This window comes from Onychomys torridus, chromosome 12, assembly GCF_903995425.1.
Source record: "Onychomys torridus chromosome 12, mOncTor1.1, whole genome shotgun sequence".
Lineage (NCBI taxonomy): Eukaryota > Metazoa > Chordata > Mammalia > Rodentia > Cricetidae > Onychomys > Onychomys torridus.
In genome coordinates, this window is record NC_050454.1 from 66,139,295 (window position 1) to 66,270,728 (window position 131,434).

The window sequence follows — 131,434 nt, forward strand, 5'->3', positions numbered from 1 at the left end:
CCCTGTACTTTAAATTCAAGGGGAAATTTATTTTAAAATAACTCAGAAATGTCATGGAAGAGAAAAGTAAAAAGCCAACACATCACAATCAAGAGTTGATGACAAAATACAATTTTAGTAATCTGACCCCTGTCCAGGGACCAAAGTCCCCAATGATTCAAACAGTGTCATAGCCTGGTGGTTCCTTCTTTAGCAAATCATATGACTAGAAAAAATATTCAGAGTTCTGAGTGCTGATAATTTTCTCAGTAAAAACCAGAGGACCAATATCCCCCATAGAAAGAGGGACGGAAGAAACCATTATCCATAACCACCATAACCTCCAAGACCGTTGCTGGAATCCTAGCCATGGCCAGGCCATCGAAGCCACCAAGGCCATAGTAGCTATCATAGTAGTAGCTCTTTTTGTTAGCAGCTGAGGAACAATGTATGATGTTGATCATGGGGTTCCTGATAATGGCTGTTACCTCTAATTCTGGACATTTACACTTTCATAGTGCAGGTTTGCCAAACCACATCAAAGGGACTTCCATCCCTTTGGAAGTTTGTACTGGCGAACAGCAGTAATAATTCTATTACACTTTGTTATTACCTGTAATTCTGAAGAGGCATAACAATGTATTTTTAATATGTTAATAGTTAATGTTTATAACTTAGAATTAGGTTCCCTTTAATTATGACTGTTTCTTTATTATTACTCTACTTCCGCATTTAAAATCTATCATCCAAGCTCTCTTTTGTCAGCATTTTATGTTCTGGGGTTTTTTTTTATTATTATTACTATATTTTAGTTGACTACAATAATGTGGTACATTATGATATTTCCATGCATGTGTATCACTGTACTTAACTTATCATGATTCCACTACTAACTCTTGTTTTCCTCCTGCCTACTGATGACCTTCTTTCCCAAAAAATCCCTCTTCTGGTTTGATGCATAAAATACATCTGTGAGATGAGCTGTCATATATGCCATATATATGTGTGTGTGTGTGTGTGTGTGTGTGTGTGTGTGTGTGTATGTATATATGTCATATACACATACATATGTGGAACAGAAGAGCATATATCTGCATATCTGCTTGTGTACATGTGCTTTTTCTTTCAAATAAGAATTTTTTTAATCTTTTCCAAACACCCTATTTTCTTTCTTTCAAAATTATGCAATCATTAACTTATGGAATTCTGGAAATGATGTTTCTAATCAATTAAAATACAAAGACAATTTATTTATGAATATATGATTAATGTTAGAGCCTCCTTTTCCTTGGAACTCTGTGCCATGAACTTTGAACTGCTTCTGTGTTGGTCAGTATCAGATTCTATGGAACAGATCTGCTCAAGCACAAGAAGACATTGTGTTCTTTCTGTTCTTATCTTATTAAGACCATTCTTCCTGCCCAAATGTGATTCCTTAATGTTTTTGAAACTGTAAGTGAGCATCTTCATCACAGATACTTTATTTTCTGAAAAAGTAAAATATTGTTATTGTTCTTGTAAAGCTTTCAGCCATCAGTCTACAATTCTATGTGCCAGAGTAGCTCTCTTTCCAATGGGTGAGGAGGTCAAAAGGAAATTTGAGACCAGAGATGGCTCTGGACGTTAGTGGTTGTGCTATGCATATATGCCTAGATAATATTGATTTTGTAAATAGAGAGGTGAGCAGCAATCAGAGAGTGGTTATAACAACACATCTTAATAGAGGTTATGTGACTATGAACTTTAGTTCTTGAAAGGGTCAGTTACCATTATTTTTAGACAACAGTTAATCACAAATAAGAAAACTTCTGTGAAAGACGGGAGATGGTATTGGTCTATATTTGCCCATTTTACACTGATAACAGTGTGCCAATCAAATACATTTAATCTGCTTTTATCTATTATATACCTTCTTCAAATGTCATATGTTGGTTCTCTAAGGAACACTTAGATGGTTTGAGAAGTGAAACATAGGAGACACACCCCAAAAAAGAAAGCAAAATAACAGATGGGACAATGAAACCATGACAACCTGACATTGTCCTCACCAACTCTGCCAAAGTGGACAGGAACTAGAGAGAAAAGATTGCATTTGCTAGCGAGTGATACTGGGCCTGTCATTGGTGGTGACTGTTTTGATAAAAGTGACACCCAGTCTCCAGTGCTAACACTTCATCATTCTTGGGGCAATAGCTTTCTACTATGGTTATCCAAGGCAGTGGTGGGTTAGGGTTGGAGTGGAAATTGTCTCTATAAACATCACATCCTTTAGTTTGAATGCAAACTGAAAATCATCTGATGTACAAAGAAAAACTACTAATACAACTAACATAATAAAATGAAGGAACACAGACAGTGATAATGTTCTGGATAAGGAAAGCCAATCCTCAGTGTTTGAAGCATTGATCTGCATGATGACAACCTCTTCAGCATTCCAACAGGCTCTCATATGTGACATTGATAAGGAAATAAAAATAACATGAAATGTTATAAAAATGGATGATACATAATAAACTGTGTTTTCAATAAAATCCAAATTCCACTATCTTCTGAAAAATTAAAATTGTAAGTAGCCACAACATAGCTGGTACCACAGCTATATACTGGGCTATCAATGCCATAGCCAAGTCCACTATATCTGTTGCTGTAGTATTAGTCCATTGTTTCAGAGGCTGACAATGGGCTTGATATTAATGACTAATTAATTTCATAAGAATGGATATCAACCTCTGTTCTAAAACCTTTATACTAACACCAGGCAATTTTGGTCCCCCTCTGTGGTTATTTCTCATTCTCAATTCTTTGAAAACTATGCAAAGCAGCACAACTCCACTTCTGTGTTGAGAACTGAGAAGTTTTAATGCATAGATTCCTAATACCATTCATTTATGTGCTTCACCTACACATCTCAAAGCAGACTCTTAGTAAGTATAATTATGATTAAATCTTCAAAGCTTATTCTGTGTTAACAGAACTTAGCTGAATTACAAGGTGCAATCTACTCTCTTCTTGCATCATTAATATTTTTTCTTAATATTTTATCTTCTCAACATTGTGATAATATTTTACTCTTTGTTTATTATAATGAATTTGTGTTGGAAAGAACATAGCAGTTGAAATATCAATGTGTGGAGCCACAGCCCTTCAGTCCACACTCAGGGGTAGACATTGCATGTCACGTAGTCTTGAGTGTCTTTGAGTTTGATAAAACACCAATGTTCACATATGAAAAAAAAAGCAATAAGAATGTCTGTTTTGACCCCAGCTAAGCTCCGGGAGCCAAGCATCTCAAGCCCTTAATGCTTTACTCAACTCTCAGCCCCAAAAAGGGATTATACTAGATCAGTGAGAACAATACAATGAACAAGTGCCCACTTCTATAGTTTTGAAGATCCTGAAAGGTACATAGTGAATTGAAGAGGTAATAGAAAGAGACTTGGATTTATTTAAACGAAAGGACAAATTTTTACCATTTCCTAAAATGGCTTAGTTCATTTTGAGATATTTGAAGTTCAGTAAGAAAGTATTTCTCAAAGAAGGAAAGACCACATCTTATATATCTTATATCTGTTTTAAAAACTTCATGAATGAATTATAGGGATAAATAAATAAATTTCAAATCACTTTTGGAATTCCATTAAAGTACTTTTTATTAGTGACACAGAAGTATGTTTCCATGGAAATGAGAAGTCAATACAATGTCCACAACTTAATCATAGTAAAAATGCGTTTCACCTGGCTTGATGAAGGTCTGAATCAGAAGAACAGACTCTACTTCAGCTTGGGCCTGACTGTGACTGACAGCTTGACTGGCAGTAGGACCCATGGGAGACATCAGAAAAGCAGTGACCATTCAAGAGGTAAAGGTTGTGAATGGAATTTGAAGACATCAGGGAACAAATGAAGAAAGACACTAAAATAATAATGATTTAAATGACAATGGTATAAACACATTACTTAGTAAAATGTTTTTAAAAAAATTCTCTTTCTATCATAGAAAGAAAGCAGTTGTTAGTCTACAAGCCCCTCCAGAAGTCGACACACAATGAAGGAAATCATAAACTTGCTGCACAGCTATGTTCATAGTGGTTCATAGGTGCGGATGATCCATTTTGATGATGATCAAAAGGTACCATGTATGGACGGCAGGATTATCTGAAGTTCATTTTTTAAAATAACATCACATATATGTGTGTAATAACAATTAGGGAAAAAAATAGAAAGCTGTGGATGTGAAAGGAGCGAAGAGGAATATATGGGAGGTATGGGAAGGGAGAAATTTTATAATTAAATTATAATCTCAAGAAAGTAAACAAGGAAAATACAAGTCAATATTATTACCATGGAAATCAGTGTGGAAGATTCTCAAAAGCTAAAAATATATATTAAATCTTTCAAAGGACCTAGGTATAGAATATCTCCACATATACCTAGAGTCTCTATATCCTAAAACAAACATATTTGAACATCCATATCATTGCAGTTCTGTTGACAATGGCCAGCGTTGAAATCAGACTAGATGAGCATCGATATGATATTCAATAATGAAACTTTGCTATATAAACACAATAGGTTTTTATTCATCAAGAAAAATGAAGTCATGAGATTTCAGGAAGATAAATTATAATAGAAAAACATACTAATACTCCACCAAATCGTCTCTTTACACAAGTATCCTAGCAAAATGATTAGAGTTGGGTGTTTAATTAGGAGTACCTATAGAGAGCTACTTTGATCTTCATTTGTTTTTAACCTGTTAGAGAACTGTTAGTTTCCCTGGGGTTTTGATTGCTCACTGACATAGGAGGACAATGTGGAAGCATTTTATAATGAAAATATTAAGAAAATTTCTCAATGAGGACTGATGAACAAATAAATGTTTATTTAAATGTTGCTGATGTATAATTGACCAAGGTGACCTCAGAGGTGAAGAAATGGGAGCATAGGCAGGGATTCCAAAACCTGCCTTCAACACACAAGGAGACTGTTACTAACAAACCAGCATAAACCAGGATGGATAATTCTACAAAGAGATGTAGAAAGTGAAGAATGGAATATAACAGAAAATAAACTATCTCTTCTATATAACACAGAAGTTACTAATTGTCAGTGACAATATTACAGACAGGGAAATGGGGCATTCAACTTTGTATCTGAAGAATAAAAAGGCAACGTTTCTGAAGATATTGGGAATATCAATGTCTTCACATTTTTAATATGTCAAACGATACAGAAAGCACTATTCTCATGATGTTCCATCCTAAGCTTGGCAAGTTTACCCTAAAACCTCACATAACAATCAAATGCTCACAATCCTTAATGCCACTGACTCACAATTTTATGCCACATATAGTACATATTCAAATTTTCAATCTTTCATAGCACATTATCACAATTGTTATGAAAATGGACTGCCATGACCAGAGACAGTTCTGACAGGGCAAGGACCCATGGCTCTTTTGGGTATGTGAACACAATGTATGACTTTTAGAGTTTGGTTCCATGTTTTAAGAATTGAAATGTCTGTGTATTCAACCAATAAAGTCTCAGTTGTGAAAGAAAGAACACACTATTCTCAGTGAGAACAGTGTTTTAGTCAGGGTTTCTATTGCTACAACAAAACATCATGACCAAAAATTAAGGTGGAGAGGAAAGGGTTTATTCAGCTTATAGTTACAGATTGCTATTTAACACCAAAGGAAGTCAGGACAGGAATTCAAGAAATATTAGAACCTGGAGGCAGGAGCTAATGCAGAAGCCATGGAAGGATGCTGCTTACTGGCTTGTTAGCCCTTGCTTGCTCAGCCAGCTTTCTTATAGAACCCAGAACCACCAGCCCAGGGATGGCACTAACCACTATGGGCTGGGTCATTGCCTATTGATCATTAATTGAGAAACTGCATTATAGCTCAGTCTTGTGGAGGCATTTCCTCAGTTGAGTCTCTTTCCTCTCTTACAATTTTAGCATGTGTCAGGTTGACACACAAAACTAGCCAGTACAACTGACCCCTTGTCAACTTGACACATCAATATTAAGACCAACCCTTCCTTTCCTATTCATCCCACATAAAAAACATAAATAACTTTAGAAGTCACACAGTCTTTACAAATTCAAACAAGGTAAAATTTCAATCCCATTAAAATAGTCAAACTCTTTTAAAATCCAAAGTCTCTCAACTGTGGGCTCCAGTAAAATACTTTCTTACTTCAAGAGGAAAAAACTCAGGGCACAGTCACAATCAAATGAAATCAAATCCAAATCCCAACCATCAAGTGTCTGGGATCTACTAAGGATCTTCTGGACTTCTCCAAAGTACTTGAGTTACTTCTCTACCTCTGCCCTCTGAAGCACACAAGGCTTCCCTTCCAGGCCCAACCAGCACCACTACACTACTGCAGCTGGTTTTTGTTGTATGAATTCTTAATCTTTTAATTACAAAACCCAGAAACAGATATTGGGGTAAATGCTGAAAGATCAGAGAGTCAAAGGAACAAGCCACTGCTACATTTTACCTCGAGGACTCCTCAGCCTGAAAAAGCTTTTAGTTCCTCCATCTGCCCAGGTACTACTTCCTTCCTAGTGCTGAGACTAATGGTGTGTGTGTGCTTCACAAATATTGGGATTAAAGGTGTGAGATCTCAAGTACCACCACTGCCTAACTCTGTTTCTCTCTTAGACTGAGTCAATCTCGTGTAATCCAAGGTGGCTTTGAACTCACAAAGATCCAGACAGTTCTCTGCCTCCCAAGTGCTAGGATTAAATGTGTGTGCCACCACAGCCTGGCTTCTATGTTTAATCAAGTGACTTGTTCTGTCCTCTGATTTTCAGGCAAATTTTATTAGGGTACACAATATATCACCAGTTCTTGGTAGTCTTTCCATGGTACTGGCATCTGCAAAACTGCTGGGATCTCTTGCTGCAGCTGGACTGTATTTTCACCAATAGCCTCTCATAATCCTTAAATTCTTTGCATGATCCCTTCAGTCCTGGATCTTCAACTTCCACTGAGGCTGCACCTTCATCAATGGCCTCTCCTAGCCTCTTGTTGCTGAGCATCAGCTGTTCTGCATGATCCACCACATAAGTGACTCTTACATATTACCAACTTTGGCTGCAAACACAAGGAACAACCATGGGCACTTTTGGAAAATAGCTTCTCTGTGCTCTCAGGAAACACTTCCCAGAAGATTTCTCCTCAATGATACTGGTCTATTCTCAATCGCCACTAATTTCTGAGTTCCGGCTAACCAGCATCAGCTGTCCCAGAAACACAAAGCTCTCACTTCAACAGTGCTGGTCTCTTGTTAATAGTAGCTAACTCTTCGTCTCCACCTGACCAGAATGACAGAATCTCAATTCAAAACAGCAAAGAGTCCTGATAGAGTCTTTACATTTCCCTCTAAAACTTCACAAGCCAGGCTTCCATCTTCTGCATTGTTATCAACATTCTTATCCTTCAAGCTCCTCAAGAACATCACACTGGTCTCTCAACATCCAATGGCTCTTGAAGCACAAAGTTCCAAGGTCCTTCCACAAGCCTGCCAAAACATGATCAGATCTGTCACAGCAGTACCCCATTCCTGGTAACAACTTTGCTTAGGGTTTCTGTTGTTGCAACAAAACACCATGACCAAAAAGCAGGCTGGGGAGGAAAGGGTTTATTCAGCCTATACTTACACATTGATCACTAATTGAGAAACTTCATTGCAGTTAGATCTCATGGAGGCATTTCCTCAATTGAGGTTCCTTCCTCTCTAATGACTAGTTTGTGTCAAGTTTACACACAAAACCAGCCAGTATAACATACTGGGTTTTTTTAAGTGTTTTATTTTTTTTTAAGTTTTATTTTTAAAATTTCTATTGACCTCATTTTAAACAAACCTTAGTAATAACTATAATTATATTCAAAATAAAATTGCATATATATCAGAAAATTATGGCTTAGTCTTTGTAAGAAGTGATATCACAAAATCCTTCTGTATAAACAAACAAAAAGGAAACCAGGTTTGCTATGGTAATGAAGACACTTTGTCAGGGAATAGACACTGTGCCAATATGAGTGAATTAAAGTAGTGGCAACAATTCCAAACAGAAGCCACTGTGAAAGGACCACCCTCCTTTCTCTTTGGTATTCTATTAAAAATGTCTTCCTTTTACTTGTCTTGGTGGGGTTTTTTTGTCGTGATGTGTGTCTCTAGCAGGCTCCTCAGCTAATTAGGTTAATAATATGCTTAATAATAGGACAAAAAGGAAAGGGGAGGATTCTACTGTCTTTACTAGGTTGCACATTCATTCAAAAGAACCCAGAAAAAATTAGTACCTTTGATTAAAAGAACAGGAGAGACAGCAGCTGGCTGCCACAGCTGGCTTAAACAGAGCCAGCTCCACAGATACCTCTCATGGTCTCCATCATCAAGGCTAAGGCCAAGGAACCAGAGAAACTGACATGAAATGGAATTTTGAAATCAAATTTCAGTTTCCCCGGAAAAACAGAAGCCTTAGGCTGAGTCTTTTGGTAGCCAGCAGTGAGGAGGAGGTCAGGAAGTGCATTAATGACATCTGTATTTTGTAGTTCTCTGTGATTCCATCCTGCTGAACAATGGCCTTACCTACCAATGAGAAGCTGTGGGATATTGTCCCCTGCTAGTGGATAGTCTTTACTACATAGTGCTAGTTTAACTAAGGAGTAAACAATAGGGCATTGGGCCTATTTTCACAAACTATGTATAATACAGGTTCACTGTGAAACCCTAAGATTATTTTAAAATCCCCCCCTTAAGCTCCCTTTAGCTTTTTTTTATAAGACAAATCCATCTTTGCTGTATATGGCTGTAGAGATTGGAGTTAATATGTTGTTAATTACAAAGAAAAGAGGACACAAAATTGGGAGAGCAGGGAGTTGAGCATTGGAAAGAGCTAAAAGCAGAGTTAGAGTGAATTTGACCAAGGTACAGCTCGTGGAATTCTCAAACAATGAATGGAAATATATTTATGAAGCGAAATCCATCATTCTAAAGTGTTTTTACTACACAGCTGCAGGAAGTATATCCCTAACTTACAGCATGGCTTCATGCCTTCATTTCTTCAGAAGTTTGTTTCTGATTAGGTGTTAGAGTAGGAGATTTTGTTAAATTTGCTTACTAGTTCTGGAATTGTCTTGTTCTCCTTGTAGATTCCTGCACATATAGTCATTCCTCCTGCTGTGGCGCCTCCCCTGTGCCCCTTACTCTACTCACTTGCATTATATTGCTCACAAGTTTTGAGGGCGAAAATCTCTTCCTTGCTCTCAATCTTGAGGTGGAAACTGCATTTCCCTATTTTGCTGTATGTAGTCTTTGCCAACCTCTTTGTTTATGAGAATGAAGTGTTCTGGTTTTAATGTGTCAAAACTCTTCATTAAAAACATATGTTGAACTTTTGCCAACTATCTTCTGTGATTATTGAACCCTGAGGCATCTTCATTGGTTAACTGTTTGGGCTGCTGACTGTATAAACTTGTGATTGCAATAGTTTAGCATTCCTGCGTTATTTTTAATGGAGTAGTATTAGTATTTTATACATGATGGGAGTTAGAATTTCTAAGACAGTTACTGAAGAATTTTGGAAGTATTTTCACCAAATATACTAGAAATTGTCTTTGACTACCAGTTTAGACATCAGGATAGCTTAGCCTTATAAAATCAGTGTTTTCAACTTCTTCCATTTTAATGACTGTGAGGGTAATAGTGGTACCTCTATTCCTCTAAATTTTAAAGAAGTATCTTCTGCCTCTATCTTTTCTTTTGTGTAGTATCCCAAAATGTTTATCAGCTTAGCTGATGTATTTAAAAATAAGTTTTGGGCTTTACTGATTTGTAATTAACCTTGAGACTTCTCTCATTTATGGTTTAATTAGTAGTTAGTAGTTAATTTTGAATGCTTAGTTTCCAGTTGTCCCCCTGCTACTTTTTCTATTTCTTGATTCTGTTAGTGTTTGAGAACATATTTTGTATGATTTCAATTATTTTAAACTTAAAACATTTTAGTGCTCTGCATCAACCTTGCCTTATTAAACACAAATTGTACACACAACTCAGTGACTATAGCATTTGATAACTATTAGGTCAATTTGATCAAATCGGTTGTTCGAATCTTAGATGGTCTTTCAATTAAAAAAAAATGGAGCCAGCTATCAGGGTGAAAGCTGAAAGATCAGAGAAGCAGAGCAAGCCACAGCCACCATCTATTACCTCACCAACTCCACAAATCCTCTGACCTAAATCCTCTGAGTCCTCACCCAAAAGGGTCTCAGCTGAACTGCCTTAGTTTCTGTTTCCTCAGACCTTATATACCTTTATCTGCCCTGCCATCACTTCTTGGGATTAAAGGCATGTGTGCATCCCAGTACTGGGATTAAAGGTTTGTGCCAGGCTCTGTTACCAGTGTGGCCTTGAACTCACAGAGGTCCAGACGGATCTTTGTCTCCCAAGTGATAGGATGAAGAATGTGAACCACCACTGCCTTACCTCTATGTCTAATTTAGTGGCTGGCTCTGTCCTCTGATCCCCTGGAAAGTTTTATTGGGGTACACAATATATCACCACATACATCCTCAGCAATTCTCTGACTACTTAATTGATCCATCAACAACTAATACAGAGTGCTAGGGTTCTGAGCTCTGCATTTATAAAAATCTAAATTCAGATGAATTGACTTGCACCTCATGCATTTTGAATCTCTTGTTAGATCTACACATATTCAAAGAGGAGAACTGAGGCATTGATGTTTACAAATATAAGGCATGAATAGTTCTGATTCCATTATCCAATATCCCCCTTTAAACTTGATCAACATCTTTTTTCTGACTTCTGTCCTCTAACTCCAGAATTAGCACAGCCACCCATGCTTTGTTTTGGTCAGGGTATATATTTCACTTCCCTCCATCACTTTACTTTTTATTTCTCTAAATGTGGTTATTTTCTTTTGATAGATTGATATAATCAGACTGTTCCTTATTGGAAGTGCATTTCATTGTAATAACCATCTTGCTATTATCTATTGGTTGCATTTTTTATTTCTATGCTTGTTTCCTTGTATTCTTTGGTTTCAAGTACTTATTATAATGACTTCATTTATCTTATATGTTGACTAATAATTTGTGTTTTTCAAAATATTTCTATTAAGTTTCCAAGAGTTCATATTATTTATGATTAAATACTCTGACTACAAATTCAAAAAATATAAGGCTTTTATATAATGTAAGTCTCTAAAACACAGCATCCTAATTTTTTTCTCTTTGTCAAATGTAACATATCAACCTTTTTCATTTTTAGAAAATGTATATCCATTTGTCACTATTATTGCTCTTAAGCTACATTTTATTAAAAAAACAAATAAATTAAAATAATGCATCCTATGATCATTCCATTTTACACTATTATTTTAATTAGAACAAAGTTCAGACATAACTTCCTCACCCTTTGATGGAAAACATCCTTTTAACAGTTGCTGCTGAGTAGATTTCCTAGTAATCTCATCCCTCTATTCATTGTCATTTTCTTTTTGTTTGACCTTTATATATAATTTTAAGGGATATTTTTGCTAGTTACAATTTTTAATTATGATTTGTAATTATATTTCAATGTTTTAAAGCAGTCACACATTTATCACCTTATTTTCTTGATTGCTGATTAGAAATGAGTTATAAATCAGTTTTAAAAGCTTTGGGTATCTTCAACATTTAGCCATTTGGTTTCAACCTGTGCCCAACTCTCTGATGTACAGAGGGTTGAGTATAGTGTTTGGATGCATTTAGATTTGGTTTTGGGGTGTTTTGTTTTGTTTTGGTCTAATTTTCTTTGTTTTACATGGTTTCAAATACCTACATTGTAATCTCCTCACCTATTTTTATAGAACTACAGTTTGGACCCTTTGTTAACTGTAGAAAAAATAGTTCATTATTTCTTATAATATTGTGTCTGTCTTATTATCAATACTTGGTACATACATTTGTAGGTAGATGATAGATATAGATCTAGATTTAATACATTGTTTTTACGAATGTTTCTGTTGTTTTCTGTTCTAATTTTATTTCTGTGTTTATAGGTTTAGTTATACTTTTCAGTCTACAGTGACATTTTCAACTCTGTTGCTATCACTGACATGGTTGTCAAGGGCTTTCATTTTTACATTTGTAATGTTTTCAATGTCTACCATTTCTAGTTGATTCTTTCCTATTTTTCTCTCTGTGTCTTACATATTGCTTCTATCTGATGTGTTTTATCTATCAATGTTTCTATAGCTTTTTACATATTAATGAGTAGTAGTATCTGTTTCCTCATTCGAATACCCATTTTCCATGCTATATCTCTCCCTTACTCTGATACTTTATTTCTCTTTACAACAGTAATTTTGGTTCCTTTTGACATTCCTGTCTGGTACCTCTTTTGTTCTTTTTAAGCTGAACATGCTGCATAGGATTGGCAAGACCATAGTAAAACTTGATTTGTTTATAATGGCATGAATACTCTCTTGGCTTGTTGTAGATTTATGCTAATCTGTGTATGGATTAGGTTGTGTTTTGCCTTTACTGTTGCTATAATTGCAGGAGTGAGATTCTTATTGTCAATTGTAACTAACTTCAAATTGCTACTTTACAGGGATGCCCCAGCTTGTGTTCCTCACAGCATCTGTCTCTTGCAGCTCTCCCAATTGCACTCCACTGTTCCTTGCACTAATGTTGAGTTAGTATAACAGAGGGAGTAATGGGTAACAAAGATGCTGAAGTTTTGATGTTTAGCATGGTTTGGAGTTAGGATGTTAGAGAAAGGCTTTCATCAGAGTCCTGCATTGTTGTTCAGAGGGGAAGATTTGTACTTGAATTCCCCTCATTTCTTTCTCCTGGATACCTATTTGCAAATTTTCCTTGGGCTGTAATTTGGAAGCCATTTTCTCTACGTTTTAAAGCATTTTCTTTTAGATAGTAAAGAGAAGAACAGTGCAATTGGGAAAGATTTGGTAGCTTCTCTCAATCTCTTCCACCATGGTCACGGCAGCACTCCCCCAGTGTGTCCCTCAGGACAGACCTTTGCCTTGTTTTGAGAGTTTAAATCACATTTCCAGCTGTTACTACCATTCTCCTGGCAACTCCAGAAAATAGAGAGTTTGAGTTTTTCTATAAATCATCCACTATTTTTGTGAGGTCACCTTGACATTTTTTCTTTTCAAAGAAAAACAGGGAGTATTGTGGGAACACTTATATCTGCCTTCTGCTGTTATAACTTTTGGAGGAGAGACATGGATAAACTTGCAACAGATACAGCATGTGAGTGACAAGAAAAGGAAAGGTAAGGAAAGGAAAGGAAAGGAAAGGAAAGGAAAGGAAAGGAAAGGAAAGGAAAGGAAAGGAAAGGAAAGATTCCACAGAATCTAGGTTAGTGAACCAATTAACTTAACAAACCATGGATGACTCACAAGCAGCTGGCTCACCAAAAAGGCCCCCTCCCATGAGGAGGGCTGCACTTCTGGACCTCCCTGCTTATTTGCATGGAGCTCCAACAAAGACTTTCTCCTCAGCAGTTGTATACTATTTTCACAACTTTAGAATGTTCTTCTGAGTCTTGCAGCTTTCTGAGAGTCTTGTAAATTTCAGGAAATTTCTGAGTCTCTCTGTTCCATTCAAGAGGGCAGGAGGGGACAAGTTGATTTGGGGGAAACAGATACATAGCAACATTTGCAAAATTATCTAATTTAATCATTTTTTTTTTTTTGGTTTTTCAAGGCAGGGATTCTCTGTGTAGTTTTGCACCTTTCCTGGATCTTGCTCTGTAGACCAGGCTGGCCTCGAACCCACAAAGAACTGCCTGTCTCTGCCTCCTGAGTGCTGGGATTTAAGGCGTACACCACCACTGCCCAGCTTTTACTAATTTAATCTTCTAATTGGCTTGACTGTATCTACTGGCTTCTACCAAGAGAAGACTGGTTCTTAAGTCATTTTTTTTCTAGAAACACATATCCTCAGGTTTCAAGATACCTTTTTGGTCTTTAATTTTCTAAGGTTTCTTTAAAAGCTATTGAAGAGCTGGAGAGATGTCTCAGAGGTTAAGAGCACTTGTGGCTCATACAAAAGACTAGGGTTTAAGTTCCAGCACCCATGTGGCAATTTATAGCAATCTTTAACTCCAGTTCCAGAGGACCTGGTGCCATCCCCTGGCCTCTGCAGGAACCAGGAATGCACACAATGCACTTATGTAAATATAGGTGAAGTCCTCATATACATAAAATAGAAATTAATAAAACTTGGTGATATATTATGTCCCTCAATATATTGTGCATCCTAATAAAGCTTATCAGAGGTAAAAGCCAGCCACTATAATAAACATAGAAGTCAGGCAATGTTAGCACATGCCTTTAAGCCTAGCATTTGGGAGGCAGAGATCAATTTGGATCTCTATGAGTTCAAGGACACATTGAGAACAGAGCCAGGCATGGTGTCACATGCCTTTACTCCCAGCACTAATCATAGAGCTGTACAGATAGACAGGAAGTGATGTAGCTGGGCAAAGAGAGGAAATGAGATGCAGAACAGAAACGCATATAGGCATGGGTACATAGGAAGTCAGGCTCTTTGGCTGAGAATTGCCAAGTGAGAAGAATGTGGCTGGCTTTCTTCTGCTTTTCTGACCTCTTAGTTTTCACTCCAATATCTGTCTCTGGGTTTTTTATTAATAAGACCGTCTAGCAATTCGTTATCCAACAAAACAACTGGCACTTTGCCTGCTATTGTCTTCGTAAAAATAATTTTTAAATCCCTTGAACCGTCATCATCACATTTCCATATTACTAATAAATGTCATTGTATTTATCATAAGAATGATGCCACTTCAGAATTGTGTCTTATCTTTATAAAAATAGGAATGATTTCTTTCAGGATCATTTGTAGTTTCTAAAACATACAAGCTAAAACTCTCACAAATCATTTCAAATATTTAGAAAATTAATAGTTTCAAGGTATGTAAATGAATGCATCTTATATAGAGGAAGTAACCCAATTTATTTAGAAATCACTTTTCAAAATAGAAGACACTCAAATTACATTAGCATTCATTTGGCAGACTCAACTTTCCTTAATTATAGGAGAGTTTGAAAAAATACTTATCCATGTGGACCTTTACTTTTCTCAAATAAACAATGAGATAAAATTACTTCCAAATATAATGTTATAAAATTCTACTTTTATAAATATTTGGACATTTTAAGATCTTAATGCAGAAAATAATGTATCTATAGGAACAGTAACTATACTTACTGAAAAAAAAAGTATTGCAGTAGTGACAATCAGAAATAACAATGGCCATGTACATAGGAAGTTAGACAACGTTCATGTTTAATTAAAAGATAGGGCAGATGGCTTTGAAACGGTTCATCAATCAACCAAGTATATCCAGTAAGAAATTTGTCGAAACAAATTGAGTTAGTGCAGCATGCAGAAACAAAGCTATCATGCTGGAAAATTTAGCCTTTCAAATCCTGAAAAGATTATTTCCCTTGTTTTTCTAATCCTGTGAGTTCTGTTGAAGGATGATATGATGTAGTTGAGATGAAGGACAATAATAAACTACTCTTATGTTTCAATTTATAAATCTTATGAAATGGCATTCAAGTGTGAAAGACTAATAAATTATCTTCCTCAAAGACCCTAATATGTCTTTACTTGATTGCTTCTTGTTGTAAAATTAAAGGACAATTTGATAAAGGATTTTGGAGATAAGCAAAGTATAGGCATAATCTTCTATATTTTGTTTTCCACAAAGTCATTATTTGGAGAAATCTCAGATTATGTTTTTGGAGAAAATAGATTTACTCAAGAGGTAAATAAGAGACATAAATGAAAGCACACAAAAAGGCCATGTAGACTATCTATAGTAATGAACATTTGGGGAAAGTTTTGGTTTGAACAAACAATTTGTATAGACAGTAAAAATCATAGCTCTTTAAAATCAATTATAAGTTGCTGTTGGATAATGCCTCTGTTTTTGATGATAAGGATATTTGTTCATGCACATTTGTGAGAGGATATGAATTAAATCCACAAGCTTTGTAGATTACATGAACAAATGACCCTTTAAATATCAGGTTAAAAACACTCTATTCTATATCTAGCTCATTACTTTGTCTTTAGAATCCATTTCACTTGCAGAAAGACATTTTGGGGATTGCAGAAAGAAATTCATGACATGAAAATTTTATATTGAATGCCCTGTTTCTATTACAATACATACATATATCAATCACATGGATGAAGGAAAATAGATTTAAATATATAGATCACTATTATGAGCTTCACAATTGTGCCTTTTACAATTGTAATTATCCTGTTATGTTCATAACAATGAATAGAAATAGCTTACTTACAGATTTAAACATTATTTGTTCCTTTTTATTGATTTAAGGCGACATGTGACTTTTGTTCTTCTATGATGTTAGGGGATGGGTTTAGAAAAAGAAACACAAGGAGGCAAGAAAAGGTTGAGATGCACAGGAGAGCTCAGTCACATGAGGGACAGGCATTGAAGTGCTATGGTGGCAGATCACAGAATCAAAGATTACCAGTCAGCTACTGAAAGCTAAGAAATGGGAAGAGGTTGAACACAGACACCTGATGGGCAGTGACCCTTACACATAACTTAATCTTGAGCTTCTGTCCTCCAGTACTAAGTCAACAAATTTCTCTTGTGTAATACATTAAGTTGGTGGTACTCTTTTGTCTACAGAAAGCTAAAACCATCTACCTCTTTGACTTCATGGCATAAACTTGAGCTGCATTTATGTGACACATGCTGGGAGACTGAGGTTATTTTATAGTGGTTCTTGCAAAGGAAAGAAATCACCAGTTTTAACTGAGTAAAAAAACAAACAAATAAAAACTATAGTAATATAATATCAGCAAGTAGTATTGAAGGGATGCAATCCTGGTCTCTATGTCTAAAGCTCTGTATATTCACTGCTATTCCAACTGCTTCTTGACATTTTGAGAATTTAAAATATTTGCTTAATCAGTTATTTCTATGTTTCAGTGTACTATAAAAATCAAATGAATATGTGTTTGTGGGATGTGTGTGTATATGTAACTAACTTAAAACAGTTAAAAATAATATTTAATTATCTTCCTTTTCCTCAAGAGTTCAGCTTCTTCAAAAAATATTTGCTGAGTTCATGCTATGTGGCAGGCATAACTCCAGAAGCTCAGATATCACCCATTCACGGCTGCTTATCCAAAAAGCACATTAAGTCTTTGGAGCATTTACATTAAATCTTCCTTCAAGCTTCTTTCATATAACCCTTTAAACAATGAAATATTACCTATATCCTTCCTACCTATTTTTATTATGAATTAGACAAAGACAAAGAGAAAGCCACATAAATACTCTGCCTGCCTACTCTCCTTCAAATTGGTGTTCTTCCTTTGTGTTGAACTCTTAGTTCCTCTCTTTTATCACATAGTGCTGTTTATTAGAAATTTTCTCATTAGGTCTGCAAAAATTTTCTTCTCCCATGTAATAAAAAGCCTTTGTAAAAACAAGGTTGGCTTACATTGTACATAGGTGTATACATTTCAAAGAAAATGCATAAGAACTTAGCACTTAAAGATAACACTTTGAGGGTCTCCAGTCTTGATATAAGAGTTTGTGCCTAGTCTTACAGCATCTTGTTATGCTGTGTTCTGTTGATATTGCTGGAAGGCCTGCTCTTTTCTGAAGGGAAATGGAGGAGCAGTGCTCCTGGGGGAGAAGAGAGGTGAGGGATGTTTGAGGTTGGGATGTATTATATGACAGAAGAATAAATAAAAACAAGATAATGCTTTGGAAGAAAGAGGTTATGCTCTAGATTAAAATTGTAATATAGCATCAAAAAAGATACAAACAAAATAACCAACTAGATTGACTGTAGATGGAAGTTTCTCTGGTCCTGCCCAGGCCCTGCAGTTGGGACAAATCTCTCCCACCCGGTTCTGCTGCAGCTCAAACCAAAATAAACACAGAGAGACTTAATATTAATTGTGACTGTATGGCCATTAGCTCAGGCTTATTATTGACTAGCTCTTACACTTAAATTAACCTATAATTCTTACCTATGTTTAGCCACATGGCTTGGTATCTTTTCTAAGTTGTGCCTTGTCATCTTGCTTCCTTTGTGTCTGGCTGGTGACTCCTGACTCAGCCTTCCACTTTCCAGAATTCTTGTCTGCTCGCCCTGTCTATACTTCCTGCCTGGCTACTGGCCAATCAGCATTTTATTTATAAACCGATCAGAGCAACACACATTCACAGCATACAAAATTACATTCTACAACAATTGATAATATATAAATTAATACATATTAACATATTAGAAGGTAAGGATTTTGTCATTCAGAGAAAATTGTTGGTTTGAAAACTGGTTACAGATATGATGCAATCTGTGAACTGAGTCTGGACTTCATGTGGAGTTTCTGCTAGTCTTAAAAGAATCAATCATAGACTGACATCAGGATTGCAACATCTTAGAGCACTAGACTTTTCTCCTTTCCAATGGAACCAGTGAATTCATTTCCTCTATAGTGTGATGAGCCCCCACAACCACTTTAGAAGCCTCCAGAGATAGAGTCAGGACCTCATCATCCTTCTCCCGAGGTCACTAGAAGTCCACAAAGTATGAGCCATTGCCAAAATTCCAGTAGCCACAGTGGGTTTCATAGTAGCCTGCATGGGAAGTGTTCAAGTGTGAGTATTGTCACCCACTTAAGGGCTCATATATCTCTTAAATGGGTGTGGCAACAAAACATATATCTATAGACCTCATTTCATGTCTTCAGCTCCAAGAGAAATAACCTCTGCTCTGGCTTCTACTTAGGATAATAATTCAAATTCCAGTGAAACACATTGTGTCTATGTTGACTATGATATCTTCACTGAGTAATGACACCTTACTTGTGGTAAGATTCTATAAAGTCCTGCAGCTAGGCATCATATCATTACTATTCACAACAATGGGTATATCATTTTTACATGTGAAACTGTATCTGATTTCTTATTAAGACCAAAAATGTTGGCCAGAGTTGTTTAAAATACCTAAATATAATTAATTCATTGGGATTTTAAATAAGTTAATTATTTCTTACTGAAATTGACTTGCTAAAAATTTCAGTTCACTGTAGTTCTACCCTTTTTAAGATGTGCTATTCTCTCTCAAAATATGCATAAATTAAAGTCTTCCTAAATAATTGGCAGTAAATTGAACATTGAATATCCTGACATAATTCACTAAATTAATAAAAAATATTTGAACAAAGTTATATGATTTCTCTTTTGAAACATGACCCATGGTTTTCCAAATCAACAAACAAGAGTAATAAAACAGTCTTTGCAGTACAAGACCATTACCTTGATAATTATATCTATATATTTCTATTTACACTGTGTTCTGCTTGCTGGGACCCAGTGGGTACATTTCAATTAAGTAGACTGAAAATTATTCAACATCAGTAAAGGTAGGGAAAACCATTCTTCTCCTTGTCTGTCAATGGGAATTTAGCTCTAAGATCGATTTTATAAAAAAATCATTAATAATAAAGGGTAATGTTTCAATTTGGATGATATTGTTTCACAGCAAACACACACACACACATGTACACACACATATACACACAGAGACATACATGCACACATACACACATTATGGTAAGTATGAGGAGCTTTTAGTTTTGGATGCTGTCATAAAAGTTAAGATGAGAATTTAGATCTCTGTTACAGAAATAAAATTTCATAAACATGAAAATAAAAGAGTATAGGGACCTGAGTCATCTGTGGATATTACTCTTTATTTTTTAAAAGTTAATATCAAATTGTATTTATATTACTGATAAGTCAAAAGATGTCCTTTTTGCATTCGAACTATGAAGATGACTTTCAAATCAGTTTGTTCACAAATACAGTAATTGTTCACTGTTCATTGCTCGGTGTACGTATCAGGTTCACAAACCTTATCTGTCTGAAACATCCGTAAACAAGCCTTCAAGCAACTGGCCTTCCCACCTCTAACATCACATGCCCTAAACCACCAATTATGCCCTTTCCTGCAGGGATTATCATAGACAACATTAACCCAAGTGAAATAAGTGTGTGAAATAACTAAATCTCTTTGACCTGAAGTAGAAAGTCAAAGAAAAGTCAGACCGGTCATTTTTAATGGTGGCAATTAATTTGAAACACATACTCCAGCAAAATCTTCTGTGTATATGACTGCATGTGTGTTTGACTCTGTATTACCAGGAACTGAAGTGATAGTTTTATATGTGCTAAGATACACTGAATTGCAGTGCCAGTTTGATATTTAAAAATGTATTTTTTCCAGTAAGTAAACACAAAATTATAAATCATGGTAATAATTTCTTTACAATGAAATCAATAATTTAAAAAATTTTTATATGCATTTCCTTCTGCAATCTTATCAAAAATCTTCTAAATATTTGCTGAGAAATCCAGAGTTCTTCATTTTAAAGACCTAATTGGCATTTATAGAATTACAAATAGCATACGGAAGTAAAATCATGGTCTATACTTAGGAAAACATATTTTGTTACAATTACATAAACAAATGAGGTTCTGTCTGAATCACTGCTTCATTTTGATTCGGGTCTATTGGGGAACCTATTAAAAGTCAACTTTCAGACTCAGAGGCATGACACTCAAAAGCACACTCAATCCCCATAAAGGACTTGGAGATGACTTCGACACTAATCTGCCCATTGTTCAGTTAATAACTGAACACTGTTATTGAAGATGCAGCAAGTTCTGACTGATAACATTAAGATCACAAAAATCAAGTACTTATTTTTTTCTTAACCAACATACATGAAGCATTTTGATTCTGTCAGACACTCCATGAAGCTAAAGGATTTGTGATAGTGCTGAAATTCCAGGCCTTGTACAATCTGCAGCAGAAACAGCTATCTCCTCTGCTAACTTCAAAGCCATCACAATGGTGGGTACTAATAAATCCATTTTGCATTTAGTAAACCAGAAGGCAATCACAGATAACTCATTTCAGGATTGAATTATTTCCCACAGTAAGACATTTAATTGAGCGCCACAATATTCTGACACACTCACCTGTTATGTTTCTTAGTAGCATACATTTGCCAGCCTCTTAAAGGCACAGAAAGTGTGTTTTATTCAATGTGCTTTCTTTACTTTTATACATAAAAGGACATAATCAGCAGCAATAACAATGAAATTTGATTGGTGAATGAGATTGGCAAATTTGCCATTTTTTCATGGTGTAAAATTAAAAATTTTTAAAGCAAATAATTGGCAAGTTTTCCTCCAGCTCAGTTTTTTCAAAAAAGAATGTGTGTAGTTAGAGTTTTCCTACCTGGCCCAGAGTCAGGACAAATCTCTCTCACCCACCAGTCCCATAGTCTCTCAGATTCAACCAAGTAAGCACACAGAGACTTATATTACTTACAAACTGTATGGCCTTGGCAGGCTTCTTGTTATCTACTTCTTCTATCTTAAATTAACCCATTTCTGTTAGTTTATACTTTGCTACATGGCTTGTGGCTTACCAGTGTCTTTACATGTTGCTTCTCATGGTGGCAGCTGGCAGTGTCTCTCCACCCCAGCCTTTCACCTCCCAGAATTCTCTTCTCTCTTGTCCCATCTATACTTCCTGCCTGGCCACTGGCCAAACAGCATTTTTTTTATACAGAGTGATATCCACAGCACTTCCCCTTTTCTTTTTTTGTAAGGAAGGTTTTAACTTTTACATAGTAATATTACATATAACAAAACAATTATCAAGCAAGAATTACAGTTACAATATAAAAGAAGATATCCTATCTATCTTATATTTGTGAGTCCAAGATTTTATATCTAACTTATCTTTTATCATAACTGAGAAAATTATAACTATCTAGTCTTCAACCACATCAAAGACCTCAGAAGGATATAATATTATCTGAGAACTGGGAGACGGATGCAAGCAACTTTCAGGAGTCTTGCAGGGTAGACAGAGACAGCTGGCAGCCTAAACTGTCACCTAATGTTCCTTTGTAAAGTTGGGGCCCACAGGGCTAGAGTCTCTTGGTCACTTTTTTTAGTGTCCTGTAGAATGTCTGGCAGTTTCTTCTGCAAAGCAGGAACCTGAAGGACCATTTTGTCAAGCCAAGTTCAGTGGTCACCTTTCTATGGGTCCTGCACATCCAGTTGATCAAGCAGTCCAGGCAAGAACAGTTTCTTGCCCAAATGGCTATTTTTGCCAAGGTGAAGATAAACTCCATATGAAATGTCTTCAATGCCCATCCTACTCTCTGAAGTAAATTGGTGCTGCCAGGAGCAAACATGTCTCACTGTCCAGAAAGTCTAAATTTTAAAAATATTTTAAATGCCATATTCTGTAGACCTTTGAAGTGTTTGAAGATTACCTGTCTATCTAAAATATCTCTATGTATACCTAGAAGATGTAACTAACATGGTTATGAGTATGGTTATCATAGATGGCCAATTATTAATCTACTTTTAATTATGCATTACAATTTTAAATGAGCTGTACAAACATAATACCTTAAACAAGAGTAGAAATATACACACAGTATAACAAAATTAACTTTAAGTTTGTATCAATAGACTAAAATCTATACCAATGTAAATCATTTTAAATGAGTTGTTGCTCTTTAGAAGTAAGTTCATTAATTTACCCTTTCATCCTATCATATCTATATCATATCCCCTTTTTATCTTTAGAAAGAGATTGCATTTATAATCAACCTGTTTTAAATAAAATAGTGGTTTTTCTCTGTCCCACACCAGAGGGCTCTTCTGATTTGGGACACAAGAATCTCTTAACCTTTTTATTTTTTTAACCATGTGCTTGGGTTTAGAGAAGGAGTGAGCCAATTCCATCTCCAAAGCCAGCTGGGAATTTGGGTGTAATTTTTCTTACTACTTCCTGCTGGAGGGGGGTGCTATTTCTTATGGGGACACAAAGAAAAATTTAGGATTATGGAGTAGTCCATGAGGGTAAGCCTCTGAGCCAGTTGCCTTGAAACCATTCTGGATGTTGGATCATCTGGGCCATGGTGTCATCGGAGACCTTTCAGGGGGTCTTGGCTGATCAAACCTGATGTATCTTAATCTGGAACAAATCCACAGCCTCTGGCTTTCTGTGGAAACAAAAGCAGAGACTCTTTTCCACAGCAACATATCCTTATATCCAAATTTTGGAGTCAAGGTACCTTTAAAATTTACATATTTGTTTAACTCAACAGCTTTTACAATTAAATCTTTTTCTGTGGTTAAAAATCCCAAAGACAACACAAGCCAGATTCTCTGTGTAATATCCATCTTTGTAAGATTGAAACTCCTCTATGGCTGCTGGCTCCACCCACCTCAGCTTCCCAACATGGCAGTGGTATAGTTTACTGCCAGCTCTGGGTCTGGAGCCATGTGTACCATCAACTATCAGAAGCAGTTCTAACAAAGCAGTGCATAGCCCAGAAACCTTTGGTTGTTGTTGCTTTTAACTAGCAAAGGCTAAATCTACCACACAGCAGAGTGAAGTGCCACTTGTAGATTCTTCATTCCCGCCACACTGCAGGTCAGACACACATGCCAGGAACCCGCCATAGTAGCTCAAACCGGCAGGCTGCCACTAACTTGAGAAACACAACTAGGAAGCTGTTTTTAGCTCCGTTTAGAATCTTTTTTTCTCAGGTTTTAGGTGGAAACTCTTGCAAACATGTTGGGTGCCATTTGTAGCTTGAATTTTCCTGACTGGCCCAGAGTCAGGACAAATCTCTCTCACCCACCAGTCCCACAGTCTCTCAGACCCAACCAAGTAAACACACAGAGACTTATATTACTTACAAACTGTATGGCCTTGGCAGGCTTCTTGTTATCTACTTCTTCTATCTTAAATTAACCCATTTCTGTTAGTTTATACTTTGCCACATGGCTTGTGGCTTACCAGTGACTTTACATGTTGCTTCTCATGGCTTCTCTCTTGTCCCGCCTATACTTCCTGCCTGGCCACTGGCCAAACAGCATTTTATTTATACAGAGTGATATCCACAATAAATGTGTTTTATAAAAATAAAGTACCAAAACCAGATGTGGTGGTTCCCACCTATAATCTCAGTGCTTGAGAGACTGAACTCAGAAAATTTATATAAGTTGGAGGCCAGACTGAGCTATATTCACCTCCTGACTGCTGGAATTATGGGTTTGCAATATCACAACCAGTTACTTCATGTACTGCTGGGGATCCAACCCAGGGCTTTGTGCATGCGGGGCAAGCACTCTACCAAGCGAACTATATCTCCACCCCTTAAAATGTTTTTAATTGCTTCTTTGATTTTTTTTGAGATTGAAATGTAATTATATGATTTTTTTTTCTGTTGTGGGACATTTTGATCACATTCTGACACTACAGAGACTGACAATAAAGTTGAACCTTCAATCAGAGAGGGGAGTCAACATTCACCAGGCCAATTAACCATAGAGTTTTTGGCTGACACAAAAAAACCATAGAGTTTTTCGCAGCTTAGGATTGAGAGACACTGGAAGAAATAGGGAGGGGCTTAGAAAGATTCCTGAGCCTTTTCGGTCTGGAAATGTGGAGAAGCAGGGTCGGCTGATTGTTTATCTGTTGCTCTTTGGATTTAACAGGTTTTTACCACAATATCTAACTCCAAATTTTTATATAATAATAGTATACCATTAAATAATCTCTTTATTTCCCCTTTCCTCCCTCTCAATACTCCCATATACCACCACTTACTCTCTTTCAAAATCCATGGCCTCTCCTTTCATTAATTTTTGTATATATGTATATACATATATTTCTAAAAATAATTTTGTAAGTCATGTACACACAATAAAATTAGTGGCATAATATGTATCAAAAAGGAGCCTATCTCAAACATCACAATTAGCAACAAAAATGTAAATCTTAAAGACATGTATCGAAGAATACTAAATAATAAGTACAATAAGTGATGTGTTTATTAACCAGCCGTGTTCTGCCATTCTGTGACGTACCAGATACAAAAATACCATATTGTAAATAAATACATACAAATTTATCTTCCATTTAAAAGTAAAGCAACCACACATGGGACGTCTATGGTACAATTTCCACAGTAGAGCGGACACGGTAAGGGGGGTGGAGAGACTGGAGGGAGCTGAAGAACAGGGAGAATGCAGTCAGTGATCTCGCCAAACAACAAGGACATGGACAGTGCAGCTATGAGCATGCAGTAGCTGTGACTCCCTGAATGTAGCCAGAAAAGAAATGGGGGAAGGAGAAGGGAGTAGAGAGAAGGCAATCATGAGAGGAGAAAGAGACTAATGTGGAAGAGCAAGGGGGATGACAGAATTGAAGAGACATGTGAAAATGTGAGAGTAGTTGGGGCGGAATGTGATCACAGTGCGTCGAGTATGATAGTATCAAAAGTTAAAAATAAATAAATATAAAAAATACAGCACATGAATTAAGAACCAAAGGCTGTGGAGCCCCCAGCCGGATCAGGTCCTCTGGATAAGTGAGACAATTGAATAGCTTGAACTGTTTGGGAGGCATCCAGGCTGTGGGACCTGGACCTGTCCTTAGTGCATGAGCTGGCTGTTTGAAACCTTGGGCTTACACAGGGACAGTTTGCTCAGCCTGGAAGGAGGGGACAGGACCTGCCTGTACTGAATCCACCAGGTTTAAATGAATCCCCAGGGGAGTCTTGGCCCTGGAGAACATGGGAATGGAGGGGAGGGGCTGGGGGGAAGATGGGGGTGGGAGCGGGAGGGTGGAGGACAGGGGAACCCATTGGTGATGTATTACATTAAAACACATAATAATAAAAATAATAATAATATATAAAAAAAAAGAAAGAAAAAGAGTGACAACAGGAAGCTGAATGTGTGGAGGGGTGGGAGTGGGTCTTGGAAGATATAGAGAGTATGATTGAAATGTGTTTTGTGAAATTCTCAAAAAATAATAAACAATATTACATTTTTTAAAGTCTAATAAAAAACAAATAAAACAATAGATTCGTAATAAGACATATTCAGATGGAACAAGACTTTAAATGCTTTACAATGTGTGTAAAAATGTACGTAGGCTTGAAAGAGGTGAAAAAGGAATATATACAGTTATATAAACAAATAGATAGTTTTTAAAAATAAAGTCTTTAAAGAGACAGTAAAGATAGTATTAAAAAAATAAGCCACTTAAAGATGGATATTACACAGAAAATCTGGATTGTGTTGTTTTGGGGATTTTTAACTGATGAGAGATACTTGATTATGAACGCAGCGGAGTTAAGCCAATCTATATACTTTAAAGACACCTTGACTTGAAAATTTAGATGTAAGGATATGTTGCTTTGGAAAGAAGTCTCTGCTTTTGTTTCCACAGAAAGCCAGAGGCTGTGGAGTTGTTCCAGATTAAGAAACATCAGGTTTGACCAGCCAAGACCCCCTGAAAGGTCTCCGATGACACCATGGACCAGATGATCCAACATCCAGAATGGTTTCAAGGCAGCTGGCTCAAAAGATATACCCTCACAGACTACTCCATGATCCTAAAGTTTTCTTTGTGTCCCCATAAGATATATCCACTGCCAGGCTAGACAGAGCCTTCATTCAACCCAGCACACCCTGTCATCCTGTTCTGGTCTGGTTCTCCTGTGTGATGATAAACATCATGATCAAAAGGAAAAAAAAAAATACACAAGCAGGTATTTCCAAAAATTACCAAATAGTTACTACCAAATTCCAAAAGAAGTTAAGCAAGACACAAACTGTAACAGCATACAGCAACAGGAGGGAAATTTACTTAATATTATTGAATACATATCACCTGAACACTCCACTGGCAAAATGATGTCGCAGCCCATTGTTTTGTTATTTGATGTTATTCTCTTGCAAATCTTAGAGGTCTACAAAGCCTTTGTGCTTTTCCAGGTGGCATTCTGGTGAGAATATAAGTTACCTGAGAGCTTGGACACAAATGTTGCTCCCCAGGAAGAGGATGAGAGAAAAGGATATTAAGAAAAGTTATAATTCAGGCAGGGGTGTGTTTGGTTTGGGAGACTCATTGCCACACATGAAGCCCTGGGTTTGTTCTCTAGAACGCCATGTACCTGGCAGGGCAGTGTTTTCCCATATCTTAGCATGCAGAAGTGGGTGGCAAAGGGATCAGAATTTCAAGCACATCCCTCAGTCCCAGCACATCCTGGGCTAGAGACCTCATCCATAAAAGAAAGAGAGGAGGAGAGAGAAGAAAAAGGACAGGTTGCAATTCAAAACATTAAGGCATTCAGTTAAAACAGATTTTTCCCTGAGAGATCTTGAATAATATAAAATTTGTAGACCTAGAATATACCTAACAAAAACATTACCTAAGCCTGCACCCCAGAAAACGAAACTAGAAAATGCATTCCAAGTATTTTTAATTCAGAGATTTCTGGGGCTTATATTAGGCAAATGGCTCTTTTGGGACAGCAGGACCCTCACACTATATAAAACTGAAGAGTGAATTAAGTGAATTTACTTATTTATTTATTTATATTAAGAATTTTTTTATTTATTTTTCATACCAATCAAAGATCCTCCTCTTCCCTCCAGCCATCCCTCCAGCCTCCACCTCCCAACCTGCTCCCCCATTCCTCCTACAAGAAGGTAAGGCCTCCCATGGGTACGGACATTTAGTAGAGGCAGGCCCAATCCCCTCCCCCTGCCTTACGACTGTGTGAGGTGTCCCATCATAGGTAGTAGACCACAAAATCCTGTTCATGCACCAGGGTTGGATTCTGATCCTACTGCCAGGAGGACCTTTAAGCAGATCAAGCTACACAACTGTCTCACTATGCAGAGGGCCTAGTCCAGTCCCACTTAGGCTTCACAGCGTTGATCTAAATTGCGTGAGTTTCCACTAGCTTGGTTTGGTTGTCTCTCTAGGTTTCCCCATCATGATCTTGATGCACTTGCTCATAGAATCCCTCTTCTCTCTCTTTGACTGGATTCCTGGCACTTGGCCTGGTGTTTGGCTGTGGATCTCTGAATCTGCTTCCATCTGTTACTGGACAAAGGATCTATGATGACAGTTAGGCTATTCACCAATCTGATTACAGGGGTAGGCCAGTTCAGGCATCCTCTCTACTATTGCTAGTAGTCTAAACTGGGGTCATCCTTATGGATGCCTGTGAACTTCCCTAGCACCAGATTTCTCCCTGTCCCAGTGATGTCTCCTTCTATCATGGTATCTCTTTCATTGCTCTCCCACTCCATCCCTGTTCCAGCTCCACCATCCCATTCCCTTATGTTCTCATCCCTATCCCCTACCCTCCATTGCCCACCACTCATCCCTAGTTTACTCAAGAGATCTATCTCATCTATTTCCCCTTTCAGGGCATTCCATGCATCTCTCTTAGAGTCTTCCTTGTTACCTAGCTTCTCTGAAGCTGTGCATTGTAGTCTGGTTATTCTTTGCATTATTTCTAGTATCCACTTATGAATGAGTACATACCATGCTTGTATTTCTCAGTCTGAGTTACCTCACTTAGGATATTTTCTATTTCCATTCATTTGCCAGCAAATTTCATGATTTTATTGTTTTTCACTGCTGTACTCCATTGTGTATATGTACCACGTTTTCTTAATTCATCCTTTGGTTGAGGGTCATCTAGGTTGTTTCCAGGTTCTGGCTGAACTTACTTCTTAAGAGACAGAGCTAGAGGTTTAACTTGTTCAGTATTCAAAACTGAACTGATTATGTGTAAAAGATATTATGAAATTGAAACCTCGATATGATGTTCATGGGAATTTTTATAGTACCCTTTGAATGCAAATATTATTTTTCACCAACAAATATATGTAATTACATAAAACCAAGTCTTAAACATAATAGTGCACAGAATAAGATTATAAAATTACTGTTTTATACTTTTTCTTTTGTTCGTTTCTTTGTTTTATCCATTTCTGTTTTTTGTTGTTGTTGTTTTCATTTTATCTTATTTTATTATCATCATTATTATTTGTATTATTATGTTTTAGATACCTGTTTGTTTTCTAATGAGGAGAGAAAGAATTGATGTGGATTTCAGTGGGTAATGAGGTGGGGATTATCTGGAAGGAGTTGGAGGAGGAGAAACCACAATCAGAATATTAGTGTATGAAAAACTATTTTCAACAAAAATAAATAAATTAAAACAACTACTGAAAACAAAAGAAAAGATGCATGAAAGGAGCCATGTCTTAAACTATCATATACCTTCATATTCTCCATGTTTAGAATGGTGTCCAACACAGGAACTCAACTGGTAGTTATAATTTGAATTACATTTATCATTAAATAAAATATTGTTGAAGCAAAAACACTGACTCTGATACAATGGACTGACATCCTGACTATAAGCCCATATTCTGGTTTATAATGTACTGAAATAAAATGATAGATTCATGTTTGTTAGATCAGTTGAACATGTTTATTAATGACAAATTTAAATTTTAGATCATGGAGAGCCACAACAAATGTTAGTGACTACATATAATAGATGAAACCATAAATTTAATAAGGAGAGTCAAGAGTTTTCCAGAGTAATTGAAGACCAATTTCCTCCAGAGCAAGAAGTCAATAAACCATAGATGTCTTCTCTGTAACAAAGGGAGCATCTTCCTCTCTAAAGATGGGCAAAATAAAAGAGTCTGGAGATCAGCAGTTCATTCAGTAGAAGCTGGAGAACCCATATCTTCCACAGCATGAAGGACGGCAGCATCCATATCCATAGCCAGAGCCATATCCGTAGCCTCCAAAGCCAGAGCCATATCCATAGCCTCCATAGCCAGAGCCATATCCGTAGCCTCCATAACCACAGCCACAGCCCAGTCTGCAGATGCTGTTACATCCACAACCATAGCCATAGCCCAGGCCTCCAAAGCCGCCATAGCCAGAGCCCAGGCCTCCGTAGTAGCCACTGTAGTAGCTCATGGTGTCTGGAGAGATAAATTGCTTTGCACTGGAGATGAATTGAGTGTGGTGTGTGTATGCCTACTTTTCATGAATGCTTTTATACCCTGTGATGAATACAGTAAACAAGGACATGTGATCCCATCTCCATGCAACAGAATAATTTCAAGTCTATAAATTCATTTAAATAGTTTCTTTGTTACTTAACAAAAGGTCCACACTTCTATTAAGGAATTGTTAGTAATCATTATTTTTTTAATGAGTTTGCATTCCAGTAAAGGAAATGCTTCCAAGATGAAAAATGATTTTACCCTCTTCAAAGGCCATGCTACTGTTCTAATTAAAATCTTCTAATCTGGTTGATAGCTTCTAGTAACCTTGTAATTATGCAACCTTGGAGTGCTTTTCTTTTTAATTTGCGTTCCATTGTTTTAGTTAGCCATCAATCCTTTAGCTCAAGGTTTTTGCCTCCAGGTACTTAGGGCATCACCGCAAGTTCCTTAGTGATTGTCAAAAAGCCAAATTTAAAGGAAACACCATTGGAATTTTTTTTTTACTTTGCTCCCATCAATTCTTTGTGGACCTTATTTCTCTTAATTTCTGTAATAAATATTCAGCTAGCTCCCCCTGCCCATTCCCTTAGTTTTGCCCCAATTCTCATTCATCCATTAGCTCTGAAAGTGTAGCGTACCCTTTCCCTCTCAATCAAGCTATAGCTTTATGAAATGGGGTTTCATTAAATGCCATTTGTTTATTTATTAAGTCTGTTCTTTGACAATTTCACACACGAATATAGCATATTCTATTGCCCTTAATCCCTCCCTTTCTTATCTCCTTCCTGTCACTGTCAATGCACCCTCCTTTCTACAAATTCCCTTTCCACATTAACTATTATTCTTTTTAGAGATTATGATTACATTGTGAGTTTGAAACACTGTCTATAGATATCAGTTCCACTGACCTGGCTACTCATTGGCTCACCATTTTTTATTTTAGAAAAATTACATATATATATATATATGTATTTTTATTGTATAATTAATTTTACAAATCAGCCACAGATTCCCCTGTCCTCCCTCCTCCCACAGTTGATTAGCTTGAACTGTTGAACTGTTTAGGTAAACTCATCTTTTCTCATGAACCTGTTCTCTCTAGTCAGTCAGACACCTGCTTATTACAGTCTTGAAATCTCCCACAAGTTTTTAGTGCTTCACCTATTTTGTTTCAGGACATGCACTCAATTTGTGAAGTGAACATTCTAAGTGAAATCTCAATTGCTCTCCTCCTTAAGACTGCTATTTATCATTGGTTGTCTATCACTTTTAGATTAGTGAACAATCTCCCTCAAGAGCTCCCTGCCCCAAGGGAGGCTTCTCCACTGATTTGTCCTATAAATGACTAAAATACTAAAAAAAAATAAGTCTTCAAATTTCCTTGTATACTAGTTATTGGGGGTGTGGTTAAACTCTTTAAATTCACAAAGAATTTTATTCCTCGCCAATCACATTCTTCTCTATCTTTTACTTGCAATCCACATTATAAATCTCTCCAGCTCAAATGCAAGCAATTATTGACACTGCCAGACATCAGCCTTCTGTGTCATCACAGATGTGTGCCTTGTAGTTTCATGTGGACTTGTCTTATGTACTTGAGAAACTGCTGACAGGAACGGTATTCTATCCCTACCTTCCCAATACAGCTCAAGCATCATCTACCTCAAAATTATCTCAATCCTGTGCCTGGAAACTTCCACCCCAGTCTTTTTAGAATGACCTATGGAGTGCTATCAGATACACAAGACATAGTATTATCCTCCTTTCTCATCAGATTTTAGAGTGGTATTTGAATGTTTCCCTGCTTTACACACCAAACATCTGTTATATTTGAGGTAAAGAAGATTCACATCATCACATTCTATAATTAATTGCTCAAAAATAGTAAGTAGTGGTTTCTGCTTGATTGATTAAAACACAGGGAAGTCCATAAAAGGTATACATTCTATCATCTCTGACCTTTGTATGTCATGGAAATGCCTTCTTCTGCTCGTCACACTGTTAATACCAGTAAGATGTGTTTAGGATAATATATTTACAACTTTATACTTTATTAAGCATAGTTAAAGTAGTAGACAGCCTTATAAATCTAACAGAGGAATTAAAGAACGATGCTGAAAACTGGCTTTTGCTATTAATGGAATCTTCGTCTTCCTCAGTAGGAGTTGGGGTGGCAGCTGTGGAATCCTAACCTTCAAACTCGTTCCCAATACAAACCAAAGAACTACACAAATTATATGCTTCCAAAATGATACTATCATGGAGGGCACTGCAAATTTCAAATTAAAAGGATGTCAGACAAAACCCCCCACAAGTTTCTCATGAATAGTTTTCTTAAGTTCTTTTCCTAGCATGGTGTAAAGTTAAGTAAGGCAAGGACAAGGACAAATTTGCAGCTTAAATGAAAATTGGATGCCTAAAGATCAAATAAAAATAATCTACAGATAGGGTCATAATGAATGTCTAATGACCCACTCCACCCAAAAATCCAGAAATGGAAGTAATCTCCATATACTGAAAGTATGAAGATTTTAAAAAGTAGAAAAGATCATTAGTTAGCTGGTAATTTGAGAGAGAAAGAGAGGTGAAGAACATTCCATGAATCAAAAACTTAAAGAGAGCTGGACACTGGTGGTGCACACCTTTAATCCCAGCAATCCTGGTGGCAGAGCCAGCCAGATTTCTGTGAGTTCAAGGCCAGCCTAGTTTACAGAGCAAGAACTACACAGAGAAACCCTGTCTCAAAAACAAACAAATAAATTAAACCCCAAAGAGCAGTGCAGAAGAGATGAGATGGCTTAGCTGTTAAGAGTGCTTGTTGTTCCTTCAGGAGACCAGGGTTTAATTCACAGTATTTGTATGAAGTTGCTCACAATCACATTTAACCCCATCTCTAGGGAATCTAACCACCTCTTCTGTATTTGTTGGTACCTGCATATGCACGTTCATATACTGAAATACATACACACACACACACACACACACACACACACACACACACACACACACATGCACTATTAAAAATAGAACAAATCTTTTAAATGTTCACAAAGTAAGAGTAAAAATGAATAAAAGAAGAGGGTTAATTGAAAATTCTAGTAAATAAGTAAAAGAATACAAATCACATCTTTAGAAGCTCCAAATTCCAATGCAACTGAGGAAGAGTGGAATCAAATAGAAATATAAAACATGACATTGGAGAAAAATCAGAGAATAATCAAAAGAATAAGCATGTTTCTAAGAAAAGAAACAGAGAGAATCATTAGGAAACTGGAAGACAGAGAAACATTTAATTGGTATCTAACTGAAGTCTGTGATGAGAAAGATTAGTCAAAGCAAACTTACAGTCTAAACAGAGCTTCTAAAATGAAAAGACAACTCAATCCACATATTGACATGGCCATTCATTATAGAAGACAATGATTAATAGCTAACAAATTCAAGTCATTGCTCAAAGTTCTTGAGATAAATAAAGCTGGATTGGTTGCAAGGCAGTATGAGTATATTTAATGCCAGATACCAAACTAAGAACCTAAACTGGCAAAAGTGGTCAATTTTATGTTGTAGTTTAGTACAAGAAATGAAAGACTTTGAAGATTAAGAAATATTTCTCAGAGTATCCTGGAAATGATTCAAACATCTTTAATGGCAGGAATATTAGACCTCAATATAAATTTCAAAGAATCATTATGAAACAGGATTTTATGCAATATTTCATTAAACCACAAGGGAAAAATTGAGTGCAAAGGAATTCTCACCCAAACATTCAATTGTACAATTTGTCAGAAAAAAATACAATTTTAACCATTATAAAAACCTAGGGAGCATATTTGGATGACTTAACTTTGTCTTTAACAGATACCTGAGAAGTCCTCAGCCACGAACAGATATGACAAGTCATTGTGTATTTCTATTCTAGATTAATCTGAAGACAAGTATGAGCAAAATAATATTATGCAACTATAATGCACAGAAAGAGTAAGGATTAAAGGATAAGTGGTAGAAGCAGAAGTTCTTCTGATAGTAGTTTTTATTACTGAAAATAAACAAAGCAGATATTGAGAGCCTAAGTGATCAAATAAGGAATCAAGGGCATTTTTGTAGCAAAGTACAAAAAGAAAGAGCACCACATGACCAATAATTCATCAAGGTTTTTGCGTCTCAAAAACTGTAGAACAACAAAACTCTAAAGAAAAATAATATAACACATCCAACATACATATAATTATCACATCAAGTTTTCAGAGCTGATATCAAACATTATAGAAATTCTATATGTATGACTAAGATTAATTTATATATTAAAATAAAACAATTGTTGATTTACCTCTCTCTCTCTCTCTCTCTCTCACACATACACACACACACACACACACACACACACACACACACACAAGATTTATCTTTCCCACATGTAATCTTTTACCCACATGTACATTTTCTGTTGTGTAGGTTATATATTTGGAGGGAAAATTTTCTGTTTTGTTTTGCTTTTCTGAAAGGGTATAACCATGCGTGATATTTATCATTTTAAGTCCATACATTTTCCAGTAATTGTATTGATTTTATAACTAAATAGTTATTATAGATAGATGATAGATAGATATAAATGTATAGATAGTAGATAAATGATAGAGATAGATAGATAGATGATAGATAGGTAGATAGAAAGATAGAGATAGAGATGATAGACAGACAGATAGATAGATGATAGATATAGAGAGAGATAGTTAGACGGACAGATAGATATAGATAGGTGAAAGGTAGTCAGATAGACAGATAGATGATAGATGGATAGACAGATGATAGATAGATAGATAGATAGATAGATAGATAGATAGATGATAGATAGATAGATCATTGATAGATAAATAGACAGACAGATAGATGATAGATACATTAGATAGATATCACTTTCATTATCCATTCATCTATTGATGGACAAAAAGATTGATCTAAATTCTTCCAACTCTTTGCTATAGTGAATAAAGCATCAATGAACATGGGAATGCAAATGCCTCTGTGGTAGGATATGGAATTATCTATAATCTAGAGTCTAGACATTCATCCAGATCAGGGCAACTGACTGCTCTATCAAGTTGGGCATTTTTAATTTCTTTGTATTTGAAAGCATGTGGAATCCTCTTCACTATTTAAGATGCTCAGTTAATTATCATCAACCATAGTTATGTTGCCATTCTGTTTGTACACCTTTGATATCTACCTTTAGGTCCACATTAATGTGAGAATCAATGGCACTTGTATTTCAGAGCCTGAGACATTTTACTTACAATTTCTAGAAGAGTTAGTAATTTTGAAATACCTTTAAGAAGTAATAGGAAAAATAAGAAAAGTATACATAACCACATGTTGACTCCTCTACACACACACACACACACACACACACACACACACACACACACAAGCTACATGATGAAATGTACACTTCTACACACACAAAGCTCCACGATGTTGCATTGTACATTCCTATACACACACAAGCTACATGATGCAATGTACTTGCGTATACACATACACATACATGCACTTGTGCATATGAATGTACCACATAAAGCATTTGTTTCAGAAATCTTCTGTTAAAACTTCAAAGAGACAATCTTTATTAAACATAAATTGTTCTAGGCCACTGAAGTCAATAAGCCCTCAAACACTTTTTATGAAACTAAGGCAACATTTTTATCTAAATTCAGTAACTATAGCCCAGAAAGAGAAACTTACAAGCCATGATTACTTTTGAATTCATATGCAAAAAATTCTAAAGAAAAGATTAGCAAATAAAATCCAGTATCACGCTAAAAATATAATATAAGAGAAAATAAGATTTACTTCAAGAACACTAGGTTTATCTGAGTGAGGGCCACACTTTTGTTAGCTATTTCCTATATTAGTTGCTTTCTCACTACTGCAGCAAAATGTTTCACAAAAACAACTTAAGAAAGGAAGGATGTGTTTATTTTGGCCCTTGATTTGGGGATACCACCATGATTGAGAGTACCATGGCCAGGAAGTCATGCTGGCAAGAGCAGGAGGTAGCTAGTCACAGTGTGTCTTAATTTGGGAAGCAGACAATGGTGCATGTTTGTGCTCAGCTTGTTTATATTCAATCAAAGACCCCAGCCCTTTATTCATTTACATTCAATCAAGGACCCCAGCCCAGTGATCACTCCTTTTCACAGTTAGGTAGGTCTTTGTGCCTCTTAGACACTTTCTTGACCCAACCTAGAAATTCCCTTACAACATCCCCATCAACTTGTCTCCTACATGAGTCAAAATCCCATCAAACTGACCATCAAGATTAACCATCACATTACCTACACATTTACTTTCTTTTGGGGACATTTACAATAGAGTTCATGAAGAAATAACAAGGAAAATGAGGATGGGAAGTAAAATAGTTGAATACACTATCATATGTTTTGAAATGGAGTATTACCAAACTTTAAATAATGAGTGAGTACATACGGTGTTTGTTTTCTCGGTCTGGGTTACCTCATGCAGAATGATTTGCAGTGGGGAGGAGCTAGATCTGGCCCCAACATGGTATGACAGCCTGTGTTGACTACCCAAGGGAGGCCTTACCCTCTTATGAGGATGGGATGGGGGTGGGATGGGGGTAGGTGAGGGTGAACAGGAGAAGAGGGTAGGGAACAGGGATTTGTATGTAAAAAGAAATAAATTTTCTTAAATAAAAATTATATAAAAAAATTAAATAATGATGAATATGCAAATATCTTAGAAAAGATATTTAAGAATTTCAGGCAAACACTTTCAAGACTTATTGTTGCTTGTTTTTTTTAAAGCACAATGCATGGGTCTGGAGAGATGGCTCAACAATTGGGAACAGTTGCTACTCTAGCAAAGAGTCAAGGTTAGTTCCAAGCCCTCTATCAGTCTGCTCAGGACCACCTTTAACTCCAGCCTCAAGGGATCTAACACCCTCTTTTGGCCACCATGGGCACCCACAGATAGGTACCATAATCATACAGAGACACACAAACATACACACAATTGCAAAAAATGAATCTTAAGAAAAAAACAGTGCAATAAAATATATATGCTATACAATTTTGACATAAGAAGTTTGATGAAAAATATCCATGCACCAAGCTATTTGCAAAAGAAGAAAAATAGAAACAAATGCCACAAACCAATCACCTTGGTCACTCAGAGAAGGTAGGGGTGAAAACGAGAAGGTGAGTAATGGCAGAATAGATGGGATGCATTTAACATGTTAATATGGTGAGCGTGCATTCTTTTGCTCTTTCTTGACAGGTTTATTCACAGGATCACACAATGGTTATTCTTTCAGGACAGGTGTGGTTTCTCCTATTGTTCTGTATAGTGACACATTGCCCCCCATGGCAGCTTTGGAGAAATATACCATGAAATTTACATATCAATTATGTGATATCTATCCCGGGAATTTGGCTTGTTTCCAGTTTGGGTTGGCTGTAAATAAAACTACTATGAATGTCTTTACACATTTGTTTTCGTGATTATATACACTTGTATCTGTTGGATTCATTCCCAGGAGTGAAATTACTGTGTCATAGGAAATATGAATGTGCAGCTTTAATAGCTGTGGCATGCTTCCTAAAGTGCTTTTATTATTGTGTATTTTAAGTGATACTATGTAAAAGTCCCTGCTGACTTACATTCTTACAGAGTAACAAATATTAAGTATCCTGACATTTTAGTGGTTGAATGATACTAACCCTAACTCAAATTTGGGTGCACATTTCTCAGATCACTAGTGCTGTTGATATAACCCGTTTATATGTAGCAATTGGCTACTTAAACATCACTTTATTTTCAAATTTATTATTTGTATATAATGTGTTGTCCTATTTTTTTCTCCACTCCATTCTCCTGCCTCACTCCCACTTCTGATGACCCCCCTTCTTCTTCTCAACTACTCTACCTCTTCTATAGCATTTTTGTCTGCAGATCTCTTGCAGATGACCACAGCTGCTGTGTATTCATGATTGCAATGTCCATGTCCTATCCAGAATTTTATAGTACACCTTCTCATTCTCTGGATCTTACAGTATTTTGCCCTTCCATCACAGTGTTCTTAGGGCCTCAGAGAAGTTGGTACAGATGTTCTACTTATGGCTGAGCACTTAGCAGTGTCTACTGTTAAGAAGTCCATGGCCATAAGCTTGTACTTTGATAGCCCTACATTAGAAAAAGAACCCTTCCTAAGGCTGAGATCTAAACTATAGCTAAACTACTGGCATAAACAGATGCATTTAGAAAGCAATGTGATGTGCAGATAGAGATGGCAACACTAGATTTTAAAAGGTTTAAATGTGGATGGTGACAGATGAGGGGAACATTTCCCCCACTGCTCCCTTCATATCACTTGGATCCTTCCATTACTCTCTAAAGCACTATTTCCCTTTTGACTTCCTGCTTTCTGCAATTACTCCAGGTAAGACACTCACCTGAAGTTTGGAGCTAGGAACCACACATGAGAGAAAATAAGTGGTGTTTATCTTTCCAGGGCTGCATTATCTGACTCAATATAATATTTTCTAGTTCCATCCATGTATCTGCAAATTTCATTACTTCTTCTAGCTGAATAGTATGCCGTATTGTGAACATACCACATTTTCTCTACCCATTAGTCAAGCAAAGAAAACTTAAGTTGCTTCCAATTCCTAGCTATTGTAAAGAGAGAGGCAACAAGCATGGTTGAGCAAGTGTTTGTGGGGTAGAATACTCAGTCATTTGGGCATATAGCAACGTATTATTTATTTGGGTAATATGATATAATTTTCCTGTGGGAATTGCAGAACATGTGTGCAAGTTTGCAGTCCCACCATCACTGAATGAAGGTTCTCCTTTCTCAACACTTTTTCCAGCATTTTCTGTCAGATATTTTTGTTGATCCATTCTGACTGGGTAGGATGAAATCTTAGAATTATTTTAATTTGCATTTATCAATATTAAGGATGATGAACATTTTAAAAGATATTTCTTAGAGAATTTTATTTCTTCTTTTGAGATCCCTCTGATCCATAGCCCACTTTCTGTTGTTGTTGTTGTTTGAGACAGGGTTTCTCTGTGTTATTTTGGTGCCTGTCCTGGATCTTGCTGTATAGATCAGGCTGGCTTTGAACTCACAGAGATCTACCTGGTTCTGCCTCCCAAGTGCTGAGATTAAAAGTGTGACCCACCACCAGCTGGCCATAGCCCACTTTTTATTGGGTCCTTTGTTTTCTTGATTCTTTGGTAGGTTTTGTTTGTTTTTGTTTTGTTTTGTTTTGAGTTCTTTACATAGCCTGAGTGCAAATTCTTAATAAGTCACATGCATAGCTGGAAAAGATTCTCTTTCACTCTTGTGGGATTTTTCTTTACTGAAATATTTTCTTAGTTGTGCATTTTTTGTTGTTTCATGAGATCCCATTTGCCAATTGTCAATAAAAAGTTCATATGCCAAGAGGATATAATCAAGGAAAGCCAGAGTAATTCTGAGAAAAACAAACAACCCTGGAAGTATCATCATTCCAGATCTGAAATAATAGTAGTAATAAAAAAAACACATAGTATCAGCACAAAAACAGACAGATTATTAGAAACAGATTAAAAACTATGCATGATTATGTATAACTATGGCTATCTAATATTCAACCATGATTTGAAAAACTCACACTGGAGAAAAGGCAGCATATTCAAAAAGTGGTACTAGAAATACTGAGGTCCACATGCTGAACAATGAAATTAGACCTGTGCTTGCCACTTTATGCAAAAACTAATTCCAAATTGATCAGACATCAATATGAAACCTGAAACACTAAAAATGGAAGAAGAAACTACAGAAAGTAACTACACGATTACTTTGCCTTGGAATTAATACCAACCATTGATAAATGGATGACAATTGTCATGTGCTGTTGGACTTATTATTCAATTATTACTAGATACCCTTCTTTATATGTGAGATATAAAAAAGTGATCTAATTGAAATTAAGGGTGGAATGGTAGTAAAGTGGAGAGGAGCACAGATAAGACTCATTAGTGGATGCTAAGCTAAATTTAGATAATAAGTACAATGTACTATAGTGACTCTATAAGGCATAACACTAGGAATAAAAGGGATTTGAATGTTTTGTCAAACAAAATTATAAATGCAAGAGGAAATATAGATTTAAATTACTTATTCCATGTTTTCCCATAATAGATTCAAATAATACACTTACTGTTAAAATAACAATTAAAATAGCTGGTGTTTAACAATAAGAAAAAATTACAAATCATAACAAAAGGGAAATGAATTTCCCATTCTTTATAGAACAAGTAATTATCAGACTTAGACTCATTTTAACAAAATTCTGAAATTTACAACTTCAAAACTTAAGATTAAATGTGGTAATATTATTTTGATTTATATAATTCACTTTGGTCTTGTATTAAATTATGCTTCATATTATCAAGTGATAAGATTTCCTAGGATTCTTCAAATAAAATTCAGACATGAAATATTATCATTTTTATATATTACTAGAAAAAAATTTAAATTACTGCTAAGAATTATATTTAACTTAATGAGGAATATATTTTCATTTTCTCCCTAGATAATATTGTTGTTGAAGATTTGATCACACTGTGAATCTCAAGTTTGCTTTATTTCCTGGAAAAGCCTGTTTCTAGTTGTGATATGGCTCAGGCCTAGCACAGACCTTTAATCCAACAGCTTTCTCCTTGAATATTGTAGACAGGATTAAATAGAGTCAACCATGGGTTAAGATGTGGAGCAAGCAACCAGTTGACAGGAAGTGAACAAGAAAAACCATAGAGAGTAAGAGGGATTCAGAAGGACTGACAGAGAGATGCACAAGGAGTAGAAGGGTCAGACATTCAGTTTTAGGCAGTCTTGCTTGAGATGGCTGAGGAGAATAAATATTTCTGGGTTGTCAGCAGGGGAGAAATGTCAGCTGGGTATTTTCTTTGCCTCTCTGAGATATCAGAATTTCTCATCCCAGCATCTGGCTCCCCGGTCTTTATTGGTAAAATTGAATGATTTACATTTAGTCAAAAACAATATTTGATACTCCAATACATAGGATGACCACATGGAGAGAAATCATGCCAAATGTGTATAAACTTGAAAAGCCATCAAACTTGGTAAGACAAATAGGAAGTCTCAAGGAAAAAGTTGAGTAATATCAAAAGAAAAAATTGTTCTTAGGTTAAGGATGAGAAATAACATAATACTGGGCATTGAGACCTTGTGTAGTGCTAATTTAGAAGGCTTGAAAATAGACTGAGCTGGCCTACCCTGGTGATAAGATTGGTGAATACCTTAACTGTCATCATAGAGCCTTCATTCAGTAACTGATAGAAACAGACACAGAGAGCCACAGCCAAGCACCAGGCTGAGCTCCAAAGTCTAGTTGAAAAGAGGGAAGAGGGATTCTATGAGGGTCATCAAGACCATGATGGAGAAACTTACAGATACAACTGAACCAGCCAGTGGGAACTCATGAATTTTGGAACAATAGCTAGAGAGCCTTCATGGGACTAGACTGGGCCATCTGCACGGATGAGACAGTTGTGTAGCTTGGTCTGTTTGAGGGGCCTCTGACAGTGGGAATAGGATCTATCCCTGGTGTGTGAACTTCACTATTTATCCAACTACAACAAGTAATCAAGAAAAGAACTCAAGATTGTATATAACTCATATCAGATCCCTCATGGATCTACCATGCCTTCTAGAATAAGGCAATGATAAAATCAATGAGTGATTGCTTTAAGTTCTGAAAAGACTGACTCTGTAATTACATATTTATTATAAGTTATGGTTATTATGGGGATACCAGTACAAATTAAAGCTGAAAAATGCTTCAGCATATGTTTCTAGTAAAATGGAAGAGTTTTTTCATATTACAACTTAAAGCATATTAAAAAGTATACTATATAATACTACAGGACATGCAAGTAAGATCTAATCTACTTTAAAAGATATGCTGAACAAACAGAAAGGGGTAATAAAGATACCCAGAAATAGATTACACAGTGCTTTATTAACTTCAAATATTGTAAATGCTAATGAAAAAAGAATAACACCTTGAGGAGAGACACTGGATAGTAGAAAACCTGCTGAGCTAAATCAGCTTGTATATTTTAAAGATGTGTTGACCTCAGAATGGAAACATGGTTATGTGTTACTCTGGGAAAGAGGTTTTGCCCTTGTTTCCACAGGAGAAGAAAAGCTGTGGATACCATCAAGATTGGTAAAGATTAGATTCAAACAGGAGAGATTTCCTGAATAAAGAGAGGCAATTGTTCATCAGATAGCTTGGTCATTCAGTCTAAACTAACTTATAAAGACTAACAAATGCCTTTTATTTCATTAGGCACAAAAAAAAATTTAAAATATTTTCAAATGATAATTTACCAAAGGTACACTTGCCTTACTGACAAGAAATTAAAAATAAGTTTTCTTAAGCCTTATGAATTAATTTCATGTTAGAATTTTAGACTGTAGATTGCCATAAGGCCCATGCCATCTTGAACATCATCATTCAAGTTTTCTTCTTCAATAAAAAGGCTATTTTTATTGTTTGGTATTAAAAATGCAGTTAAGAGATTTAAAATGTTGTAAGTAAATTCAAAGGGTTACTACAGTTCAAACTCATTTTCTAAATCTCTATGAGTTATAGGGATTTGGAGCTAAGATAAAATATTTAGATAGGGCAGTCATAGCCCATACCTTTAATCCCAGCAGAGACAGGTAGATCTCTATAAATTAGTTGATTTTAAACTCTAGAGTTATCATGAACAAGGTGGTGGTGGGGCACATTTTTAATCCCACCACCCAACGGCAACACTCATAGCTCCTAACTGGTATGTTTGCATGCTAGAGAAATCACATACCATATTTACAGATGATTATAAAAACCCTCTACAAGGTTACTAGAAAAGCAGCTAATTTCCAATGGGAACAGTAATGAACAGCAGCTTTGCAAATGTCAGTAAGTTCTCCATGCATGCAACCCTGACCAATATTGAACCAAATGACACCCTATTTACAGATATCATATTTATTAGTGAATTGCCAGCTGGGAAATCTTCATAAAGCAAAAGGGAGTCCACCAACATTTGCCTGTTGGCTTTTATTGCAAATGCTTCCCATATATAAAGAATAAATATCCTCTTTTTGAGAAACAAATCTGGAAATTTTAAGCAACATGGAGAACCTTATACACAGTCATTGGCAACCACACTATGGTCATAAGGGCATCCCTTACAATGATATATTGGATCCATTCTAAGGCAGAGTCCTTCACACACTTATCCATGGAAGGAAAGGGATTACAGTGGAACTGGATCCTATGTGAATTCTTTCATTACCATGATGTGGTAGCAGAAGGGTCTGTGCCTTCCCACACTGAGGAAATAGCTCAGTCATCCATAATTCCAATTCTTAAAATGCTTACCCATCTCCCAAAAGAAGCACTTATTGGACTGTGGGGACCAATGGAATGGTCACAACATTTGGTTAATGCAAGGTTTACTGATGTTTCATCAACCACGGATGAAAACAAAACTATTGGAAAGCAATAGCCTATAAACTGGGAGATAGAATGGCCAATACTGAGGAAGGAACCACAAAATCATCAGCACTATTGGCTATAAGACAAACAACTAGGAAAGTAAAAGGAAAATCTCCATCTTCTCTAATTCATGATATGTGTGCAATAGTACAGCTATATGGTCATCAAGATGGAAAACCACTAACTGGCAGATAAATGTCAAAGATATCTGGTCATCGTAGACATGAATAGAAATGGCAAAATCTAGCAAAACCAAACAAAGACATCAAATTTTGTATAGCAAACACAGACAAAACATCTAAAACTAATGAAATAGTGGACAAATTGACATCAGGAATATTAAAATTTGCTAGGTGTGGTAGTTTGAATGTAATTCCCCCCCCATAGTTGTATAGAGTGTGGAACTATTAGGATTATGGCTTTGCTGAAGTGGGTATGGTTTGTTGTAGGAAGTGTGTCACTGTGGGGTGGGCTTTGAGGCTTCCTATGCTCAGGATACTGCCTAGTATGTCAGTTGACTTCCCACTGCACACAAGATGTAGCACTCTCAGCTCCAGCACTACATCTGCCTGCACACTGCCATGTGTGCCATGGGGAGCCACCCTATCACGATGATACCAGACTCAATCTCTGAAACTGTGAGACACACCAATTAAATGTTTTCTTTACAAGAATTGCCATGGTGATGGTGTCTTTTCACAACCACAGCAAACCTAACCAGGAAACCATAAGAATAAATTCAAAATAAATCAGCAAGAATGATATATTACATATTTGAAAAACATGAAAGTTTACCCCAACACTAAAAATAAGGGGAAACAGAGAGCCAAATTAAACCAGGACAACAAACTAGAATAACTATTATAAGGGATCCATAGTGAGGTAGTGGTTCACACCTTTAATTGTAACACATGGGAAGCACATGCCTTTAATCCCAATGCTTGAAAGGCAGAGGCAGGCAAATAAGACTTACAGTGATTTAAATTTAAAAGCTGCTTGAAAAATGCAGGCTGAAATTCAAAGTGAATATTCTTTGTGCTCTAAAAATAAATACACTTAAACCTTGAATTTATATATAAAGAAAAAGAGGAATGTGGGTATATTTATCCACACATACTAAGGTATATTTAGTTTCAAATTCTCAAAATAATTTTTAATTGAAACATAAAACTTCTTCTGTTGCCAAAGAACATTTTTTTCTCTAGGAAGGATATAACCTGCCAAAAAAAAAAAGGACCCCCCCAAGAGTTAGGGTTGGGGCAGAGTTTTGCTTTTACCTCTCCAATAGAATGAAAGTATCCAACTAAGGAATCTGGAGACTGGATAAGTGAAGCATCTGAAGAAAAAGGACAGATCATCAAAAGAAAAGAACCCAAGGAAAAGAGGAAATTGGCCAAGTGATATTGCCCACCTCCAGCTGACCAGCTGAAATTCTGGCTCAGGGCAGTTGTCCCTTCCTGCCAGAAAGCCACCAATGAGGACAGGAAGCAGGGCAGACTGGGTGGAGTGCTCCCTTCTTTCTTTCCACCAATCTGGCCCTCTCATGGCAGATTCCCAAATACTTCTCTATGCTTCCCTCTACAGACTTAAGTGGCAAATTGTCTTTATGTGGCCCCCAATTCAAAAATATTAAATTTGGCTTTGAGATTGGAGCTTGGCTCTCTCCTTCTCTAAACCCATGCATGCTTATTAAACAAAAATTCAAATCTCTGTCTCATATCAGAAGAGCCACCTGGTATGGGACAGAGGAAAACCAAAAATAAGGGACTATTCTATTGTCATTGATTTCATAATCTTTTGGCTTTCTTTGACTCTCTAAAACCTTTTCTTTCTGTTTAGACAAAAAATGGAAATGTTGTGGGATATTTCATCATACTGTGAACCTCAAGATTGCATTATTTACTGAAAAAAACCTGTTTCTAGCTGTAGTATTGCTCAACCCTAGCACACACCTGTAACCCAAGAGTTTTCTGCTAAGTGTAAACAGGAATAAATAAAATCTACCACAGATCAAGAGGTGGAACATGCAACTGGTTGACAGGAAGTAAAGAAGTAAAAACCACAGAGAGTGAGTGAGAAAGAGAGAGAGAGGGAGAGAGAGAGAGAGGGAAAGAGAGAGGAGTACAGGTAGAGAGATGCACAGGAAGTAGAAAGGAGGGACAATTAATTTAAGGTGGTCTTATTTGAATGGCATCAGCAGAGAAAGAAGGTCAGCTGGATGCTTTCTCTGCCTCTCTGAGCTAGCAGGCTTGCACCCCAGCATCTGATTCCCAAGTCCTTATTGATAAAATCAAACAGTTGAGATTTAGTCAAAAACAACATACTGTCATATTTTATAAGACATTTTTCAGTTTAAAATATATAGAGTATTCCACATTTTATTTATCACCAACAAACAAAATAAAACAACAAAAGACAAAACTGTTAGAATTGACCAGTTATTAGAATTTGAACTTAAAATTATATTTCAGGAGAATTGCTAATGGCAGATTCAATTTCTATATGAGATTTAAAATTATTCAATTACTTAATTTTCAGTCATGTAATAAACCTCACTTAATAGGATCATATATATGTTTGTGTATGTGTGTGTGTGTGTGTGTGTGTGTGTGTGTGTGTGTGTGTGTGTAATGACACGGTTTTCATTTTCATTTTAGGAAAAATTTTACTATTTTACTTTGAAATGTTTGTTTTCTTTCTCTACTTGGATCTATTTAAGCACATGTAAAAAGAATAAATGAAAACAGGTTGATATGTCCATCTCCCAGCTTACCAACTTACAACCTATTAAAATAGAAAGCTGTATTGGACTGTCTCAGTAAATACTTCTTGAATACTTGGATATAGAATTATTATATTTTGGAGGAAATAGAAGTACAGGAATTTGTGGGTAAGAGTAATAAAGGGGAAAAAGACAACCAATAATCAGAAGGGAGCAAAGAAAGAAGGTGCAAAAAAAAAACAGGCAGAGGAAGGGATCATTAAATCAACATTTGTTGAATTTTTTACCTATAATAAAAAGACCACATAGATGGTTACTGTATTAATAAATCCAACAAAACTATTTTTTTTGCTAAAGAATTGAAGTTTAAGTCAAATGAGTTGTGTTAAGAAAAGTTTATTATTAAAGTTTATGAGAACTTAATAGCATTCCAACCAGTGTAGAAGTGGATCCCTGAAGATCAACAAACAGAAATTCAGACTTTATCTAGTATTACCCACATTATTTACAGAAACAAGGTGATCCAAAGGGAAGCAAAATTCTGGAGACAGAATAAGGAAAGCATACAGGTCACAGGATAAAGATCATTAGAAAAATCAAGGTATCATAGAAGACAAATCCATAGGTTGTAGATTCAAATATTTATTCAGTAGAAGCTGAAAAACCTATATCCTCCACAGCATGAAGGGCGGCAGCAGCCATATCCATAGCCTCCATAGCCAGAGCCATATCCATAACCTCCATAACCACAGCCACAGCCCAGTCTGCGGATGCTGTTACATCCACAGCCATAGCCTCCATAGCCATAGCCCAGGCCTCCATAATATCCACTGTAGTAGCTCATGGTGTTGGGAGTAGTTGGTTTCGTTTGCAACTGCAGGACAATTTTGTGAATTCAACTACACAAGGCCATTTATATATACTTAGAGAAACCACACCTCTGAATGTAATTCATTAAAACTATTCATTAAACTTGAAAATTATGTGAACAATCTTGTTTCTTAGAATTCAACCCTATCCTCTTCATGCTTGTGTGAGTAGTGATTTAAAGGCTATGCAATATGTTTGATGTTCTGCTTTATTTGGATACCTAGAAAAATACTTTGCCTCTAATTTAAAAAATGCTATGCTGTTTATAGTCCCCATGCATGCTTGAGTTGCTGAGTTTCAAACTATGCAATAAAATGCTTTGCTGCATATAATGAAATGATATCTCATGAGGTTGCATTTATCCTCCAACTTCACTCTTCATTTGACATTCCATAGTTGAATATCTTTTTTCCTAAGTCAACTAGGTGTGCCACCATTATTTTGCCAAGAATCCACACACACTGAATCATAACTGTTGAAATGCTAGTCCCAATTAAAAGATGACAATAAACTATGATGTGTATCCTAATGCCATGCATTCTGAAGTCAGCTGCTAATCACATTGTGTTGTGCAGTGATCATATCTAAGTTTTCCTAAATAACCATAGATAGAAATCAATGGGACTTCTGAATTGTCATGTCTCCCATTAGTCAGCCTGGTAAACATCACTAAACAGAGAAATCCCTGTTAGTTCCATTTAAGCATAAAGCTCCAAATTTATAAATAGGTACTTTCATTTAGTTTGTAAATTTCAGGCATTCATAGGACTCTACAACTGTACACTTAAGAAATTTAATACAACTCATTTCAATCTCCATTTCTTCTCTCTCTCTCTCTCTCTCTCTCTCTCTCTGTGTGTGTGTGTGTGTGTGTGTGTGTGTGTGTGTGTGTGTGTGTGTAAGTCAAGGAGAAAGCTGTGATTTAGGAACATGTAGAATCATGCTGTCATCTCTAAAGGCAGGTCAGAACTGAAATATTTAATTGCTTCACCTCTTGAACCTAGTTCAAAAGCTAAATTTGGATCTAAGATTTTATATTCTACCTATTTTATTAATCTGCTTATCTATGATAATCATATAATAATAACACACATGTCATTAAATTAATAGGACTGCTCAGGTGAGTCTATATTGTAGCTTAGAACAGTTGAGAACCACAACGAGTACAAAAAATATGCTTTATTGACAAGAAATTGAAATCAACGTGCAATTTGTTGAAGATGTATGTCCATATTAGTGGTCCATTACAGTCTGCAAATTTAATGGAGTTAGTCTTTGGTGTGAATTATTTTGTTTTAGTATATTTCTATTAGATTAATTTTGGTTTAATCTAATTTGAGATGAAAAGGACTCATGTTCCAGGTAAATATTTCCTGAGAGGACACTATTATATTTTAATAGTTGAGAATCTTACAAGTACCAACCTAAGAATGTCCTCCTTAGTTTTGTGTATGCTCTATAGTTAGCCTGTACATGGACCATCTTCCTGCCTTTCAAAACCTCCTTCCCAGGACAGGACACACAACCTCAGTTACAGTAGGATTCACCCTGATATCAAAAGGAATTTCATAGAATGCTTTATCTTCTAAGGTACCAGAGTATTTACATTGCAAAATTCTTAGAAATAGAAGTACTATTTTGCCAATACCTTATATTCTTCTAACTTTTTCCTATTTCATTAGACCCCTTTTAAAAAAAATCACATAAAGTCAGAATTATTCTGTGGTTACAAAACAGTTGTGGAAGGTGGCTATTATCAGAAAGTCATTAAAATAATAAATGATATCCATGATGTACAGAGGGGGAACCTTTGCACTGTGTTGGTGGAGGTGTTAGGGAAAACAGTACACATATTTCTTTAAAAACTAAAACCCAAACTACTATCATCCAGTGATGAAGTGATGGGAATTTGAAGGATATGAAATCATTTTCTAAAGACATCCCTGAAGTCCCAACAGGGGTAGAATTGGAGTGTTTATTGAAAAAAAACCTAGATATAAAAAGACAAATATCACAGTTCTCTGTAGCTGGAGTTTTCTCCAGTCCTGCTTTGGCCCGCAGCCGCTCAGACCCAAGTAAACACAGAGGCTTATATTACTTAAAACCTTATGGCCTGATAGATCAGGATTCTTGCTAGCTAGATCTTGCATCTTAAATTAACCCATTTCTATAAATCTATACCTTGCCATGTGGCTTGTGGCTTACCAATATCTTTACATCTTGCTTCTCACAGTGGCGGCTGGCAGCATCTCTTGGCTCAGGCTTCCTCTTCCCAGGATTCTCCTCTCTGCTTATCCTGCCTAAACTATACTTCCTGTCTGGCTACTTGCCAATCAGTGTTTTATTTATCAACCAAATCAGAGCAACACATTCACAGCATACAGAGCGATATCCATAGCTGTTCTCACTCAACCAGAAGTTATCTCCTAGTAGACCAGAGTGAAATAGACATCATTGGCAATGGATAAGGGCAAGGGAAAGTAAGGATGAAAAAGGACAGCTGAAGGACACCTAACAGAGGGAAAATCAACTCTGATTTTTTTGTGTCATGGTAGGCTAGATACATAGAATGAGTAAAAAATAAGAATACAGATGTTCATAAAACATAAAAGTGACTAATGCCTAAGAAGACAGAAGTGCCAATTAAACCTAATCCACAATTGTACATATGTACACATACACTACACTGTATATTCATAAAGAAATGCATATAACATGTTTAATAATAATCTAGAAATTCAAACATAAAAGACCCATTTCACTCACAGTATCTTTTAGGTAAATAGATTGGGTGTCATTCATTCTGAAAAAAAAAGTGACAGTATGTAAACTTTACTGACTTAATTGCTAATTTTCAAATAACTGAAATGCACACATCAATGTAAAATGGAAATAAGAAAAGGACAGAAACGTCTTTGGGAGATGCATCTCTGGTGGCAGGACACCAAAAAGGGGTATACCAACTGCCAGAGTATTGCACAGAATGAAATAGACTTCCACGCAGTTTCATCTTATAAATAAACAAAAGCAGTCATTACAGCATCTTCTGTGAGAGGCTTGCACTCTTTGCCACCCTTCCTATGTATTAAACTCAAACTCCCAACAATCCCTTTTTTGTGTTATTTATCCTGCTTAGGTGTTTGGTCAAAGTACACCAACTAACTAGTACCAAAGATGAGACTAAATTCATTTCCATGTCCCAGTACTTGTGTAACACTGTTTCAATGTCAGGAAGTATACAAGTAGCTTTCTCTTGAGAATGAGGCAGACTTTACAGAAGAAAATATACCTTGGCATAGGTATGTGTTGTTACATTTATTATCATTATTGTTGCACACAAATTGAACAAAATACAGTTTCTTTGTGATACTCCACCCAAGCATATGATGTGCTTTGATCATATCCAAAGCCTTAATTACTCTTTATTATGTATTCTTCCTCTTCCCTTTTCCTCTTCTTCACCCACAATCTCCAGCATTGCAATGCCCCCTTTGCTTCCATATTTCTTCCCCTAGTTTGCCATATAAGAGAATATATAAGACTTGCTCCATGGGGCTAACTCCCTTAAAATTATTACTTTCAGTTCTCTTAATCAACACAAAATATTTAAGAAAATATACAATGACTTAAACATGAAATTAAGCATAGTTTCAACTGTTCTTAACCTTGGTTGTATAATTATTTTGGTAGTTTTAATTAAACAAAGCATTGCTCTCCTAATTGAACCTATCTTATTTTTAAACAACCTCATTATAAGTATTGATGAATGTATTAGGTGTTACTTACAAATATGCATGTGAGCTATTCATCCAGTGACAGTGGTTAGAATATCCAGTGTAGAATCAATTCATTCATTTATTGTTTATATTTCATAAATCAATTGATTTTAAAACTAGTCAATGAATTTGATGAAAGCTACATTCTGGTATATGAGTAATAAATACCTAAGATACATGCATGAAAAGTGAATTAAAACAGCATGAACCAGAACTGCATTTGGAGGTCTAGGTAGTGATCTCACCTGCATTACAGTTCATGAAAGAAACATGGCATAGTGACCTGCCAGTTGACATGGTTGTTCTATCATTAGACATCCATAGAACACTGTGTTTCCATGTCCCAACTCTCAGGCATGCATTGTTTTTCCATTGCTGTTGCTTGATATTTTGAAGCAATTTCCCTCCTTTAGCCAGAGACATGTCTTGATGTTCCAAATGTTTACTTTGGAAAACTGTCTCTTTTGTCTATACTCTCCTTTTGAAAGTTTTTTATCTTTATCCTTCTTTATTGAACTTTCCTCTAAAAATATCAATATGACCTATGTATGCCAGTTGTGACCAACAGAGCAAACACAATGCCTATTCGGATATGTTTCTTTCTTTTTTTTTTCCTTTTTTAAAATTTATTATATTTGTGTTTTAATTTTATACATCAGCCACGGGTTCCCCTGTCCTCCCCCCTCCCACCCCCGACCCCACCTTCCCCTCAGCCCCTCCCCTCCATTCCCATCTCCTCCAGGGCCAAGACTTCCCTGAGGATTCATTTAAACCTGGTGGATTCAGTACAGGCAGGTCCAGTCCCCTCCTTCCAGGCTGAGCAAAGTGTCCCTGTGTAAGCCCAATGTTCCAAACAGCCAGCTCATGCACTAAGGATAGGTCCTGGTCCCACTGCCTGGGTGCCTCACAAACAGCTCAAGCTATTCAATTGTCTCACTTATCCAGAGGGCCTGATCCAGCTGGGGGCTCCACAGCCTTTGGTTTATAATTCATGTGCTTCCATTAGTTTGGCTATTTGTCCCTGTGCTTTTCCAATCTTGGTCTCGACAATTCACACTCTTACAGTCACTCCTCTTTTAGAATGGATAAAGAAAATATGGTACATATACATAATGGAGTACTACTCAGCAGAGAAAAACAATGACATCACGAGGTTTCCAGGCAAATGAATGGATCTACAAAAAATCATCCTGAGTAAGGTAACCCAGACTCAGAAGGAAAACATGGTATGTACTCACTCATAGGAGGATACTAGAAGTAAAACAAAGATGACTAGACTGCTACACAACTCCAGGGAGGCTACCTAGAAGACAGGACCTTAGGAAAGACCCAGGGATCACCCAATGACAGAGAAATGGATGAGATCTACATGAACAACCTGGACAACAGTGAGAGTAATGAAGGGCAAGGTTGGAGGGAAAGAAAGATTAGGGGAGCAGGAAATCCCAGCTGGATCAAGAACAGAAAGGGAGAACAAGGAATAACAGACCATGATAAATGAAGAACATATGAGAACAGGAATAGGCAGAGTGCTGGAGAGGTCCCCAAAAATCTACAATGATACATCCTCTGTAGACTGCTGACAATGGTTGAAAGAAAGCCTGATCTGACCTACTCTGGTGATCAGATGGCCAAACACCCTAATGGTCGTGCTGGAACTTTCATCCAATAACTGATGGAAGTGGATGCAGAGATCCTCAGCCAGGCCCCAGATGGAGCTCCAGGAGTCCAATTGTCGGATATGTTTCATATCTAGCCAGTTTGTACATTTTCATTCTAGAAACATCCTCTGAATTTGTAATAGCATGCAGACAATGGGCTGTACTAAGACCCTTTACTAGTGAACATAATTCTCTCCTGCCCTACTCTAAGTGGCAGTGGATGAGTTGCTTTTCTAAGGCTATAACAAAGCACCATGACCAAAAGTGACTTATGGAAGAAATCATTGATTTAGGCTTATGGTTCACACAACTAGAAAGCCTATAATTTTAGAGGCATAGCAGCAGAAGAATAAAGCTGAGAGATCACACCTTTAACAAGCATGAAGCATAGACAACATACTTAAAGTAGAAAAGATTATAAACACTTAAAGTCAGTCCCCAGGGATTTATTTCCTCCAACGTGGTTCCAGCTCGATAGCTAAGTTCGATAGCTACTACAAATGGCTACAACAATGGGGGACCAAATGTTCAGATACCTGAGCCTGTGGAGGACATTCCCCTGTCAAATCACAGATACCTGTGGTAAAGTTTCCAGATGTACTTTCTTCGACATGCACTTTCCTTCCATACTACAGAACACTATGTTATGCAACCACACCAATAACACATTTAGTACTAGTGGGATTTGTATGATTTATTACTGACTAAAACACATATGTATTTCACATTCAAGACAAAAATCAGAGTGATCTATATAGTGAGATATATCAATAAATTATACTATATCTACTCTATGTATCTAAAATAATTAAAAGTCATAAATCTTCAAAGACTAAACACAATACAGATGTATTACTATCAGTCCTGACTTGTCCATTAACCATTATTTCTCCAAAAATTACTTCCTGGCCTCACATTGCCTCAGTGATATATAAAGTCTTTCCCATTTTTTAAACTTTTCCATTTTTAAACATTATTACATTTTATTTTATTTGTGTGTGTGCATGTGCATACACACATTGTTCAAGACAGAGCTATGAACTTATCTGCCAGTCTTTTCTTCATTTGCCTTAAATTCAATCTAATCCTAGCCTACAAATTCAATAAATAATAGATGATATTTATCTACTTGACTTGGAGATAAATTAGTGGAAAGAAAAACAAATTCCTCAAGATTCTAAAACTAACATTTTAGTTCGTGAGACAGATCATGAACAAATATATACTTAATTTATCCTCTCAACCAAACAATGAATGAATGGTTAATAAGGTCTAAGACTTCCTCTGAATATTGAGAAAACTAACTCAAGGTAGAAAAGAAAGTAAGAAAAAATATCTAGACTTCATAAGAGCATATTCCAATGTGAAAAAGTAGAAGATGTAACCAACAAAAATATTTTGAGTAGTGATAATTGATAAGAAAATAGAGAGATTATAGATGAGAAATATACAATAATCCATGGAAGTTACTGAAATGCATGATGACCCACAATGGAATGGTGTCTTAAAAGTGCAGCTTTGAGTACAGACTTGGATGATCCTACAAATTAATAATTTTCCTGGATAAGAGAGTGACAGATAGAGGAAAGATCTGAAGGGCAATCCTAAACTCTCTTACATAGCTAACATGAAATTTACTAGGGGAAGATAGAGGAAAGACATCAAATATATCATGTATTCTGTCATGGAATCTTATACTGTTATCACCACTATGCACACAAACATTCACAGGATACACAGCAGTAACATTGCCAAGGTTTGAGTTGTCTCTAGATCAGGTAGAAAACATTCTTTGGTGGTCTTATGAGAATTCACCTCATGTGTTATACAGCAAGTCCCAAGAAAGGTTGAGTGATTTCCCCAAGATTCCGACATTTGCTATTCAGCACACTCTGGTTTTCCCTGGTAAGGAAAAGGTGAAATATATTTTCATGACTAAGTAATGACATAAGGCAGTGGTGACTTCCCAAAAAGAGAGATGTCCCTCCCGTTCTATACAGTCTCCTCACCCTGTCAATTGTTTCATTTGTTTTACAGAAGCTTTTTAATTTTAACAGATTAATGGATGAAGAAAATATGATGCATATGTAGGGTGAAGTTTTATTCGCCCATGAATAAAAAATGAAATTATGTCATCTGTAGGAAAATGGATGAGAGATATGGAGATCATTGTACTAAAAGACATAAGTGGTCCAAATAAGTTGCTGAAGGCCTAGAGGATTCCTAGAGAGCTGTCAGTCTTCCATCCACTTTGGAAGCTAGAAGAATTTGGGTTCTGCTATCTGTGAAGGAATGTAGCAGCAAAAGTGGCCACAACAGCAAGATGAATTAGCAAACACGATAAACCAGTCTGTGAATAGAATAAGTAAATTCACAAACAGTATATTTAACCTACCAAGGAGACCTGAAAGCAATGAGTTATGCAGAGAAGCTTCTTAGTTAACTCCAGATCTGGTCAAATTGACAACCAAGATTAACCATCACAGAAATCTTTAACTGCATAATAAATATACAATGATAAGAATTTTTGAAAAAGAAAGAGGGATTATTGGGATGGGCATGACCAATCAATCATATAATCCCAATAAGAGTTACCTCTAGCGAGTAGCAGGATAAATCATAGACTTGGGTATGAGGAGAGTTTTCAATGACTCTGCACGATTGAATGGGGCTCTGGTTGTGCAGAAATGAATGACAATAGACCCTAGTTGATGAGACTGATTCTCAGCTATTATCCAGTGTAAGATTGATATTTTAGGATAGCCTGAGCAGAACCCCAGACCTACACCAGTGTGAGCTAAGAGGTGGTTGTTGTTTTACATTGACAAATGTGGAGTCATTTTTTGTACATTTTGTACAATAATAGAGAATGAATAGAGTATTTTAATGTTCCCATCTTTCCACTCTACTTACTTTCCACTACTACAAGTAAACCACCAGTAAGACAACTAAACATCAGGTAAATTTTGCCACACAATGACAATTTAGACAGGCTCAAGGGGGACTGAAAAACTATTAGTATTAAGAGTAGAACTCTAGCTCTGTATGTATCTCAAGAAAGGTCTTGCTCTACACATACCTGGTGATTGCACTGAATTAATCTGTTCCTGATTGTTTCAGTGTGACATTGGGGAGATCATTACTTCTAATCTCATTTTGAAATCCAAAATTAAAAATATCTCTATAATCTTAAACATAGTGGATATGTTTTATACTATACAGATATTTTGAAAGTTGTAAGATTATGTAAATTATTTTAGTAGTTGCACATTAGAAGAATTCAATGAATATCTCCAGTAATGTATTTCTAATTAAAACATAAAGTCCTCTTTGTGAGTCCTCTTTCTCTATCAGCCTGTCAGTCTTCAGACTGAGAGGGGAATGAGACAGAAGGGGTGATAGAGATCCTTGTACCTGGCTCACGAACACAATAGGCGACAGCCCTCTGGGAGACAGATTTCAGTGAATCAGTTCAAATTTATTCCCTGGTATAAGGAATGTATATAGGATTGGGGAGCCTGGGGACAAACCCTAATTTGCATTAAGTAGTACACTTCTATGACAAGGCTTAGTTGGTGGCAGTAGGGTCCTAGAGCAGAGTCCCTAGCACCTTTCTTCTAATGCGAATCTGTGCCAAAGTTCAAGCCAAGATGAATTAGGCATCTAGTTTAGACAGTGACATCTGGTTTAGAGACAGCTTTTGGGTAACGTCAGTCCTTCATACCCAGGATAGGGAAGAAGTTTCCATATTGACAAGCTTAGAGAAAGCTGCCAGGATATGTCAGACTGTAACCTCTAACTGGCCAGCAATATATTCCAACAATCATCAAAGAGTTTATTTCTGGACACAATTAGATCTGTAAATTTAATACTCCATTTAGAAGTCACAAATGGGATCCTAATTCTTCAAGACTTTTTTCCCTTTAATACCATCCTTTCATTTCCAATAATCCCTTTATATCAGCTACCATTATTTTGAAGATTATTTTGACCTAGGAAGTTGGAAGATGTTTCTCAATCATCCCACTGAACTTACCATTTCCTTGTCTCTGGAGGAGGGTAAGTACATCATATTCATCTGATAAATGTGCATCTGGTTTTAGGTCACAGTGAATGGGATGCCTAGAACATTTAAACTAACAATATAATGCAGAAAGGAGGCCTGATCCTTCTGTTTATTTGCTTTCTCTATGCCACTAAGTTTCACTGGTCACATTATAATTAATTAGATGTCACTCCAGTAGGATAGCATTATGCCCAGTTATACACCTTGCTTATCAGAATTTGTATCTTGCTTGTAGGCTTATCAAGATTCCAAATGAAACTGAGTTTTGCTTGCTACCTCTGATATTTTCTACAGATTGGTGACCATGTACTGACACACAATTATTGTGTAGATGAATGAATAAATGTAGGATTGAATCAATTAAGGATGCAGCAAGAGGGACCCTATGGACAAAGAGTTAAACTGGGCAAACGCAGCCTCTTGTAGACACAGTGAGAGCAGCCATTCTAGATCACCGCCCAAGCCAAATTTTCTAGCAATATGTTTACCTTTGTGGACTGTGGACTAATACATACTTATTTTGTAAGTTTATGAAAACCTTGATATTGATTCCTTGCATTTATACTGTGTGAGGTCTCTGTATCTCATAACCAATAAATTTTATTGATATTTTCTATTAGCATTTTGTTGACTGATAACTGTAGGTACACATTGCTAATGTTTTCATTATTACCAGCAGAAATTTTCTTCCTTTTTGTCAAGAACATCCTATTCTCCTGATGGAAATTAACATAACCTTCTTCCAAGGACTCCTATTTGCACAGATTCTGGAGGTTTCTGTCTTGGTTGGTTTCCCTTACAAATTCCAATATCCAATATAGCATTGTCATGAATTAATATGTAAGTGGGTCAAATGCTAACCTAATTGGATGAGAATCTGAACAGATTTGTCTTTGTCTTTAAAACCCCTCATTCACTTTAAGAGGACTGTAAAATATTTCATCAGATAGCCAGAAAATGAAGTTCTCAGAGACAACAATATAGTTCTATAAATCTTCATGTATGCAGAAATTTATTAATGAAGCCAGTTATTATGAATAAAAGTTGATAAAATTAAAGAATGCAAGGATTCTACAAAGAGGCACAAACAGTAGGGAAAGGAAGAACAATACAGTCATTTCGGGGTTCAGAAACAGGAATGGCAGCCAAACACATATACACCATAGCCAAGTTTTCGTGCTCTCTAAATGACTCATAAACTGAGTTAAATGAGATTAGTTAGCCTGGCCATTGAGATGAAAACTAATCATAGGAACAGAAAGTCTTTTAGGGTATTTTCAAAACAGGCATAACCATCATCAACCACTGTGAGGACTTTGGCAGCTAGCTACCTTTCTAAATGCTGAAGTAGAACTCAACCACCTGGAAACGACAGGTAGAAGACAGAGTTTCTGAAGCCAATCTCTGCTCCTTGATGATCATTTAAGTGAAGCAAGAGGGCAGTCACAGAGGAAGAAATCCATTAAAACCAAGACTCCCAACCACACAGCAGCGTGGTTTCCTGCTTAGAAACAGCTAGGTACAGCAGAGCTTGAGTATACAGTGAGAAATGGTGCAGTAACAGGGCGTAATGATCCCATTGTGAAGCTATGAAACTGGAAAGTGTTGCTGCGGCTGCATCAATGCACTCTTAGTTTAGTGTGAAAGGAACTGCTACTCATTGTTCCTCCCCTCATGATCTTTGGAGAGAGAAGATCATCATCTGGAGAGTCTCACAAAGCACTAAAACAAAGCCATGCATACATTCACACACAATGCTTGCATATGTGAAAAGCCTATGAGGCTGTAGCAAAGATAATTAGAACATTATTTTTAAAAAAAAGTCAAGCAAATTAAGTTTAATCTGAAGGGACTTTTCACATTTCTCACAGTTTGAAATATGTATCCCAAAGAAGAATGGCTTCCCAAACTATAAATCCCCTCAACTTAAAATTACAAGCGCAGATGGTCTTTTATCAAGTCAGCTCTGGCATGTTGAAATCTGAAGATCTATCACAGTAGTCCCAGATTGGTCGAGAAGTGAAAAATGAGCAACAGGGAAATTAGCTGAAAGTTGTTGCCATGTTAATAGCTCAATGTGTCAAAGTTAAGGATTTACTTGAGACCCAAGTGTTTGATGTGAATGTGAGCTTCTTTGCCTCCACAGGGCTTTCTGCACACCCTCCCTAGTTGTGTGGCAACACACAGCCTTCCCTTTCATCCACTAGTGTGCATAAAAAACATCTCATACATACATTGTCCATTTGGAGGATGGCCTCCCCATCTATTAATTTTGACTATAGATACTTCTAAAATTCCTCTTGCTATGTCTTATGCCTTTGATAACACTTCAACGGTAGGTACTGCCATGTTATATTTTCATAACCAAACTTCCCAAGTTCTCACAGCATAGAAGCTTCACATTAATTTAATATTAGTTCCACATTATTTATGTTTGCCTTAAACTAACAGCCTCACATCTCTAAATATGTAGAGCATGGAGATCATAGCTTCTAATGAGCAGTAGTTGATGGTCAAATGTATTATTGGCATTGATTTTTCTGTTTCTCTTTCCTGTGTCCAAAATGAATACTGGTTTCATTTGTTTTCATGTCATGTTTGACAGCATTGACTTTAAAATTCTATGGCAAATACTGTCTTTAGCTTAATTTTAAAAATCCATATTCTTATCAGTTCATTTATTTCATGTAGTTTTACAGTGATTGGTTTTGCATGTATCTGCATCTTAATATATATAAGGTATATTGGTCAGCACAAAAATACCTATGTACACAATTTTTATTTATATTAAATATTGCATATGTTCTATTTAGTATAATATGTGTATATATTCAATGTATATAACAAAAATATGTACTAATTTATATTAATATACTAACATGTAAAATACATGATCTTGTATTAATTAATTGTTCTTCAGGCATTGATTAGCTGACTTTCTAGATAATTGTTTAAAATAGTGTAAGTTCAAGGAAAGTCACTCCAAAAAATTCACTTAACTCTGTGATAAACATGAAACATAGCAAAACTGCAATGTGAATAGCTAATGACATTTTAAGTTCTAAAGACTGAACATGTATGCAAACAAACAATACTACATTGTTATAGAGACTCCACATGACAAAATAGTTCAAGAAGAGCTTTCTACAGTTGGACATTCTGTTTCTCCATGACCAACATAACATCCAATTGAATTGATATTTTCATTAACAAAATATGTTTTGTTTCTTTCTTTTTTCATTTTTATTTAGAAATTTTTTCATTTTACATACCAATCAGAGATCCCCTCTTCCCTCCTCCAGCACCTCCAGCCTTTCCCCACAACTGACCCTCCACCCACTCTATACCTCCCCATAAGAAGGCAAGGCTTCCCAGAGGGAGGCACATCCAGAAGAAGCAAGCCCAAGCCCCCACCACCACCACACCCCCGCCTCAAGGCTCCACAAGGTGTTCCATCATAGGTAATGGGATCCAAAAAGCCCCCTCATGCACCAGGGATGGATTCTAATTCTACCACCAGGGGGCTCCCCAAGCAAATCAAGCTACACAACTGTTTCCCCATGCAGAGGATCTATTCCAGTCCCATGCAGGCTCCATAGCCATTGATCCAACTTTCATGAGTTCCAATAGTTTTGCTTCTTTCTAACCATGATGTTACATCAGGCCATAAATCTTATAACCAACACTGAATTAGAGTATTTATGAAATACAGTCATTAAAAGCAAAACACATTAATTTTCTATGAATGGAGATCATGAAACTATCTTCTATTAAATATATAGATAATTTTCTTTGCACACAAATTTCATTGGCAATAACAATAAACTATAAAATAGCTTTATGCTATTTAATATCTTTACAGCTTTACTGCTATAGGGAAAGTAAGTCATTATTTCTATGTTATCCAAGATGATAACTTTGACTTAAGAAGCCTGTTAAATATTTATGTTATTTCTTTCACAGGTTTTGTCATGAATGTACAAATCATGTGTATGCTTTATCCATGAACATTGAAACATGGAAAAAGTTCTGACAATAACCTGTTACTGAAACCTTCACTGCATGTAGAAATGACAGAATGCCTTAGGGAATTGCATGCCACAAAATCCACAGACAGCCAGATAAAGCCCCAGCAATTGGGTGGCTGAGCTTGCAAGATGGTGATTGTAAGGTCTGCCTACCCACTAAGACTTTGTCAAATAAGAAAGAACAAAAAGAAAGAAGGGTAAACAAATAAATAAGAAAAGAGAAGAGAAAGAAAAATGGAAACATGATGAAAGTGTGTTAAACAACAAAAAATCACAAGAAAATAAGTTCAGCCATCTGAAAGGACAAAAAAGTGTATAATTATACAGGTAGCTGTGCAGTGGACCGTATCTGGGTAAACACGCTACTCATGTAGTGTCAACAGTTCTTTGCAAGTGTAATTGAATAGTTGCTGATTTCAATTTCAAAATCTTGTCAAAGAGAACAAGATATAGCAATAGATATAAGTGACACCGATGAACAAATAAAATTTTGAATAATATAATGAACAATGATATCCTATTTTATTGCATTAGATAATAAAATATAAAATGTTGCTAATTCTTCATAATTTTACTCATAGAGTACAATCTATTTCACAGTATGAATTTATACACATTTTTAAATATCAAAAATTTTTGCAAGAAACAGTTCACTGCATGAGCTATTAACATATAATAACAAAAGAAAATGGTGCAGTAAAAATTATTAAAATAACAAGTTATTAAAATATGGTGCCCCAGTTTATGACTGTGGTTTTTGTCATAGAGTTTTATTTGTGAATTTTACCAATGTATGGAAGGGGATTGGATATGTGTTTGTCTTTTTGTTTCAACTTTTTAATGTTAAATAAAAGAATGAAAATAACTTTAGAAAAATGTATTTCTATAATGGTTTATCATCTATAAAACCCAGTGTCTATATGCTAATATATAATAAATCATTGCTGCAGGATTACAACATTTGTATTTGTGTGATTCATCAATTATTACTATATTTAACTTACAAGATAATTTAAATTATAGTTAGATTATTGTATTAATTTGCACAGACAAATTACTTCACTGGGAAATGGAAATAATCAGTCTACTTTGTCAGTTTATCATCTCTTTTTATATGGAAAATGAAATAATAATCAGAGACTAGTTTGTCAATTTACCCTGAGAAACCATGTTGCAAAGTGATCAAAAGGCTGGAACTTATTGTAATTAACTTACTCTGTTCCTGTATGGAATGTGAGACTCTTAATTAGAAAGCTGTGTTCAAGGCAAGAATCAAAACACAGGAATTTACATAAGCTCGTTGTTTTATGGTAGCAGATCATGACAACTTCCTTACAGTGCTAACAGAATACACTATAGCATCCTGACCAACCAGGTAAGGCCACAAGATAAGGCCACTTTTGTCTTAAAAAGCATGTGTCCATCAATGCAATGTCAACATCCCCAAAACTTAAGCAGGATGTAGCATTGGCACTGTTAGTGAATATTTCAATTTTCTAAATTAATTATTTGTACTACATGTCCAAGAATCTAGTCAAGACTTTTTCAGCTTTAATCTCATCAAAATTTAAAGCAAACAATAAAATGGCTCCCAACAATGGCTTATCTCCCATATTCCATATCTGGAATTAGTTATATAATCCCAAAATCTGGGTAGTAAAACAGGGTGAGAATAACTTCATGATTATGTTAAAGCTGAAGGACTATGGGAAATGGCAAGATTAATATGTGTTTGTAATAGTCTGTCTTGTTTTTTGAAGTGATTCTTCAGATTCTCACTCTAGAAAAGTGTGTGTTCCATACCAGAAATTGGGAGGCCAGCCTCTCTATGGGTTGTTTTCTAAAAGCTGATGGTAAGATCCTGTTGTTGAAGACAGCCTCTACACAAACATGGAGAGGTCAAGCTGGTGCCTACTCAGAGCCTTCACCCCTACTGACTAGTGTTCATGATGCTGGAAGGTAATCTGCACACTACCAAATGGGAAACATAAATACCAACTCAGCCACAAATCCTTCAATATACAATAGTGACCTACCTGCAAGTTGTACTGGTACAGTAGTGTCACAAAGTGTGTGGGACTAATCAACCAATATCTGATTGAGTTTAAAGCCCATTCCATGTGATAGAACTCATCCCCAACATTGCTTACATGACCAAGAACCTGAGACTACATAGGCTGGGGAACTAGAGGATACCCAAAAAGTACTTGCCAAGCCATCATCAGAGAATCTTCCTCTAGCAGTAGATGGAAATAAATACAGAGACCAACAGCCAGAAAATGTGGAGAAAGTGAGAGACTTTGGAACACTCAGTCATAAATGGAATGTCTCCATCAATTCCCCTCCCTGACTGCTCAGAACCCTGCAAAAGATAAGGCAGGAAGATTTTAAGAGGTGGTAGAGGAAATCAAGAAAAGCAGGTTTTCTAAATACAGGACCAACATACATATGAACTCACAGAGACTGTGGCAGTATGTGCAGCTCTCTTACATGTTTCTGGGTCAAAGGAGGTCCAAGTGCCAACAGATGTAGAAACAAGCCCTCAGCCCTGACCCAAAAGTTGTTTCCAATAGATAACCAGTTGCAAATGAAAACTTAGTTTTCTCCAGTGGAGTCTCACTGAATACAAACCATTATTCAGGCCATCCTCCATGTCCAGCAGTAGACAGCCACACAAAATGAATCCAGTTACATTATGGAGGGTCTTTGTCTTGGAATGCTTTGTCAGGGCTTTTGTGTTGTTCTTTTTCTCATGCAGGTCATTTGCACATACATTATGGTTTCCACTTTTGTATTTTGTTTGTTTGTTTGTTTTTTCGAGACATGGTTTCTCTGTGTAGTTTTGGTGCCTGTCCTGGATCTTGCTCTGTAGACCAGGCTGACCTCTAACTCACAGAGATCTGCCTGTCTCTATCTCTCGGGTGCTGGGACTAAAGGCATGTGCCACCACCTCCCGGCTCGACTTTGTATTTTTATGGGATTCCTGTCTGTGTGAACATGTGTCTCTCTGTAGTGATATTATGTTCCCCAATATATTGTGTACCCTAATAAACATATCTGGGGGCAGAGAACAGAATAGCCACTAGATAGAAACATATCTGGGGCCAGAAAAAATGGTAGCACACACTTGTTTAATCCTATCACTTGGGAGGCAGAGATCAATCCAGATCTCTGTGAGTTCAAGGCCACACTGGAAAAAGCCAGGCATGGTGACACACACTTTTAATCCCAGGAAGTAATGGCAGGAAGCAGAAAGGGGTATAAGGCGTGAGGTCCAGGAACTAGAGGCTTTTAAGCTTTTAGGCTTTTAGCAGCAGTTCAGCTGAGATCCATTGGGATGAGGACACAGAGACTTCCAGTTTGAGGAAGCAGGATTGGCTGAGAAGTCAGCGAGGTAAAGTTAGCTCTGGCTTGTTCTGTTTCTCTGATCTTTCAGAATTTACCCCAATATCTGACTCTGAGTTTTTTTTTATTAATAATACCATTTAAGATTCATCTTACATTTGGCCTTCCTCCAAGTGTTTTCTATTAATAAGACATTTTAAGATTCGTGTTACATCTCTCGGTCTATGTTTCTATTATAGTTTCTTTGCATATTTTCCTTATGCTGCTTGTTTGTTTATTTTGTTCTATTCTAGTTTGTTTGCTTGTTCTTTAACTTTATTATTATTATTATTATTATTATTATTATTATTATTATTATTGATGCCTGTTTGTATTCTAATGAGAGAGAAAGAAAGGCTGTGGGTGGAGAAGTGGGGATAATCTTTGGTGTAGTTGGAAGAGAAAAAACCACAATCATAATACATTGTATGAAAAAAATCAAATTTCAATTAAAAAGGAGGTCAGCCTATGAGAGCATCAAACTTAGCTTCTAATAGCTACATTCATTATCTCTCCCCCTCTCTCTTCTCTCTCTCCCTCCCTCCTGCACTGTATCTTCTCAAGCCCATTCGTATTAAAATCTTCAGTTACTTCAGCTAGTGTTTTCTCCTTTATCTATTATTTCCCCCCATCTCCAATCTTATAGATTAGTGTATGCATGACAATGTTGGTGTGAATGTGTAATCACACACACACAGAATTCAAGTTCTTCATCTACCAAACTTCTAGGCAACTACTTATTACTGGATATCAGTTCTCCCAGGAAAGTACAACCTCCCACAGCCCATGACACTATTCAAAGAACAACAACTATTGTATTATAATTATCTAATAGAGTAATAGTATTTTCCTAGTAAGACAATATTCACCTTATGTATCTATATAAATATATGTATGTATATATGTATCTATCTATCTATTTTCGTAGGGCTCATATTCCTTCTCTTTATATATAGCTGTAACCTATATAAGCTATATATATGTTAACTAGTACATAAAAGAATTTCATGAATACATATCTGATTTTTAAAAATTGACATTGAGTTTATAGTAATATTAATCACACAGATTCACACATAAAGATAATAAGGGAAATTATTACAGTAAAGAAATGTGAATAATATCAAAGCCATACTTGTAAAATTGTGGGATTTGAAAAAGAACTTTCTCACATAAATAGTGTTTAGTTTAGTTTGGTTTGGTCTTTGAGACGTGGTCTCTAGTTCTCAAGCTGACCTTAAAGTTGCTGTGTAGCCAAGGATGGCCTTGAATTTGTGATGCTTCTACCTCCACTTCCAGAGTTCTAGGACTATTGCATGCACCAGCACAACTGGTTTAAATTTTATGGCAGATGGAACCTACAGCTTTGTCTATGCTAAACAAGCCCTCCTCCAACTGAATTATATACCAATACGCTCACGTAAATAATTTTAATTGGAAACATAAGACTTACGAGAATAGTACAATTTCACACAAATAATAAAAATGCTGAGATACTTGGCTTGATCTTCAGTCTGTAAATTGTGTTGTAAGATAATTTAATGAAAGTGTCCACTTTTGATAATGCATATGGGTTATAAACAATGGAAACTACTATAACATTATAGGAAATGACTCTACAGATCTGCCAGGAGCTGGCGCTCCTCAGTAGTGTCAATAAGACCAATGTCAGTGAGAATAAGAACAGCCATTGTAACAGGACCACTATAGCCACAGCCACCCAAACGGAGTCTACCAGCCAGCTGCTCCAATGGCAGGTGCCTCAGGAAGCAATGTTTTCTTCAAGGAGCATGAGTCATTTTCTTTAACTTAAAGATCATGCCTGCACTGGATAAAGCAATCCATAGACTCACTTCCCTCAGACTCTTGTGACTTGAGTACTTCCTCTTGTATTTAACGTATTGTTTCATTCTTTTGCAAGATCCAGCACATCTACAATGTGACACTCCAACATGTTTCTCTAATTACATGCATATATGATTTTTTCTCACATAAGAAACTATGAGCTCCAGGGCATGGATCTTTTCCCACTCTTCATACTGCATTGCCATGCAAAGTGCCCATAACAAATAAGCACTGAAATATTTGTTGGCTAGATTAAAGAATGGACAGATGATGAATGGATGGATGATGATTTAATGAAATTTCATCTGAAATTAAATAATCTATGACAACATTTTAGACGAAGGAGTACTTATATTGGATAAGTCGTCGTTACCTAATTATTACAGCAAAATTCTGCCGGTAATTTCATGTGCCTAAAGTGATAAAACTGTTCTGTGTAAAGATGGTGGTCATATACACTCCAAAGCCATTACTCTTGTAAATCTATCTTAAGTAGGCTGTTAAGATAAAAACTGAGATCACAGAAGTATTTTACAATGGAAAACATATTAGTCTGGGCACACAAAGTGTAATCTGACAAAAATTAGATGTATTGAGACCAGAATTCTTCCTCAACAAACCAGTTAGTCTGCTCTCTCACCTGTTAACACATATTGACTACTTGGCATGGATTTTACCAATGTGACCTAAATCTACAGGCATTTAAGGAGAGATTAAAGTCACAGGCACCAGCATTCTGTATGAAATGGTGATGGGCACATATAATTTCTATTTAGGTTTCCAGTAATGCTGACAATGCTTTGTTGCTCAAAGACATCCAAAAGGTTATGAATGTGTTGTGGTCATTTTTATTTGTATAATTGCACCTTTAGATAAGAGCATTACCTCATGCTCCTGGACCTCAACATCAAGAAGAAAGTAAGACGCAGGTGTTTGGACAGCTATGATTAAACAGCTTGTATTCTTTAGTAAACTTTAAGTATATTTACATAAAGCAACTTAAAGAAAGGTTATTAGAAGGATTTCAGAGAGAAGCACTTAGTTTTAAGTAAAGATACTGCTGTGTGTTTATTTTACATTTATTTTAAGCTATATTGTTAAAAAAAGGTTGCAAAAACAAAACAAAACAAAAAAAGCTACTTCACAGGCTGAATTAACCAGACATGAACTGAAGACTACTTATTGTGTTTCTATAGATGTAGAGTAGTCACTCAGAAGCTGCATGTTCACATTAGATTTACTCTTTCACAATGAAATATATTTTTATGTATTATCACCATCAAAACTGTAACATCTATGATAGCGTAGATATTTGGGGTTAGTTCTGATGCTACTGATGTTCTATTTAAAAAGACCTTCCCTACCCCAACACCTTGAAGGGTATTCTTATGTTTTGCTAGAAGCTATAGTGTTTCACCTTTTAAATTAAGGTTTTTGATCCATTTTGAATTGATTTTTGTACAAGGTGAAACTTAAGAATATATTTCATCCTCCTGCAGGAGAAATCCAGCTTTTTCAGTACCATTTGTTGAATAGGTTATCTTTTTTCCTTTGTATGTTTTTGCCTCCTTTTTCAAAAATTAAGTTTTTTAATAGAACGCCAATATCATGGGAACTAACCAAAGTGTCAACAAACAGGACTACACAAGAATGAATTTGTTCTGTACAATAAAGAAACAATCAGCAGAAGAAACAGACATCTTTTTCTTTTAGTGTTAAAGAAATAACATAAAAAGGAAGTGTTTAGGGGGAAAATAAATTCAATTATGAAATATCTAGCCCACAGTTTTATTGTAATGAAATTTCCACTGAATTCTTCAAAATATTCCTTCATATTCTTACACTCTGATATGAAAAAAGGCCTGTCTCTTTCTAACCTAGTTACTATTTTTACAACCCTAAATTTTACTAAGAATATTCTTTCTGGCAAGTCTCTCTAGAGGCTCCACACTATAGACCTTGATGGAATTTATTCATAGTATTCTTTCAGTCAGTCATCACTTTCTTAGTAGCCTCATTCTTGAAAAAAAATGAAATTGTTCTTTGATTTAAGAAGTAGGACACTTGAAACACCATGTATGTATTTGTACAATATTGTTTAATAATATGCTATAAAACTTGAAGTGTGATCACCCATGCATCTCACCTTTCCCATGAACATAGCATTCATTACATCCACATTTATCTGTCATTCAGCATGGAGGGTATAGTAGAGCTGATTGTCAAGTGTAATACAAGCCTCATTGCCCCAGTGGCTCTGAATTCATTAAAATTATTTGTCAGTGTTCAAGAATACAGGACAAATAAGATACCAGGAACACTGTTTTCTTTTTTATCTCATTAAATATTCTAAACTATAAGAGATAGGCATAGCTCCAATTTTGCAGTTTGAATAAATCAGATAAAGATCATTTAAATAATGGGCTTCATCATACCAAATAGAGCAATCAAGTCTGCCCAGTTATGTGGTGTTGGATTTATGTTCTGTTAGTTTTCATTTTATGTGTAGGTACATTTGACTCTAAAAATATTTCTACAACCATTGATCTGTTTCTCTGTCTGGATAAATGAAGCATTCAAATGTTTAGTTTTTCTCAATATATTTTAATTAACTAGATATATTCATAATGGGTCCAGTAAATTATTTCACTAACTGACTATAAAGGTTGAAATTGATTCAGAGACAGATTTTTTTCCAAAGATACTCTGTAAAAAGAAATTCAACTTATAATAAGGAATAAAAGTGTAGGCATGTGCAAGAAGAGACACAATCCACTATGGCATGAGGTATCCTTTTCTCCCCCTTTGAGATCTTCTGGTAATGAGAAGAACACCATCCGCTGAGTGTGGAGTAAAGATGCAAACTGTGGCCACAGAGAAAGTTGATATGAAGTAATGCAGCAGAGCTAGGGCTGGAGAAAATGAGTTCTGAGACGAGATGTGCCAAAGGAGCTAGGTTTCAGATTTTAACAAGTGCGTGGACTGTGCCATGATTACATGAATATACAAACTGATGCGAGATTGGAGGCAACTGGCAGCAATAATAGTAGTACCACCATGTAGAACACTGATTTTAACAAAACATAATCTGTGAACCAAAAAAAGCCAGCACATCTGAATCTTGGGTCTTAAGGGATCCTCTCTCAGCCAGCCTCATAGGTGTGACAGTTACCAGAAGGCTCAATGGGGGTAGTACTTTCAGGTCAAAGCTGGAAATGCTACCCACTATAGATTCCCTCTATAGACTGTGACCTAGGATATGTAAACCAACTAAACATTTTCTCCCTACACTGATTTTGGTCATGCTATTTATCTCACCAATAGAAACAAGAAGAAGAGAGAAACTGACTGGAAACATAATGGAAGCAAAGAAACAATACTGAAGATAGTGGTCATCAGTACCAAAGGCCATACAAAGGACCATAAGTCATATCAAGAGAAGTGAGGATATTCATAAGTTACAGTGAGAACAAGAGACAAGAAAAAGAGAGCCCCAATAGAGACAGTGCGAAAAAGTCATTTTCAGCCTTAGGTTTAAATTTGGAGCAAGTGATCTGGTATTGAAACAGGATTTTCAATACTGAAAGACTTGAGCATGTTTTCAGACCAAAGGCAAAGTGACAGTAGGGGGAAAACAGATGTGAAAAATACTGTAGACAGTGTAATTTTTCAAGCCAGGTGTTGAAGGCGTTGGCATCGAACGAACAGCAGAGGAAAGATTTTCTGTCTTTTTTCTTTTTCTTTTTTTCTTTCTTTCTTTCTTTCTCTCTTTTTTTTTGATAGGAGAGGGTATGTGATGGTTTCCACTGAGACTGAGGTAAATCCCCAAAAGATAGGTTCAAATGTAGATAAGTGTGAGGGAAGAAAGTTGATAAGATTCTCCTGTGGTAGATTTAATACTCTTCAAAAAACAAGAGGCAAGTGTTGTGAGCAGAGGAGGATGAAAGTCTCGAACAAGCAGCTTGAGGGATGGCGGTGAGGGGACAGGAAAGAACATAAATAAAAGGTGCACCAGGCAGTCCCTAAGACTCAGTTAGAAGGAGAATACTGCAATTGTGCAGAGGTGTTACTCCACAGCTCTGAAACTCTCTGGCAACAGCTAAGAGGGGCTTGAGGGTACAGTGCTACTCTAATTAATGTACAAATTATCACTGAAAATATTAAATGATAGAAGGAGAAAAGAGCTTAGTAAAATAAACATGATTGGTAAGACAAACAGGATATATAGTAAGCGGTGCAGATTAGTTACCAAATGGGTGCATTGGCTGCCAAAGGTGACACTGTTAATAGTAATCCTAGAACACTTAGATGTAAACTACTGAGCATGTAGGATGTGAGTGAAGAACAAGGCAGACTTTCTTAAGGAGGGGAGGCAGGGAAGGAGTAATAAATCTTGATTATGTGGGCAAAATGACTTCGCTGCAATAGAAGTGTAAGGAACTAGAAGATTGGAGGTTTAGGGATCTGAGCATTGGCTTCAGGAAATTGCACTATTTCATGTTAAGCCTGGATTAGAATGACATGTTAAAGTGGAGCAGAGGTGATGAGGTGACAGAGGAGTTCTGAAGCTCTAGTGTTTAAATTGGTTGTCTACATGATGAATGTAAGCATAGGAGACCCAGCACCATAGCTTTCAATACCCTGAGTTAGGGATCATATTGGTGGCAAGTGACAGATAGCAGAAAACAGGACAAGTTGCTATATGATGGAAATAAATATGAGACACAGAAATATGTTAGTGTCCAGTGGAGGCCACGTTGTCTGCACCATCTATCAGAAGATGCACGCGTAGATGTGGCTTTGCCCACCAACAAAGAACTGAAATACTGACCAATATGATTACTCTAGGCCACTATACCTTAAACTTATCCCTGAATATCCTTGTCTTTGTAATAAAAATGATATTTAAAGTTGTTCCTGTGCTGTGAAAAAAGAAGCAAATGAGTTTATATTGGTCCAGGATATTGAAGAGAAATTTTCATGTGACAAGTACTCTGTGGCAGGTGTCAGTAATATTCCCCTCATTTCATCATTTCTCATCAAGCACAGAGAAAAAAATCCATTTGTCTTTCCTTCTCAGTAGCCTGGAGTTTTGCTTGTAATACTCACTTGGGGAACTGTGCTTAGACAAGCTGTGATTACATAAGCAATACCAAAGAGTGGGCAGAGAAGGAAGCAGAAGGGAAATAGAGTTGATGGCAAGCCAAGAGCAGAGTGGAGTGCAGTAGAGGCTCAGATGACAGGAGGTAGACCACTTAAATGGACATTAGTGAAGCTGCTGTGGAAGGAGCACATCCCATATCATAAGTGTGTCAAGAAGAAACATTCACCAGATCAGCATCTACATCTGCACAGGAAGCTACAGCATTTATTTTTATTTATTATTATTCCCAGCTGTTATTTTTTCTTCTTTCCCTCACAGATATTTTATATTCTTGGCTCCACTGTTAGTAAGTTTGGTTGAAGAATATGAGCTGCTGTGATACGTAGGACATCTAGAGAGATGCAGGCAAGACATCAGAAATGTCCCAGCAATCCATCTTACCCAGCTTTTTCACAACATGTCTTCGAGAGTGGTCCTTTTAACAAGGTCCCAGAATGACAAAGAAGAACAAATGCTTAGTGGACCACCTAGAGTCACATAAGAGATAAATGACCATTTGGCTGTTGAAATCATCCATGCTTTTGAAATTTTACCTCAGCAACACTGACCACACCGAAATTATTGTAAAAGGTGTATACTAATATGTAAGTATTGTATTGGTTTTGGGTTAAAATGGCAAATAGAGAGTGTAATTTCAGTGGATGGTAGAAAAAAGATTCAGATTATATAGTGCTAAATATTTGGTAAAATTGTTGTTAACAATAGTTTAAGAAAAAGCAATAAAATTCTGGCTTTGGAGGAACAGATTATAGAGATAAAATTATTTATTGTACCATCATTATCGTTTTTTCTAATTAGGCAACATTGTAATTTTTCAACAGTTAATATTAGGAGATGGAGGGTCAATATAGAAGAAGAGGGAATGAAGGGATAAAATGACAATATGTTTCAACAAGCCATAGGAAGTCATATTATATTTTATTCGCCTTGATTTACATATGATATGTGGAAGTTTATGTGTATAAATACACATATTTAAGTTTAATGTACATAAACTAGTATAATACATAAACTAGTTTAAATACACATATTTAAACTAAATACATATATTTATGTTTTTTATGATGTTACCCCACTTGGCTGGACAATAATCCCCCCATGAGTTATATATTATCTAAAAAAAACCCTAAATACCAGGCATTTAAGAAACACCCTTTCAAGTTGTAGATGAATTCAAGATATTCCTCAAACAATATAGATTATTGTTATTTTTCTTGGTTAACTCTTAGAAGGTGAAGATAAGTCCCTATTGTTAATGACACCATACACTTGGGACACAGGACTCAGAGAATCCAAGCTAGATATGACATGAAATCCTCTTCTCTGAAGACTAGCTTTCATAGTATGTAAAGGTGCTATAGAAGCTGCCATAGGAAGAAAGCAGACAATGGTCCCACCCAGAAGTAACACCTATGGACCACAACAAAGATCGGCATGCATAAAAGCCGTAAGAGTTCAAGAGCAGCACTCATATCTTGACATAATCAACAACCATCTAATTGGAATTAAGCCCACTCAACAGAAGTAATGAAAACCTAGTCAACTATTGAGGTCATGACTCTTAAGAGAGAACCCATTCCTGCCACTTAACAAACCAATGTAATTCCTAGCTGCATTCAAAATATCCTTATACTCACTGAAAAGTGTAGCTCTTACCTCTCCTCAAAGAAACTTCTCTTTGCAACAGATGGAGACCACTAGAGAAAACCACAGTCTGTCAAAATGCAGAGAACAACTTCCCAGACACAATGGATATATCTACAACTCCTATACCAAAGGCTCAGGAAACACTGCAGAAGACAGACAAAAAGATTGAAGGAGCCAAATGACCAAGAAATACATGTGAGAATGTGTCTCTTAGAAATGAACTGGAAGCTTCAACCATGATATCTCAACAATATGGCTGCCTACACAAGAGCTGATCAAAAACACCAATAGATATGCTAACATGGAAGGAAGAGATCACATAGGATCCCACCTCTAGACAAAGAGCTATGGGCAGTAAATAAATGCTAAGAACAGGATAAACAATCTTTGTGGGTAATGTATTGTGCACCCTAATAAAGCTTTCCTGGTGATCAGAGACCAGAACAACTGCTAGATTAGACATAGAGGTCAGACAATGGTAGCACACACACTTAATCCTGTCACTCAGGAGGCAGAGATCCATCTGGATCTGTAAGTTCAAGGCCACACTGGGAACAGGGTCAGGTGTGGTGACACAAACCTTTAATCTCAGCACTTGAAATCTCACATCTTTGCTTGGGAAGGACACACACCTTTAATCCCAACCCAGGAAGTGATGGCAGGAAGCAGAAAGGTATATAAGGTATGAGAACCAGGAACTAAAGGCTTTTAAGGAGTTTAGCTGAGACCCTCAGGGGTGAGGACTCAGAGGCTTTTAGTCTGAGGATTCATGGAAACAGGATGGGCTGAGGAATTGGCAAGGTGAGGTTGGCTGTGGCTTGTTCTGCTTCTCTGATGTTTCAGCTTTCACCCCAACGTATGGCTCTGGGTTTTTCTTTTTTTTCTTTTTTTTAATAATAAGATCTTTTAAGATTCGTGTTACAAGTCTTCCTTGGGAGAAGACTGCTAATTGGCAAGACCACTAATACACCAAGTGGTCAGACCTGAAATCATATGCATACAAATAACACTAAACAAATTCAACATACTATATGTATATATTTATATAATAAAGAAAATTAGGCCATGCACTTGAGAGGGATAGCATTGAGGGTACATCTAAAGGGCTGAAGGGAAGAAACAGAGCACAAACACCTAGTGCTCCTATTGAACCATGCTTCCTTTTTTTTTAACGAATATTTTAACATCTGTGAAACCCTGTTCCTGATTACAAGGGTGATTCAAGACCTTCATGTCCTTCTTTGGAGGAGATGGTGGAACACCTGCAGATCCTCTTTGTTTTCTACAGAGAATTTCTTAACCTCTCCTCAGAATACCAATGAAGGAAGGGAGTTAAAACTGGATGTCACCAAGGGCACACAACATCTGTTCTGAGAGGAGGTAATGAGCAGAGCCTGAGAAATGTCTTCTGTTTAGAATATGAATTCACTTAACTTTAGGGCCTCAGCCGTGCAGTGAGGGGATCTTTCTGAGAATGCCACTAACCTGCCCAGAAGAAGTATTGCTTCTGCTCTCAACATGTCCAGAATAGAAGCCCGTCTTTATGCTGGGAGTTCAGGGCTCAAAGAGAAGTGAAGATTAGTAAAAAATGTGTTGTCAGTGAAAGAGAAGAGTATTACTAACTTACCTTTTACACTCTTGTTCTGAAAATCACATCTCATTGTGACTAAAGGTGTCAATTCACCACATTGATATCTTTATAAATACTAAATTTATATTTTTACTAAAAATTGTGAATTTTATACATTGTTCTTTCTTCTTTATTTAAAATTTCTCCTTTTTTTGGAGTTAGAGACTGCTTAGCAGTTAAGGGCACTTGCTACTTGCTCTTCTAGAAGACCTGAGTTCAGTTATAATCCTAGCACCACAGTGGCTGGTTCATGACCATGTGTAGCTCCAGCTCCAGGGGATTCAGCACTCTTTCTGGCTTCCACATGTGGTACATACACAATAGACATTTTTTTAAAGTTTTTAAAAAAATCTTTAAAACATAATCATGCCTCCCCCACAAAAAAACAAACAAACAAAACCCCCTGATGCACATCGTTCTTCTTGAAAAGGCCACAGACGATAGGCAACTCTCATTCAGTCATGTTGGAGTATATGGTCATGTGGTTACCTCAGCCTATATAAAACTGGACAAGTTATGCAAATTAATTCAAGTCAGAAGTTTTATGAAGTCTCAGGACCACATCTGAACAGAGGAAATAAGCCATCTTAGCCTTACAGGTTCAGTCGTACCTTCCTGCATTTAACTCTTCCAGGCCTCTGTTTAAAGGAGGCTCAAACCAACCACAGTGTTATAGTGATTAAAGACCAGAGGTTGTCTGTTTTGTCATAGCATTTACTTATTTACTTTACTAAAGTACCACAAGGATATCTCTCTCTCTCTCTCTCTCTCTCTCTCTCTCTCTCTCTCTCTCTCTCTCTCACACACACACACACACACACACACACACACACACACACAGAAATTATACACAAATGACACTGAAGAATGAAAACATACAATAAACAGCAAATAATGTGAAAGAAATTTAGCTTTATTGAAAAGTAAAATTATAAATTTTCCTACATATTAGTGCCCTGGGTTTTTATAAGCAAATGACCCCAAATGAGACAGCTAGCCTAAATTCTTAGTAGATCCCAGAAATTCTTCCGTAGCAGCATGGACGATAGGTGCTGTATGCATATCGAGAGCCACAGCCACAGCCGTAGCCACAACCTAGGCTACCATAGCCATAGCCCAGGCCACCATAGCCATAGCCCAGGCCACCATAGCCATAGCCCAGGCCACCATAGCCATAACCTAGGCCACCATAGCCATAGCCCAGGCCACCAAAGTAGTTTCCGTAGCACATGCTGTCAGGAATGGGAGTTTTCTTGAGGCAGACAAGGAGCTTCTGGATTGTGAATCTGCAAACCAGGTGTGGGTCCTTTTATATGGCCTGAATGGCATGTAAAGCAAACCACAGAGTCCTCCAAACTCATTACCATTAAAATAAAAAACAAGTACGCTGTCAGCAAACATGCCATCCATGTGTCCAAGACAGGATTGTCACTGTGTCAGGATTTCTAAATGCTGAGATCATGAGTCTTCTGGCCACAGGAGTCTCTGTTGTTCAGAGATGGCTTGCTTAAAATTCCAAATATGAAACTACTGAGAGTCCATACAAAATGACATAAAATGCTTGTGTCTTGCCTCCAAAGATTTCTTTTCAAATAAGATTCTGTCACTCCTTTAAGTTAGTCTGTTTATACCTCTAGTTAGTTATATTCCTTCTGTATCTATGAAATTTTTCTGCTGATAATTTTCTTTAGTTCATATTGCAATGACTGTGCACAGATAAATCAAAATGACCAGAATCTGAATCTTCCTTGATGCCTACTTCCTCAGAAAGAAATGTTTGAGCTCTTGTTCCCTTTGTCTACTTTTGGCTAAATTCTTTCCATAATTTTGTTGCTTTTTCTTTCTTTTATATGACACTAAGATCCTCATTTCCTATCAGAATATCGCTTTGTTCACAATTTTAGTTAAGACTTTCCTGAAGCCCTGCATCTTCACTTCCAATGACTTCCAGGTCACCAATGTATTTTTCTCTATTTTCTTCCTTTATTTTGGAGAGCTTATTGTATTGTATTTGTACCCTTTACACTCCACCTTCTCCCCTGTGTTCAACTCCTCCTGTTCCCTGACTCCTTCCCATGAGTTAATATTTTTTTTTAATATTTTATTATTTTATGTGTGTATGAATATGCATAGATATATATACCAGCTTCTGGGTCTATTTAGTGTTGGCTGCATGCATATGTGTTTATGCTGATCACTGGCACTGGATAATGTCAAGGGGGCTGGTCCATGAAAAAGAATGAACCACCCTCTCTCAGCAGCCATTGTAGCTTTTCATGAGTGGGTGGGGCTTTGTGAGATTTCCCAACTCAATGATGGCATGGTTTTGTCCATTGGTGTTGTCATTGGACCAGTCTCATAGGACAACCATTTTTTTGACATTTCTTAAGTGTAGCTTCCTTATAAGATACTAAAGACATTATCACAGAGTAGACATTCTCTTTCCACCCCTCCACAGAGAACTAAAACATATGAAAACCACACTTTGATTGCTATTTCATTCATTTGTTCATCAGCTCCTCATCAAGGGGCTCCCATTCCCAAAACTGTGATAGGAAATCATGGTAAAACATATGAACTGAGGAACTAGCAAGGTGAGGAAGCTGTGGGTTGTTCTGCTTCTCTGATCTTCCAGTATTCACCCCAATAACTGCCCTCAGGTTTGATTTCATTAATAAGACTCTTTGATATTCAGGTTACATCTGGTGCCCAATGTTCGTGGTATGAATTCTTGAAAAAGCTACTTGCCTGTGGCCTTTCCAGTTCCTGCTCAGACTCGAGCTACCCTCAGCCAGTTGTGGTGGCACACTGGCAGGATTTGCTAAAGGAGGCAGAGGCAGGAGGATCCTGAGTTTGAGGCCAGCCTACAAGTCTTGCTAAGGAGAAGCTTCAGCCTGGACCAAACCACAAACGGTGGCAGTGGGACCATGGAAGCAGTGACTGCTGCTCCAAGTTGCAGGGTACTTCTCATCGTGTTGGTGACTGCGGTGATGCTGCTACCTGGGAGAAAGGGTCTACTACTGGTTGTTCAGAGAAGATTTGCCAGGACCATAATGTTACAAAAAAGCCTTGGCAAAGGTCAGTTTGGAAAAATTTGGCAAGATAAATGGTGGGGAGAAAGTGCTGGGAAGATTTTCTCTTCTAGGGAAGAACATTCATGGTTCCAAGAGACAGACATTTATCAGACTGTGATTACTCCAAACCAAAGAGGAAGCAAAAAAAAAATCTAAAGGGAAGCATGACCATGCCTAACAGTGACTTTGGAATCTTCAAAATGATGACAGGATCCCACAACGATAATTCAACATGGATTATGATAAAGCCATGAAGCTGATTAACACCACCAAAAGACTGACTTTGGATTACAAACTGCTTAGGACAATTTTGAGATGGCTAGCTGAGATGATCCAGCCTGACAGATGACTTGAACAAGGACTTGTGACAAGCTCTGCCCTTTCCCATTATGCAGAGAATGGACAAATGATACAGGACTTGACAATAAACCCAAAAATAGAGTTTTTGTTTAAAAAAGAAAAAGGGGAATATAGATATGAGGTAGATCACTGAATCTACTCTGAGAAAAAAATATAAAGAAATAATAGGATAAATGGGTAGATCATTGAATCTACACTAAAAAGAAAGAGGGAAAGATATAAAAATGACAAAAGGTAGATTATTGAAACTTTTATGAATAGAAAAAAGAGAATATGAATATGATAAGAAATAAGATCAATTTTTGAATCTACTTTTAAAAAGGAACTACTTGTTTTAAATAGGATAAGTAATGAAAATTTTTTTGACTGAGTTTATCAAATGTTACTGGAATGGACATTGTCAAAAAATATATAATGGAGTTTTTTATCTGAATCTGTCAAATTTTAATGGACTAGACATTGTTAATGTAATTCTTTTCTGTATATATTGTATATACTTATTCAATAGTTTTTCTTGTATTAGTTATAATCCTTTTTAATTTTAGACAACAAAGGGAAAATGTGGTGGTATTGTGTTCTTCAAAATATTGTGCACCCTAGTAAATTTATCTGGGGTCAGAGAACAGACAGCCACTAGACACAGAGCCAAAAATGGTGGCTAGAAAATGGGTCAGAGCAAGCCATAGCAGAAGCTGGGCGGTGGTGGTGCACCCCTTTAATCCCAGCACTTGGGAGGCAGAGCCAATCGGATCTCTGTGAGTTCAAGGCCACATTGGAAACAGCCAGGCATGGTGACACAAGCCTTTATTCCCAGGGAGTGGGGGCAGATAGAGAAAGATTATATAAGGCGTGAAGACCAAAAAGTAGAAGCATTTGGCTGGTTCAGCATTTGGCTGGTTATGCTTTTAGGCTTTGGAGCAACACAGTTCAGCTGAGAGCTGAGACACAGAAGTTTGCAGTCTGAGGAAACAAGACCAGCTGAGGAACTGGCAAGGTGAAGAAGCTGTGGCTTGTTCTGCTTCTCTGATCTTCCGGCATTCACCCCAATAACTGGCCTCGGGTTTGATTTTATTAATAAGACTTTCTGATATTCATGTTACACAAAGCAGTCTTCGTTTTCTACAGGTAATAATTGAGACAAATGAAGATGGAGAAAGACTATAAAATTCATTTATGCCAATTCTACTCTTCATGGATACTACAAAGATAACAAAACTCAGGGGATTTCATGAGGTTTACCAAGTTCCTAGGTGCTAACTAAGTAAGATAAAATGGATAAAAGTTGTCTTTGAGTGATAAATTTTATATAAGTTAGAAATTAGAGTCAGCCATTCCTGCTACTTTAATAAAAAAGAAAGCTAAGTGTGAAGATTACAATCTTAATAAAAGAAAATATTTGTTATATTTGTGGAGGGGAGTATGTTCCAAGTAAATTATGTATTCATATGAAAATGTCTTTGTGAAGTTCATCACTATGGACAATGAATGTGAATCTATATAAACCATATATTAAGAAAAACCAATGCTGTGGATGATTGATTGATAAATACAGTGTTGACTGGCCAGTAGCCAGGCAGGAAGTATAGGCGGGAAAAGGAGAGAGGAGAATTCTGGGAAGTGGAAGTCTGGGGCTGAGAGACACTGCCAGCCATGGCAATAAGAAGCATGATGTAAGATACTGGTAAGCCACGAGCCAATGGCAAGGTATAAATTTATAGAAATGGGTTAATTTAAGATATAAGAACTAGATAACAAGAAGCCTGAGCCATTAGGACAAACAGTTTAATTAATATAAGTGTCTGTATGTTTATTAGAGTCTGAGTGGCTGCCAACCCAGACAAGACTGGAAATAGCTCCAGCTACAAACCAACATGGTTTCAGCATCACAAATATTAGGAGAGCAGTACAAAAAGATGAGGTCAGATGCAGAAGGGGGTCAGCTTGTGAAGTAGCAGCCCAGTCTAGGGTTAAATAGTCAACTGGCCCATAAATTCAAAATCTGATATTAAAATGAATCCTGAGACTGATAGGAGAGTAAAGGAAGGGTAGGGCCCTAGTAATGAGAAGAGCTACTGCAATGAACTAATATATAATACAAAAGATATCGTCTCAGAGTCTTAGGCATGCTAGCATTTTGAGGTCAAATTCTAAATGATTCAAAAAAGATAATAATAAGAAGCAACCATTGAGATAGGCAGTGAAGAAAGCAAATGTGTAAAAAGGATTCCATGGAAGAGGAGCACGTGCTGAGGAGGGAAGGCAGGGAGGTGTCAGCCGATGTGTTATGGATCCCTTACACAGTAACAGGGAAGCAATCTAATTAGTTCTCTGCCTTTCCAGGTTGTATGCACTTGACAGTTGTTCAAAGACTAATCTGCTAATTCTCTTAGACTATTCCAAAGTGGGTTTGTCTGTTGTTTTTACATAAATGTGTCAGGGTCATATATTTTTTCATATTTATTATGTAGTATTTGCAATATCACAAGGCAAGTAAGATTAGGCTCTCTCAGTACTAATGATGTTAATCTTTATCATTTTGTGTTCATTGAGTATATTTTATAATTACCAGTTTCCACATGAATGTGCACATTGTGGAGGCTCTTTGAGAGTATGTTAAGCATTTGATGGATCATCAAATATTTGTGCTTTTAAATATTCCACTCAAAATGTTCTATTATAATTATTGATTTTCATTTTATTATAAAAAGAACTTTGCATTTTCTTCATTGATTTGTTCACTCATTTTCTTCCTTTTTTCAAAGCATTACAATCCTTATACTATTTCCACACACTATCTAGAAACTTGCCAGTAAGAACTTCTTGGAGTCTATATGATATGTTGCTCACATGTTTATCTTCTCCAATGTTTAAATCAGATAGTACACTCCTATGTCTGTTATATTTGATATTCAGAACATCTTGCTACAAAAAAAAACACATTACTTCCTTTCATCATTTAAATTTTAACAAAAATTACTCATTGACAATGTTTTTTCTTTAAACGTATGGCATAGATTCCAATGTGGGGCCATTCCTTAATATTGTCACCTTAGGAATTCCAGGAGAATGAATGACTTTATACTGTTTCTGCTAGTTGTCATTGCAATTGTTTATTTATGATTGATGGTGTGTATGTACACAGAGAAATGTGCTGACTCTTCAAAGTACATTGTAGACAAAAACCATTTATTTTACTGGAAATTTTACAGTAAAAAATATTAAGATCAAGCAGATAAAATGTATTTATTAATAAATACCAATCAAGGGCCAATAGGATTGCTCAGCATGTAAAGACACTTGCTGCCCAAATTGACAACATGAATTTGTTCCCCAGGACCCATTAGTAGAAGGAGATAACTGAATTCTCCAACCCGTCCTCTGTCCTCCACATGGGCACTGTGTCAAACATGTGCACAAGCCTATAACCCCTTGCCCCTACACATACACTGAAGAGTTTTTTTCTTTGGTTAAGAAGACTGGCTGATCTTACAGACAACCTGGGTTCAATTCCTAGCACACACAAGGTGGCTCACAACCATATGACTCCTGTGCCAGGAAATATGACATTCTCTTCTGGCCTTCATAGACACCATGCTCACAAGTGGTACACAGTCATGCATTCAGGAAAAACAGGAATAAACACACACAAAGTAAAATAAATAGTAATTGTTTTCAAAAATTTAAACAGACACATGAATTTCTTCTAAAAGTGTGTTTTAGCACTATGTTTAGAAACCAGTGTAGAGAAAAATCACAGGTATAGAAATTTGAGTGAATAAAAACTATTTGACTTTTTCATTGTATTTAAATCTCATTTCTTCACTTGAATTCTTATAAAAGTTAATGCAATCAGTTAATTATACTTCTTAACATATCTGCTGAGTGAATGTAGGGGATCTTCAAAACTGCCCTCCATAATATTTATATTTTCAATAGTCACCAAATAATTCACAATCTACCTTGGTCTAAAGAAGTGTTAAAAAGTATCTTATGGCCAATTGTTGAAGGTCAAGACTAAAATAATATTCTGTGGTTAAAAGCAAGCCAACTAAAATTAGTGAATATACTCCCTATTCACAAACAGCTTGCTTTAAAACTATAACCAAATACCTAGTGTGAACTGTAGCTTTATATACATCGCTGCAGAATCTGATTAAAGCTACTATGGTTTGTGAAGAATGCTTCTTTAACATGTTAAGCACCTTTTAACAGCACATTAATGTATTAGTCATAAAATTAGCCAATGACATGAGACCATGGCAGGTCCCACCCACACTGAGAGCATATAAAAGGCCCTCTCTGCAGGCAGAACTGTACAGACTCAACTCACCTACACATCTTCTCTACCCAAGAACAACCTCAACAACCAATATCATGTGTGGCTACTATGGAAACTACTATGGAGGCAGAGGCTATGGCTGCTGTGGCTATGGAGGCCTGGGCTATGGCTTGGGAGGTCTGGGCTGTGGCTTTGGAGGCCTGAGCAATGGCTTTGGCTCCTACTATGGCTCTGGCTACCGTGGACTGGGATGTGGCTATGGTTGTGGCTACGGCTATGGCTCACGCTCTCTCTATGGCTGTGGCTATGGGTGTGGCTCTGGCTATGGATCTGGATTTGGTGGCTACTATTGAAGACACCATGGGAGACTCTGACCTCCTCCAATTGTAAATTTAAGACTCATGAATTCTGAGCCACACATGCACTGAGCCTCTTCTCTGAAGATGATAATGCCGAGACTATCATGATATGCTGTAACCTACACAGAGGACATGTACATCTTGGATATCCTCATAAAGGGAAGGAATGAAATTTACCTGACCTCTGTCACTTCTATGGCTCAGAATAATGTCATCAGAGCAATGGCCTTAGTAACTTTCATTCTTGTCCTCATTTATCTCTTCTCTAATAAACCTCATTAATACAACAATTATTCCTAGTGTTTAATTCATTTTTTAGTGTCAAAATTTTCTTATTGCAGTGTTTGGTTTCAGCATCCATGAAAGACAATGATCACTTTCTTAGACATTATTTTCACTTGCTATTTCTAGGCCAATTTCTGTACTATGTCCAGGTTAGTTGTCCTATGAAAATGCATTTGTGTAAAGCTCAACTTCCCCTTTCACTAGTGAAGAAGTATTTGTCATGCTATATAATTCTAAAATACAGGAACTTTATGTATAAATTATCTTGAAAATAATTTCCACAATTTTCACATACCACTTGTACCAAAACCAACTACTGCTTTCTCATCTTCCTTTCTAACTTACAAAAAGGTTTGTAGTGTAACAATATGTTATAAAATAGTCACATACATACACAATCACACATATTGTGTCACTTTGGGTTTGTTGTTGGAAACAACAATGCAGAATGGCAGCTCACACTGTGCCCATCAAGACAAGGGTTGTGTCTCTGCCATAATAGGAATTAAAATGTATCCCTGCATTCAACATGCTCTGTATAAAAGATTTTTATGTCATGGGGACTCTGGTAGAATTTTCTAGATTAGACATCTAGAAATGAAGTTCATTTTTCAGCACAGCTTTACCATTTTCTTCTACTTCTTCTAAAGAAAGTGGCCCCTTTAAATTTAATGGTGTCAGTTTCACTCCTTGGTTCTTCATTAGGGAAATATCTATTCTAACTAGGCTTTTAAAATTATAATCATTCATGTCTGCAAAGCCATCACATGTCATTTGAAATATACCTTGTCAACTGATTCACTAACATTAAGTCTGTCAAATATAGCATTTAGCATTTTCATTTTAACAACTCCATTGTTAGACTTTCATGGATGCCTATAATCTGAGGAAGTCATAAGGCTGAGGAAGGAGAATTGCAAGTTCAAAGACACCCAGGGTAGCTTGTCTCTAAGAAAAAAAAAACAAAGGGTTGAGAATGTAATTTCCTAATACAGACTTTTCACATCATGAGAGAATCCCTATCTATAATATCCAGTATCATTAAACACAAACTAAAATAAATCTGTTTTCTATTTTCCTTGTAACTAATCTGTTTTCTGTTGGTTGTTTTCTTCCTGGTTCCCACTTTGGTTTACTGAGCTATGCTTCCTGATGTTCCATAAGGGGTGAATATTAATTTAGTTTTATTGCCTTTTCATTTTTACTAATCAAAATGTTTAGTGCTATAGATTTTCTGTAATTGCTGCTTTACTTTCATAGATTTTTCAAGTGTTATTTTATTACCGTTATTTACTTTAAAACTGTAAATATTTTGCATTTTAGACATTTTCTCAGTTGTCTGGAAGTTGTCTAATCAGAGATTTTCTTTCCATATCAAGGGTTTGTCTATCTTTGTTGTTGTAGTGAGCAGTTTTAGCTTCATTCCATGACAAGAAGAGAGAGCTTTTAAAAGCTCCTTTTCCATTGTTCCTTAACATCCTTGTCTACATGTGCATTCTCTGAAAGCATATGGAAAGATTTATTCTTTCTTGTTTTGTAAAGGTTAAATATGTACATATGCACAACCAAAAAGAAGATGTGTAGGAACACCGATAGGAGGAATCAATTGACCACTACATAACCACTACATCGAGTAAAATAAAAGGAGAGAACAAACACACTTAAGTAATATAATTGAAGTAGTTATTTTGATCTGTATGTGCATTTGTGAAGGTCCTGGACCCAATCTTTAAAAATGTAAAGGACAAGAACAAAAATATAAGAAATTAATGAAAAAACAAGAAAGAAAGGGAAGGATGGTAGGGAGCAGGAAGGAAGTAGGAAAGAAGAAAGGAAGAGAAATCTGGGCTCAGATATGCATGACTTTTCTCTTTTTGCACTTAAATAAAATATGTCTATACAAGATCCATCTCTATTGACTGTGGCGGTCAGGATGAAACTTCCCTGTGTGAACCTAATATTTTCTGGCTGCATTCTACTTCGTTATTAGGATTACTTATGGTTTTTATTGTGTTCTTAACCTCAGATAATTTAATTTATGTTTTAACAGACTTTCAGAATATCTTTTTCCTGTGTGTATAACATAAGAAGACTTAGGGTACTGTTCATGAGCTTAACTGGAATCTTTTCCTATCATCTAGTTAGAGCCATTAGAATATAGTGATGTGGATGATGGACTTGATGTCCTACTTTCATGCCTGTTGCTATGGCAAACCACTCTGGCTAGAAGCAGCTTAGAGGAGAAAGGGTTTAATTTAGCTCACAGTTCCAGGCTGCAGTCCACAGAGCAAGGAAGTCAAGGGAGCAGGAAAGTGAAGCAGCTAGTAACATCACATGCACAGTCGAAAGCAGAGAAAAAATGATTGCGCATGTGCCATGCCAACTACTTAGCTCACATTCTCCATTCTTATACAGGCTAGAACCCAAACCCATAGATGACTGTAGGCCACAATTGATGGAGCTTCCCATCATAATAACTGTAATCAATAAATCAACTGAGCAATTTATCTTCAACCAGATATGCATATCTATTCCAATATTATTGATTATGAAACATTCAAAATCCTTCCTTGTTATTTTTCATGAAAGATACAGCCTATTTATTATTATATCTATGTTTCATTTTTATTCCCTTGAATTCTACATTTTTAATATCAATATTAAAATTTAATTTGAATTTTTAAATTTATTTTCCCTAGGGCAGAATTTGTTTATTTTACTTAACAATAACTCCTTTGCTCAGTGAAGCCAATTGTGTTTTCACATACAGTTTTCATTTTCTTTTGTGTTTCTAAATTTCAGACTTCCAAACCAAGATGGTTTTCATGCTCTTCTATGCTTATTTATGTATAATTAATTTCCACAGAAGTGCATTCCTGCTAGTGATTTTCAAGAGTCCCTAAAAGGAACATGAGTTTATACATTTCTACATTTTCCCACAGCAATATGGAAATAGCTGACAAGGAGACCATGTGTCTCAAGTACCACCATTCATAATTTCAAAGATATGTTTATTATCTCAGAGTAACAGGCACCAGTAAAAATAAAAAAATTAAGAAAAAATTTACAGAGTCCTGTAATTGCAAGTAGCATAAATAACAAATTGTGGCACTGTCTACTTAGAAGAAAAACAACTCTTTGCTGCTGTCTTTGGTCAAGCATTGGATATACCAAAGATGAGGCTTTAGGTCGATAGCAGTAGCCTCTGGAACTTCTGGGGAAAAAAACACATTCACAAAACACCAGTTAAATATAACCTTTATTCAGATTTGATACATATAAGATTCCAATTACAGATAGTAAGACTATTGACAGGATCATGCAAATAAATACACACAAAACAATCTTTAAAAAATACAATATATAGAACAATGTTTTCAAAAGACAATCTTTAATAAAATATATTCATATTTTTCCTAGATAAATTAGTTACTTTATAATGAATAGTCCATTCTAGTAGTATGTATAGTTTGTTATACTGGTTTGTTCCAGTTGAAAGCTTTAAATAAATCGTAAAATAGAAAATCTAGTACCAAAAGAATGTTTCTTTCATTGATAGAAACTCTAGATCATTTCAGTGTAAAAAGTTCCATTGGTACACAATAATCTAAGACATGGCTGTCATTGCCTGTGTGAACAGACTTCACACTGAAATTAGTAATGCTGGAAGAAAAGGTGCCTCATAAGAAAAATAATAAGTCTCTGTTTCTCAAAAGAAGGGAGAAGTAGCAAGGATGGTAGCAGGCTTATCTATAGCCATCATAGCCATTGGACAGACTGACATAGTCACATCCCAAGCCTCCATAGCCTAGCCTAGGCCTCCATAGTCATAGTTCAGACCTCCCTATCTGTAATCATTACTGCAGAAGCTCATGGTGTCAGGATTAGAGTGCCCAGTTGTGTAGCACTGTCAGTTTCTAGAATTCTAAGTTCATATGGCCTTATAAAACAAGTGATTGGTGTATGGGGGAAACCACAGAAACTGTTGGATTCACATTAGCAAGTAACTAGCATTGAAATCATTTAAAATTGCTCTCACTACCAATATATCCAAGAAAATATTGTCATGGGTCAAGGAATATAAAATAATATGTCCTTTACAGATGTTCTTCCCTAGTTTTGGTGATGTGTTTGCTCCTGATGCCAAAGTTAATCCATTGCTAGTTAACATAAATAACATAAATATTATTGATATATATTTTATCACCAAAGAACTTTCTTCTTTAAAAGTATCTTCCATTCAGTTACTATTTATTTAATCCCAGAAAGAAGCTGATCACCTTAAAAAAGCTGAGGAAAACGAAAAAAATCTTTTGTAGCAAAATATAGGGTGTTAAGAGGTGCCATTCCTGATTTTTTAAAGTAACCATCAATCTATGGATATATCTATTGGGCATTTGTAGATGCATACTCACAGATAAGAATTGGAAATACTGTGTTAGATTAATGCAAGAAAATTATTTTTCTAACACATGGGAGGTTATGTGGTAAATCTAACACTTACCTAGTTGTTCTCTGTGGTGGTTTGAATGAAATTAGTTCCCATAAGCTCATAAGGACTAGAACTATTAGGAGGTGTGGCTTTGTTGGGAGTAGGTATGGCCTTGTTGGAGGAAGTATGTCATGTGATGGTGGGCTCTGAGGTCTCATGTATGCTTAAGCCATGCCCAGAGTTTCAGACCTGTTGTCTGAGAGTCAAGATTTATAACTCTCAAGCCCTTCTCCAGCACCATGTCTGCCTGCATACCACCATGTTGTGTCATGATAATAATTGACTAAACCTTGGAAAATGTAAGCCACCACAATTAAATGTTTCTTTTCTTTATAAAATTTGCCATGGTTACAGTGTCTCTTCAAAGCAATAGAAACCCCAACTAAGACATTCACCATCACAACTGAGAACAAAATCCAAAGAAAAAAGGAAAATAAAAAGTGGTACTGAACAATTGAATGGGATCAGTAGGTAAAAAAGAAACATTGAAATTAAAGCAAATTTGTGAAGCTGGGAGAAGAGACATGGTAGGTAGTCTTTCAGCAATAGAAGAAGAAAGTCATAATTCTGAATGCTCAAAGTTAAAAAAAATGGAGAGAGCTTATACTTAATGTTTACTCTCATGTCCCCTGTATTAGCAATTTCAGAAGAATAGATAGTGATCAAAATAAAAAACATAATGTATGGGAATAGACAGATATTAAACACATAAAATTGTGGGACAATACTAGATAAAAGGAAACTGTAAGGTTTGTGGCAGGTTTTCAAAGCCCAAGGGAAGCCAACTTTTTAAAAGTTATTATCAATAACTTTACTTAAGAACATAATAGAGATTGGAAAACTTACCATTAAAAAAAAGTGAGGAGTATCCCTTCCAGTGAATTTTCTAGCTGTTTGGATAGGAAGAGAAACTCAATTTTTAAAAGAGGAAGAGATTAGTTTTAGAAAGTTTCTGTGGAGATATAGTAAAACTTCATATAGGAAAAAGTTCCAAGAATGGATTATTTCATTACAACATTACAATTACAATATGCTGTTCTATTACAATAAAATTTAATAACTATTTCAGTCAAATATTTTAAAAGTTAAGTATACTTTTTTCTTACATTCTTTTTTCTTTCTATTTGTCTGAAGAATTTCAGCCATGTTGCATTTCAGGACTTTTAAAAAATCTTGGACTAGGGAAAGACTAACCACCATGCCATTTAAATAATTTTGTTCTTCTAAGCTATTGATCGGTTGACTATACTGTAACAAGTGAGGTCACTATGTGGAATCTGAACCATACATAATGATAGTGTCATCTAATTCAAAATTCTCAAACCTCATGATCATTCTGATAAAATGTCATAATAATTTTTTACAAAATCAGTCTACCAACAGCCATTAATGGAAAGAACATTCAAAAGCACACGTTCATTTGGGAATTTTGACACAAACCCTGCAGTCCTGGCCCTCAGGTGGTGATGGTGGTCTGATTACATGTCTGAGTCCAGCATGTACTACGTAATGAGACCATCATCCTACATACACACACACACACACACACACACACACACACACACACACACACACAGGAGAGAGAGAGAGAAAGAGAGAGAGAATGAGAGAGAAAGAGAATGAGAGAGAGAGAAATGAATAAATAAATGTGTTTATGTTTGATTTGAACATCAATATGAAAATCCTTTATGGGAGACTGTTCTACTCTTTTCTATACTAACCAAGGTAGATGTGCTGGAGAAAAGGACACTGTCACTTTTGACCTAGTCCCTTATACAATGAAAGTACACAATTCCACTGAAATATAAAACTAAACTTGTTTTTTTGAGCCTTAAGTAGGAGTATTTATTATCACACAAAACTGAATAGGAGCAGGACCAATTAAAAAAATGTGAAAGTTCAGCATTTGCTGTCATATACTGATAAAGCAAGAATGCTTTAAATAATTTGATCAGTAAAATTACATAATGGTAACCATAAACCATTGTATAGTTCCCTACATGAAATATCATTTTAATATTTGTTAAAGTACTGACTAATCACCATGAACTTATTTGTAAAAGTAAGTAGAGAAGTAAGAGTCAATGTAATAAATAAAAATTCTTGGTTTTATAGAAATTACACCCAAATGGTGTTAGTCTCAGCTGTATAACACCAAAACTTAATATGTTTAGTTCAGATTTGATTTTCTGAAATATTTAAAACTTAGATCATTATTATCATCAAGGGGATAAGAGTATGTTTGATTTCAGAAAAGGAAAGGAATTGAACCCTAGAGCAGAAAATGAATTTTTATTGTGGGTAAAAAAAAAAATGATTCAAAGAGAGGGTGTGATTTTTGTGAAAAGGAGATAAATAATATTTTGACTAAGAAAGTGTTGCCTCTGCATATAACACAGTCATCAAAGGTTAAAATGGAAGCATCATTTGTTTCAGAATTGTCTAGTGATTAGTACATGTGATGTGTGCTACTATATTGAATCCCTAAACTAGATAAGGAATGCTCACATGAGATATCAAGCCAAGCAAGCTACCTTAATGACTGAAGCATTTTCATGGGTGAAGAACAACAAAATAATTAGATTAGTCATAAAATTACTCAATAGCATGGGCACATGGGGGGGCTCCACCCACACTGAGAGCATATAAAAGGCCCTCTTCAGGGAGAAGTATTCAGACACAAGTCACTTCTACTCCTCTCCCAAGAACAACCTCAACAACCAACACCATGTGTGGATACTACGGAAATTACTATGGCAGCAGAGGCTATGGCTGCTGTGGCTATGGAGGCCTGGGCTATGGCTATGGAGGCCTGGGCTGTGGCTATGGCTCCTGCTATGGCTGTGGCTACCGTGGACTGGGCTGCGGCTATGGCTGTGGCTATGGCTATGGTTCACGCTCTCTCTGTGGCTGTGGCTATGGATATGGCTCTGGCTATGGATCTGGATTTGGCTACTACTACTGAAGACACCATGGGAGACTCTAAACCTTCTCCAACTGTGAAATCAAGACTCTGCCATTCTGAACCTCATATATTCTAAGCCTCCTACTTAGAGGGTGAGGATTTACATCAAGGGTTTCTGATATGGTTTTACTGAAATCTTGCCTTCTGGTTCCTTCTGGATCTCAGACATCCAATTCATCCTTTTGAGAATTTGTCGTAAAAAGAGTGAGAATGTGAAATGAATGTTCTGGGTGCCTAAGTTGTCATTCATTGGGATGTTTTGTCACAGATTCTACTGGGTTTTGACCAGAAGAGGTTTTGTTTTTTTTTTTTCTCAATAAACTTATTTAACTGAATCTATAAATGTGGTTTTCTTTTCATTTAAAAACCCAGTACTTAGGCTGGGCGGTGGTGGCACATGCTTTTAATCCCAGCACTCGGGAGGCAGAGGCAAGCAGATCTCTGTGAGTTCAAGGCCAGCCTGGTCTACAGAGTGAGTGCCAGCAAAGGTAAAAAGCTACACAGAGAAACCCTGTCTTGAAAAAAAAATGCAGTACTTAATTGTTTTTTTCTAAATGAATTAAAAATTTATTTGTACAAATTTTTATGCTATCTATTTTACATAAAGGAATTTGAATGTAATAATTATGGAAAGAAACATTTGCCTCCTGAAAGAGTCAATTTGTTACAACAAAACAACATTGCTTGGGTATAAACAGACTTATTTAGAAAAAAAATGACAAGCACATTGTGCTCATTTAACAAAACAACATTAGTAGCTTCATTACTGGGGCCTATTCCCATCCAGGGTTTTTTGGACCATTTTTATAGTAATGGATATGACTTCCTTCCTGAGGAATGGGCATCAAATCCAGTCAGAAAGTAGTTGGTTACCTGTTAATGGCCCTGCCACCATTGTACCAGTGGGATCACCTAATGTGGCTGGCCAGTATTGTTGCGTGATCTTTATCTTTAAAAGATAAGATGATGAGAAAGAAATGAAACTTTCCAATTACATTGGCAGTTTTTGCCAAAGAATCTTCTTTTGTGGATATATACATTGGAACAATCCAATCTCCACTGGTGTGTGTGTTGTGTGTGTGCGTGTGTGTGTGTTTTCGTGCTCTGTTGCACAGAGGTTTCCTGATGAAGAGTGAAGACTTCACTTACCTATGGAAATATGGACAAATGTTTACAGATTGTCATTAGGAATTATGGTGGTTTAGTGAATTCATACTTGCACCTAAATCTCAGGGAACAATGTAGAAGAGGGGGCAGAAAGATTGTTAAGGGCCAGAGGATCAGAGTTTGCTCTAATATTGTGTCCCCTTGTATTGTCAGAAACTACACCCATAAAAGTCTCACCAATATGACTGCCCAAACATGAGCTGAACAAGAATGACACCGAGAGATATGTCAAACTTGGAGATAAGCCTACAGGGTCTCAACCCTACATAAAGAACTGAAGGCAACTGAGGAAAGCTGGTAACAGGAGAGGTGACCTTCCCCAAAGAAGAGCATATCTAGTTCTTGTTCAGTGCCAAAGGTCAACCTGGAAAACATACATACAAGTAACATTATACAAACAGAATAGGAGAATATATATATATATATACATTAACAATTACTCAAAAAAGATGCCACAAATTTGAGGAAGTATAGAGAAGATTATATGGAAAGGTTTGGAGAGAAGCAAAGTGAGAAGTGCTATAATTGCATTATAATCTCAATAATTTAAAAAAATAAAAAATGAATCTATTCTCTGAAGAGATCAGTAGTGACTAAAGAGACTTGTAACTATTTCAAATACTAAAAACAAATTAAAATTGAAAGTCCATCCATAAAGATGGCATCTATATCATCACTGCCAAATCTCAAGGATTATGTAGGACAGGGCAGATCGAATGTAAGAAGGGGGGTGTGGAACATTGACTTCTGTGATTAACTTCACAAGATCTATACAAAATTGGACAAGTCAACATTCATCACTGAAGGGGCAGTGGTGTATTGGGGCCAACCCTTGCCTGAGGGTTTATATACAATTAAAGACTGATAAAGAAAGAAGGGACATTACTTTTGCAGAAGTGTACCCACCAGTGAGCAGCACTCATCCATGCTCCAGTAAGCATCTCTAATGACACTGATTGGGTAGTACAAGAAAGAAGACATGAAAGGAGAAAGAGGCTGTTCAGAAAGAAGGGAATTACTAGGAGTGAGTGGAGAAAAGAGGTTAACAGTGTGAACATCATTAAAATACATGTGTCCATGTATAAAAATATCATAATAAGACCCATATAATGGGTTTTCATATAATTCATTGTTTTCTGCAATAAATTAACTATGGGAATCTAATAACAGATATTCAAATGAAAATGCTAAAACATTCTTTTAACCGTAAAGTAGCAATGTCAAACTTTAGGGTGGGTTGTTTTTGTGTTAAAGTTGGTTGAATTTGTTAATAGTTAACTGCAAGCTCTATGTATTCCCAGTGCAATTTTGCGAAATTTTTTTGTGTGAAATCCTTTTGAAGACATGTAGATTAGCACCCAATTTTCAACTTCTACTCTGAGTTTGTGACATATTTAAACAAGTATCCCTTATACCATCCTATACCAAGAGATATAGAGATGTAAACACACCCCTCTTCCATCTAATTTTTACATGACAAACTATTCTAAACATTTTGAAAAAGTAACAGGTTCAATAAAATTCTTTATTCATGTTTGAGACCACTTGATTACTTTATATAACCTTTTATTTGAGATATAATTTGAGTAAAATAAATCTTCTTGGGCTTATAAGCTGAGTAAAATAGAGGTCATATCTGAACTTGTAACATTGAAAATTTAAAAATACATTTAGTGCACATTTCCATATGTATAGCTATGGGAACAGCCCTTGGTAAACTCAGCAAATCACTAAACAAAGCAAATGTATGTTGGAAAAGAACTTGTAGAAAGGAAGTTGGGTGGGGAGTTGACTGGGAAGGAAAGGAAGAAAGAGAAGGCTAAGGTGAGAGCAATCAAAATGCATTTTAAACAGAAATAAAATAGTCTGAATGAAATAAATGTAATGAAAGATTTTCAATTTCCAATATTGAAAAAAGATAGCAAGTTATATGGTTACGATCAAAGTAAAGAATGGCTGGCTCTATCACAACCATGTTTTTGATAAACAAAAAGTGCAACATAACAAAAGCAGTTAAACATAAATAATACAATGCTTTTAAAGAAAATGAATTACTGTTGATATCACATGAGGAACTACAGTCTAAAGGAGAAACAAGGTCATTGCATGCACATATCAAGCAATAACCTTTCTTGTGGAAAATAAAGCGGAATAAAATATTTATGTAAAAAAATTTACATTGAGTTAATTTGGGGTAACATGTTAGAGATCTTAGCCCATGGTCAAATGGCTTCAATATGCTGAGCCTATGCCAAGTTGGCACATACAGCTTGAGCGTGTAACAAAATAGAACTGTTCATGTGATAGCTAGACCATGAAAGAAAGCCAATAAAGAAGAGGCTGGGATCCACAATAGAGAGCATGTCATTGAAGACTGACAGACCTCCCTCTGATCCTAATGTTCTAAATTTCCAATACCTATCAGCACTGCCATCTGGGGATCAAACTTTTATCCCATGGAACTCTGGAGAACACATAAGATCCACTCATTCCATTTGTCCCTGGCCCTCAAAGGTGCATGTGATTCTCACAGAGTATAATGTTTTAGTCTGCTCCACCCCAATAATAATGTTTAACTGTTCCATCATTGCTTAAATATCCAAAGTCTTCTTCAAGACCTATGGCTAGTTTAGTTATAAGCCTCAATAAAAATTACAATGAAGTGTATAACCCCAAGATACTGTGGGAAGACAGGCACAAGATATACACTCTTATTCCAATGGATGGCATAAGGTGATGTATAGGAAAACAAGACCAAATTATCATATCTTAAATGTTCATATATGGTTTCTATATGCACTGTACGAGAATGTGGATTCCCAAGAGTGTAGAAAGCTCCAAAGCACACATGACCAGTATCTAGGACTGGTTCTCTTACCACCTGCAGCTTCCCTTGCCAAGTGCTATATATGGTTGGGATCTCCATCCTCCTGGGGTCTCAGCTGCAGCCTCAGTTTCATTCCCAAAGCTTCCTAGACGTTGCCTCAGGGAGGACTGTTTGCAGGGAGTCAGCTCACCTGGGCTCATCAACTTTCCTCTGCAGTATTAATTGGAGAACCCATGAACCCAAATTTTCCTTAGTTGAATTTGACGAAATAAATACCCATATGTATGATGTGTTTGTATTTCTCTGGATTGTTTTCTGCAAGGAATTAATTTGGGGAATATGTCTTTATTTTGGAACCTTTGGATCTAGGGTAGCTATTCATGTAGATTCTTGATATGTATTCAAGTCATCTGTCCTATAGTCCTAGTATAGCCCAAGACTTAGAGGCGATGTTATCCATGTTCACAGGCATGGCCAAAGTGAAAGGGTTTTGTTGTTGTTGTTGTTGTTGTTGTTTTAATCTCCCTATCCTTGGTTTAAGTAGAACTGTTTGTTATCTAAATGTTCTGTTTCCTTCAACAGATAAACTAGTCCATAGCATTTAAACTTAACTTCCTACAACATATGTGAAAACAGAAAAAATAGAAGTTGGGGGGTTGGGGGTTTTATGTTTGTTTTGGTCAGGTTCCTGAAAGATACTCATTTTCATCTGAAATTTTGCCAGTATAGATGCTACTCTCAGTGACCTGGTCTTCTGAATTCTCACTAGAACAACCATTAAACATAGGCTTGTTCTAGCTTTCTTCTTTAAACAGTCCTGGACTCTTCCTGCAAACTTATTCCAAAAGTGACAGGCATGCAAGCAACAGCAAACAGCCTACTCTGGGTAATGATTTGTGTATTAGATTTTTTTCCATCATAGCAAATACCTAAGATAGATCAACTATAAAGGGACAAAGGAATCATGGCTGATAGACTTTTAACTTTCAGGTCAATATTGATTTTCCTATTGTTTAGATCTGTGGTGAGACAACAGATCATGCCAGAGTGAAGCATGTGCTTCATAATAAGAAAGAAGAGGAGAGTAAGACAGCATTACATATCCATAACCTCCTCCTAAGGTAATTGCCCAATGACCACAGATCTCTTACCAGAGCCCATATTGTTCTACTTCCTTGAAATAGTGCAGTGCTAAAGATCCGGCCTCCCATACTTTCACCTTTAGCAGTTGATGGTCCATCAATCCTCTAAAGAAACAATACAAACTTCATGATAGGCATCTTGAAGCTAAAAAGCAAAAGGCAGAGAGAGAAGACAGATAGATGGGAGAGAGGATTCTTCCTCATTCATGTGATGAAACATTGTCCTGATTTCAGACTGAACCATATTGTACTCAAGAGTGTTTCCATGACTCTCTCAATGATAATGTTGGTTCACAACACTGAGATTATTTGTACCAACAAGGTAGCTCTTTCTGGAAAAAATATTTTCTTTCTGGGAATCTGAAAATTTGCTGGTTTCTTAGAATCCATATCCAATTAAAGCCCTGAATTTTAAAGGGATTCAGTTTGCAGGAACAATGCTTTCATGAGGCTTCACTTCTGTTTGGCATAAAGTGTGAGCTGTGATTGGGAGAGAATCTGAGAAACTCAGCACATAGATACCTTAAAACACCTGCCTGCATTTTCTCCCTATGTTCTGTGTACACAATTTTACTATTTTGCTGTGATAAACATATTATTATTATTTCCAGTATAGACTAAATCTCATGAGTCTTTCTAGAGAATGTTCAAAACTGGAATGGTTTGGGAGACTCCCAATCAACATGACTGCTAGAAGAGGCAGGACATAGGGTTTAGGGAGTCACCATCAATGTTACAGGCATGGAAAGGGAATAAAAATAGAGACACAGAAAAAAATGTGAGGAAATGGTGATGTACTTTTGGTCCTTGAAATTGGCATGTCATGAAACTGAGAATTCTTGAAACACAGAGTGCCAAAAGAATGGATTTCCCTGTGTATGTTTTTTTCAATGTATACGGGTGTTTACCTACATGTATATATGTGAACTCCTTTTGTACCTCTTTTACCCAGAGGACAGAAGACTATGTCAAATCCCCTGGAACAGGAGTTTCAGATTATTGGGAGCTTCCCTGTGAGTGGAGGGAACTGAACAAAGGTCCCCTGAACAAAAGTAGTAAGTGCTCTTAACCACTTATCCAGTTCCCCAGTCCTGTGTGTATAATGTTTAAACAAAATTTAAAAGAGGATTTGTGAAGTTGTGTAGAGATAACTTTCTCAAATATTTACAAAGGGCTGAGGGATAATATTTAAATGTGACAAATGTCCCATAATTCTTGAAATTTCCAGGCAACAGAAAATAAACCCTTCTTTAATAAAGGAGAAAAATTTAGAGTATAGTAGAGCTTCCCAAGGGTAAGCATCTGGAAACAGAAACTATGATAACAGAGCCTATTGAAAACTTAAAAAAAAAAATCCCTGCAAGAAGTGCTGGGGTAATGGTGATGCAGAACTTATAGGAGTGTATAAACAATGATGAGCCTAGCTGAGGCCCATGCCACTAGAAGGGATTCCAGAATGACCAGGGACCAGAAGCTGGATAGCCCAGAGACCTAGGATGAAACCAACATGATTGGACAAAAAAAGTCAATGAAATATGACATTTTGCTATACTCATAAACCACAACCTGGCATAATAGTTATCAGAGAGGCTTCATCAAGCAACTAATAGGAACAGATGCAGAGACACACAGTCAAACATTAGGCAGAGCTCAGGGAATCCTACAAAAGAAGGAGAGGAAGGATTACAGGAGCCACAGGGATCTAGGACACCACAAAAACACAGCCCACAGAATCAACTAACCAGGACTCATAGGTGCTCACAGAGACTTAAGTAGCCTGCATGGGTCTGAGCTAGATCCCCTGCATATATGTTATGGTTGTGCAGCTTGGGCTTTTTGTGGGACACTAAACAATGGAAGTAGAGGTGTCTCTGGCTCTTCTGCCTCCTTTTGGGACCCTTTTACTCCTACTGGGTTGTTGTTGTCCAGGCTTGATATAAGAGTTTGTGCCTAGTCTTACTGGAACTTGTTATGTTGTGTTGGGTTGTTATTTCTGGGATGCAAATTCTTTTCTGCTAGGAGGAACAGTGGATCTGGAAAAGAGGTGAGAAAGAGGTCAGAAGGAAGGGATGGGAGGAGTGGGAGGAGGGGAAACAGCAGTCTGCATTCGATATATGAGAAAATAAATTTAAAAGAATATCAAGAAATTATACTGCATATAACAATAATATATATTAATAAATAAAATGAGAACAAGACCTTATATTTAGCTTGACAATGTTTATTGTAAATATACAGAAGAAAATATTCTTGTCCTTATGGAAAGCTTGTGAAGTAAATATCTAGAAATGCTGGAAAGATGGATGCCAATGTATTTTAGGCCATCACAGCCTCATATTATTCCAGTTTTGTGTGGTGCTGCCAGACCTTGGGATCTAAAGCTGGAGTATCTTCACATCACACATGTGTGAAATGAGATGCCATCAAGCTCCTCAGTAGTAGTAGCCAAATCCAGATCCATAGCCAGAGCCATATCCATAGCCACAGCCACAGAGAGAGCGTGAACCATAACCATAGCCACAGCCATAGCCGCAGCCCAGTCCACGGTAGCCACAGCCATAGCAGGAGCCATAGCCACAGCCCAGGCCTCCATAACCATAGCCCAGGCCTCCGTAGCCACAGCAGCCATAGCATCTGCTGCCATAGTAGTTTCCGTAGTAGCCACACATGGTGTTGGTTGTTGAGGTTGTTCTTAGGTAGAGAAGGAGTATAGGTGAGTTGAGTGTGTGTGGTTCTGCCTACAGAGAAGGCCTTTTATATGCTCTCAGTGTGGGTGGGACCTGCCATGTGCTCATTCCATAGGCTAATTTTAAGACTAACCTAATTTAATTAGGATTTTTTCCTCAACCATATGACAAAACCTCAAAGTTATATGGAAGCTTGTTTTGTTTGGCAACTAGGTGTCTCATGAAACAATTTCACGCTAATGATGAGGGGACACTAATACACAGAAATACTCATTTTAACTTCTGTATATAGGCATAATCTATGGAAGATACACATGTGCTCATTCATCACAAAATGAAATGTATATCTCTCCCTTATACATCCCAAAGTAGACATTTGAAGCAGTACATGTTATCTGTATTATTTACTCAAAATATTTTTTGTTCTTTAGTGCTATAGTTGTCTATCAATAACAAAAGAGAAATTTGCAAGGCTATTCATTTCTATAATGCAAATAACAGGTATCATTGTATTTTATTTTAAATTTTTCTTTAATTTTTTTTCTTTATTATTATGTGTTTTAAATTTTATACATCAGCCATGGGTTCCCCTATCCTCCCCCTCCCACCTTCACCCCCACCTCCCTCCCAGCCCCTCCCCTCCATTCCCATGTCCTCCAGGATCAAGGCACCCCTGGGGATTCATTTAAACCTGGTGGATTCAGTACAGGCAGGTCCTGTCACCTCCTACCAGACTGAGAAAAGTGTCCCTGTGTAAGCCCAAGGTTTCAAACAGCCAGCTCATGCATTAAGGACAGATCCTGGTCCCACAGACTGGGTGCCTCCCAAACAGATCAAGCTATTCAATGGTCTCACTTATCCAGAGGGCCTGATCCAGCTGGGGGCTCTACAGCCTTTGGTTCAAAATTCATGTGCTTCTATTCATTTGGCTATTTGTCCCTGTGCTTTTTGCAATCTTGGATTCAACAATTCATGCTCTTGCAGACCTTCCTCTTTCTCAACAGTTGGACACCTGGAGCTCTACCTGGGGCCTGGCTGAGAGGATCTCTGCATCCACTTCCATCAGTTATTGGATGAGAGTTCCAAGACAACTGTTAGGGTGTTTGGCCATCTGATCACGAGACTAGGTCAGATCAGACTTTCTCTTGGCCATTGCCAGCAGACTAAGGAGGATATATCATTGTGTATTTCTGGGGACCTCTCGAGAACTCTGCCTATTCCTGTTCTCATGTGGTCTTCATTTATCATGGTCTGTTATTCCTCATTCTCCCTTTCTGTTCTTGATCCATCTGGGATCTCCTGCTCCCCTAAGCTTTCTTTCCCTCAAATCTTGCCCTTCATTACTCCCACTGTCATCCAGGTTGTTCATGTAGATCTCATCCATTTCTCTGTCATTGGGTGATCCTTGGGTCTTTCCTAGGGTCCCGTTTTCTAGGTAGCCTCCCTGGAGTTGTGTAGCAGTCTAGTCATCTTTGTTTTACATCTAGTATCCTCCTATGAGTGAGTACATACCATGTTTGTCCTTCTGAGTCTGGGTTACCTCACTCAGGATGATTTTTTCTAGATCCATCCATTTGCCTGCAAACCTCATGATGTCATTGTTTTTCTCTGCTGAGTAGTACTCCACTGTGTATATGTACCATATTTTCTTTATCCATTCTTCAGATGAAGGGCATCTAGGTTGTTTCCAGGTTCTGGATATTACAAACAAAGCTGATACAAACATAGCTGAGCAAATGCCCTTGTGGTATGATTGAGCATTCCTTGGGTATATGTCCAAGAGTGCTATAGCTGGGTCTTGGGGGAGATGGATTCCCAATTTTCTAAGAAAGCACCATATTGATTTCCAAAGTGGCTGTACAAGCTTGCATTCCCACCAGCAGTGGAGGAGAGTTCTCCTTGCTCCACATCCTCTCCAGCAGAAGCTGTCTTCTGTACTTGTGATCTTAGCCATTCTGACAGGTGTAAGGTGGTAACTCAGAGTCGTTTTGATTTGCATTTCCCGGATTATTAGGGATGTTGAGCAATTCCTTAAATGTCTTTCAGCCATTTGAACTTCCTCTGTGGAGAATTCTCTGTTTAGTTCTATAGCCCATTTCTTAATTGGACTGTTGGGCATTTTGATGTCTAATTTCTTGAGTTCTTTATATATTCTGGATATCAGCCCTCTGTCAGATGTGGGGTTGGTGAAGACCTTTTCCCATTCTGTATGCTGTCGCTTTGTCTTGTTGACTGTCTACGGCCATACCACCCTGAATGCGCACGATCTTGTCTTTAATTTATTTAATTTATAAAAATTTTCAATAAACCAACAGGCTGAGCCAATTTTGTCTCTGAAATTTTAATTACATCAATTTTAGTTTTTTGACTAATTTCTTTTCATGACTATAAAAGGAAGCCATTTGCTTTCTTTGTAGATTTTAGTTTTCATCAGCCCTATCACTATAAATGATGATAATATTATCTGATAAATTAAACTTTGTAAATTATGGTTTTTCAGAAATACCATATTTTTGCTGTTTAAAAGTTTAAGAGATTTTATCAGTTGTGTTTATGAAATTTGTGAGACCTGAAATGTCATTGTATCTATGACTTTTAAAAAAACTATCTATCAGCAATTGCCGGAAAAAAGTTCATATTTTGGGATTTATAACTTAATGTTGCCTGGGGCATTTTTCCTTCTGACATTTGATTTCACCAATATATTATTCAAACTTTTATTCCTTTGTAATTGGAAATAATGTTGAGCAGAAAATCTGCTTTTAATCATCCATGTGGAACTTTTTGTAATAACCATTAAATATTAGATGACTTTGTTATTTTCACTGGACTGCCCAGGCTTTGAGGACACAGAGCAGAACAATTTGTCATTGTGTAAAAATAACCAACCACAGCTTTGCAAGGTGAAGGAAGGTCACTTCTTCCTACAAACATGTCCAAAACAATGAACTGAAGCATGATGCACCAAAGACGCTTTGTGTTGAAATATCATTCCCTATTTTTCCAAGCAGGGTCAAATAGCTATAATTTCATTCTGAATCTATGAAGCAGGTTGAAGACAAGAAGCCATCTACATACATGCAGCTAAACAGCCTTTGGAATTCCAGACATAAGATATATTTAATCTGGTTTATTTACCCTGAAAAGTAATTCAAATTAGAGGAGATAATATAATGTTAATAATAAAATAATATTTCCTTCTTAGTAAATAAAATGCAATCATTTCCCATACACTCTAGCATTCTCCCTGTTTATATGGTTACAAATGTAGATTTGTAAACAACACACCATATTGTGCCTACATATTATTTCAGTCCTTCCTGTAATGACAGATAGGAAGTCTTTACTCTGCCACTTTAAATTTTTCAAAAGTAAATGTCAGTTGTCTCTGATCTCATACTTTAGAGTCTACCAGCTGACATGATAAAATCTGAAGTTTTAAATGGTCAGTAGTTTAAATAATATGAAGTCATTTTCAATTGTATATGTAAAAAGCTTTTGTTAAATTATATCAATTAATAAAGAGAATAATCATGGAGACTTTTATAACTGGAAAACATCCATAGAAATAGTTTTCCATATAAGTCAAGGTTATAAAATTTATAGAGGCAAGTCCTTTAGAATCAATTTTCAAGAGTCATTTTTGTCTTATGAAGTATTAGTATTTAGTTTTACAGTTAGTGGTTTATGCACATTAAAACAGTCTGTTTTTAATGAGTAACATTGATTTTTGAGCATTTTCACACTTATTGGTGTAATTATTAAGGCTACTCCATGTAGTAAAAAGGGAGGTTTATTTTGTGGGGTAACTTACAAGAGAAGGGATAGATAACAGGGTCTGAGAAAGGTGTGGCACGGTCTGGCGGTGTTCTCTGGAGAACTCTGCTTGATCTACCTCCGGCGTCTAGGGTCCAGGAACCAAAATGGCCCGCGAATCCGGATCTCGGGTCTTCAGCGTCTTCTCTCAGCCCTGCCTTGCAGGCATGACTGTTACTGAAGCCTCAGTAGGTGTTGGAACTTCCAGGTCAAAGCTGGAATGGCTACCCACTACACACACTTGTGTCATAATTGAGAGTTGGAGAAATCTTTCGAGTACCACCTCTACTCTCCCCTTGCCACCAGAAGCCATTGTCAGTATGCTGTACACAATGGCATACTTATTGCAACATACGAAATACACCCATGCATCTTTATCTCCCAGAGCCCACAGTTAAGTTGCACTCTTAATAACATTTCTCTTATGGACTTTGACAAGTATGGCATAGCATGCATTCACCACTGCAGCATCATAGTTTTATAGCCCTGAAAAATCCTTTTGGTATGCCTGCTTTTACACTGCAGCATTCCTCCTTTTAAAAGGTTCTGAATGCCTACTGCTCTGAAATATAATTAAAAATTACTCCCCGCAGAAACAAACCAGAAGAAATTCGTGACCTAGAGAAATTGTCTTTAGTTTCCTTAGGTGTTGGGCTAATTCACTATTTCTCTTTAAAAAAAAAAGTCAATCACTTACAAAGTGTATTTCTAAAATACTTGTTCTACTTTTTACCCTCTTTCCTTCAACCTCTTGGACTTCTGACACTCAGCATTCCTGTGGAGCCTACCCCAATTCCACCTCCATTTGTTTCTTGACATTTTGTTTAAGTTCTGAAACACAGGCAGGCCTGGTGACCTGTCTAAAACCCTGGAACATTCAGTGTCCAACTACATCTTTTGTGATTTTTTTGACAACTTGTTTATATATTTACCTCAATCTCAAACATATTCTTGGTCTTTTTTGTATGTGTAATCACCTACCTGGTGAATAATTCAATTCTCTATTTTTAAATACATAGGTAGCTAACATCACCAAGGCACAGCCCACAATTTCTAATGTCACCAAATGTAATGCCTTTCTGTCACATACATTAAAGCAAATTACTTCCCTTCTTGACCTTCACAGACTCCACTGGGATTGCATTGCTGTCCTGCAGGAGGAGGCTTCCCTTGACTCTGCACACTCTTCTACAATTTCCTATCATCTATCTCATTCTCTTTTAGAGAAAATGTTCATGGCATCTTTATTGATGACTGCTAAAATTTAGACACAATCAACATGTTCTCTTCTAAAATTTTTGACACTTTTGTGAATATGCTCTCAGGAAAGAACACTTTGTATTGTATAAACAATGTAGGGGTTCTTCTCTGAAGACTATTTTGTCTACCTTCTGTATTCCTTAATTTCCCGTACATCTATGTCTGGGGCTGGAACCCCTTGCTATTTATGTTGTTTGCCATTCCATGTTAGTATGTGTCTTAGTTATGTTGACTATTGCTGTGATGAAATACCATGATAAAAGCAGCTTAGAAAGGAGAGGATTTATTTGACTTATTCTTACACATCATAGTTGATCACTAAAGGAAGTCAGGAACTCAAACAGGGCAGGAACCTGGAGGCAGGTGCTGATACAGAGACCCTGGAGAAGTCATAATTACTGGCTTGCTCATCATTTCTTTCAGTTTCATTTCTTACAGAATCAGGACCACCAGCCTCAGGTACAGCAATTCTGTTGTACATGCATCAATTGAAGCTGGGCACCACAGGGTTAATTGCTCTCTGCATTTTATCAGTTGTGGTTTTCTATAATAATTTCCCCAGAGATGAAGATTTCAGTACAAATCCAGTTCAGATGTTATGCACACTGTATCCTGAGTGTAAGGTGTCTTCAGTAAGACAGACTTACTTTCAACCTCTGCAGTGGAGGGAACCAAGGGTGATACCAATGGTCTATAATGTTTTTGGAGTATCTTGGATTTTTCTAACCCAAAGCTCACAAGGGGTCTTGTCATGACTGTGCTGGGCTCTTGTATGGAACATCCTCTGCTCAGATGGGAAAACCTCATTAAAAATATATGTGTACATACAGATATATATGTATGTATACGCATGGACTTATATGTATTATGTGCAGTTTAGGTGAATTAACAATAACATTATTCCTTATGACTTTTTCATACTTCTTTCCTGTTAATTTGTCCTTCTCCCTCATTTCCTATACTGACCTACCTCCCTCTCTCTAAATAAAGCCCCCTCTTTTTCCCAGGATCCCCTTTAAACCACTTGAACCCCCTTTTTTTCCTAATGCGCTCACTCACATCATCCCTTTTTTATTTATTTATTTTTTGCTTTCATGGTTACTCGAGGACATATCATCACATCTGAACATTTAGAGATATACCCCAGACATGAGAAATCAAATTTGTTTCGATTTGAGGGTTTCCTCTTGCTAGGCACAAGAAACATGATTAAGATGTTCCTCATCTGCTTTTATTTCTTCTTTTGAGAATTCTCCATTCAGAACAACAGCCCATTTCTAATGCGTTGTTGCAATGCTTGACTGTGCTTTTTGAGATCTTCGTATATTCTCACTATTAATCCTTAGGCAGATGTTTAGCTGGCAAAGATTCTTTCCCATTCAGTGTGCTTCCTTTTCACTCTATTGAACATAACAGAAGATGAAGAAAGATTGAGCAATTTCCCAGAATTTAGAATCAAAACATGAAAATATAAAGTCAAAAATATAAGAAACAGGAAAGTTATAGATATCCTCTTTTAGAGAGTTTGAGTTTCATTAATCAACAGATGAGATAATGAAAAAAGGTGGAGTAAGTTTTTATAAAGGGAAAGGTTGAAATAATTTTAATTTTCAGATGTATTTTAATTTAACACTAGACTTGAATAATTAAATGGCACTAATAATGAATTTTGACATGAAGCATTCAGCAGATATCTAAGGAAATACTGTATTTAACTTAAATATGAAGAGACAATAGATGTGTATAGAAAATTTTGTCTCCACACTAAAACTATCTATCTGTGAGGTTTTTGTTTCATTTGTCTTTGCCAGCATCCGGCTGTAAAATGGGAATATCTTTAAGATATCATATAGTTAGATGTGTTAAGTCTTCTTTAAGATGAATGCTGCAGGAGGATTAAGGATCCATCTTAAGGACCTGGTATTATAATGGATCGATAAGAAACATATAAGAAGTACTGCCTAAATACCATTATTCAGATTATAAATATAATTCATTTCTATACTTTTGATGTAATTTGTGTAAATAATATTAATACAATTTGACAATTAATTATTTTATATGCCAAGAATCAAAAATTAAATCATGTATATAATAGTAAAACATTACTTTAATTAAATATCAGGTTTATTCTGACTTCTTTACATATTTTAATACATTTAGGTCTCATAGCAACCCTTCAGTGTAGGTTCCATTATTCCATTTAATTTTTATATATTAATACCAATCTCAAAGTTATATAATATGACAAAAGCCAAAAGAAACTGTTAAGAAGCGAATCTATGTCTCATGTTTCAGTGCAATGAATCTAGAATTATTTCATTCACATTTCTAATCAAAGTAAATATGCATATTAGAGTTGATGTTCACAGGTGTAGGAAAGGAATTGCACAAATAAAATAGAGTTAATGGTAAAAGAGCTCTTTGCATTTCTATTTCAATTCTAGATAGTCATAATTTAATGAATAGAAAGAGGTGAACAAGTCAATGTCAGTAAAAATGCATGTTTATTTGGTGATATCACTGCTGACATTTTAATTCAAATTCTGAGCAATATAGCTTGCAAAAATTCTCATTAATTTTGATACTATTAATACATGAATCAGGTGCAAGTATTAGACAATCTTAACAACAGTCATGGATACTTTCTTCCTGAGGCATTATTTTATGTTCACCGATTAAGGCTCTTCAAGAAGCCAAGATAACTAAAATTTGTATTTTTTAAAAAATATATACACATACTACTAGTGCTTCACTCAGTAGGGATTTTAATTTTGAGATTAAGCAATAAAATGATAGGAAATAAAGTCCGTAGATGAACATCACTTGAAGGAACTATTTTCTTGCCAAAGTTTGAATCTTTCTAGAGAACTGAATTTCTTTTGTGGAGTCAACAATTTAGCTATAAGGAACCACACACAGCCTCTCAAAAACAGAATCTTAACATTCCTTCTGATTGTCTTCCTTAACTAGGTAATAAGACCCTATTGCTGAAGACACCACACCCCTTATATGCAAAATCTGAAACTGAACTGGAGGCTTTCTCCCTACTGGCCAGGTTTCATTGGGTCAGAAGATGCAATGTAGTTGTCCAGGACAAAGGGCATCAATGGTCTTACCAAGTTAAGAACTGCATGAAATACAATATCGATCTACCAGGCATGATGTGCAAACTGATGGAATAGGAGCACAAATGTTATACAGGCAACTATATATAGGCAATTATATGCTCTATAATTGGTTAAAGTCCATTCCACAAAACAGAATTCATAGTTAGTACTATTAGTCCAGTTAAAAACCCATGGCTAATGGAGCTTTTAAGTCCTCAAGGGAATTTGAGTATAATTATCTAGCTAAATTGACACAACACCAAACTGTCCTCTAAATATTTATGTTTCTACTCCTATACAAATAGTACTCTTAGTTATCATTAGATAGAATCACAGTAAATAGTGGTGAATGCAGAGACTAATAGCTACTCAAGGTAGTGAAAATAAGTGGCTATGGAGTGCTCAGCCCTGAGTAGGATATTCATACTCCCCCTCTAAGGCTCAGTGAGCAATATGGAAAAAGGGCAGAAATAATATAAGAGCTTGCAGATAGGTAGAATTGCTGTGAAAAACTCTCGTGTAGGCATAACACAGCCAATGTAATTATGACCTCACAGCATCAGCAGCTCTTTATAATGGGCCTACACAAGACTGGGCCAATCAACAATCAATAGTGAATTCTGGAGGAACAAGGTGGCCCTATTCAGCCCTTGCTGAAGTATTGTCCTAACAGTAACATAACATATATAAACATGGTAAATAGGACAAGAGCTTTGCATCCGCAAAGATTATGATTTTTTAATGTCATAAACCAAGGATTTGGCAGCACAAGTAAAACAGAAATTTATTTCTTTTCTCTTCTTTTCTTTTTTTTTTTTTGTGGTGGCGGGGGACAAGGTTTCTCTGTGTGTACCTCTGGCTGTCCTGCAACTCATTCTGTAGACTAAGGTGGTCTTGAATTCACAGAGATCCACCTGCCTCTGCCTCTGCCTCCTTAGTGCTGGGATTAAAGGCGTGTGTCACCACCGCCCAGTAAAGTAGAAATTTTAAAGAAGGTATATCCTAAGGAAAATAGTTGTATGTGACAATAAATATAAATATGAAAAATCAGAAAATCATAGTGCCAGAAAGAAGGATTAAGGGGTAAAGGAACATGTTTCTAAACCTGGGAACATGAGTTCAATCCCAGTTACTCATGTGGTGGAGAAAAAAAAAAAAAACAACACCTTAAACCATCTTGTTTTCCTCTTACTTCCATATATGTGCTATGGGACACACACACATACACACACACAAAATAATAATAAATGAAATAATAACTGTACTACTTTATTAGATTGAATTAGTTTATTAGGAAAAGAGAGGAAAATAAAAATGCAAAACTTGTGACAGTGTCCTGGTAAGAGACATGGAAGTTCATAGTGTGAGTTCTAAACACTCTTCATTCTCAGGAGTCAAATACAGATAAGAGCCTCAAGTCTTATATCTGCAGGACATTGAAGGGCACATCTTCAACAAGGTCACATCATAAACCTGTGAATAAGACTCTCTAAGAAGGAGGTTCAGAAAACATGGGGATCAGAACTAGAGTTGGAAAGGGTGAGAGTCTTCCATGGTGTCTTCAGTAGTAGTAGCCAAATCCAGATCCATAGCCAGAGCCATATCCATAGCCACAGCCACAGAGAGAGCGTGAACCATAACCATAGCCACAGCCATAGCCACAGCCCAGTCCACGGTAGCCACAGCCATAGCAGGAGCCATAGCCACAGCCCAGGCCTCCATAGCCATAGCCCAGGCCTCCATAGCCACAGCAGCCATAGCCTCTGCTGCCATAGTAGTTTCCGTAGTAGCCACACATGGTGTTGGTTGTTGAGGTTGTTCTTGAGTAGAGAAGGATTGTAGGTGAGTTGAGTCTGTAGAGTTCTGCCTGCAGAGAGGGCCTTTTATATGATCTCAGTGTGGGTGGGACCTGCCATGGTCTCATGTCACTTGTCTAATTTTATGACTCATTTAATTATCTTGTTGTTTTTCAGCAGTGAGGATGTATCAGATTCATTAAAGAGGCATGCTATTTGTTATTTGAGGTTTTCTGTGATATCAATGTAATCGCTATTTTCTGCATAATAAGCATGCATTTATTATTTTTATTAAGAATTTTTTATTCATTTTACATACCAACCACAAATCCCCATCTCTTCCCTCCTCCCACCCCCAGCCTTCCCTCCCCCAATCCACCCCTCATTCCTTCCATCTTTGTGAAAGGCTACTTCTCCTTCTCCCACCAGTCATTACAGGCCTATAGATCTCTTCCTAGAAGTGAGACCCTGCAAAACTCTCCCTCGATATTAATGTGTCTATTGATATGGCCATTGTATACTTGACAGAACACTAGAACCAATACTCTAAACTGAAGAGAGAAATGATAGCAGCCCAAAGAGCCTAGAAAGAAAACAAATGAGACTGTAATTTTATGAAAAATAAACCTCAACTAAGAACACAAACCAGCAGTAACCAATAAAATGACTACACTCTACACACATAGCCTTTGATAAAAAATTCTAAAGAACAATGGCCTCAACCCTCCAGTCAAAAGAGATTGGATAGCTGGATGGAGGAAAAAACAAAAATCCATCTACAAACTCTCTACAATAAGCTCATCTTAGTTTGAAGATAAACATCACCATAAAGTGAAAGAATGAACGAAAGCACTCCAGGCCAATGAGATCCGAAAGTATCAGGTTCTTCTATCCCAATATCTGACAAAATAAACTTGAAATTAAACTAATAAAAGAGGCAAAAAAGGGCACTTCAGTCTGATCAATGAAACAATTAACAGAAAATATTATAATACTAAAGAAGTATACACCCAACTCAGGTGCACCCAATTTCATAAAAGCATATTAATAGAATTAAAGAAACAGATTAACACAAACACCATCATAGTAAGTGACTTTATCTCCCCTCTTTCTTAAATAAAAAGGCCAAATGAACACAAAATAAACAGAAAAAATACTCAGAATCAAATGACCTCTTACATTAAATGATCTAACATAGCTATAGACTATTCCATCCAAATGCCAAAGAATATACATTCTAATCAACAGCACACGAAAGTATCTCTAAAACAGAACACATGATGGATGGGACACAAAGCCAACCTTAACAAATACAGAAAAGTTGAAATCATCCCATGTTTCTTATCTGACCATCATGCAACAAACAACACTGTCATCAAACAAAACTCTGGTAATCCAAAAATCAACAGAAAGAGTAATGAAATAGAAACAAATTCTTTTTTTTTCCTTTTGGTTTTTCAAGACAGGGTTTCTCTGTGTAACTTTGTGCCTTTCCTGGAACTCACTTGGTAGCCCAGGCTGGCCTCAAACTCACAGAGATCCGCCTGGCTCTGCCTTCCAAGGGCTGCGATTAAAGGCGTGCGCCACCACCACCCGGCTAGAAACAAAGTCTTATTTGTTTCAAAGTATCTAAAAGCTACTTGCATTTGTTCCTTAATTAATTATTTATTCTCCTAAAGTTTTATGCATGCATATGAGACACTCTGCTCCTACTCCCACCCCACCCCTTTTCATCCCCCATCAAGACCTGTGGTTCTCTGAACAATTCTCCTTTTCTCCCTCATGCCTTTTTGTTTTGTGACCTAGTGGGTTTAACAAAGTCCAGGGACACTGTGGTCATTGGTAAAGAGCTATCCCCTGGAGTGTAGGTACAACTATCTACCTGTACTACTGAAAACAATGACTCCCTCTAGCAGCCTTGAACTGGCAAGAGGCCTCCAGGTAGAGACTGGGTTCTGTGAGCCCTTCTGCCATCTATGACCAGTGTTGATATCCTCAATCATCTGTAGATACTGTGCAAATAAAGGAAGTTACTGTGAGTTCATGAGTGCAGGGGCCTTGCCGTGCCTGGAAGACAGCACAGCCTCTTCTACGTGTTCCCTGAGAGATATTTGTAAAGACCATGAATCTGGGTGTGTGGAGTTGAGAATTTCAAAAACAAAACAAGAAAGAAAGAAAAGAAAAAATAAATTTCCACTTTACTTGTGCTGCCAGGATGGTTATAATAGAACAGGGAATTTTGACTCTACTGATTCAACTAAGGTCTTAATGAGGGGAGACACATACACTCCCTTAAACTTTCCTCAGACCAGCAGACCAGACATTTTTAAACTTCTAATAACTATCCTTTCTATAACAAAATCATACTTGTTTTAATTACAGTCTCATTTTTGATCCTTCAAATGTCTCCATTTTCTAAAATATGTGTGGTGGCATTTCTCATGCATTATGACATTTCTCTCTCTTGATCTGTGCAAAATTTATTCTTCCAGAGCTATAATCCTAATATATATATATATATATATATATATATATATATATATATATATATATATATATATATGTATGTATGTGTGTGTGTCAAAATGTCAAATCTATGTTTGATATTCATAAAATTGAGAGTAATCTAATTAATTAAAACTCTAATAGACCCAGGTTTGAACAACATGCAGTCTCCTTCTAAAGATTAAGAAAAAAACTGATGTCATGAAGTTCCATTTCTCTGTTTTCCTCAAATTATTTTTATTTCTTACTTTTGATTAACCACAATTTGTTTAAATATTAACAAATATTTATTAAATGTATGTGAGAAGTCAATATTGTACATAAGTTCACATTGATTTTTGATATTGTAAGTCATATTTCTGACATTCCAATAATCGTTCACAGTAATTACAATTTTAATGTATCCTTTCAGGTATCTGGGGATAAAGTTCAGAGATTAGAAGTTAGAGACAGTTTACAATTCAATTAAGAGAGTGTTCAGGTGTTAACCGTGCCATGTATTTTAAACAGCTCACTTGGCAATCATCAGAATGTGGACATGGATTTTTATAATGATCTAATTTGTCATGCCTACTGTACATTCCAAGTGACTCAAATTAATGGAATTAAAAATGTTTTATGTTAATGTCTAAACCAACATATTAGTCTATTAGTCTATTAACTCATCCATTGCATGTTTTCATTGTTGTTTTTGTGCTTGTTTCTTGGTAGGTGCATTTTTATGAGATGGATATGTGTTACATTTTACTCTCCACTGATTGAGATAGTTGAAATAGAAAACATCTTCAGTTATTCAAAGTCAGATTTCTTATACAGAAAATAATAATCTTAGAGTATATAATCATTGCAACAGTAACTTCAGCTTTTAGTAAACAATGGTAGAAATAACTTGTGCATTAGTCTTTCTTTGGGTTATTTTAGTTCTTAGAACACTATTTAAATTCAGTAAAAATCACATCAAGCAATTTAAAAATGACTGAAAATCTGGGTGTTTGCATATTTCCTTAGCAGGTGTATTGATAGATTATTTCACAACTCTTGAATGACCTTATTAATAAAAGTTACTGGAATTTACATTTAACATTTACTTACAAAAATTAATCTTTGCACAGATTGAACTGTTCTTTCATTTTGATCCTAACAGTGAAAACCTTGCACTACACGAGAAGGCTGAGATAACTTTTTTTTGCACATGTTAATGTGGTGTCATGAAAGTGCCAAGTTTTCACAAACATCCAAAAAGCAAAAGAAAAGAAGCTAAATCTTGTTCTTCAAACCCTTCGAGGTGATTGCCAAAAGTTCATAAGTATACACTCACAGCAGCATCCTGATAATTCTGTACTTTTCTGCTGCTATCTGTCAGTCTTTATTCCCCTTACTCTATTGAAACTGTTATCTTTTGCATGAATCAACAAGACTTTGATCTTGCCAAAGTCAGAAAACATGCCATCTAAAGTCAGAGGACATACCATCTTCATCAACCTCAGACTCTGAAGAGTGCTGAATTCATGTTCAGTTTCTGAAGAATCTTTTACCTGGGTTTTCCTTCTACTGCACTCATTGTAATTCTAATCTCAGAAGCTATTCTGCAGATTACCTAGCCTTTCTCTTTTTATTTTTCCCAACTTTGATGGTGTCCTGCTAAATGCTCAACCTTTCTCTAAACTATTCAGACACATCACTTTGCTTATACCCCACCAAAATCAATCTGATTTTATGTTTACTTTTATTTTCCATAATAAACAACAAAAACTTATGTCACTGAACATTCCCTAATATTCAGAACCATAGTATATTTACCAACCAAAGAAAGTATCCCTGTTAATAGTTTTAAAATGGGCCTTTTTATACCAGTTAATTTTCAACTTATGCTCTTTATTTACTGTCCTAGTATCAAGTTCACATTTATATTTAAATTACATTTTACTGACTAAATAATTAGTTAACTTTTAAGGGTGTACACACACACACACACACACACACACACACACACATACATATATGCATGTATATATACATGTTCATGTGTGTGCCTCTGTATGTATGTGTGTGTGTGTGTGTGTGTGTGTGTGTGTGTGTTTGCTTGTATGTTGAGGTCACTAGGTAATATTGTGATTAAATTGACTGAGCCATCTCACTAACTCCTGATGGTCACATCTCTTTAGTCTCTAATATGATGAAAAATTCTCACTCTTCTCTTGATTTTCATCCTTTTGGCTGTCTATAGAAAAGTCATAAATTTTTCATACTATTCCCAAATTTATATTTATCTAAACTTTTCAGATAGCTATATTGAGATTGATCCATTGGCCAAAAATATTGGAAACAAGCCAAAGTTTGTCAGAGTTCTACATCAATTCTATCAATAGAGTATTAGTAATTTCTGTGATCCTTTTCAAACTCAGGTTTCTATCAAAATAAATCCTTCCCTTTCTGTATATTCAGGATTAGTAGATATAGGCAGCAGTCTCTACTATGGATATGGATAATATATAAACTAATGAGGATATGAATACATGAAACATCAATTTAAGTGAACGATCCTTCTCCACACACGGAGAAGATAAAACATCTTGACATTCAATATGTTATAAATTGATGCTGCCACCGTTGTTTCACTTTAGCATTTATGTTATTATTTATTTTTAACTTTTATTTGAAATAACCTTAATTGATTTTTAATGTATGTATAAAATACATTCTGAGCTTGGCGGTGGTGGCACATGCCTTTAATCCCAGCACTTGGGAGGCAGAGGCAGGAGGATCTCTGTGAGTTCGAGGCCAGCCTGAGCTACCAAGTAAGTTCCAGGAAAGGTGCAAAGCTACACAGAGAAACCTTGTCTTGAAAAACTGAAAAAAAAAATACATTCTGACCACTGTACCCCTCCTATCCTCTCTAATGTTTCGCTGTCCTCTACACATACCACCCTTAGAAATCCCTTTCCAACATCTGTGATTTTTAACTAGGTCTTTTGTTACCAAGAATTCATGTTTTCATAAATGAGAGGCGGGGGAACTATTAAGGAAAACCAGAAATTTACTAAGAGGTGTCTTTCTTGGTTATATGACATAATAGAAGCTGGAATTTACTTTAATTTAGCATCTGAAACAAGTAAGCTAATAAAGCAGAAGAAGAGTCTCTCATTAAAGACACAACATATCCATTCATGCATCCTGCCATGAAACAAAATTGTTGTGCATACTGGTTGTACGAAATACTTTAGAGAGCTTCAATGCCAATCATTTGTTATGTGAATTCAGCAGTGTCTGTGGCTTGTCCCATAAACCATTCACTTGATATATAAACCATGTGAAAATTATGAGGAATCTGACCCTCTAATCCTTATTTGGAAAACTCCCCTTATATTTCTGAAGACTGGCAGTGAGTATATTCTCAGCATAAGGAAGGTTTGTTCCTAGGGTCAGAAGTTCCATCTCGACCTTGATGAGCTGAAACTACTTCTGAAACCCCCTTTATACATTAAAACAAGGTGACCTCAACACTGATCATCAAATACAATTTAGGTGATTCACAACTTGACCAGTTGAGGTAATATTGAACAGAGACCCAAATACCTATTCAACAAAGGAAAGACCATAACACATACCAAAAAAAATATGCCCCCAATGTCCTAACTCTAGATGCCTAGATCTTATCTCAAAAACATAAATTATGAATAACCAAGACAACGTGTCTCCTCCAGAAATCAGTACCTAATGATAATGGTCCACAAGAAAAGCAACTTTGCTGATACACTGGACAATGATTTCAAAACAGCTGTTATAAACACGTGTAAGGAATCAAAGACGATACAAATAAATATTTCAACAAAAACCACCAAACACAAGCAGTTGAATTAACAATGAAAATAATTCAAGATGTGAAAACAGAATTTCATAAGGTGATAGAATGTCTGAAGAAAAGCCAAACTGAAATGAAAATAAAATACTCGGGAACTCAAACAAGTGAATCAAAAGGAAGAAAGATGATAAATCTTGAGAACAAGATACAGGAAATGGATCTTAATTAATCTTAATTAAAGAAATTGTTAAATATAAGGAGAAATCCAAGAATAGAAAATACAAGGACACTGGGATATTATAAAAAGATAAACCTAGTCTGGTGGTGGTGGCACATGGCTTTAATCACAGCACTCTGGAGGCAGAGCCAGGTGGATCTCTGTGAGTTCAAGGCCGGCCTGGTCTACAGAGCGAGTTCCAGAAAAGGCACAAAGCTACACAGAGAAACCCTGTCTCAAAAAAACCAAAAGAAAAAAAAGAAAAACTTAAAATTAGTGGGGTATTAAGGAGAAGAGACCCATTTCAAAGGCAAAGAAAATATTTTAAATAAGAGAAGAAAAAATGCCTAAACCTAAGGAAAGTGTTGCCTAAGTGTGAGAGACCTAGAGAAAATCAAATAGATGAGACCAGAAATTTAACTCTTCATGTCACAGAAAAGTCAAAACACTAAATGTGCAGAACAAAAATATTAAAATCCTCTTTACACTTGAAGTTCCCTGCTCCTCCTCCTCCTGCTCCTCTTCCTCCTCCTTCTCCTCTTCCTCCTCCTTCTCCTCCTCCTCCTCCTCCTCCTGCTCCTCCTCCTTCTCCTCCTCCTTCTCCTCCTCCTTCTCCTCCCCTTCATATCCTACCTTGTCCTACACTTATGTCTTCTTTAGGTGTGTGTGCAAGTGTTATGTTGGTGTTCATTAACTACCATACCCATATCATATCCAGAAGACAGAAATTTCTAGTATACATCTTCATATTCCAGCTTTTAAATCTGTCTAGCCTCTCATTGGTGATGTCTGCTAGGCCTCAGAGAGAGTGTTATAGATGTCTCATTAAGGGTTGAGCATTCAACACTCTATTTTTCTCAGTACTTTGATATGCCTCTGCTTTGACTATTGCTCTTTGGTAAAGGAGTCTTCTTTAACTCAGGTTAGGAGCTGCACCAATTTACTGGTACAAACATAAATCACTCTAACTACATGTTTATTTAGCAAAACTTGAGTAGTAGAATCTCCCATGGTCTTTTGACCAAATTTACAATCCATGGCATGCTTTCTCTTCTACAATGTAGGTCTAAAATCCAACCAAGGACATGGTTGATTATTTCTGGGACAATCATATAACATATTTGATGGACTCTTTCTCTGAAGATGATCATTCATTCTTGCAAACTAAACTGAAAACTTTAATATTGGGCATTAAATCACTAGGAAAAAAACTTTTCAGATTAAACAAGTTTATTGGAACATCAGCTAAACAAATTCCAGCATCAAAGTCAATGACGCTTTTGTTCTTTTATCATCTTGATGGTGGCAAAGCTGTAAGTTTGCAGCTGAATTTCACTTGGAAAGGAAAGTTCATGGCATGGGTCAACTCCATACAGGTCAAGACCAGTCCATGATGGACTTCATCACTGTGGGATCATCTTCATCCAAGTGTAAGGTTCAAAACACGTGGGGTTGAGAACTAGGTAATCCTGGAGTTGCAAATGGGGCAGGTAAGAGTCTCCCATGGTGTCTTCAGTAGTAATAGCCAAATCCAGATCCATAGCCAGAGCCATATCCATAGCCACAGCCACAGAGAGAGCGTGAACCATAGCCATAGCCACAGCCACAGCCATAGCCGCAGCCCAGTCCACGGTAGCCACAGCCATAGCAGGAGCCATAGCCACAGCCCAGGCCTCCATAGCCATAGCCCAGGCCTTCATAGCCACAGCAGCCATAGCCTCTGCTGCCATAGTAGTTTCCGTAGTAGCCACACATGGTGTTGGTTGTTGAGGTTGTTCTTGGGTAGAGAAGGGTTGTAGGTGAGTTGAGTCTGTGCAGTTCTGTTTGCAGAGAGGGCCTTTTATATGCCCATAGTGTGGGTAGAATCCACCAGGGGCTCATACCATTGGCCAAATTTCCAAAGCAATTTGAATAATTAGTTGAGTTGATTTTAAATATGGCATTGAAGTTATTTTCTGTGGTTGAGCCACAGCTGAATCATCTGTGAGTCTTAATGTAAATCAATGTTTCAACATCTAAATATTAATTACATCAAATCTGTAAGTTGTTGTTTTGTATCAAGGCCTTATAACAGGCATTAGCATTTTTAATACACACTGTGGCCTGTTTCAGACAACAAAAGTTTGGCTTTGCCTTTGTTGGTATCCAACAGGTCAGCTTGGGCTCCTCTGTGCATTGTTCTCTAATGCTTCATATACTCTTACATGCCCTTGCAGAGACTTTTCATTTATTTAAGAAAAGTTTACTAGTAACATCCATGAAGTCCCAAGACAATACTTTGAACTGAGAAACACAAGCCTGAGAAGCTTGATTTTTCTTGCATTTTTATCAATAATTCATTTTTACTCTGTTTTTGAAACACCAGATTTGATCATCCAGTTTGAATTTATAATCTGAATTCAAAAGAGAAATGTTGGGATTGCATTTTATTTATAAAATTTAATTTTTGTGGAATTGATTTCTTTAAATTTTAAGATCTTATTTCTGTTTTATGGCTCAAAGGCAAATACAGGTATTTTTTATCTAAAACAATAATTTTGACAAAGCTACATTTTTGTGCAAACAAGAAGAATTTGTTCAACAAACTGGGGTGGATTTTTATATATAGATAATCTTAGATTAGGGGAAGCTGCTAGTGTTGGCTTATCTATAAGATTATGTTCATTGCTTACAGAATTCAGTAAGGATTTTAGGCAGTTGTTTTGAAATATGTCCTATGTTTTTTGTTTTGTTTTGTTTTGTTGGTTTTTTTTTTAATTTTTACTGTTTTGATATGAGGCTCTTAGTCTGCAGCACAGATGGTCCTAAACCTCATAGTGTACCCAGGCTGGCCTTGAACTCGGGACAATCATCCTGTTTAAACCTCCCAAGGGCCGAGATTACTGAATACAGACCATCACATTCAGCACACGTTGTATCTTCACCATTCACAGCAGTCTGACTAACATAACTGCAATACCCAAGTTACTAATATTAAGATGGAGGGAAACTATTTGTACCTATCTCAGTTTTGGTAAAGGAATTAGCCTATGTTCAGTACTTGCAAATTTTCTAGCTCCTCAGAAGTATCAGAATAATATTTTCTGATATTATTCATTTCTATGATAACTGTTTCCCTGGATATTAGCTTTACTAGAAAAGTGTTCAATAGCAAGAAAACACAAGAATGATAAAGTCTTCATTTAGGGGACTTGTTTCATTGAAGCTAAAGCGATAAGAAATTCTGTGTTAAAGTGATAAATCTAAAAGTAGAGAAAAGCACACTATGGTTTTCCCAAGGATCCCATTTTTACTGTGGTCTAACGAACATGCTAGCAGGCTGATTCTTGATGATTACATGGGTTTCCATGAAGTTGGGCCTGAATGCAAACTCATTATTTGTGTTTAACAACTTGATACAGACCCACAAGAAGTAGGAACAAATGCCAGGTAATAGATTCACCAGTTACTTGATCATGACAAGAGAAAATATCATTTAATTTCAACAGATGTCAATATAAAATGCATGAAGATGTTCCACTCAAACCCTAACATAATACTGGACATCACAGTCCATATCAGGAGGGTGGACAGTGAGGAAATAAATGTACAGAGAAATCACTAAATTGTGTGGAAATAATCTAGAAGTATAAAATAGATGTTTTATTTTCTAATAGAAATGATGAAGTGAGATATAATTTGGTTAGGCACAAAAATAAACTATGTACTCATTTATACAGCTGTATATGGCAAAGATGTTACTTCAGTTGTGTGATTAAAATAAAATGAATTAATCTGTAAAGACATATTGTGCATATTAGATGACATATGACAAAAAATATACACAGTTGTGAATTTATGCCTGCATCTGACACAAGAACTTGAGAGAATTAATAAGCTGAGAACAATTTGTATAGTTACTATGGTATCATAAAACCTCATTATGTAATTTATATTTGACCTTCAATGAGGAAGGTCTTTAAAACTATTTCAAAACCTGGCATTTAATGCATATAATTTGTGAAAATCTTGACCTAACTGTACAGGAATCTTGGCCATAAAGGCTTCACTGTGCCTTATGAAATATAAGATTTATGAGAGTTCTGCGGGCACTGTTCTTTGTGGTTTATGCAAACCAAATTCTACACAGTGCAGCCTCACTTGTGATTGGCCTCACCTTCCTGGGAAGGACTGAAAAAGACTGTGTGATAATGGTGATTTCAGACTCAGGGAAATGTCCTCTACACTAGGGTCATCTTCTCCTGACACCACGACCAGTGGCTGCCGCTCTGGGGACTATGGGTATGATGGGCTGAGCTGTGGCTATGACTGTGGCTACTGAGGCTGTGGAGTCTGTGGATTCGGTTGCTCCTGTTCATTATGTGGTGGCAGGTACTGTTCCTGTGGATTCTATTGAGAAATTAACTTGAAAGCCCCTAAAATATGCTGACTTTGAGTATTATGGACATGGATTCCATTACTAGTCCTGTTCATCTCTTACAGACTCATCAACATGAGAAACCCTATCAGCTATGAAAAAGAGCTATACACATTGTTTTACAAAACAATGATATCTTTTTAAATGCACCATAGTACCCTGAAAAATTTTATTTCTGAAAAATATGCTTTCACTTTTACTTATCTTAACTATTTTACAAGTGAATGGTTACCAGACAGAAGAAACGTGTGTGTGACAATAATCCAAGTATAGACAGGACTTTCTTATGTGTTCCCGATTTTTGTCCTTATATATACATTATTGACTATTTAAAGCTAAGCTACCAAGTAGTTGGATGCCTTCCTCTTCACATGGAATTTTTTCTCTTTGAGTAACAAGCAATGAGTTCTAAACATTCCCAAATTCTAGATGCTGCCTACTGTGCTCAGCTCCTTTTTCCCCAAACCAAAAAGGATCACACCTACATTTTAAGTTGTGCTTCTGTGAAACATCTAATATGTTTTTTTATTGCCTTCTAGTAGCTTCATCACAAGAAAGCCTCTCAACTAATGCCATTCATTCAGGTTTATATACCTCTTAAAGTGGACACAAGGATCAGTATGAGCTCTGAGAATGTGATGTCTTTTTGGTAAGTCTACAGTAGAGCACTTGGCTTTTGAAGCCCATTCCACACATTCATTCATCCTGTTCATTTAGTGAGTCACTCTTTAACCAGATCCCAATGTTTTCAGGTATGCTGAGACATCAAGAGACAGTGTTTTATAAACAAATGCTCAACAGCTTGTTCATCTCATATTTAGGCAAACAGGTAAGTAAGAATTCACAGGTATAGTTTCTGATATTACTAGGAGACACAATCTCAAGCAAACTACCTAATCCTCTGGCTCTTATACTCTTCACATCCTCTGTGTTGCAATGTCCCTGAACCTTAGGTGCAGGAGTGTTTTGTAGATGTATGCATTGGGACAGGGCTCTACAACTAAGCTTAATGTTTGGTTGTAGTTTTCCATAATAATTTCTGTTGCAAAGAGAAGTTTCCCTAGTGAAGGATAAGAACTGAACTTACCTTTAAATTTTATAAAATAAAATAATACATATTTTAAAATATCAATTTGAATTTCTCAAATTGTTTATCAAAACTGTAAGTCACAAAATGGCTTTTTATGGTGCCCAGTAATTTTATGGCCAAAGTGTTTTAAAGTCACTATTCTACACATACCAACACTCTCATTGAAGAAGAAATATGTCTAAAATATTTTTAAGTTCTCAAAAAGTAGATTTATTTAGGTATGATATTACATAATGCTACATTTATCTCAAATTGGGGGTTTAGTATTGTGTTATGATTTATATATTTTACTTAAATTTATGTGATAACCAATAGTTTAATATGAGGAAAATGTTATGTTTCAATACATGAATAGATTGTATAATGATTAAATAAAGCTAGTCAACATATTTACCATCTCAAATACTAAAAATAGATTATTTGAGCTGTTTTGAAATATACATTATAACAAACCACAGTCACTGCACTATGCAATGAGTCTCCATTGCAATGTATTTTGTTCATAATTCTTAAAAAGCATCCTAGACTCAAGAATTCACACTCTTACAGTCCCTCCTCTTTCTCGACAATTGGACTCCTGGAGCTCCACCTGGGGCCTGGCAGAGGATCTCTGCATCCACTTCCATCAGTTATTGGATGAGAGTTCCAGCACAACAGTTAGGGTGTTTGGCCATCTGATCACCAGACTAGGTCAGTTCAGGCTTTCTCTTGACCATTGCCAGTAGTCTACAGTGGATGTATCAATGTGGATTTCTGGGGATCTCTCTAGCACTTTGCTTCTTCCTGTTCTCATGTGGTCTTCATTTATCATGGTCTGTTATTCCTTGTTCTCCCTTTCTATTCTTGATCCAGCTGTGATCTCCTGGATTGAAAAAAGCACAGGGACAATAACCAAACTAATGGAAACATATGAATTATGAACCAAAAGCTGTGGAGTCCCCAACTGGATCAGGCCCTCTGGATAAGTGAGCCAATTGAATAGCTTGAACTGTTTGGGAGGCACCCAGGCAGTGGGACCCAGTCTTGTCCTTAGTGAATGAGCTGGCTGTTTGGAGCCTGGGGCATATGCGGGGACACTTGCTCACCCTGGAAGGAGGGGTCTGGACTTGTCTGGACTGAATCTACCAGGTTGAGCTGAATCCTCAGGGGAGTCTTGGCCCTAGAGGAGATGGGAATGGAGGGGAGAGGTTGGGGGTAAGCCAGGGGGGCAGCAGGGGGGAGGACAGGGAAACCCATGGCTGATATGTAAAATTAAAACACAAATATAATTTTAAAAAAGAAGAAAAAAATAACAAACAAACAAAAAATAATCATCCTGGAAAGGATAAATGCATAGTCCAGCAAGTATGACTAAGTCTTCTGCACATTGACTATAAGAGGTACAGTGACTAATTCCACTTAAAAATCACTTCCTAACGCAATAATTCTCCATAGAATAATTGTCACTCTCTACAATTGAAATATCCCAGTCTATAGATTCCCTGCTCTTTAGTACCTACATTTCAGTTATAAGTTGAATAATAGACCCAAATGAAAATTCTCAATGAATTTTCTAATTCTTTATTTTTTATATCAGTGAATTGGTTACAAATAGAACTTATTTTAAAGCAAATAATAAGTTCTTTATTTCTCACACAACACCTTCAGTCAAGACGTTGGTGTCTGGTTAGTCACCAGCAAGGACATTCTAAATCATGTGTCATGCTTTATAGGCTATGACCTTCATATTCATATTAAAGATCATAACACTGCAAAGATTAGGGTATGAACATCCACGCTTTATATATACATATATATAAAACAGTGTTTCCATTGATACTTGCAAACAGTATTGATATTCATGCATAACCCAGTGAAACAGCATCTCTCATAATAATTACACTTCCTGTCAGCTATGCTACAGCTGTCTCCATTGTTTTCTGACATTACAGTAAGTTTGAATCATCGGGATCTCAACATTCAGAGACATATAAGCAGTTTATTCTGCCTTACTTACTGTTGTCATCCCTCTGTTTCCATGGCAAAGGAACTCAACACATGCCATAGGCATCTGCATACCTAGTGAGTCTGTGTCATAGCCACCTACTTCCCCCTTTAGACAAGAACATTTCAGCCAAATTTAAAGGTATTCACATTCTTATGACTTCTTCTTTGCTGAAAAAAAAGCTCCGTTATTATTGTACTGTAGTGTTCTTGAACTGGAGAATGAATGTGGGGAGAAGAATGTTAATTTCTAAAGCAACAGTGAAGAGCAATGTTTCAGAATATCTCATACATGATGTACATGATGTCAACAATACCTCACATGTAAATAACAGATGCTTTCAAGCACTACAAGTATTTCATAATGCATTAATGTTTTGTTTTTGTTTTTGTCTTTTTAGAAATTTTTAATAAGTTAGAAAATATATTTACTTCCCACTTAAAGAAATCCTATTTTATTACATCAGCGACTGATTGAAAATGATTTCTTCCAAGAGTGTTTTCCCTGAGGCAGTAGATTTCCACAAAGGCACTATATTCTTTTTTGATGCTTTCTTCAAACTAAACTCTGCTGTTTATTCTTCATTTTTCCAACTGATGTTAGTAGCAAGTGTTTTTAAGAATCTAATTAAGGGCTGGAGAGATGGCTCAGCACTGACTGCTCTTCCAGAGGTCCTGAGTTCAATTCCCAGTACCCACATGGTAGCTCACAGCTGTCCGTACCTTCAGTTCCAGTGGACCTGACACCCTCATGCAGGCATAACACCAATGCACATAAATTTAAAAAAAAAAAGAATCTAATTAAAATGATCATGCTGATGTTGAACGAATTCACAGTATGCCCTATGAAAGAGGCAGTGTTCCTTCACTAAGAGATTTTTTTTCCTGCATATGATACCTACCTGTTTCATTCTGTCATCTTTGGAACAGAATTCAGAACCTGAGTATGTAAACATGAGCTCTATGCAATAATTCTAGGAAATTTTATGAGCATAAATCACTCCACATGGAGTGATTATGGCAGCAGAAAACTCTGTATCCTTAGCGTTTAGCAAATATCCTCACAGCCCATTCACCAATGTTTCAACACAAGGATGTCTTTCCTTTCTCTAAGGAATCTGAAATACTGAAAGCCAAGCCACTGTCAAAACAGAACAAAGTAAACAATGATCTTGAAACAGGAAAATCAAACCCACATAGGGTGATATGTGCAGCATACTCTGGGGGTGCTTCTTTATCTCTTTAGGTAATAAAGTATTCCTGACCCAAGGTCTGTTTTCAAAAGACAAAGAGAGAGAGAGAGAGTCAATGGCTGCTGTTAGAGATCATCCCAACACTCCAGTTCCAGGAGACAAGTACAGACTTAGAGAAACCAAGTGCCTCCAATGGAAGAAAATGCTCTAGGTACATAATTATAACACAGAAGCTGTAACCTCAGGTTGGTGTAGATGAAGCAGATACATTGTGATAAACAAAAGTGAAAAATCAAATCACTTAACGTCAAGATGTCAAGTTCCATCCTGTTCCTGAAAAATGTTATGAATTCAATTTTCTTTGTAGCTGAATAAATTTCAATTGCATAGATATGCCACAATTCCTTCATTCCCATGTCTGTTGATGGGCATCTATGCAGGATCTATTTCCAGCTTTTATGAAGCATACTGTAACAACTTTTAAAATTAATTTTAAAAAAGAAACAGCATAAAAAGTGAAATAAATAACAATAATAATTACTTACCAGAATCTACTGATTTAATGTGAAAAGATCAACTTTTTAGTACCTCAAAAAATAAAATATGTGTAGTTAGAATATCTAAGCACCAAGTGCTCACATAAGTAGCTTGTTATCTTTCCTTCTTAAATCCCTTAAAATCTCGTCAAATAACTTTCCATAACTTATGTAGCATGATGCAGGTTCATCAATATAATGACTTACAATTCAATTCTTTATGAGACTATTGGCTGAAAGTAAAGAAAACACATGTAGCCTATGAGAATTCTTTGTCTAAAGAAACATAATGGTAGGGCTATTTCTTCGTGTAAATAGAGTGAACTATGAGCAAAGCCCTTTGTCCCACCCACCACTGACAGGATATTAAAGATCTGGAAAGGTAGGATGTTCAGACAGAGGACACTGTTCCTCTAAATTCTTAAGAAAACATTCCACTTTCAAATCATGTGTGATTACTATGATGTCCTGGGCTTTGGTTTGCAGCTATGGCTGTGACACCTGGGCTATGGCCATGGCAGGTATGGATACAGATAGATGATGAGATAGAAGATACTTGACTTATGGATTCTATTGAGGAAAACCTAGAGATACTGCAGCACTTGTACGTTTCCTGATTCCATGTCTAGGTTGTTCTTTTAGTTTGCTTTTAAATAACAGTTATCCACCTTGACTTACTTGGGGAAGAAAGAATGGTTTAAACGCTTCACCTATCATGTTAATTGAATATAATCATTTTTCTACTTTTACAAAAAATAATTTTTTCTTTTGCTACTATTATGTTAAAATTGTTATTCTACACACAGTGTGCTCAACATCCCTCACATGATTCTACCTTTAACCCATTTTCTATAAAATCTCCTATGTTGACAATATTGTCCCTGTGCTCTACCATTATGATTGTAACATTTCTTATGGGCTCACCTGTGAGAGAGTATTACTGTGATAGAAACACTGTCCACATGAAGACTGACAGAAAACATACGTGTGTGAATGTGTTATACTATGAGACTTGCTTTTGATGAACTTGTAATTGCTTCAATGATTCACACTGGTCAAAATGTTATACCATAAGCTAAACTTTTAACAAATGAGTAAAATCCCACAACACACTTGGTTCACGTTACCACACCTATGCACTTTAAAATTAGGCTGCTTGCTTCCTGATACACTAAATTTGAGAATTGAAAGTTGTGCTTCAATGTGCTCTTCCTTGAATTTTCCAGTTCACCCCATTATCCATAATCATTTTCTGTTCTCTAGCACAGGCATTAAAACCATATCTTGTATCTTATATTAACATGTCTCAACAACACTAGATGTAAAGTGAAAGATAACCAGACTACAACCTATAGCTCCAGAGAAGCTAGGTAACAAGGAGGACCCTAAGATAAATGCACGGATTTGCCCTAGGAAGGGGAAATAGATGATATCTCCTGAGTAAACTGGAAGTGAGGGTGCAATGGAGGGTAGGAGGTGGGGGATAAAAGCCTGGGAGAACAGGATGGTTGAGCTGGAACAGGGGTGGAGTGGGAGAGCAATAATGGAGATACCATGATAGAGGGAGACATCATTGGGATAGAGAGAAACCTGATGTGAAGGAAGTTCCAAGGAATCCACAAGGTGATCAGATTGGTGAATGCCCTAACTGTCATCATAGAGCCTGCATCCGGTAATTGATGGAAATAGATTCATATAGCCACTGCCAAGCACCAGGCTGAGCTCTGGAAGTCCAGTCAAAGAGAGGGAAGAGGGATTCTATGAGCAAGGGGCATCGAGAGCATGATGGGGAAACTTACAGATACAATTGAACCAAGCCAGTGAGAACTCATGAACTTTGGACTGGCAGCTATGGAGCCTAAATGGGACTGAACTGGGTCTTCTGCATGAGCAAGACAGTTGTGTAGCTTGGTCTGTTTGAGAGGCCTCTGACAGTGGGAATAGGATGTATCCCTGGTACATGAACTGGCTTTTTGGAGCCCATTGCCTGTGGTGGGACACCTTGCACAGCCTTGATGCAGGGGGAAGGGATTAGACCTGCCTTAGCTGTATGTGCTTGGCTTTGCTGACTCTCATGGGAGGCCATACTTTTTGGAGGGGAGGATGGGCAGTGAGTTGGGGGTGGAATCTGGGGAGGGAGTAGGGGGAAGAAGGAGAAAGAATCTGTGCTTGGTATGTGTAATAAATAAAAAATTTCTTAATAAAAAAAAGAAATTTGAAGAAAAAAGAAGGAAGTCTCAAGGAATTGCTGCCTCATTAGTGCTATTCCCATCAAGCAGTAATTTTGCATTCTATGTTCAAAACTGTTCATTGAAAGATACAAGAACTTTTTTACATTGGATATAACCTTCTTCCAGTTATAAAAAAAAATCATTTAGCACAACTTCAACATCAACCTGTTTAGGACTTATTTTGAATTAACAAGTTCTGTTTTTTATGACCTTTATCATGAAATTAAGATTTTGAGATAGTTCAAAACTTTGAAATATCAATGTGCTGTATACTGTAAATTATTAATAAAGACATACAAGTACAGTCAGTGATAATCTCAAATTTATATTAATTTAAAAATTAAATTATGAGTCAATAGATATGTGGATTTCCATAAAATATTTGAGGTTCTGTCTCATTTTCTCATCATATAAAACACTTCAATTACTGTATCATTGTGTAATTATAAGATTATTTTAAAATATCTGTCTACAAATACCACACAGTCTATCCACCATGACAGAGACATACAGTAATTCTAAAGAACACGAAGCCATTCTCAATGAAGGATTCATGATTCAGCACCCAGGACAGTTCCCGCAAGCCATAAGGCTTATTTTTATTTTTCTGTAGATGAAGCAGAGGAAAATAAACCAATTAACTAATTAGTTCAGGGTATACTTTGTGAATATTTTATGCAATTTTCATGCTCTAGAATTAGAAGCATGTGAAAAGCATATCTATTAAAATGTTTACGTGTTCTCTCTCCCTGGGGTCCTGATGATTTTGTCCAAATTATCTGCTCAAATCAGAATTCTTGCAAGATAGGCCTGCATTAGAAAGTAAACTGATGAACACTGGAAAATACATGATTTGAACCCCACTTTTATTCACCCTAAATTCCTAGGGCTATGAACATATGCTAAGGATGTATGAGAGTTGCAATGAACAAATTACATTTGAAAATTATTATACTGAACCAATACAATTAGATTCAGAAAGACAAATGCTGCAAATTTTCATATACGGATCTTAGAATTTAATATATGTATGTGTGTGTGGGGTGTGTGTGTGTGTGTGTGTGTGTGTGTGTGTGTGTTCAGCTATGTATAGGGGAGGGTAATGGTCAGGAAATAAGAAAGAGCAGAATTAGAGGTAAAATATGTTAACAAGGTAGGAAAAGAAGGGAACTTTCATACAGGGTGCATGAGAAAGAGGACCAACGGCTTGACAGAGAAAGGAAGTAAATAGGAACACGTGGAGGCAGGGGACTGGAATGGGAAAATAGAAGCGTGAAACAAACTATGTTGGGCAATGCCACAGTTAATCTCAGTATTCTGTTATTAATTTCAAAACTAATAAAATGCTGGTGGTGTCTGTTTGAAATAAAATAAAATCGCTTTTTTTTAGCATAGCTGGAAAAAACCTTCATCGATTCTCTCCTATGCTGCTCTGTGATGTCTTTCTTGGAAGTACTGATTTATAGCTTCCATGAAAATGCAATTTTTAAATAAAATGAAATAACATTTCATTTCCACCCTTTTTTTTTTTTTGGTTGTAAGGTACAACTTTGGAAAGGTTAGGGGATTGTGGTATGTTAAAGGAAAATCATAAAAGAAAATGTTAAAATGGGAAAGGTATATAGTGTTTTCAGAGCTGGGGTTTCAGAATTTTAAACTTGGATTTTTGTTAACAGTTTCATTAGTGAGTGATAACCTAAGCTTTCAAACACCAAATGGGTCAAAACCCCTAAGATGTAAATTTTCATGGGTTTTAGTAAAAGTTTACAAAATACAATTAACAAAAAATGACTTTTCAAATCTTTAAAGATAATTATTTATACTTTTGAAAAGGAATCCACTTAACAGACCACTAAAGTATTATAGGAAATGCCAAAATGGATGGGAAATCCCAAGAGGCCTCAACCCTAAAAAAGCAGCTAAGGAAAACTGAGAGCAGGAGGAATGGTCTTCTCCGGGGATAGCACAGCAACTGGTTTTCCAATACCAAATGCTCATCCCTGAAGACATATGTATAGTATTGCACAGACTGAAACTTAGGAATACATACATACATATATATGTATATATAGAGAAAGAGGTATATACATCTAAGAACAATGAATGAATGAAAGAAAGAAAGAAAGAAAGAAAGAAAGAAAGAAAGAAAGAAAGAAAGAAAGATGACATGAATTTGGAAGAGAGCAAGGGGTCTATATGGGAGAGTTTGGAGGGAGGTAAAAGAAAGGATAAATGATATAATTATATTAATCTGCAAAATAAAAGATGAAACGGAAAAAAGAAAACTATTATATAATACTTCATATGTTGCTTTATATACTAAAAACAAAATGGATGCAGGTATTCCAAGAATAACTCCTGATATTCTGGTAAGCAGAGGGATGTGACTCCTAGAATAATTAGAGCCCAGGCATAAAGAAATAGTTCAGGAAGCGATAGGACTATATGACTTATATGACCACATCTTCTTGTGGGTGTCAACAGTGTTCATTGTACTTCATAACTCTGGTCAACCAAAGGACTGCACATAAAACCTGAGACTGTCAACAAGATTAATAATAAACATGATTGGAGGTCATGATAACCACACTTGAAGTCACCTAAGGAAATAAAATAACAATTTTGTATGTCTCATATAGGGACATGTATTTAATTTTTTGGGAAATCTTTAATAACTTCATTTACACACAGCTCTTTTAAGCTGTGATAATGTACTGCTATGGGTTTGGATAATACAAAATGCATGAAAGAAATGAAAGCTCTGAATGTTTGTACATCACTTAGAACTCAAATTGAAACATACTGAAGATGAAGTATATGACATTAAAAATTGCAAGAAAATAACTGCTGAAAATTTAGGGTGGGAAACAAAACCTAAAAGAGAATAAGTACAAAACCAACTGATACACAAAAGAGGCTATCACAGGGCTAAACCATGTATGATTGTGTAGAGGCACATCACTGAGAGGTGGCCAGTACTCAGAAGCATTCATTTTATTTGAAGTTTTTCAATGCAATTAATAGCTGTTTATTCATTACTTATTTGTCAAACTTTTTTCCTTTAAGACATGGCTCATATCATGAAACATTTTTATATTCATTTTCTACACAGCATTGCTTTTTAAAAAATTCTCCTGTGATTTCTCTAGGCTATATCACAAAGTGTCTTCCTAAAACATTTTCCCCATCCTTCCATGATGCTATGTTGTTCAGGGCATGTGCAATCACATTTTGAATACGCTCACATTCACACCACAAAAAATAACTGAAATAATACCAGTAATGTCTCCAATACTCTTGTGAGCCTTCATCACCTACCTTGAAGTAATTCTTTTTGAATCAGTGAGGATTTCTGCAGCTACATTTTGAAAACATAGCTATGATTCCTTAAAAGCTCCAACAATTTTATCAGCTTGAAGGAATATTAGTGCTCACAAATGATGTGTGACTAAATTCCAGAGTTTGTTTTGTTATACAGCCACTTTCTGATCCAGCACTGGACTTTATTCACTTCTTACCTTCCCTTTTGGAAGCCAATGGTAATGGACACTGACATTTCCACTGCTAGGAAGCAAGAATTTTTCATTTTAATTTTTGTGAATAGTATTTTGGGGGGATTTATACTTTGCAAACTTGATCTTTGGGGACTAGACATGTCATGGCTGCTTTCTGCTGAGTAAACATCTAAAACCAATACAGACATAAGCAGTGATACAAGGTTCATCTTCTGGTCAAGAAACTCTTCAAAAACCATCCTACAAGGTGAATAAGTACAAGAAGGAATAAAGAACCTATGCAATTTAAATAAACAGTCTTCCAAAGTTGTATACTTCATTCCTCATGTAATTGCTGGAGTAACTCATAAGAATTCCATAAAGATTGAGTCTTTTATCAGAGTAAGATAATATAGCTAAAAAGAAAAAGAAAAAGAATTGTATTAACCAAACTTGCTAATCATGTAACTCAACATAAAAATTAATTCATTTATTTGCACTTTATCTATTTATATACTCACCTTAAGAGATACGATATTTATCACCATATTATCCTACTGTGATTTACCAGTAAGCTGCATCCTACAGACTGAATGTTAAGATAGCAACTATAGCCATTGAAAGGGCAGTAGGGAAACATTAAAAAATACCCACTCTGCTTCATACTTTCACTATACTTTACAATCAAGAGTTTGTGGGAATAAGAATTAATCATAATTTCTTTTTCTTGGTATTTATCTTCTCATGGTGAGTGGTTTTAGGAACATATCACAAAGATCATGCAAAACCTGACAGCTTCTAAAAGTCATGAATCCTCTAGATTTTTGCAGCAACTACAATGTGTGTTTGGCCTCTTCTGCAGTTAAATTCTTTATGATCATCTCTCATTGGTTGGAGATAAACACATAACCCAAAGGTAAAGAGGTTCTAAAAATTCCTTGCTGGAAAATGCATTGGAAAGGGAAGAAACAGGACTGAGCTGCCAAATCTATGACTAAATTCAGTTTTAGTCAAACACACAATGCATTCCCCCTTCTACACACAAAATCTGCATATGAATGGCACCAGTAAAGAATGTCTCATATATTAAACTAATTAAATAAAAAAGATTTATTATTTAACATGTTATCTCCTTAAGAATGCTCCACAATTCCCATGAGTGAAGATGTCTCCTTTGTCTCCATGGAATTCCTATTGCATCTCTCGGTAACTGCCAAGTAAGACAAGAGCCAACCCATGTCACTCATAACTGTTTTGCATTTGCATCTGTGTTTCAGATTAATTCTATCATTGTTGTTTGTCTCTTTATGAGACCTTGTCACCTAATACAGGCTAAAATAATGACTAGATTTTTTTTTAAATCAGAATCTGGAGCTAACCTAGAAGCTTCGCTTCTACTGGCCAGCCTTCACATCACTAGAAAATAATTTAGGGTATGTGAAATGAAAAGCCATCAAAATACTCACTAGGTATGGATCCTGAAAGCTAAACAAATTACCTGCCAGAGGAGATGTGGGCCATGTAGTACCATAGTGATATAACTTTTATGGTATTAACTACACACTTTGGTATTGAATTCGAGGCCCACTTTGCAGACGGGAACTCATGCTTTTTCCATACAACCTGATGAGGAGCTCAAAACTGGGAAATTCAAGGCACTAGAGAACCATAATTGTTTTTGTTCATAAAGGTCACATTGTCAAACTGCTGCTTGACTTCTGTGGTTACTCCAATCTAAGCCTGCGTACTGAAGGAGCCACAAGCTAGAGTCTACATATGAAGAAGAGTATATGTCCTCAGTCCAGGATACTTCACTGATAACAAAAAATTATTGTGTGGAACTAAACAGAGAGTTCTCAACATAAAAAATAAATTGGTCAAGAAATATGTTTCAAAATTTCAATATTTGTAGCTGAAAAGTGGCTCAGCAGTTAAGAATGCATGCTGCTCTTGGAAAGGACT

At 36.4% G+C, this 131,434-nt stretch overlaps 5 protein-coding genes across 5 annotated transcripts; 1 reads left to right on the forward strand and 4 right to left on the reverse strand.

Annotated features, from left to right (window-relative positions):
• Positions 1 to 29,713: 29,713 nt before the first annotated feature.
• LOC118593791 (keratin-associated protein 19-8-like) lies at positions 29,714 to 29,977 on the reverse strand. The gene is made up of 2 exons (XM_036203357.1): positions 29,860 to 29,977; positions 29,714 to 29,796 (listed from the first exon to the last, which is right to left on the reverse strand). Exons 1-2 carry the CDS (start codon positions 29,975 to 29,977, stop codon positions 29,714 to 29,716), a joined length of 201 nt encoding a protein of 66 aa, XP_036059250.1.
• A 16,983-nt stretch (positions 29,978 to 46,960) lies between these two features.
• LOC118593827 (keratin-associated protein 16-3-like) lies at positions 46,961 to 47,158 on the reverse strand. The gene has a single exon (XM_036203419.1). The coding sequence runs from the start codon at positions 47,156 to 47,158 to the stop codon at positions 46,961 to 46,963; it is 198 nt and encodes a 65-aa protein (XP_036059312.1).
• A 28,114-nt stretch (positions 47,159 to 75,272) lies between these two features.
• On the reverse strand, positions 75,273 to 75,661 carry LOC118593886 (keratin-associated protein 6-3-like). Its single transcript, XM_036203463.1, has one exon. The coding sequence runs from the start codon at positions 75,614 to 75,616 to the stop codon at positions 75,392 to 75,394; it is 225 nt and encodes a 74-aa protein (XP_036059356.1). The 5' UTR covers positions 75,617 to 75,661; the 3' UTR covers positions 75,273 to 75,391.
• Positions 75,662 to 89,914: 14,253 nt separating this feature from the next.
• Positions 89,915 to 90,199, forward strand: LOC118593905 (keratin-associated protein 6-1-like). Its single transcript, XM_036203494.1, has one exon. It carries the CDS (start codon positions 89,963 to 89,965, stop codon positions 90,197 to 90,199), a length of 237 nt encoding a protein of 78 aa, XP_036059387.1. The 5' UTR covers positions 89,915 to 89,962.
• Positions 90,200 to 107,712: 17,513 nt separating this feature from the next.
• Positions 107,713 to 108,059, reverse strand: LOC118593828 (keratin-associated protein 6-1-like). Its single transcript, XM_036203420.1, has one exon. It carries the CDS (start codon positions 108,004 to 108,006, stop codon positions 107,770 to 107,772), a length of 237 nt encoding a protein of 78 aa, XP_036059313.1. The 5' UTR covers positions 108,007 to 108,059; the 3' UTR covers positions 107,713 to 107,769.
• Positions 108,060 to 131,434: the final 23,375 nt, after the last annotated feature.

Excerpts from the sequence above, each read along its gene's own strand:
- LOC118593905 (XM_036203494.1), top strand. The coding sequence starts at position 89,963 with ATGTGTGGATACTACGGAAATTACTATGGCAGCAGAGGCTATGGCTGC.
- LOC118593886 (XM_036203463.1), bottom strand. The coding sequence starts at position 75,616 with ATGTGCTACGGAAACTACTTTGGTGGCCTGGGCTATGGCTATGGTGGC.
- LOC118593828 (XM_036203420.1), bottom strand. The coding sequence starts at position 108,006 with ATGTGTGGCTACTACGGAAACTACTATGGCAGCAGAGGCTATGGCTGC.
- LOC118593791 (XM_036203357.1), bottom strand. The coding sequence starts at position 29,977 with ATGAGCTACTACAGTGGCTACTACGGAGGCCTGGGCTCTGGCTATGGC. Across the intron at positions 29,797-29,859 it reads CAGACTGGGCTGTGGCTGTG|GCTACGGATATGGCTCTGGC; the intron begins GTTATGGAGGCT and ends CTGGCTTTGGAG.
- LOC118593827 (XM_036203419.1), bottom strand. The coding sequence starts at position 47,158 with ATGAGCTACTACAGTGGATATTATGGAGGCCTGGGCTATGGCTATGGA.